Source organism: Phaseolus vulgaris, chromosome 2, assembly GCF_000499845.2.
Source record: "Phaseolus vulgaris cultivar G19833 chromosome 2, P. vulgaris v2.0, whole genome shotgun sequence".
Taxonomy (NCBI): Eukaryota; Viridiplantae; Streptophyta; class Magnoliopsida; order Fabales; family Fabaceae; genus Phaseolus; species Phaseolus vulgaris.
Window position 1 is genome coordinate 10,924,849 of NC_023758.2, and position 144,179 is coordinate 11,069,027.

The 144,179-nt window shown below is 33.1% G+C and overlaps 10 protein-coding genes, 1 long non-coding RNA gene and 1 pseudogene across 21 annotated transcripts; 6 read left to right on the top strand and 6 right to left on the bottom strand.

Moving 5' to 3' along the window:
• The first annotated feature begins 12,416 nt into the window (after positions 1 to 12,416).
• On the top strand, positions 12,417 to 15,238 carry LOC137810643 (WAT1-related protein At3g28100-like). Of its 4 annotated transcripts, XM_068612028.1 has the most exons (8): positions 12,545 to 12,652; positions 12,751 to 13,033; positions 13,154 to 13,216; positions 13,427 to 13,540; positions 14,026 to 14,260; positions 14,403 to 14,561; positions 14,757 to 14,908; positions 15,011 to 15,238. In XM_068612028.1, the coding sequence occupies exons 2-8, from the start codon at positions 12,840 to 12,842 to the stop codon at positions 15,153 to 15,155; spliced, it is 1,062 nt and encodes a 353-aa protein (XP_068468129.1). In that variant the 5' UTR covers positions 12,545 to 12,652; positions 12,751 to 12,839; the 3' UTR covers positions 15,156 to 15,238. The 4 variants fall into 4 exon arrangements, with proteins under 4 accessions (XP_068468128.1, XP_068468129.1, XP_068468127.1 ...); XM_068612027.1 differs by having other exon boundaries at positions 12,417 to 13,033; XM_068612026.1 differs by lacking the exon at positions 12,545 to 12,652 and having other exon boundaries at positions 12,746 to 13,033; positions 13,412 to 13,540.
• A 13,224-nt stretch (positions 15,239 to 28,462) lies between these two features.
• Positions 28,463 to 31,025, top strand: LOC137810645 (WAT1-related protein At5g40240-like). Of its 2 annotated transcripts, none has more exons than XM_068612030.1 (7): positions 28,463 to 28,930; positions 29,037 to 29,102; positions 29,313 to 29,426; positions 29,646 to 29,880; positions 29,988 to 30,152; positions 30,481 to 30,632; positions 30,726 to 31,025. In XM_068612030.1, exons 1-7 carry the CDS (start codon positions 28,740 to 28,742, stop codon positions 30,874 to 30,876), a joined length of 1,074 nt encoding a protein of 357 aa, XP_068468131.1. In that variant the 5' UTR covers positions 28,463 to 28,739; the 3' UTR covers positions 30,877 to 31,025. The 2 variants fall into 2 exon arrangements, with proteins under 2 accessions (XP_068468131.1, XP_068468132.1); XM_068612031.1 differs by having other exon boundaries at positions 28,592 to 28,930; positions 29,321 to 29,426.
• A 22,857-nt stretch (positions 31,026 to 53,882) lies between these two features.
• Positions 53,883 to 60,549, top strand: LOC137810646 (WAT1-related protein At5g40210-like; annotated as a pseudogene).
• Positions 60,550 to 61,638: 1,089 nt separating this feature from the next.
• Positions 61,639 to 63,184, bottom strand: LOC137809613 (uncharacterized). The gene is made up of 2 exons (XR_011080787.1): positions 62,963 to 63,184; positions 61,639 to 61,864 (listed from the first exon to the last, which is right to left on the bottom strand). It is a non-coding gene; the product is annotated as an uncharacterized lncRNA (long non-coding RNA).
• A 5,226-nt stretch (positions 63,185 to 68,410) lies between these two features.
• On the top strand, positions 68,411 to 73,110 carry LOC137810650 (probable serine/threonine-protein kinase PBL28). Of its 2 annotated transcripts, XR_011080939.1 has the most exons (9): positions 68,484 to 68,618; positions 68,983 to 69,080; positions 69,183 to 69,370; positions 69,538 to 69,736; positions 69,814 to 69,977; positions 70,058 to 70,162; positions 70,316 to 70,379; positions 71,341 to 71,463; positions 72,794 to 73,025. XR_011080939.1 is itself a non-coding variant. In XM_068612034.1 (8 exons), the coding sequence occupies exons 1-8, from the start codon at positions 68,431 to 68,433 to the stop codon at positions 73,028 to 73,030; spliced, it is 1,302 nt and encodes a 433-aa protein (XP_068468135.1). In that variant the 5' UTR covers positions 68,411 to 68,430; the 3' UTR covers positions 73,031 to 73,110. The 2 variants fall into 2 exon arrangements, 1 of the variants encoding a protein (XP_068468135.1); XM_068612034.1 differs by lacking the exon at positions 70,316 to 70,379 and having other exon boundaries at positions 68,411 to 68,618; positions 72,794 to 73,110.
• LOC137810651 (GCN5-related N-acetyltransferase 5, chloroplastic) lies at positions 68,907 to 76,960 on the bottom strand. 3 transcript variants are annotated; one of them, XR_011080940.1, is made up of 4 exons: positions 76,092 to 76,960; positions 73,922 to 74,224; positions 73,679 to 73,790; positions 68,907 to 69,717 (listed from the first exon to the last, which is right to left on the bottom strand). XR_011080940.1 is itself a non-coding variant. In XM_068612035.1 (2 exons), the coding sequence occupies exons 1-2, from the start codon at positions 76,754 to 76,756 to the stop codon at positions 73,975 to 73,977; spliced, it is 915 nt and encodes a 304-aa protein (XP_068468136.1). In that variant the 5' UTR covers positions 76,757 to 76,886; the 3' UTR covers positions 73,811 to 73,974. The 3 variants fall into 3 exon arrangements, 1 of the variants encoding a protein (XP_068468136.1); XR_011080941.1 differs by lacking the exon at positions 73,679 to 73,790 and having other exon boundaries at positions 69,380 to 69,717; positions 76,092 to 76,886; XM_068612035.1 differs by lacking the exons at positions 68,907 to 69,717; positions 73,679 to 73,790 and having other exon boundaries at positions 73,811 to 74,224; positions 76,092 to 76,886.
• Positions 76,961 to 81,498: 4,538 nt separating this feature from the next.
• Positions 81,499 to 84,189, bottom strand: LOC137810648 (xyloglucan O-acetyltransferase 1). Its single transcript, XM_068612033.1, has 3 exons — positions 83,789 to 84,189; positions 82,342 to 83,448; positions 81,499 to 81,843 (listed from the first exon to the last, which is right to left on the bottom strand). The coding sequence occupies exons 1-2, from the start codon at positions 84,000 to 84,002 to the stop codon at positions 82,343 to 82,345; spliced, it is 1,320 nt and encodes a 439-aa protein (XP_068468134.1). The 5' UTR covers positions 84,003 to 84,189; the 3' UTR covers positions 81,499 to 81,843; position 82,342.
• A 1,884-nt stretch (positions 84,190 to 86,073) lies between these two features.
• Positions 86,074 to 87,828, top strand: LOC137810652 (xyloglucan O-acetyltransferase 1-like). The gene is made up of 2 exons (XM_068612036.1): positions 86,074 to 86,280; positions 86,445 to 87,828. Exons 1-2 carry the CDS (start codon positions 86,112 to 86,114, stop codon positions 87,527 to 87,529), a joined length of 1,254 nt encoding a protein of 417 aa, XP_068468137.1. The 5' UTR covers positions 86,074 to 86,111; the 3' UTR covers positions 87,530 to 87,828.
• Positions 87,829 to 97,469: 9,641 nt separating this feature from the next.
• On the bottom strand, positions 97,470 to 99,784 carry LOC137810653 (xyloglucan O-acetyltransferase 1-like). Its single transcript, XM_068612037.1, has 2 exons — positions 99,337 to 99,784; positions 97,470 to 98,739 (listed from the first exon to the last, which is right to left on the bottom strand). Exons 1-2 carry the CDS (start codon positions 99,551 to 99,553, stop codon positions 97,640 to 97,642), a joined length of 1,317 nt encoding a protein of 438 aa, XP_068468138.1. The 5' UTR covers positions 99,554 to 99,784; the 3' UTR covers positions 97,470 to 97,639.
• A 2,632-nt stretch (positions 99,785 to 102,416) lies between these two features.
• Positions 102,417 to 118,435, bottom strand: LOC137810654 (xyloglucan O-acetyltransferase 1-like). 4 transcript variants are annotated; one of them, XM_068612040.1, is made up of 3 exons: positions 118,222 to 118,435; positions 116,495 to 117,582; positions 102,417 to 102,874 (listed from the first exon to the last, which is right to left on the bottom strand). In XM_068612040.1, exons 1-2 carry the CDS (start codon positions 118,382 to 118,384, stop codon positions 116,519 to 116,521), a joined length of 1,227 nt encoding a protein of 408 aa, XP_068468141.1. In that variant the 5' UTR covers positions 118,385 to 118,435; the 3' UTR covers positions 102,417 to 102,874; positions 116,495 to 116,518. The 4 variants fall into 4 exon arrangements, with proteins under 4 accessions (XP_068468141.1, XP_068468140.1, XP_068468142.1 ...); XM_068612039.1 differs by having other exon boundaries at positions 102,417 to 102,900; XM_068612041.1 differs by lacking the exon at positions 102,417 to 102,874 and adding an exon at positions 113,925 to 114,426.
• Positions 118,436 to 128,662: 10,227 nt separating this feature from the next.
• On the bottom strand, positions 128,663 to 130,759 carry LOC137810656 (xyloglucan O-acetyltransferase 1-like). The gene is made up of 2 exons (XM_068612042.1): positions 130,281 to 130,759; positions 128,663 to 129,752 (listed from the first exon to the last, which is right to left on the bottom strand). Exons 1-2 carry the CDS (start codon positions 130,486 to 130,488, stop codon positions 128,674 to 128,676), a joined length of 1,287 nt encoding a protein of 428 aa, XP_068468143.1. The 5' UTR covers positions 130,489 to 130,759; the 3' UTR covers positions 128,663 to 128,673.
• Positions 130,760 to 135,309: 4,550 nt separating this feature from the next.
• LOC137809038 (uncharacterized mitochondrial protein AtMg00860-like) lies at positions 135,310 to 136,055 on the top strand. The gene is made up of 2 exons (XM_068610180.1): positions 135,310 to 135,569; positions 135,692 to 136,055. Exons 1-2 carry the CDS (start codon positions 135,310 to 135,312, stop codon positions 136,053 to 136,055), a joined length of 624 nt encoding a protein of 207 aa, XP_068466281.1.
• Positions 136,056 to 144,179: the final 8,124 nt, after the last annotated feature.

Below are 144,179 nucleotides of genomic sequence, written 5' to 3' on the forward strand. Positions count from 1 at the left end.
AGAAGGTGCATTGCTATATTTCCTTGACTTTCCCTCGATTGGCTCATATCTTACACACTTTAATAACCGGACCCCCTGAATCAGTGACATGATGAAAAGCTTCTATGTGCCCGTAAAATGATTAATTACATTATTATTATTATTATCAGTTTAACCTTAAAAAGTTAGGCTGTTATGTGTTCAGAATGCAACTACGTCTATTATTTGATTGGTCACAATTTTACACAAGCAAACACTTCAACATGCAATGGATACTTCAAATTATTGTCTTCAAAAATTAATTTTATAACTAACGGTTTATATGATATTATTTAAACAAAATATGAAAGTTCCTTCACGTGAAATGATCGTGCCTATTATATTTGTTCTTGCCGGTTGACCAGGGTCGTCTTTGTGCGTGGCTTGTCCTCACGAGCTAGGGCACCTTCGTTCTGCTCCGTCTGTGAGTACCTGAAAAGAAGTGAACAAAGGGGCGCCATCGCGGCCGTTTGCACTCCCGTATCGAACATCGTGACTGGATGCTCTGAAGGTGGTCGAAAACAACTCTGTAACTACTACTGGGTTGCCCTAATTGTTTTGTGCACACAGTGTGTGCACAGCGAAACAACTAGGGTTTTTGTGACTCTGTGTGAATTAGGTCAAAACTCGGATCCCCCTTTCAAACTTCCCAAGGCCCCGTTTTATACACCTCTTGCATTTAAAACGCGTTAAAGCGCATTGAAAGCGTATAAAATATCCCTTGGAACGTTCGAATCTTAACTGAATTAACGCGTACCTTGGCAAACTTTCACTAAAACATTGATGAACACGTGCTCATTGCCACGTGTTCTTTTGACTTGATCGTTATTCTACGCAGAGGGCCTCGCAGCGCCGTAACCTAGCTTAGGGTTATTCCATTGTATGAGTCCTTTTTTCTTGAAGTGCATCTGGCGCGTGGGGTGACTTTCTGGGTGTCAACTCATGCCCCCCACCCCTAGTTATTCGCCCTGGGAGTGTACCTACCTTCCTCTCGCACCACGTACCTGGTTCACCCCTGGGCATGACCCTTTCATGGGTCGTATCTATCCCGGGGATCCCCTTGAGGTGGCGTGGGTACTTCACGAGTCAGGTTACTCCCTACTAGTACTAGAACTATGGCCTTGAAGCCACATTTCTCTTCTCTTTGTTACTGCTCTAAATTATCGAGGCCCGAACCTTCCTTGTGATGTCTTAGCTCGGCGATGCCTTGTCTTGGCGATGCCTCAACCTGGAGACGCCTTTCTTAGGCGACGCCTCCCATTGGCGATGCCTTAACTTGGCGATGCCTCAAGTGGTCAATCTGTTGACTTTCTTCCTTGGACCCCTCTAGGGGTCCCACCATACGTTGACTTTGACTTTGGTCAACGTCCGGGGACGAGACGGTACAATATTTCTGGTTTATGGCATAATATGAAACAATCTCTCCCAATTGGAGGAAGACAACGTGTAATCAACTGACTCTTCAATATTACTTAATGAATTAAGGTCGTTGTTAATGTCTATTATATTTGGTTTTCAATTAGCATTTTAGCTGTGTTGAAGAACAAAATCTTATTTATAATGTTTTATTTTCTGATTGCGTGACACATTTGGTTTAATTCAGGTTGGGCACCATACAACCTTATTGTTGAACCAAGTGGTGTTCAAAGCTTTGAAGAATCCAAACCCTTTGAAGGATGTTGAACGCTTGGTTGTGCTTGCTATTGTTGAGCTGTCTTAGTTAAGATCTGGGGTAGTTTGTGTTTTGTAATCCACTTTAAATTGAATCCAAAGCATAGGCATTCTCAATCTTTTAAAAGAAAAGTGTTTTTCAAACTAAGTGAAAAACAACCGATTGTTTGTCGAAACAACCGAATGTTTTATACTTAGATGTTTTTAGAAAAGATTGAAAATTGTTTTTCAAATGGTTGAACTGTTAAAACCAAAGCAACCTATTGATTCGAGGAAACAACCGATTGTTTGTTTTGGTACCATAACAGAAAAACTATTTTAGCTTTGACTAAGCTTTAAATGTTTGCGCTCCAGTCTTTAATGCTTTGACCAATCTTTAAAATGCAATGAATAAGTTTGTTAAGATTTGATAACAAACAATATCTTTGAATATATTCAGAAAAAACAGATTTGAGTAATAATTTTTTTTAGCACAAGTTTTCTGATTTTCAAAGAATTGAGATTGCTTAGAGATTGAGATTGATCAAAGAGTGTGAGATAGGATTTCTGCTTGTATTGATTTCATATTTTCTTCTGTAACAAGTGTAATCCTTGAATTTTGTTGAACAAGTTTCTTCTTTGTGTTTGTTGAGAAGTGTTGTGTGTTCTTGAGGGGATCAAGATCAGCATTCTTTGTGTTGGTGTGTTGGCCAAGAGAAGTGTGTGTCTTGAGGGGATCAATGTCACTTTCTTGGTTGTGGTGTAAGTGATCTGGGTTTGATTGCTTAGTGGAATTCCTCAGTGGTTTCTCAGAAGACTAAATGTAGCTCTGGGTTTAGAGTGAACCAATATAAACATCTGTGTGCATTCTCTCTATCCCTAACTCTTTAAATTCAGTTTTGATATTTGTTTACTGGTATAAACAACCGATTGTTTCTGCGAAACAACCGATTGTTTTACTGGTGTTGTGCTTTTAGCTTTGTGTTTTGAAAAACTAATTTCTCAATCAAGGTATTCTCGAAGTAATTTCATTCAAGGCTTAAAAGTTTGCGAAAAAATCTCTTTAAACAATTCACCCCCTCTAGATTAAAGCCATATATTCTAACAATTGGCATCAAGAGCTTGGTTCTTGAAAGTTATTCAAGTTTATCCAAAAATCTTTTTTCTATGGCTGGAAAACAATCTTTTGAGGAAGGTGCTTCAATCTACAAACCACTTTTATTCTGTGGATTGAATTACAAGTATTGGGAAGCCAGAATGAAAATCTTTGTGGAATTTATTGATCAAGGAGTTTGGAATTCAATTGAGAATGGTCCTTACATTCCAAAGTTTAAAAAGAATGGTTCTTTAATTGCAAAACCTTGGTCTCAATGGACCAATGATGAATGTAAAATGGCCAAGCTTGATTGTACTACTCAAAACATAATAGCTTCTGCACTAGATACTAATGAGTTTTTCAGGTTATCAAAATGCAAAACTGCTAAAGATATGTGGGACACACTCAAGGTTGCTCATGGAAACAATGAACCAAAGGAGGCAATGACAAAGAGTCAAGCAAGAAGGAAAAGAAGGCAAAATAAGAAGAGCCTCAACCTTTACTTCATGTCCAGAAAGGAGGATGACTCAAGTAGTGTAAGTTCATCAAACTCTGAAAATTATGGTCAATTACTTCAAGCCTTTCAAGAAACGCATGAAGAAGCCAACCGATTGGCCCTCTTGAACAATCGGTTAAAAGAAAAGAATAGCTGGCTTTAAAACAGAGTAAGATCACTGGAAGAGAAATTAGAAAATTCAAAAACAGAGTTTGAAAACCTTGAAATCATTTACAGAAACTCCTCTTGCAAGTGCAATACTCGTGTTTGTTAAAATTGCGAAAATCTTGAAAATAAGGTTAACTATCTTGTGAAAACTGTGGATAAGCTTTCTAAAGGTCAATCCAACTTTGAGAGTGTATTAGCATCTCAAAACTGTGTTTTTGGAAAAGCTGGATTAGGCTTTAATCCACAAAACAAGCAAGATAGATTTTCAAAATTATTTTCGAAAATGGCAGAAAAACAATCGATTGGACCATCGAAACAACCGAATGTTACATGCTTATGAATGTGGGTCCATTTGGTTTACATTCATCAATTTTCTTTGTACTTGAAAATTTTCTTTGTAGGAAATCTTGGAGGAGAGCAAGCAACAATTGTACTTGGACAGTGGATGTTCCAAGCACATGACAGGAGATAGATCAAAGTTCCTGAGCATCTCCTTTAAGCAAGAAGGACATGTCACCTATGAGGACAACAATAAAGGAAGGATTATTGGGAGAGGATCCATAGGAGACAAAGACATCTTGGTCATCCACGATGTACTTTATGTAGAAGGCCTAAAGCATAATCTGCTGAGCATTAGCCAACTATGTGACAAGGGATATCAAGTGATGTTCAAGTCAAACACATGTGAAATCTGTCTACCCAACACCAAAGAGGTAATGTTGGTAGGTAAGAGAGTCAATAATGTGTATCTTCTAGATATCTCTTCACCATGTTCAATTGGATGTCTTCTATCCAAGCAAGATGAATCTTGGCTTTGGCATAGAAGAATTGTTCATATTCACATGAATCACTTGAACAAGTTAATTTCAAGGGATCTTGTGATTGGGCTACCAAAGCTCAAGTTTGAGAGGGATCACATTTGTGAAGCATGCCAAAAAGGGAAACAAGTGAAAAGTTCTTTCAAAATCAAAAACGTTGTTTCTTCTTTAAAAGCTCTTGAACTTCTTCAGATGGATCTCTTTGGACCCTCAAGAACTATGAGTCTTGGTGGAAATTATTATGCTCTTGTTATTGTTGATGATTTTTCTAGGTACACTTGGACTCTTTTCTTGGAATCAAAGAGTGATGCCTTTTCTGCATTCAAGAAGCTAGCAAGAAGGCTGCAAAATACAAATAACTGCAGCATAGGCTCTATTAGAAGTGATCATGGAGGAGAATTCCAAAATGAGAAGTTCAGCAAATTCTGTGAGAAGATGGGGATTCTGCACAACTTCTCAGCTCCAAGAACTCCACAGCAGAATGGTGTGGTAGAGAGGAAGAATAGGTCTCTTGAAGAGCTAGCAAGGACAATGCTTAGTGAATCATCTCTTCCTAAGTACTTTTGGGCGGATGCAATGAGCACTTCTTGTTATGTGATGAATAGAGTGCTTATTAGGCCCATTTTGAAGAAAACTCCATATGAACTCTTCAATGGAAGGAAGCCTAACATCAACCATCTCAGAGTGTTTGGCTGCAGTTGCTTCGTTCTCAACAATGGAAAAGAAAACTTGGGAAAGTTTGACGAGAAAGCGGATCTTGGCATCTTCATAGGGTATTCTCTCACAAGTCATGCATATAGAATCTACAATAAGAGGTTGATGACTGTAGAAGAATCAATTCACGTTGTCTTTGATGAGGTAGATCACAAAAACATCCAAATCCCGAAGACCAGAGCTGAAGAGGATGAACAGAGCATCAGTTTGGAGAAGTTGGAAATCTGTGCAGAAAAACAACCGATTAATTTGTAGAAACAACCGATTGAAATTCTGCAACAAAGTGAGTTGCCCAGAGAGTGGAGGATTCCCAGAGATCTGTTAGTGGAAAATATCATAGGGCAGATAAAGGAAGGTGTCTCCACACGTAGCTCCATCTCTAATTTCTGCAGGCACACAACTTTTGTCTCTCAAATTGAACCAAAGTCAATTGAGGAAGCTCTCAAGGATGAGAAATGGGTTGAAGCTATGCATGAAGAGTTGAATCAGTTTGCAAGGAATGAGGTATGGTTTCTTGTCCCTAGAACAGATGAAATGAATATTATTGGTTCGAAGTGGGTTTTCAGGAAAAAGTTAGATGAAGATGGTGTGATCACAAGGAACAAAGCAAGGCTAGTTGCCAAGGGCTACAATCAAGAGGAGGGCGTAGATTATGCTGAAACCTTTGCTCCTGTTGCTAGATTGGAGGCTATAAGACTGCTGTTGGCATTTGCTTGTATGAGTGGTTTCAAACTCTTCCAAATGAATGTCAAGAGTGCCTTCTTAAATGGCTACATCAATGAGGAAATTTATGTAGATCAACCACCGGGCTTTGAAGATCATAAGTATCCCAACCATGTCTTCAAGTTGAAGAAAGTTTTGTATGGACTGAAGCAAGCTCCAAGATGGCTTAGCAACTTTCTGCTATCTCATGGTTATGAAAGGGGAATGGTAGACAAGACTCTCTTCATCAAAAAGTCAAATGCATAAATAATTCTTGTGCAAATCTATGTTGATGACATCATCTTTGGTGCTACACAAGATGGTTTGTGTGAAGAATTTGTGGTTGCAATGAAAGGTGAGTTTGAAATGGCTATGATGGGAGAACTGTCTTTCTTTCTTGGATTGCATGTTAAGCAAACAAAGGATGGAATCTTTCTATGTCAATCAAAGTATTGCAAGCAGATTCTCAAGAAATTTGAAATGGAGAGTTGCAAAGAAGCAAACACTCGAATGCCATCAAGTTGTGACATGGATGTTGATGCTGCTGGAAAGAATGTAGATCAAACAAAATACAGAGGATTGATTGGCTCTTTGCTTTATCTAACAGCTAGTAGACCGGACATCATGTTTGCGGTGTGTCTATGTGCAAGATATCAAGCAAATCCTAAAGAGTCACACTTCAAAGCTGCAAAAAGAATTCTGAAATATCTCAAAGGAACATCATTTGTTGGGTTATGGTATCCTTCTCACTCTCTAATTCATTTAATTGGTTATTCAGATTCTGACTTTGCAGGTTGCAAGCTAGATAGAAAGAGCACAAGTGGTACTTGCCACCTTCTTGGCTCAAGCCTAATCTCATGGCATAGCAAGAAGCAAGCATGTGTTGCTCTCTCTACTGCTGAGGCTGAGTATATTGCTGCTGGAAGCTGTTGTGCACAGATTCTGTGGCTCAAACAACAACTTGCAGACTTTGGATTACAAATCAGCAAGGTTCCTTTGATGTGTGATAACACAAGTGTTATCAATCTTACCAAAAATCAGATTCAGTACTCAAGGACCAAACATATTGAGATAAGGCATCATTTCATCGGGGATCATGTAAACAATGGGAACTGTGAAATGAAGTTTGTGCAGACCAAACTGCAGTTAGCTGACATCTTCACGAAACCTTTACCAAAAGAGAGGTTTTTCTTCTTAAGAAATGAGTTAGGTATCCTTGATCTTAATAATCTCTCCTAAATATGTTTTGAAACATGCTAAAGTCTATTTGTGAAGACAAATAGGGGGAGAATTAATTGGTTCTTGTATATCTTTATCTGACACTGTGTAACTTGTTAAAATCTTTGATATAAAACTGTTTTCTGCTGCTGCTGATAGAAACAACCGATTGTTTTGAGTAAACAACCGATTGTTTTTCAGGTTTTATACTTTAATTGTGTGAAAATCTAACCTGCTTCTGTAAGAAGCATTAGACTATATATATGCTAGTTTTGCAAGTACTGCTTCAGATTCAATCAGATCAAACACAAGCACCAGGATTTGTCTTCATCAAATAGGGGGAGATTGTTGAACCAAGTGGTGTTCAAAGCTTTGAAGAATCCAAACCCTTTGAAGGATGTTGAAGGCTTGGCTGTGCTTGTTGTTGCTGAGTTATCTTAGTTAGGATCTGGGGTAGTTTGTGTTTTGTAATCCACTCTAGATTGAATCCAAAGCATAGGCGTTCTCAACTTTTAAAAGAAAAGTTTTTTTCAAACTAAGTGAAAACAACCGATTGTTTTGTCGAAACAACCGATTGTTTTATACTTAGATGTTTTTAGAAAAGATTGAAAAATGTTTTTCAAATGGTTGAACTGTTAAAACCAAAACAACCTATTGATTCGAGGAAACAACCGATTGTTTGTTTTGGTACCATAACAGAAAAACTGTTTTAGCTTTGACTAAGCTTTAAATGTTTTAATTGTTTGCGCTCCAGTCTTTAATGCTTTCACCAATCTTGTAAATGCAATGAATAAGTTTGTTAAGATTTGATAACAAACAATATCTTTGAATATATTCAGAAAAAACAGATTTGAGTAATAATTTTTTTTTAGCACAAGTTTTCTGATTTTCAAAGAATTGAGATTGCTTAGAGATTGAGATTGATCAAAGAGTGTGAGATAGAATTTCTGCTTGTATTGATTTCAGATTTGCTTCTGTAACAAGTGTAATCCTTGAATTCTGTTGAACAAGTTTCTTCTGTGTGTTTGCTGAGAAGTGTTGTGTGTTCTTGAGGGGATCAAGATCAGCATTCTTAGTGTTGGTGTGTTGACCAAGAGAAATGTGTGTCTTGAGGAGATCAAGGTCACTTTCTTGGTTGTGGTATAAGTGATCTAGGTTTGATTGCTTAGTGGAATTCCTCTGTGGTTTCTGAGAAGACTGGATGTAGCTCTGGATTTAGAGTGAACTAGTATAAACATTTGTGTGCATTCTCTCTATCCCTAACTCTTTAAATTCAGTTTTGATATTTGTTTACTGGTATAAACAACCGATTGTTTCTGCGAAACAACCGATTGTTTTACTGGTGCTGTGCTTTTAGCTTTGTGTTTTGAAAAACTAATTTCTCAATCAAGGTATTCTCGAAGTAATTTCATTCAAGGCTTAAAAGTTTGCGAAAACTCTCTTTAAACAATTCACCCCCTCTAGTTTAAAGCTATATATTCTAACACTTATCACTTCCTAGTCATTCAAAAAATTTGCATACTCTAGATCTGTCTTGGTGCAGAAAGTTGACAGACAATGAGTTGGGTTTGATTGTAGATAGTTGCTTCACAGTGAGGTTGCTTAAACTTTTTGGATGCTCACTGGTAAATATGTTTTCAATTAAGTAAATATGTTTTCATTTAACTGAACTTAAAGGCATTTCTGTGATGAATCTCTACTGGTCATAGAAAAATATATAGCATTGTCGTATTAGGAGTCTTTATATGAAGAAATAAGATGATTTTGTAGGAAAAGGTTTATGGATCTCGTCTTTGTTCTAGTTGGGTCTGAACAAGGAATATTTGAAGGTGCCACTAAGTTCATTCCTTTCTTTTTTTTAAATTACTTTAAAGAGTTATTAGTTGCAATAAAGTTGGAGAGTGGCTTAGCCACACTTGTGCTTATCTTGTTGAGTAAGAATGAACTAAAAATTAAAAGATATAATTACCAAAGAGTAACATTAATTAGAAAATATTTACCAAAGAGTAACATTAATTAGAAAATAATTTAGAACTTTTGGTAAAAAATAATTTATAAAAAAAAAGATTCTGTATCAGAATACTTTAAAGTCATACACTCATACTAAAAATGAAAAATAAAAACCGTAATTATGATAAAGGAAATAGATATTTAAACGGTAATAATTTTGTGTACTAAAAGATTCATTTATTAAGATATTTTAATTATTAATGTATTTTATGATATGAATATTGTATGCTAATATTTTGAATTTTGTACATTGAACATTGTAAGTTTATAATTTGAATAATGTAATATTGGTGAGTATTTCTAGGTTGGTGATTTTAGGTTGTTTGTGATGAGTATTTCTAGTGACTACTCTTGCCTTATTCTTTTCTATGGTGTCATCATCACTGAACTTTAGTTTGCTATGAACTATATGTTTTTGGTGAATCAGATTTTCAGCTGCTGATATATGGCTTCTAAAACATTTTTCTTTTATAGCATGTATCTTATTAATTAATATTTTTTTTAGAACATATATCTTATAGTGTGATGTTATGGTGTGACATATGTGGTGTTATTGGTAAGTTCTATATTTTTAGAAAGTGGTGATTTTGGATATTGGCCTTAATGATGAAATAGTGTTTTAGTAGTGGAAAAAAAAAAGACTGAAATTTAGCAAGGAATCATTTATTTATAATAAAACTTAATATTTTGTTGGAGTTATTTTTTTTCTAAAACAATTAGTTTATTAACTTCTTCTCTGAATATATCATTCCTAATTTGCATATTCCAATCCGAGAACCAGTTTGTAGCTATTGAGTCTAATCATAGTAACATCATGTTGTTTTCCTTTGTTTTTGTTGCTAATCTGTATATATTTCTCTTTATTAATCAGTTATTTACTTTTCTTTTTCTCAATTGTATATTATTATATTTTAATTTTTACTATGGTGTTGAGCGATTTGATTTGACAATACTATTCTTATGGCAAGTGATTAATTTTATTTATTTTGTGTTTCAAACTAGATTTCTATATTGACATCACAAGTCAATGAAATGAAGGCAATGATGACTTTTTCTATACAAAACTATTCAAGAGAGTTGTCTCATGATTTTATATGTTTCATGCATCACCGGTAATCTTTATTAAATTAATATATATTTTATATTATAATTAGAATGTTACTTATTATAACTATTTTTATATGTTAGGCATCCGATTAAGGAAGTGTTCTTAATGATGAAACAAATGATCAACATCAAGAATCATAGTCGAAGAATGTTATTTAGTAGGAGCTGTTTTATTATTAATTTTCTGAGATTTCTTAGGTTTTAATTATTTGTGGGCACTATTTTGTTTGTATGGTACACAAATAAGGTTAACAAGGAAGAGAAAAACTGTAACTTTATATTTTTAGTGCTGATTTGTCTTTTCCTTTTTTTTTAAACGATAGAAAATTCATTCCACTTTTCGAAGTACAACAAAATTAGTACACAAACTTCATAGTAAAACTCGAGCATTGTGATTTCTATTACACTTACCTCTTTCTAGCTTCTTACATAATTAAATAAATTGTGGACATCAAATAGTAGTGTCTCTTGTTAGGTAAAATCAAAAATTTGAAATTGTTAATCTTTTGAAATTTGAAACTGTTAATCAAAATCAGATTTTACATTTAAATTAGCCCATTAAATAATCTCTATATTTTAGTAAATATTATCTAAATAATAGGATAAGTATTAGAGTTTCCTTATTACAATGATATTATCTAAGTGTACATAACAAGTTTATTTAACAACATGGCTTAGAAGAAAATTGTTGGACTATTTTGGTTTACCATTTTACTATCTGTCACCTACTTTTTTATATATTCATTTCCTAAAAGTAACGGAGGTTTTCAAACCATCGGAAATAGCGGTGGTTCTCAAACTGCTAGAAATAGCGGGGTTTTCAAACTGTCGAAAATAGCAAGGGTTCTCAAACCGCTGGGAATAGCGGAGGTTCTCAAACCGCCGGAAATAGCAGGAGTTCTCAAACCGTTGGGAATAATAGGGGTTCTCAAACCGCTAGGAATAGCGGGAGTTTCAAACCGTCGGTAATGCCGGTAATCAGTTAGCGAGACTGGATCTTTCAGAGGAAAAACAAACCGTGGGTAATGCACTTAACGGGATTAAAACCGCCAGTAATATCAAATATAACCCGTTAAAAATATTTTTTTTATAGTGATAAAATGTTTGAAAAAAATATATATATGACCCTTTTTCTCAAACGAATTATATTTTAGAAAACAGCACTAACAACAAAAAGTATTTTTTTAATTAAAGGAAATGCCACGATGAGAGGGACAAAACATCATGGATGACCCTACATATCTTTTGTACAAGGAATCTATCATTAAACCAAACATCATCGTTTAAAAATGGTGACATGCATTTATCAAATAACAGAATACTAAACCAATTTCAAATCTAAATTTGTTTAAAATTTAATTATCTTATAAAATTAGTGGATACTTTTAATTAAGTTTTTATTAAAAAAATTATTTTATTAAGTGTCTAAAATATTTTTTTTATCTAAATATTATATCGTCGGTTTTGTTTGACATGGTTTTATTTTCATCGTTATGTCTCTAGCTCATCAATAATCAAGTCGGACAAGATTGAAAAAGAAAAGAAATATATTAATCAAGAAGTTGGAAATGAAAAAATAGAAATAATCGTCATGCTATTTCATTATCAGAAGAAACAAAAAAAATATTTTGAATGCTGTAGAACAATTTGTTTTACCAGATACTTAATTGAAAACAATCATTAGTAATTAAAAGTTGTTAAGCTTTGATTTCATAACCTAATGTGTAAAGTTATTATTAAGATTGTAACCAACTATAGTGTTATATTAGTAAATGGTAATAAGCAGAAAGCATTATAAAATCAAATGGGAAGTTAATATATATAAATAAATGAGGCAAAAGGTGTTGGATATGATTGGGTATGAAACCAAGACCAATTGGGTATGAAATCATTGTGTTTCCTTTATAATTTCTATTTAAAGAGATCATTATACTTGTAATTGGTAGTAATTGGTATGCAATATGACAGAATGAAAACTTAATAGTTGCCTATGTGGATGTAGGTTGCAGTTGACAACCGAACCACGTTAAATTCTGTGTTAATAGTTGTCCGTGTGGATATAAATTGCAGTTGGCAACCAAACCACGTTAAATCCTGTTGCTTTCCCATACTTTTTTCCATAAAAATGTTAAGCATTTTTCCACTCTCCATAAAATAGTAGTCCAATGATTTCATTTTATGGTAAGTAATAAGTGTGTTAGTATTTGTACGTATAAGACATAATTATGAAAGACTTGTCGATATCTTGAAGAAAACCCTATCATCACTCCTTTTCCTTTAGTTTAATGCACATCAAATCATATTTTTGTGGCAACAAAATTAGACAGTGGGTCCACTGAAAACTGGACCACCCAATGCTTGGAGTGTCTTCTTTCAAGAAAATGGAGCACGTTTAAAGGTGACTGTAAACTGACTTTGCACTAATGTCTAGAACCTGATTAGTAAACCTTTGCTTCCAAGATGCAAGGGGAAGGATGCGAAAACGGCTGCAACAGTTAAGAAGTTGTTATTTGCCCTTTAAGTATCAAAATTGATATAAAGAATCACATTATTTTTGTATAGATGATAGGAAACATAAAGAAAGCAAAATATGATTATATTAAATTCAAAACTTTGTTTAGAAAGGAACAACCCAATTGTATCACCAAGACGTTGGTTAGTACTTATTTTGAGATTAAGTACTAAAGATGTGAGTATATTATTTATTTTGAGAAAAACTTTATCATTTCTAATTTTATGCTCTGGTTTCATAGAAGATAAACAAATATTGATGTTATATAAAGTGACAATAAGAAAGAAGATATGATCTGAGACAGAGAAGGTGGGAGTGACTGAGAAAGAAATGACAAGATTGGTGAACGGAACAGGCAAATTACTGCCATTTGTGGGAATGATGGTGGCTATGCTAACTCAAAGTGGCAGCATGGTGGTAATCAAAGTTGCCATGATTGATGATATCAACAAATATGTCATGGTTGTTTACACTTTTGCACTCTCCACAATCTTGCTTCTTCCCTTTGCCTTGTTTCTCCACAGGTTCTCTTTTTCTTACATGGAAGCAAACATATTATACACCTTTGTTTCAAAGTTTAACACAAATTTCTTTTGTATAATTCTCACTCCACCTTCCTTATCTTTACCCTTTTCATTGAGTAGGTCAGAACGTCCTCCTCTCACCTTCTCTGCACTTTGCAGCTTCTTTTTGCTTGCATTCTTTGGGTTAGTGTTTCTTTTTCTAACTACTACCTTGCTTCTATATGCACTCACCAGTTAATTATCATATTTTTGTATTTTCCTCGTCTTTTAAATTAGGATGCCTTGCTTTTTGTATTTGTCAGATTCTAATGTCAACTTTTCTTTTATTATATTCATTCATTCATGTGTTCCTTCATCTCAGAAATGAGAAATATTTAGTATTTTACTGTGCAGGAGTTCAGGAACTATAACGGCTTATGTTGGAATAGAACTGAGCTCGCCTACACTTGCATCAGCCCTTCTTAATCTCGTTCCAGCTATCACTTTTGTACTTGCTCTCATTTTCAGGTAGTTTTTTGCTGCTATAATTGTGACTTGGTTCTACTCAACTTGTAAACATTAGGATGCTTGTTTCTACAAGATTTTAGAGTTTGGTCACTAACCCAAGTCTTTAAAACCGGCTTTATAGTATAATTTTATTATGTATTTAGTCAATATGATATATTCAACAAATATATCTTCATACATGGAAAAGCAGCATGACAGATAATATTTTAGTTTTGATTTTGAGCTATAATCAGTGACCTGATATGATCAATGTAGTAGATAAGACTTTGTTGTTGTTTTAAATTGCTGTTGTGACTGAATTTCAATTAGAGAAATTGTAGACTATTGCGGGAATGGTAGCTAATGTGGCTGTAATCATGATTGAAAAGATATTAAAGACTACAAATGGTAGCTGTAATTGCAATTCTGAAGAAAGTTAAACAGATATCTGCTAAACTTGTGATTGCAGTACTGTAAACTTGTACTATCTAAATTGAATGGTTCAGGATGGAAGAAGTACATTGGAGGAACTCAAGCAGCCAAGCTAAAGTGTTAGGGACAATAGTATCAGTTACAGGAGCACTTGTTGTGATACTTTACAAGGGTCCACTTATCTTTAAGGCATATTGGTCCAACTTTTCTAGCCACATACTTAAAGTTTCGCCACAGCTAAATTGGATCTTGGGAGGGATATTTTGTGTTGCAGATTCACTCTTTACTTCCATGTGGTACATATATCAGGTTGCTTTTCCCTTTTAATCAAACACTCTTAACCATGAACATAAATGGCTTGACTCATTTTTCTATGCTCACATTCTAGATTGTGAGTAATTTATGAGACCAGTTTGATTTATTATTTTTCCTTTTTGGTGCTAAATTTCAGTCTTCGGTATCAAAGAAATACCCTGCTGTAACAGTGATTGTATTCTTCCAACTCTTATCTTCAACCATGCTGTGTGGAGTATTTGCCTTAATTGCTGTTAGGGATCCAACTGAATGGAAGCTCAACTTCGACATAGGGTTGATTGGCATTCTATATCAGGTGGCAAATGAAAACCAACCAGATTAAAATGAAACACTGAAAAACATTTAAGTTTGTATTTTTTATTTTAAATTTTATGAATGATCAAGAAATAAAAATTATGATTGGTATGAGAAATATTTATTACAAAAATTTTAAAGGTATGTTTAGTATTTGGTGGTTGTGGTTCCTAACCTTAATGGTGATTGTTAATAGGCAATAGTTGCAACAGTGATACGTTACCTGCTATGCACATGGTGCGTCCTTAAAGCAGGTCCTCTGTTTTGTGCTATGTTCAAACCTGTGGGAATCATTTTCACCGTTTTCATGGGTGCAATCTTTCTTGCAGATGATTTCAGTCTTGGAAGGTAAAATTTGAATGCTAAAGATTAGAGAAAAATACTCATTTAAATGGATGTCAAAGTTTAGCATTTGATTGGTGATAAAAATTTGTGATGAACTTTTTGCAGTTTGATTGGTGCGGTTATAATCGTGGTAGGGTTTTATGGTGTATTGTGGGGGAAATCAAGAGAGGAGAATGAGATTGCGAAAGGGGTTGAGAACTTGGAGTCATCATGCCATAATGTTCCTTTATTGCAAAATAGGAACAGGTAGGTTGAATATTTGACGTGGAGAAGAATGTAATCGCTTTTATACTATGAGAATACTAAGAGAATAATATGAGAATGCAATTTTTTTCAGGTTTCTGTTTCTGTTTTTGTGGTGTGTAGTATTTGCAGCAGCTGTTGCGATTTTTTTCATATACCAGGTTTTGGTATTAAATATTTTTTTGTCTTAATCTTGGGCTTGAAAAAAATTAAAGCCCACAAGTCAATGTGAATGCTTGTGGGGCCGTGTGATTTATCGGAGGAAAATAGTTTTTTTACATCCAATGTTTCACCTTCCAACTCAACAAATATTAATATTTTAATTTTTTTAATTTTAAAAATTACTTTAATATTTACATTTTATTTATACTTTTATTAAGAAATTTTTTATTTTTTTTTAGTGTAAAGTAGAGCCGGATATCAAAATATCACTAAAATGAATATAAACAATTGTGAAGCAAATATAAATGTCATTTATAGATGTCTATGATTTTTTTTTGGAATTAGTCATGTCAATAGGTGCATCATTGCACATGAAACACAATGAGGGACCCACGACTTTTACAAAAGATTCATGCACAATTTGTACCAATTTCAATGTCTTTTTTACCAATTTTGATACTTGAATGGGTGAATCATGGGAAGTGGGTCGACCTAAATTAAAGAGGAAGTTTTTATGTTTTTCAATTTTTCTATGGGAAATTCTCCTTCCACCCTATTTACCTTTTCTTTGTATCATATTAATTGTAAAAAAAATAAGTTTTAATATTTTTAAAAATTTTAAATAATCTAAATGAAGTATAATTTTGCATTTTTAATAACATCAGTTACACCCCACACCTTATATTTCATATTCAGTCACATATCTCCTTTTTGGTCACAACATTTCTATTCTTCTTTAATTGCAACATTTGAGAGAGTAGTTCCAGCATTTGAGTGTGTATCAGGGCTCAGTGCTCGGAGGTCGGATTTCGGTGCGTGGAGTAGGCAGGTCAACTCGGTTGTTGGGCCAGTATAGTGGGTCATGTGATTGGGCCCAGTTTGGTTAGTAAACCCATTGTGGCATAAGTTAACCTTTTATATGGCCACTTGTAAAGGGTATTTTTGAACCTAGGGGTACGCATAACACATACGGTGCCTAGGTTAAGTAAATGTTTCTTTAGCTTAAGTATCTGTGATCTAGGGCTTATAGGGGCTAAGTTGCATGCATAATAAAAGATAATGTTGCACCATGAGTAGGGTGCCCACGTAGATAATGTTGTGCCATGAGTAGGGTGCCTCCATAAGCAAAATATCCTCTGATTTTGGCACATGAGTTGGTGCCCTGCTAGCAGGTGGTTGTTCTGTTATTATTTTATACACTCCTTAGAGATAAGACTATTTTCTGTTGTAACACCTTGAGAGAAGGTGCCCATAAACAAAATGTTTTTCTGTTGATTATGCTATCAGTTGAGATTAGATTCTTGTGAGAGAAAACTGTTACAAGAGATAAGCTATAATAGGGGCTTGAGAACCTAGGTAAAGGTACGTTGTTTCTAAGACTGGAACTAAATACTTCTTGATTTTTAGTAAACCCTTTACTGACTTGATCGTCAAAGTGCAATCAACAGGTATAGCTCCCTCTGTTTCAACGGAGTCACGTTCCAATACAACAAGAGGCAGAACAGATTCCGAAGGAGACAGATCGAAGCTAGAGCTTGTCACCAAAATCAACCGGCGAGAACAGAGTATGTGAGAGGGTTAACAAGAAGATTCATTTTATTTGATATTCCCTAGTGCGAAAATATTTTTATTTTTAGTTTTGTATCTCATTTTTGCACCACGCTAATTTTTTTCTTGGGTTTTGTATTTTTATAATTTTGCACCTTGCTGGTTTTTTTTTGGTTGTTTAATATAAATTTAAACATGTTTTTTTTTACAAAATAACTGTATTTTTTTTCACCTTGCAATGATATAATTTTCAATATATAAAAGTTAGAATTCAATACACGTTAAAATCATTATTCAAGTTAGTTATCGCAGAAGAGATTATTAACATTATGAGATATCTCGAGAATAAAATAACATCATTATAATTCGAAAATGTGTATTATTTGACTCAAAATTTAGTTCATTAATAATATAAGATTACTGAGAAGAGTATTGTTGGAATTGAAAAAAATATATGGAGGTGCAGTGAGAATTTTCCTTTTTGGATCTCTTTTGCTTTCAGTACTCATGTTAATATCCCCACTCATAGAACTTTTACTTCAGCACCACGTTTATTATATTTTTACCACATTTTTTAAAGCTGGGCCCATTCCGTTAGGCCAGCATTTTTGTTTATTTTAAACTCCATTTCTTCATAGGCAAATGCTTCCTAGACCCAATCATTTTTATCCTGCACCCAACATATTTTTTTAATTTCTAAAAAATGCCCTTAATTCTGGAAATAAAAATTCGAAATTGAAAATAATATATTCTCAAAAAATAAATCTGGAAGTGGTTATTGAGTTTCGGAAATAAAAATCTGAAAACAAAAATTAAAATTCTATTTCGGATAAAAAAATTCAGAATTAAAAATAATACATTTCAGAAAAAAAAATCCAGAAAAGAGATTATTATGTTTCAGAAATGAAAATCTGGAAACAAAAGTGAAAAACCCATTCCAGATAAAAAAATCCGTAATATAAAATTTCATTCCAGAAAAAAAATCCAGAACACATATTTTAGAAATTTTTTTAAGGACAGGTTCGTCTTTTCAATGGAATCGAGTGCAGTGATATGGTACAGGAAACAATTGCCTTCTTCATATCTACACTGTGTTTGAAAGCCTGTCCCCTTCAAATGGCCCAACACTTTTGCTATCTGCCACTCCTTTCTCATTTTATACACCCACCAACTCTTATTTCCTAAAAAATCTGAAAAGTATAAAAAAATTTAAAATTCAAAAATATCAACAAACAATGAATAATAAAAATTCATTTTTTCAAAATTCCCATTTCATTCTTTCAAGGGTCAACTTAAATTCTCGCAACCTTTTCAAATAGTTTAACTTTTAAAACTACGTAAATCCTGATTTTGCGTTACAAAAATATATAAGGTTCATTTTTGCCAGTTTCAAATAAAAAATTTAAAATTATTTTATTTATTTTTAAACATGTTTTCTATTTTTATTTTCAGGAAAAAAGTAACATTATGAAAAATCACACTCATTTAGTTCATATAAGAACCGTCTTGGGATGAACAATGTAGGAGTGCTTGTAACTGACTCACAAACTCCAAATCTAGTTTGCAAACCATCTTTTCGATTTTTCCATATTTTTTTGGAATAAACTATGGTGAGGATTCTCTTCTCTATTTTTATCCATAATATTTTTAGTTCACCTTCCAATCTTTTCAAATAGTTTAACTTTTAAAACTACGTAAACCCTGATTTTGCGTTACAAAAATATATAAGGTTCATTTTTGCCAGTTCCAAATAAAAAATTTAAAATTATTTTATTTATTTTTAAACATGTTTTCTATTTTTATTTTCAGGAAAAAAAGTAACATTATGAAAAATCACACTCATTTAGTTCATATAAGAACCGTCTTGGGATGAACAATGTAGGGGTGTCTGTAACCGACTCGCAAACTCCAAATCTAGTTTGCAAACCATCTTTTCGATTTTTCCATATTTTTTTTGGAATAAACTATGGTGAGGATCCTCTTCTCTATTTTTATCCATAATTTTTTTAGTTCACCTTCCCACTATTGTGACCTAAGTTACGACATGTATGGATATAATTCTATAAATATTATTATTATAAAATTATTAAAAAATAACTATTAAACATTTTATAATTAAAAATTGTCAAACAAAATGCTTTTTTTAATTGTTGTGATGTTATAATTTTAATTATATCTCATATTCACAAATAAATTACACAATATTTTAAAATATAATTTTGTAATCATGTTTTAAATATAAAACATTATAAGTACAATTTAATTAGTAAAACACAAAAACAACCTTTAAGAAACACACCAAACAACTCCATTGAAAAAATTAAATTGAATTAATGTTACAAATACTTATTTAAAACCTAATTTATTTTTTATTATTTTAAATTAGTTGGATTTTGAATACGCATTTTATATACCATTTTTATAATACTTTTCTTAGTGTATTTGGTCATTTTGAAACTTTGATGATCAATCCTCAATTAGAGTTGTCAACTTGATTCATAGTTTATGGACCAATCTTAATCAATTTTTAAAATAAGTCTTATTTCATTGATTCACCAAAAGAGTGACTTAAAAAAGTTTCACCTCTTAACGTCCCCATACAAAGAGGATTAAGGTCAAAGTCAAAAATAAATATGTTCCATTACAAGACTCGATTTTTTTGTTGATGTAAAACTCGTGTTAGACATCATTATGAAATCTGATATCTCAACTAGGATGACATCCCAAAATCAACATTCATTTTCCATCATATGAAAGAAACCATAAAAGAAAAAAAAGATATAAAACATGGGTGGACCAAACCAAACCCTTATGAGAAAAATACTAAATACTCCCACAAAGGAAACTAAACTAAGTGGAACATTGGAAGTTGAAACCTGTAGTGAAAGAAATCTAAACCAGTTTTTGAAAGTTAAGAACTATGCCACTTATAATCTAACTTATTCTCCAGACCAAGGGAAGACAATTTATCAACACAATAGTTTCCTTCCCAAAAAATATGAGAGACTTTGAACTCCATACTTTTACAAATCACTAAACACTTTCTCCAATACCCTCTAAGCATCTAAGGAACAATCCAAAGGAAAAAAAAAGGGAATCATTCTCCAGCCAAACATGTCTATAACTTGTAGAGTGAGCATACTAAATAGCTACAATAACCCCTATGATCTCAACATATAAAGGAGTATGTATACCCATAAAAGAAGAAAACATATCAATATATTCCCCATACTGCTCCCTTTGAGAATGCCAACATATGCAGCAAGATCATGACAACCATGAGAAGCACCATCAATATTTATCTTAATCCAGCCAACAAAAGGAAAGCTCCAACGAACCTGAATGGGGCTAGAAATCTTCCCAGGACGAGGGTTAATACTAGAGGATTATCAACAGACTTAATGAACAAGAGCAAGTCTTTCCCCATTCAGAAGAATCCTTATCCAAAGAAAAGAACTTTCTAGAAAATTCATTTAACTACTAAATACTTTTGAGAATTGAAGAGTGCTTAAAATATTCTAAATTGTAAATTAATCCTTCAATGCTTTACATTAAGTATAAATTGGTCCTTAATTATTTTTTAGGTAATGGCCAAAAATCAATTTTGTCCCTTACTTTTTAATTAGAGTGGTGACTTGGTAAATGAAATTTGACATATGACTAATATGAGGACACAACAAACACATGTCATTTAAATTAAATTCTTAAATGAAAAATAAAAATTAAGCATGTAAGAATGAAATCAAAGATCATAATAAAGTGAGACTATCATAAACCACTAAATTAGATATACTTTTATATCATATCATGACTAGTTTTATTTTTATTACCATTACTATTATTATAATTATTATTACTTTATTTTATTATAATCATTATTACTTTAATGTTTATAATAAAATAAAGTAATAATAATAACAATACTATTATGATATGACATAAAAGTGTATTTAGTTTAGTGGTTTGGTGAAGCTGTCACTTTATCATGACATGTGTTTGTTATGTTTATGTGTTAATCATGTGTCAATTTTCATATGTCAAGTTACAACTCTCTTAGCGATGTTGATGTTAATAAAAAACTTTGTCCCTTTATAATGCTATTTAATATAATTTTATTTTTTACAACTTAATTAAAAGATTGAGGCTCAAATCAACTTGTTTGGGCCTAGCTCAATCGAGTTTGTCTTGGCCCAACCTAACTTAGGCTTGATCTGACAATCTTGTATGACTTAAGCCCAAATCAACCCAACCTTTCTAAATTTTGGTTTCAACCTGACTTAGGTCAAACTTGACTCAGTCTAGCTTATGCCTGAGCCAACTTGATATGATCTCGACTCAACCCAACATGGGCTCAACCTACCACAACTTGACATGGGTTCGACCTGACATTGCCTAACATGAGTCCAACCTAGGCCAAACTCGTCTCAACCCGACTCTACTTGGACCTAACTCAACTTAGCACAACATGAGCCTGACCTAAACCTGACCCAACTTGGTGTAACCTAGACTCAGCCCAACTCAATATGACATGGACCCAACCCAATTCATCATAACCTGGACACGACCAGGTTGACTTGGTCCCGACTCGAACTAAGTTGATCTATGGCCTGACCTAGGCTCGACATGACTTAGGCTTATCTCGACTCCACTTGACTTGGGCCCAACCAACTTTGATTGACATGAGTTGGGCCTGTCTTAACCAACCTAACTTGCCCAAAATTAGACTTGACCTAACTCAACTCGACACGATTTGGGTCAAACCCAACTCGATTTGACTTTGACCTGATCCGTCTCAACCTAACCTAGATCTAACCTCACTTGGTTTGATCTGGATTAGATTTGATTTGACCTTACCTAAGCCTATCTCGACTAGTTTGACATGGTCTCAATCTAACTTAACTTGACATTTGCTTGAAGCGACCCTATCTATATTGTCTTGGATTTGGATTTGAATTGAGTCAATTTTGTGTATAAAGATTTTTTAAATAAATTTTGTTTTCTATTTTCATTTTTAAATAAGATTTTTTACTTTAAAAATGATTCATGGATAGAACTTGACCCTTGGAACTTTTGTAGGCATTTTGGTTGTATAATTTTTTTTTACCATATGATTTTTTTTCCTGTCCAAGTAAATAAGAATTAAACCTTATGACTTCAACCAAATTGACATAGGTATCTTTTCATAGTGTTGTGTCATTGCTTTCTCATGCCTCTTTTCCTTCTTAAACAAAAGTAATAAGGAGACAAGTTCTCTCCTATGACAACTATGCTCTGTACAATGTAAACACATTAAAAATATAAGAGTTTTCATATTTCAACCACATTCGTTAACATTATTTATCAGGATATTCGTTAACATTCGTGTGGATTACATATTCATATCTAATCTCATCTGATTCTTTTTTATTTCATCAATTAAGTAGATTAAATTAATTTTTACATAAATAAAAAGAAAGAATAATCCACTGAAAGCTCTTTTTTCAACCCAATGATGATAGCTTGGGAAAATTTAAATTTTTTGAGTAATTTAAAAAAATTATAAATATGGACAAATATGAAATACGTTATAAAATATAGCTGAATCATGTTTCAAAACACAACTTTTTTTTTATAAAGTATAATGTTTTAAATATGACGATATAAAATAAATTGTATTGTAGAAAGCGACTTTACTTGCATTTATAATTTAGACATTCTTATTTCTATAAAAATTTAAAAGTTTATTAAAAAAAGTAAGAAAAAAAGTTTCAGAACACATTTGTCTCGGACGGAGACATTAATATTATTTAATTTACAGAAGAAAAATAAACTGAATAAAAATTAAAAAAAAAATAAAAGTTGAAAATGTTTGATTAAAGAAAGTCAAAGCTAAAATAAATAAAATATATACAAATAATATAATGCATCTCGTGTTATTTATTAAAAAAAAATATTCTACTAAATTATTTATATTATTTTCGTCTTTATTGTCCTTTCAATCATGCACACTCCATACCTATTTCTATCCAAAATAAATGGCATCCTCTTGTTTCCAACCTGCAACTCATCAACGACTACTCACCCACAATTTTATACTTTTTCCTGGACAAAATATCTATATACTTCTTTTAAAATAATTATATTTTGTTATAATCAATATTTTGAAATTATTCTGTATACATTATATATATAAAGGAGAAATAATTTTACATCATTCAATATCTTTTAATTATATATCATAAAACTTATTCTTTGATTAAAATATTTTCTTATATATAAGTTATAAATAAAAAAATTATATATTTTTTAAAACATACTACAATATAAATATTGGATCATTTTATTACTTTTGATAATTTTTTACATATAATTCTAACCATTCTCAATTTGAAAACTTTGTTAACCGATAAAAAAAATCACTACACTTTATAAATAATGATACATCTTCATCACTTGTCTTTTTTCTATAAATAAATATAACTAAGAATTCACTAGCTTTTATAATATATTTTCATTTTCTTCGAATCTTAAGTCATACTTGTTCAATAACCTTTTGTATATTATTCTTAAAATGAACACAATTATTAGTTCAACAACCATAAATATTATGTTATACTTACAATAATTTCTATCTTTTCTTTATTTAAAAGAAGACAAATTATGATTATCATTTAATTGACTTTCCTTTTATTGTTGAAAGACAATATAGAAAATTTTATAGTCTTAGTTGCCTCAAAGCTATATGTTTGATTCTTCATTTTATATTTAATTTTTTTTATTGTAAATTTTTTCATTTAGAATGACATCCCATATTACTCTATCAAGTAATTGATTCAATCAAGATTTTTATCCTAAATTTTTAAAACTCATAGTTAATACCTCCAAATATAGATGGTCTATTTATGGAAGCACCATCAACAAAAGACAGTTTGTTCTCAACCATTTTCAAAGAAAAGAGAATCAAAATTTGAATATCTTTCAAGAACCTAATCTGATACCAATTGTAAGGAAAAGACGGTAAAGTTTAAAAGAGGGTGAATTGAACTAGTAAAACTACTTTTGAAAAGCTTTTAAAACTTTTTCAGTTGCTTGAAAATATTTTGTTGAATCAACAAATTAAAAAGATTTTATCGTGCCTTTTTAACATGTTGATAATTTGAACTTATAACAACAATAGAAAACCAACAAGAAATTGCAACAATTAAAAAGATCAAGAGAGCAAGAAAGACATAACAATTGTATACTTGTTCACTCTTGTTAAAGAGTTGCGTCTAATTGCTCAATCACACCGGCTAAACTCACACTAAACACAACAAAATTCAGATTACTAGTATATATCAATAAAATACTTCTTGCACCCTATAAGAATATATTCAACAAGACCGGGTAAAACCCTATTACAAATATTCAAAATTAAACACCTATTAAAAAATACAACTCGTAATCTACCTAAACACAATACAAAGGACACATTTCACTTGATTCTTTTGATTACTCTTAAACTAAGACAAAAAAACAAGTTTACAACTCCTTGAACAAACAAGATGATCTCCCATACTTGGAAAGAAAGTTTCAAGAACACAATTTCAAAATATTTTAAAAAAATTGTTTCAAAATATTAAAGAAATGAGAATTATATACAATGTATCGTTTAATTTTAATAGATTAAATACTTGAAAATAATGTATTGATTTCACCTACTAGATCATTGTTTCAACCTGATAGAAATAGAATAATAAAGCCTTCTAAGAACATAAATGATTTCAAATATTAAAACTTTATTTAATAGATTAAAAACACTATGTTAGAATCACTTAAGATTTTAAATAATTTTAACATATTAACATAATAATTCAATCAATTAAAATATTCATTGAAGTTCTTTTAGACTTTAGATAGAAACATTTTAACAAATTTAATTATCCTTTTAATCAATTAAAATAACATCTTAACCAAAATAAATTCTAACATCAAAACTTTGTAAACTAAGAATCAAATTAATCTTAATAAGTAAATAGATACAACTAACACACACAACTTATTATAAATTATGTCTTTAAGCATCATAAATATTGGATTCACCAAATACAAGTTTCATCTTCAACTTCAACACTAACATGCCGCTAAAATCACAAAAATTAGGGAAAAAAGATATTTACAATCTTATTTATTTATTTATTGTTTATTTTATAACCATCTTTGTTTAATAAGATGTCTTTAATGTCATCTTATTTATTTACTTATTTTTATAATTATTATTCTACTTGTAATATAAAATAAGAACACACATGCACATACATACACTCACACAAATAAATAAATAAATAAATATAAATATATATATATATATATATATATATATATATATATATATATATATATATATATATATGCACCCACACCCACACATATACATGTGATCGACCACTCGATCTGTACACACGTAGGCACACATATTATTAAATTATATACCCAATACAAAAGCATTTACACAAAGAGTATAACTATGTCGTATTTTGTTATCTTTCAAAATTACATTCAATTTTTTTATATAATTTTTTTTATCAGTAATAAAAATTAAATAAATAAGAACCACTTTAGGTGTGATCAAACTCATGTATAAAATCGTACAGAAATGAACAACCCCTCCTCCCTGAAGCTTGCCACTAACTTCCTACTAGAAAAATAGAGTTTGACCAACCTAAATAAATCACTTATTTTTAATTGAATACATACAAACCAGACGATCCAGACGTCAGTCAGAAAATGGAAAACAAGCATAAGGGACTTTAGATATTACCCAAGACCAAGCCTTTAGTTGAGCCATGGAGAAAATTTCAGAATGATCAATCACTCCACCTTTAAAGATGTGTTTATTCCTATGTCTCTAAAACTCACTTACCACCGCAATCCAGACACTTCCCAAAATTAAATTAACAAACGTAGGTGCTCCCTGTATATTAAACTACTGGAAATGTGAGAGAGAAGTGTGATGAATAGCCAAGCTCAGCCCTAATCACTCAAAGCAAAGGTTCCAAACTAGCCAAGCAATTCTACAACCAAAGAACAAATGACTTGTTGTTTCCTCATTCGCCCCACACAGACAACATAAAATACTTTCTAATTCAACCCCATGTCTCTCCAAGTTGGCCTTAGTAGCTAACTTATTTTCCAACACCTTCCAAGCAGTGACATGGGCTGAGGGCAAAACCTTTATCATCCAGAAAGAACTATGCAACTGCTTAGCTTCCCCTTCTTCCTCTCCCCTTAAGAAACTATAGGCAGAACTAACAAAATAATCAATAGAATCACCATAATTCCAAACCCATCTATCCTCATTTTCTAGGACGAGACTCAAACCAAACCATGCACCTCCTTAAGAAGCTGACTAAGTCGGTTCTTCTCCCACTCGAAAAGACCCATTCTCCAAATTAAATCTCACACCCAAATGTTATTAACTCAATCCCCACATCGGAAAAGCTTAGCATCTTTAACCACTGATAGAGAGAAAAGCCTTGGGAATCTACTCTTCAGATCACCCAAACCCACCTTATTATCTTCCCAGAAGAAAACTTCCTTTCCAATTCTATGAAGGATCGCAGTCTGATCAACCCTCACTTCTCCAATTCTACTCTTCAGGAAGTTCACCTTAAGATCGGAAGCTAACTTGAAATAATTCAGTATGACCTTTATGTTGAACACTCTTTTAATGTTGACTTTGCAAAAACACAAAGTATCATCTACATACTGAAGCATATAACCTTGACCTTCTTGCTTCCAATCTCCAAACTTTCTACCAAATTTTTCTCGACAGTTTTCCAAGAAATACCTGCTAAGTCTTCAGCCGCTATAAGAAACAGAAACAGAGCTAAAGGGTCTCCTTGCCTCAAACCCTTCTTCGGAATAAATTCCTTAGTCAAGCTCCCATTTACTAGAACAGACATCGAAGTTGATTCCAAACAATATTTGATCCAAGAAATCCACTTTTCACAAAATCCGAGCCTTCCTAACATGTAAAAAAATAAACTCGCAACTCACATGGTCGTAAACCTTCTCACAGTCCACCTTAAAAAAAGTAGTTTTTCTTCTTCCTCTTCACCTCCTCTAAAACTTTGTTAGCCACAAGAATACTATCCATTAAACCCCTTCCCTCAAGGAAAGCTGATTGTTTAGAATCAATGGTTTTATTTAACACCTTCTTTAACTTGATAAACAAAATTGTTGGAGATCTCACATCGACTAGAGATGAGGACAATTTCATAGTATATAAGTGGGTGCAAACCTCACCTCATTGAGCCAGTTTTATGGGGTTGAAGTTAAGCTTAAAGTCCACTTCTTAATATGGTATCATAGCCAGATTTTATGGGGTTGAATTAGGCTTAAAATTTATTTTGTAATAAAAATCTTAGAAATAATTTTGAAAAGACGTCCAACCAGGTTTATAATCACAAAATTATTGCGATTGTCATACTTTGACACTTATAATTTGTCGAAATCAAAAGTCTCACTTACCCATTTTTAATACATTTTACACTACTATTTCTATATTACAAATATTTCCAGAAATTTAATTATCTTTCTATAAGGTAAACATTATCTTTAATAAATTAAGCATAAAGTTTTAACGGGTCTTACATGGATATTATTTTTAAATAGTTGAATTTTCATACAAATAGTTTCTTTGATTCTTCATCTGCCATCAGTGACACGAGGTGACCAAGGTGATAGGTTAGGTAGTTAGCTTTACTTTTGAAAATATATTTTATATTTAAAATTAATCATACAAGCAACAAACTTATTTTTTTGTGAAATGAAGTAAAGGGAGTAGATTCTTTATGGAATAGAATTAGTTGGTATTTTTAATCATATTTAGAGTTTTATTTTGATAATACATAATGTATTTAATAATATACATTATCCAAATGTTAAATCTCGTATTATTTTTACTAAATCGGAATAAAGTTTTTCATTGATAATATCATTAGATATTAGACATTTAAAAAAATTAAAAAATGTCAACATCGAATGTCAAAATTATTAATAAGACGGTCGAAAGATATTAAGAAAGATGTATATTATATAAATATATACTTGTAGCATGTAAGAAAAATTGAAACTTATAATTACTCACCTAACTCTTTAATGTCAACACTCTTAGTTTCACTGGTTTACTTTGATGATTAATATTACTTTTGGAGACTTAAATAATCATTTATAGTTAAAACTAATAGTTAATAGTTAATTAGATACTAATTTATAAATTTTATTAATAATATAAATTATGTTAGATACTAATAATCTTTTTAATCTTTAAAATAATATTTAATTAATTAATATAATATTTATTTATTTTTTATTATTAAAATTAATTTTTATTTAATAATTGTATATATTCAACTATTGACTTAGAAAGTTTATCTCTCTTTTACTATATTTTTTTGCACGCTCTTTCTTTGATAGTTTTTACTTTTATTTTTTTACATAGTTTATACAATAGCTTTTGTGTATTTATATTTAAATAGATCATGTTTTGAATAACATCTTTATTTTTAAATATTTAATTAATAAAAAATTAACTATGGAACAAGTGAAAATATATTGAAGATCCCTCTTTCTTATGGAATCGTAGGTAGAAGAAGATCAGATGTAGTAGTCTTGTTGTTTGGTACTTTAATCAAAGGCAATGACACGTGAAAACGTCATGGATGACGCTCCATGTCTTTATACTAGGGACTTTCATCTCCTTTCAAATCTATGTCTCTTTTTGTAAATGCCAACGATAGTGTTGTTGAGAAATCAGTAAAAAATGGTGTTATTATATAAAGGAAAAGTGGTGAGAATAAGAAAGAAGATACGATCTGAGATAGCAAGGTGGGGGTGGCTGAGAGAGTGTTAGAAAGAAATGACGAGATCAGGGAATGGAGCAGGCAAATTACTGCCATTTGTAGGAATGATAGTGGCTATGTTAGCTCAAAGTGGAAGCATGGTGGTAATCAAAGTTGCTATTGATGATATCAACAAATATGTCATGGTTGTCTACACTTTTGTACTCTGCACAATCTTGCTTCTTCCCTATGCCTTGTTTCTCCACAGGTTCTCTTTTTCTTACATGGAAGTAAACACATTATACACCTTCTTTCTTCCAATATTGTTCCATAATTCTCACTACACCTTCCTTATTATCACCCTTTTCATTCAGGAGGTCACAAGGTCCTCCTCTCAATTTCATTGTACTTTGCAGATTCTTTTTGCTTGCCTCCTTTGGGTTAGTGTTACTTTTCTAACTAGTTCCAGCCTTCTATTTGCACTTGCCAGTTAATTACAATATTTGTGTCTTCCCTCATTGTTTTTATATGCTTTGGTTGTCATTTACATACAATTATTTTTGTCAGATTCTATTTCCAACTTCTTTTTTCTTATATGTGGCCATTCATCTCAGAAATGAGGTTTATGTGATTTAGTATTTTACCTGTAGGAGTTTAGGAACTGTAGTGGCTTATGTTGGCATAGATCTGAGCTCGCCTTCACTTTTATCAGCCATTCTTAACCTCCTTCCAGCTTTCACTTTTGTACTTGCTCTCGCTTTCAGGTAATTTTCTTGCTCTACTAATTCTTACCTGCTACTACTCAAATTGTTAAATTAGAACCTTTAGGATGCTTGTTTCTTCAAGATTCTGGAGTTTGGTGTCATCATTAGTTTTCTTTTTATGTTCTTAAAAAGCAGATTTCAACAGAACTGAGTTTTATATGCAAACTGGTAATTGCAGCACTTTAAACTAGAATTATCTAAATTGAATGGTTGGTTTAGGATGGAAGAAGTACATTGGAGGAGTTCTAGCAGCCAAGCTAAAGTGTTAGGAACAATAGTATCAATTGCAGGAGCATTTGTTGTGATACTGTACAAGGGTCCAAGCATCTTTAAGACACATTCGCCAAACTTTTCTAACCAAATGCTTCAATTTTCGCCACAGCTAAATTGGATCATGGGAGGAATAGCCTGTGTTGCCGATGCACTCTTTACTTCCATGTGGTACATATATCAGGTTGCTTTTCTCTTTTAATCAAACACTGACTTGATTCATTTTTATCTAAGTTATTCTATCAGACCAGTTGATTTATAATTTTGTCCCTTTTGATGCTAAATTTTCAGGCTTCGGTAGGAGAGACATACCCTGATATAGATGTAACAGTGATTGTATTCTTCCAACTCTTATTTTCAACAGTGCAGTGTGGAGTGTTTGCCTTATTTTCTGTGAGGGATCTAGCTGAATGGAAACTCAAGATGGATATAGGGTTGATTGGTATTCTATATCAGGTACAGTGTGTCATTAAATACTACAACTGAAAAAATCAACACCAACCACAGTTGAAAACATATTTATATTTGTATTTTTTATTTTAATTTCTGCACATGATCAATTGATGATAAAAATTATGAATCTTTTATATAAAAATCAGTTAGTATCTTATAGATAACGTTTGTTATTAGATAAAATATTCAGAAATCAGTACCTACTTTCCATATGGTGAATGCGATGAGTGTTGTTAAAATTGCCTCTAAGGCCATGAAAAAGCCACGTTTAGCACGTTATGTGCACACATTTTGGTGGGTGTGGTTGCTGATTGGATGCTGATTGTGATAGGCAATAATTGCAACATTGTTGCGTTATATCCTATGCATGTGGTGCATAATTAAAGCGGGCCCTCTGTTCTGTGCTATGTTCCAACCTGTGGCAATCATTTTCACGGTTTGGATGGGTGCAATCTTTCTTGGAGATGATTTCACTCTTGGAAGGTAAAATTTGAATACTAGAGATTAGAGAATGAGTTATGAAGAAGGCCCATGAATTTGTTTAGGTGATAAAATTTTGTGTTGATTTTTTTGCAGTTTGATTGGTGCGCTTGTAATCGTGATAGGATTTTATGCAGTACAGTGGGGAAAATCCAAAGAGGAGTATGAGATTGCAAAAGGGGTTCAGCACTTGGATTCGGAGTCACTGAGCCATGGTGTTCCTTTATTGCAAGATAGTAACACTTAGTTTCAATCTTTGGCATTCAGAAGAGTGTGATTGGTCTTATACTAGGATAATAATGTTATCCAATTTTAGACACTTGTTCAATCCCAAAGCACTCTTAAAATTATTTGTAAATTATTTTGCAATAAAATTTAAGGAATTGCACATATATATACCTATGTGTTTGTTAATTTAACATTAAAAACATGTTATCCATCCTCAACTATGGTTATTGTGTGAAATATGGGACCAGACTGAACTGGAAAAGATGGCATGTGAAAGATATGAATTCTCTAACCTCTAAACAATTTCTTTTTGAAAACCTTAACAAAGAAGAGGGTAATAATAGCACTGTCTATAGTTGTAATGAAACATAATAAACTAAGATATTATGATCAAAATAAAAATAAAGACACCCCCAATTTTTTTTGTTCTATTCAATAAGATCAACATTCAAATTAATTCAATCAACTTTAACTGAATTATTTCAGTATTTTTGAATTGTTTAATTATAAAAGCATCTATAAAATTAATAAAAAAAATATAACTCTAAAACACCCTTTAAGGATAACAATACGATATTAAAAATACTTAAATATCTACAAACACACTATACTATAAAGATTACAAGATAAGGAAATATACGTCTAGATTGAAAAATATTTCTAAATAGCAGATGTAATCTTTTTCGATAATCTTCAAAAGTGTTTTTTCACCAAAATATAAGAGATGATTCCAAAAATTGACTCCATACACCTTGGCCATATTAGAGGTTCCAAAAATTGCAATATTTGCTTGAACCAACCCAACACCTGTTTCTAATTGAATTTCCAGAATTCCACTTGGCATAGTTCTTCCCCACCCTTGCACCTGCACAATTTGTTAAGCAAATCCCTGCTTTAGATGAGACTGCATGGAACTAAGACCTGCAAAGTCAGTCACCATCACACCAGAACAACACTTGCATAGTTGGCCACATTCCCTACATGATAGCATCCATACACTCTTCTGATGTAATTCCCTAAAGGCTGGAGTTGTGATTTGAAGACCCTACAAGTCCTTCACCGTAGAAGTTCACGAGGTTTACTAGCAATTTTGATCCGTCCAACTGCAGCTATCAAACCACCATAATTAGACTCTTCAATCCTTTCATATCCAAGAGTCTTCACACCATTTAGCAGTGTTGCATCCGAAACAAATCTTTGACTATGCTTATTTTAGTATCTGATATCAGCAGAATTGTTGTCAAGCACTTTCAGCTCAAGTGTTATCCTATACATATAATTCTTCCTTGATCATCTCACGACACCCGATCATAAGAGAATAAAATTAGTCACCGTTATCACAACAATTATGATAGTTCTTTGAGACCCAAATTTCTTATTTATATTGTAGTCCTCAAAACCAACAGCCTTTGCCTCCTGCATCCTTAGCAGCTGACGCATCAAATGGGTGAGGATCCTGAATACACTAACCTCCTCCATGTAGCCATAACTTCTACTGCCTCATAAAGACACACAAAACCTCCGTCATTCCTACGCTATTGTGCTAACCTGTTTTACAGACATTCAACCAGAGTATACAGCAGCACAAGACCAACACATTTCGCTCTGGATGACAATGCTTCCTGCCGAGGGTTTGTAGCAGCATATAACCATCTTATTTCATTCACTCGTTTGCTCTAGAAGCCTCCCCCCAAACTTGACAGCAGCTCCACCCCCATCAGCTTCCTTCCTCCTCAACCTCTTCTCTTAAACAACCCTACAAATACTTCAAGAAAGTGCATTGCCACTACCAATAAACCCTTCAGGCGCATCAGATCACGGTTCCCTGCTTCTCTTCATACGTAACCCTTATAACTACCATTTTCCTCCAAACCTCCCTTTAGTGATGCAAATGCTTCCTCCACCGCATCTATTAATAGCAGAGTCCTATTTTACTGTACCGACAGGATCCATATGGACAGGGTAGCTACTTTACTACTGGCTCAATATGCACTGAACTGGGTTCAAATGCAGTCCAGTAGAGAATAGTTAAATGAGCGTGGTCTATATTTCATCCACAACCATGCTTTGAGTTCAGCCATTAGAAAAATTTCTTCCTCCTCGACAACCCTTACTTAAAGATGATTAAATTCCTTTGTTCTCAAATACATCTTATTACAGTCGCCCACGTACCTTTCCAAATCATATTTTGTTTTTGATTGACATGTACCAAGCATAAGTGCTTGAAGTGACACTTCAACTCCTCCTTATGCTGCACAAACAAAATTCATATCCATATGTAGCATCAATCCCACACACGTTTGGGAAACAATGTGAGGATTCATTCGAGGCTTGGTAAAACACACAAGGAGAGTTGACCATCACCCTCTCCTCATTAGGCTAACTCACTACAAAAAAACGTGTATAATGCAGCGGTTATTTTCGTAAAAACTGGCGTTTTTAACCGCCGCATTATACGTTTGTGGCGGTACCGCGTACCGCCAGAATTCTTGCTGCCACAAAGTTTAATGTGGCGGTCAATTGAGAACCGTTGTAGCAGACGCCATATTATGCATTGTATAAAGTAGCGGTTTTGAGCGTGTAATTGACGTCAGTTATAAATGTCGTAATTTTAAAATTGGGTAAACCAATTCTAACATAAATAGTGGCAGTTTTAACCGCCACTTAATACAGTATAGTATGACATTTATAATATACTTTATAACGGTCATAATTTGAATATTAAATATTTAATTTTATTTTTAATATTTATAATAATTTATTTAATTCTATTTTATAATTTGATTTCATAATATTATTTAATTTATATCATAATTAAATTTCATAATATAATTAAATTGTAAGATAAACTAATTTCATAATATAATTAAAATTGCTAACCATAGTAATCAAAAGATGACTTCATTTATTCATTGATAACAAAGTTAATAATGTCAAACTAATCCAAACAACAAGTAAATTAAAAGTAAATTAAAAATTGTCAAAATATAAATTCTTTCACTTTCTTAACATATTACAACTAAACTCTCAATCCTAATTTGTCTTATTGCCTCCACTTGATCCCATAGTATTCTGACTTGATGATGCAGCACCACTTCCAACATCCAGTGCCTGGAATAAATTAAAATATGCTTAGAGTTAATTAATAATTTTTTGAAAAATAAATGAAAACAATATTATATTATGAAATTCAAGGTATAATATGAGAGAAAAAATTATATGAAGGCAATAAAATTAAATTAAGGCAGCTAATAAAAATCAACAATTTTAAATCAATTATAATTTTAGGATTTACCTTTAGATTCATGAGAACTGCAACTGTCTAAATAATAAAACAATAACCAAATTAATAGATCAATAATATAGATATTTAAATAAAAAGAGTTTGAACATCACACTTTTAACACCACACTTTTAATTTTGTTCCTGAAAGTAAATATTGTATGCCATGGAAGAAACAATTAATGTATCAAATCATGATTCAACTCCTAAAATACTTTATGAATAATAAATTGTAATATTCACCAATGACATAAAATTAGCAATGTTAATAGTTTTAGAGTAGGAATTAAAAAAGAAGTTAAAAAGATAAAACATGTGAAAGGCAAGGGCTGTTGGATGGTTGATCGATCATGACTTCCTCTGGCTCTGTCATATTCACTATTGTATAATACTTATATTAAAAACATTAGTAGACATTGAGATGTGCATTTATGTAACAATCAAGTCAACATAGAGTTTATTACTATGACTTAACTCATGTCATTTTGTAAAACATAGTATCCATTATTTAGTAATGACTTAACTTAAAAAGAGAGAAAAAAAGAGTGAGAATACACATCCATTCTTCCTTAAGGGATGCTTGAATTATATTTTCCTCTACTAATTTTAAGAAGTACACTCCCCTTTCTCATGATATAAATTGTGTCACACTTTAGTACATCTTAATGTAAATGAACTTCTTAGTAAATAAATTAATTAGATAACTATTTCCTTTGAATTATAATTTGGATATTGAACTATGAAATGGTAAATAAAAGAATTACCTTCCAGTTAACAAGTTGGAATAATCTAAAGGATAAAGACAACTTTTCTAGAGTAATCTTTTCTTATTTAAATATAGATTTATGGCATATAATAAGCGAGTCATATTAAACATAATGCAGTTTGTTGGACTCTAAGAAACTTCGTATGTATATAGTGGTTCAAAAGGAAAATGAAACTATTTATTTTTAAAATAAAACAGATTAGACACATATATATAAAACAAGTAAAAATTTGCCTAATTTTTTAGAAAAAAAATACTCAAACAAAACAGAGTATTATTCCAAGATATTTGTTTATGAAAATCAAACTCCATGTTGAGGAAAAAAACAAAAAAATGATGCATACCTAAAATTACAATCTACATACATATAATAAAGATATATTTTACTTGTGCGCACCGAATCATCCCAAAGGTCTTCCTTAAGCTGGAATGATACATATCCAACCTCACCTTCAATTTTTCACACTGCCACCACAACACACAGGATCATGCTCTAACAAACACAAGATAAAAATTTGGAAATCGAAACAATTACACTAAAGCCACTAAAGCAAAGAACAATCAGTACTAATTAGTAACTAACTACTTTTTTTTTAACAGACAATCATCCCAAATTCTCTTAAATCAATCCCAGAAATTGACACAAATAATAAATCACTCTTACCAAATAACACATTAGAGATTAAAATAAGAATGACAATTTCTAAGGAAAGAATCACACCATTTACCTCAAGTTCAACAACACAAAACGACTCTAACCTCAAATCTACAAAACACACGAGCTCATTCAACTCCCAATACGATCCAAGTGGTTTAAACAACTTACAGTCTTCTTGTAGGACAAATTAGGTTTCTGGTGGACCCCTTCTGCAGTACTTGATAAGATTACTCGGCACCCCTATTTTTTCATCCAGCTCAACTATTCTAATCTTCAAAACCCACTGCATCTTTGAAGAAAACACCACTCCACTTAACTACACACAGCTATGTAAGCGCTTTTATTACTATAATAATATTAATTATAATCTTCAGCAAAAACAGCATTCAACATCGATGCAATAAACTTGACAGCGAAATTGTAGGCGTAGCATTCAGAATCCAAAAAAAAAGAGAAAGAAAAATAGATCGATAGACGAATCTTGTACTTGGACCTAGCAAAATTGTAGAGTTTTCTGGTGCTGGAGAAAATCATAACTCCGGCTTCGAGAACGTGATCCTCCTTATCACGATCTTTCCTCTCCCCATACCATACCCTAACAATCAAATCCTTTCGATTTAGAAAAGCACTCGCTGAAAAAAAGATCCACAAACAAAACTTCAATTAGACGAAGAAGAAAAAAAAATAAAAAGCGAAAATCAAAACAACGCAGTTGCGAAAGAGAAAATAGAAGAGGCTTGGATCCACATGTGGTGGTGACGAAGGAAGACCAATTAAGTAACTAACTACTTAATAAGTTAGTAAGCAATGATAACAAAAACATGTTTAATTCAAGAGAAAACAGGGTATTTACCTGTAAGCTGTGTTTAATCAAATTAATAGATTGGGCTACAACGGCGAAATGACTCTTCCAATCATCATCGTTTTCGTCCAGAATGTTCCAATTACTGGCCAGAACTTTTTGGACTGTGAGCCCATCAGAGGTTGAAGGCTCAGTGGCAGCGACCTTAGAGACCCAAAGGCGAATTTGGAGAAGCATCGTTAGGGTTTACTCTGTGAAGATGCAGGTGATGAATAGGTTAAACAAATAAGAAATTTGGAGATTGGAAAAGACAAAGAAATAAAGGATTTTGGGAATATGTTTTTAAAGGATTTTCGAATTTGGGAGAATCAGGGGATGAAGATGAGAATAGGGTTTGGGGAAATCAAATATTTGAGGAAGTATGGGAAATGTAGGAAGCAAACAAGTGACTTGCAGAGATGATGGAGAGTGGAGAGTGAAACAAGAACAATAAAACGGGTTTGTTTCGAAAAACTCCACCTCAAACGAAGTCGACGGTGGATGTGGCAGAGAGAAATGGTGAGTGGTGGAGAGAAGACGGTGAACTGCAGAGAGAAGATGGTGGATGTGGTAGAGAGAAGAGAGAAGGCAGAGAGAAGAAAGGAGGCAGAGAGCAGTAGGGAGAAGACAGTGAGTGGCAGAGAGAAGAGAGAGGGTTTCGGAAAGAAGAGGGAGTTCAAAGGTTTTAGGGAATAAATTTGGGAATTATACGGAGGGAATGAAAAGCGGGAGAATATTTTATTTCGGAAGCTAATTATGGCGGTTCTAAATGCCATATTTCGAAGGAACATTATGGCGTCTACAAAACTGTCGTATTATACAGCTAATTGTGGCGGTTTTTAATAACCGCCATATTATAACCGCCACCACATACACGTTTTTTTTGTAGTGACTCTAGTTGGCATTGTGTTAAGAATAACCCTCCAAGTTGTAGTTAACACATTAGGGGACGCTCTAACCTGCCACAGTTGTTTAAAGGTACTATTAATAGGCCCTCTCACCTGATTTGCTAAACATTCATAAGCAAATTTCACCAAGAATTCACTCAAAGTCCCGCCTATCCACACCTGAGAATCCTAACCTCCCTGCACAATTTAACCCTGGATATAAGTCTTATCAGATCTTCTTCATGAGTTGATTCCCATTGGAACCTGTCCCTCCTCAACCTTAACCTCCAGAACCACATTACACATTCCCACACACCTACCTCTACCACCGTCAACCACTGATCCAATGTCAGAGAGAACAATCTGGGGTAAAGGGAACTAAGAGGACTTCTAGCGGCCCATGTATCTTCCCAGAATCTAATCTTGTCTCCCTCTCCCACCTTCCATCCTAATGAACGCTCCTTGGAACTATCCAACATCATCCCCCTCACCACAGCTTTTGGAGAGATCTCTCCACCTCCGAGAATGACATTTGACATTGGTTCGAATTTGGCATAAATCTCTCCACCACCAAGAATGACATTTGACATTGGTCCGAATTTGGCTTAGATTTGTATCATACTTTGATAAGAGAACATTTTTCCACTTCCCTTTTTCATCGCTCAAAAGCCTCCGCTTCCATTTAGCTAAAAGGGCAACGTTGAATTTCCTGACATCTTTAATTCTCAACCCTCCCTCCTCTAAGGGTTTGCAAAGACTGTCCCAACTCACCTAAGAAATAGATATGTTCATCTTACCCCATCCCCATAAAATCTTCTCTGGATACTAATGATTAGATCACACACCGATTCTGAGGCTCTAAAGAAAGATAGATAGAAGAGAGGTAATGACGTGAAGACCAACTTGACCAAACATATTCTTCCTGCCATAGATAAAAATCTCCCCTTCCATGCACTTAGTTTAGCACTTATTTTATTCAGAATAGATTCCTAGAAAGGTTTCTTCCTCGGATTACCACCCACTTCAAGTCCTAGATACTAGAAGGGTACCCTTATCACATTACAATGTAGGGATTTAACATAAACACCAAGAGAAGTGCTTTCAACATTAATACCTGCCAGCTTAGATTTGTGCAAATTAATCTTCAATCCAGAAGTGAGCTAATAGCACCTGAGAATAGCTTTCATGGTGATGACATTTGAGTAGGACTCTTTGTAGTATATTTGGCTTTAAAACGAACAAAAACTGGTTTTTCCGAGGCGTGAGTAATCACTGTCCATAAGAACTTATCCGCGGTATATTGCGCAAGTCCCCTAGGATACAACAGGAACTTCTCGGTAATTTCCGAGGATCAGAACTAGCAAGTTTCTCTTTAAAAGAGTAATACCCAAATAGAACCCAAAATTATTATAATAATAAAATAATGAGGAGAGAGAAATTGAAAAGGAAAAATGGAGAAGGAAGAAGATGGTGAACGGAGGGTTTGAAGAAGATGAAGAAGTGAGAGTGTGAGTTGCGTTTCTGAAGTGGGTGAAACTCTCTTTATATAGGGAGAGGATCCAAGAATCTGTTGCCACTTCACAACTACTATCGTGGCACGTTCCATTGACTGGCCGCCGGAAACGGAGCAATCGCCGAAAGATTGGGGAAGACTACGGAGATGAAGGAACGCAGCGAGAGTGAAGGACGTTAACCTTCCCTAGACGTTCGGCCACAATCCAGGATGTAGAGAGGGCAACGAGCGCGACAATCTCGGTAAGTTTTAGTCTCTACTGCACTTCCGAGATCTCCTCCAACGGAATTGAAAAACTAGGGTTTTCCATGCACAATCTGATTTTCGTTTCACACACTCTGTTTTTTCGTTTTTATTTTGTTATATTAGGTTCTGTTTTACAACAATCCCCCACATATTGCAAAAGGTAAAACATAGAGATATTGAAAGAATAGATTATGGGTTCATCTAAGATGTAATGCATCAAAGTTGGTATAGCATGCTATATGAACCAGTCTTAGATTGATGAACTTAACACAGTGTAGTTGGTATAACAAGCTATATGAACCAAGACACTTAGTATGTGTTAGAGGTTTATCAGTCACAATACACCCCCACATTACTTGCTGTTATCGTTGTGTTGCGCTACTAGGCCATGCGCGTGCCCGGTATTCATGAGTGCTATAGAGATCTTGCCAAGATCTCATGCAAGCGGCCTCACTTGACACTCATATAGGTGATTTCATCAAGCGTATGCTGCAAAACATACACCACCCATAAGGGATATGAAAATCATTAAAAACTTTGTAAGTCATTAAAACTCTTTTACCTCAGAATTTTAACCACAAGGTTTATCCTCTCGATAATGCAGTATCTAGCACTTCCACACACACCATAGGAATGGACAAAATTGAAATATTAGTGCTAGCAAAACTAACAAGTGACTTGTTCTTACCCATATGAACCTTATTCATGGGATCTCCAATCACAAAGGTTGGGTTTCCATCATTTGTTTGTTTGCAAGTGGCTTAAGTCTCATTCCCCTCGATGTTTCTAAAATCATTTTTCTCCCTAGGGGTTTTGTCAGAGGATCTGCCAGATTTCGTTCTGACTTGACATAGTCAATAGAAATCATTCCACTTTTTAACAGATGTTTCACCAAATTATGTCTCAATTGTATATGTTTATTCTTTCCATTGTAGCTTTTATTTTTAGTTATAGCTATTGCCGATTGGCAATCACAATGCATTGATACAAATGGGGTTGGTTTCATTCCTAAAGGAATGTTTGCTAAGAAGTTTTTCAACCACTCAGCTTCACTACCAGCCATTTCTAGAGCAACAAACTCAAATTCCATTATTGATCTTGCAATAATAGTTTGTCTGGCTGACCTCCATGTAACTGCACCACCCCCAAGTGTAAATACATAACCACTAGTGGATTTTGTCTCATCTGAATCAGAGATCCAGTTAGCATCACTGTACCCTTCTAGCACAGCAGGAAATCCACTATATTCAATGACATAATCCATTGTACCTCTCAAGTATTTCATGAGTCTCGCAAGAGCATCCCAATGATCCTGACTAGAACATTGAGTGTATCTACTCAATCTACCTACTGCATAAGCAATATCTGGTCTAGAAAAGCTCATTAAATGCAATAAGCTCCCAATCATCTGGGCATACTGAGTTTGAGAAATACATTCTCCTCGGTTCTTCTTTAATTTAGAATTAGCATCATAAGGGGTACTCACTGACTTAAAGTCATAGTAACCAAACTTCTTAAGAAGTTTCTCAGTGTATTTTTCTTGGGATAGTAATATACTATCTCCCTTCCTTATGATTTTAACTCCTAGAATCACACTTTCTTCACCCATGTCTTTCATCTCAAACTTAGATCCAAGAAGCAATTTTGTTTGAAAAACTATATCATTGCATGTACCAAAAATTAACATGCCATCTACATACAAACATATAATGACATATTCACCATTTTCAGATCTAGAATACACACATTTATCAGCATCATTGGTAGAAAAACCTTCACAAAGTAAAACATTATCAAGTTTTTCATGTCATTGTTTTGGTGCTTGTTTCAAACCATACAAAGATTTTAAAAGTTTGCATACTTTTCCCTTTTGACCTGGGACTACACAACCTTCAGGTTGAGTCATATAAATTTCCTCTTCTAATTCACCATTCAAAAAGGCTGTTTTAACATCCATTTGATGAATTACTAACTTATGGATTGATGCTAATGCTAGTAACACACGGATAGAGGAAATCCTAGTAACAGGTGCAAAAGTATCAAAGTAATCTATGTTATGTTTTTGAGTAAAACCTTTAGCAACTAATCTTGCCTTATATTTTTCTATGGATCCATCAGGATGGTACTTCTTCTTAAAGATCCACTTACAACCAATGGATTTTGCTCCTTTAGGAAGATATACTAAGGTCCATGTATTATTTTTCTTAATTGAATCAAGCTTAGTTTTAATGGCTTTATCCCAATGTTTAGCATCAGGAGCAGTAATAGCTTCTAAAAAACTTATTGGATCATTCTCAACTAGATAAGTATAAAAGTCATCTCCAAAAGATGTTTCCTTTCTCTGTCTTTTACTTCTCCTAACATCCTCACTCAAGGTATCACTAGCACTATCTATAGGTTGTTCAGACGTACCATTACTCTTTAGTGGAAAGATGTGTTCAAAGAACTCAACGTTTTTCATCTCTACTATAGTGTTACGTTCAATTATATCACTATTAAGAACTAAAAACCTATAGGCAACACTATGTTCTACATATCCTAAGAACATACAATTAGATGTTTTATAGCCTATTTTCCTTTTCTTAGGATCAGGTAACATCACTTTAGCTAAACACCCTCACACTCTTAAGTATTTCAAATTAGGTTGATAACCTTTCCACAACTCATAGGGTGTTTTACCAGTTTTCCTATGTGATATCCTATTTTGCAAAAAACACGCAGTAACCAGAGATTTTCCCCATAAATTATCAGGAGCATTAGAACTAATAAGCATTGCATTCATCGTTTCTTTAAGAGTCCTATTTTTCCTTTCAGCTACCCATTAGACTCAGGTGAATACGGTGAAGTTACTTCATGAATAATACCTTCTTTCACACAATAATCATTAAATAAAATATATTCACCACCTCTATCTGATCTAATTCTTTTAATTTTCTTATTCAGTTGATTTTCTACTTCCGCTTTATAAGTTAAGAACATGTCAAAAGCTTCATCCTTATGTTTAATTAAATACACTTTGGTGTATCTAGAAAAATCATCTATAAAAGTTACAAAATAATTTTTACCACCTCTAGACATGGTTTGTTTTAAATTAGCAAGGTCGGTATGAATTAAACCAAGTATTTCAATTTGACGTTCTACAAAGTGACATGTTTTCTTCGTTATTTTAGATTCTACGCATACATCACATTTACTACTTTGTTTGTCATGCATGTTGATTAATCCTAGTCATTGCAATTTTATAACATACGAAGAATTCACATGTCCTAATCTATCATGCCATATATCATACGAGTCAACAATATAAGCAGAAGATTTAGATTCATTCATAATTTCAGAAATGTTTAATACAAAAAGGCCTTGATCACAATATCCCTTTCCCACAAAAACATTGTTTTTTGTCATAACAATCTTTTCAGATTCAAATGACACTCTAACCCCAACTTTGCTTAGCAATGCCACAGAGACCAAATTAACTCTAATTGATGGCACATGTAGCACATCATTCAAAGCCATAGCTTTACCAGATGTGAGCTTCAGAAGAACTTTTTCTTTTCCTAGGACAGGAGTTGTCCTGGAGTCACCGAGATATACATGTTCTTCTCCATCCCCCACACTTGTGCAGGAGGTAAACACATTTCTGTTTGCACAGATGTGTCTGGTAGCCCCAGAGTCTACCACCCATTTGCTCACATTTGTCACAAGGTTTACTTGTGAAATGACTGTCACAATAGTATCTTCCCCTTCGGCTAGATTTGCCTTAGGAGGATAGTCGTTTTTGGCCCTATGTCTGCACTGAGGTGCATGATGGCCTGACTTTCCACAGACAAAGCAATTACCCTTTTTCTTGAAGTGGGGTTAGTTCCATTGCGACGAGAGAATTTGTTATTAGGTTTCTTTTTGTGATCAAATTTTTTCTCGTACCTTTTTGGAGCTGGTTTGTCTTCTATCACGTTTTCTTTGGCAGACAAAGCTTTGGCCTTTACAGCAGTGCACTCCTTCCTGTTTGTGTCTTCGATGATGATGTGGGTGATCAGATCTGATAGAAACATTTGTTTCTGTCTGTGCTTCAGTTGTTGTTTGTAATCCGTCCAAGATTGCGGGAGCTTTTCGATCAAGAGTTCAAACATGAATTCATCCGGCAAGGTTATGCTTTCAGTTTTGATATCTTCAATCATCTTGTGATATTCATTTATTTGGATTTTGATGTCTTTGCCTTCGATCATCTCCCAGCGGTAGTAGTTTGCAATTACGAACCTTTGTCTGATGATGTCTTCGGCAGTATATTTGAGGATAAGAGAATCCCAAATATATTTCGCATTCTTATAAGAAGCATAAATATCGAACAGATCGTTAGATAACACACTAAGTAAAGTGTGACGACATACCTTATTTGCATGGATCCAGTCGTCAACTTGTTTCGCAGCCGTGGTTGAGTCGGGTTTGGCAGTTGTAAGTGCAAGAGCAACTCCGTACATGTCCAATAAGGTGGACACGCGTTCCTGCCAACGTCGGAATTCTGACCGGTGAAGACTTCAACTTTGGAGACATCTGGAAATGGTTTCACAAATATGGTTTGCGTTGTGGAAACAACATTTGATGGTCCCGTAGCAGTGTTGTTGTTGTCCATATTTTTAGCCATAAGTCCTTACGATTGTAGTAAATTTGGCTTTAAAACGAACAAAAACTGGTTTTCCCGAGGCGTGAGTAATCACTGTCCGTAAGGACTTATCCGCGGTATATTGCGCAAGTCCCCCAAGATACAACAGGAACTTCCCGGTAATTTCTGAGGATCAAAACTAGCAAGTTTCTCTTTAAAAGAGTAATAGCCAAATAGAACCCAGAATTATTATAATAATAAAATAATGAGGAGAGAGAAATTGAAAAGGGAAAACGAAGAAGGAAGAAGATGGTGAACGAAGGGTTTGAAGAAGATGAAGAAGTGAGAGTGTGAGTTGCGTTTCTGAAGTAGGTGAAGCTCTCTTTATATAGGGAGAGGATCCAAGAATCCGTTGCCTCTTCACAACTACTATCGTGGCACGTTCCATTGACTGGCCGCCGGAAACAGAGCAACCGTCGAAAGATTGGGGAAGACCGCGGAGATGAAGGAACGCGGCGAGAGTGAAGGACGTGAACCTTCCCTAGACGTTCGGCCACAATCCAGGATGTAGAGAGGGCAACGAGCGCGACAATCTCGGTAAGTTCTAGTCTCTACTGCACTTCCGAGATCTCCTCCAACGGAATCGAAAAACTAGGGTTTTCCACGCACAATCTGATTTTCGTTTCACACACTCTGTTTTTTCGTTTTTATTTTGCTATATTAGGTTCTATTTTACAACACTCTTCGCATAAAAAAAATAGTGTCATATGTAAATTGTAAAACACTAACCTCAACCTCTCTCCTACCCACTTTCACTCCTTTAAGAAAATTTGTTTTGATTGCGTGTCTTACTAACCCAAACAACCCTTCAGCAACCACAAGAAATAAGAATGGGACTAGCGGATCATCCTGTCTCAGCCCTCTTGTAGGTTTAAACTCCATAGTGGGACTACCATTAACCAGAACTGAGACTGAAGTAGATTCCAAGCACCTTTTAATCCATATAACCCATCTCTAGTCAAAACCAAACCTTTGAATCATGTCATATAGGAACACCCAACTAATGGAGTCATACGTCTTTTCGTAGTCCACTTTTAGGCACATGCCCCTCCTACCATTCCTCCTAAGCTCCTTAAGAACCTCATTAGCCACAAGAATGCTATCAAGCATCCCTTTATCCTTCAGGAAAGTCGATTGGCTATCATCAATAGCCACAGGAAGCACATTCTTAATGCGACACGATAACACTTTCAAAATAATCTTATATAGGGAACCCACCAGGGAGATTTTTCTGTATTGGTCCAACTCTGTAGGATCCCTCACTTTAGGAACAAGTACAATGAACGACGCATTACAACCCTTCGATATATGACCCATTTCTTGAAAGAAACGTATTGTGGCTAGTACATCATGCTTGATCACCTTTCAACTATTCTTTATAAAGTTAAAATTGAAGTCATTCGGGTCAGATTTGACCCCTCACATAACCACACTACTTCCTATACTTCTTCCAATGTAAAGTTGGATATAAGACTTAAGCTAGCCTCTGGTGATAGAGACTTGAATTCAATATTTTGAAGCCTTTTTTTCTTGTTAAACAAAAGCTAGAACACAAGTTGGCGTATGATACCTAGTCCTGTACTGGATATCCTCGAAGAAATATTATGATTAATTAAGAAGTCAAAAGGAGAATATTTTTTATTAGAAATAATATATAAATACGTTAAATTATTTTAATTATTTATTTAGCATGTTTGTGGGGATATTAGTTAACATATTTGTTGATTAATTACATATTCATCTAATATTATCCCATCTTTTTTATTTGATGAATTAAATAGATTAAACTATAAAAGTTTCAAAAATTAAACGAAAGAATAATCGACGTAAGGTTTTCTTGGGAATTTTTAAGTTTTTGGAGTTTTTTTTTAAATATATAAATAGATAAATATGAAATAAATTATAAAATAAAGGTAAATGATATTTCAAAACACAATTTTTTATAAAAATATAATGTTTTAAAACATGACTTGATATAAAAGATGGTTTAGTTACATTTATAATTGATATCTACTTATTCCCAAACATAGAATTAAAATTTAATAAAAATAAATTCTTCACTGGCAGAGACATAAATATTATTTAATTTACAGAAGAAAAATAAACTGAATAAAAATATAATGAATGAAACTAAAAAAAATAAAATAGAAGTTAAAAATGTTTGATTGAAAAAAGTAACGCTAAAATAAATAAACATAAAAATAATATGATGAATATCATGATTTCCTAAAAGAAAATATACACTACAAGAAAATCATGAAATAGATACCAATTTGTAGAAACCAAAATAATTAGTTGCAATAGTAACTAAATTAGAGACCATTTTAGAAACTAAAAAGAAATTTGGTTCCTAAATTAGTTTATATTATTTTCTATTATTGTTAAATAGTTTCTAAATTGGTATCTAATTAGCAACTAAGGTTTTTGTTACCAAATTTAAAAACTAAATAATTGATAGTTAAAACCTTAGTTGCTAATTAGATATCAATTTAGAAACTATTTAACAATAATAGAAACTAATTTAGAAACCAATTTTTTGTTTAGTTTCTAAAATAGTCTCTATTTTAGTTACTATTGTAACTAATTATTTTGGTATCTAAAAATTGATTTCTATTTCATAATTTTCTTGTAGTGATATTCTAATTAGTTATATATTATTTTCATCTTTTATTGTACTTTCAATCATACACTCTCCATAACTATCTAGTTCAACCCAAAATAAATGTCATCTTGTACTAGGTTCCACCATGCCAAAACTTCCAAGTCATCATTCACTTCACTCACCAACAATTTGTTTTTTCCTCCACAAAATATCCCTATACTTTTTTTAATAAAATATAACTTATATTTTTTAATACAATAGAGAGAGGAATAGTACATTCAATAACATTTTGATTATCATAGCTTTTCAAAACTCATAGTTGAATTGCTATCACATTATATATACATACAAAATTTTATATTAATTTAAAACTATTTGATACAAGTAGGGACCTGCCTACTTTAGCCCTATTTTAGTCATTCCTATAAGTAGGAGATCAATGCAATCACTACAAATAGGTAAACACCCTTAAGTAAAAGGTAATGAATCTTTGACTTTAACTATATATCCTATACATTAATCAAAAACTAAATTGAACGTTGGAATGTAATCGTAGGTATCCTTGATGAGACTAAGGATCAAAGATTGAAGAATAAAGATTCGAGATCGAGACCTGAGACAAAGAGCATTAAGACGATCATGGGTCCGGAGAAGACCTTACGAAGAAGCCACACAGTAACCAACTGAAAAAGTATGGGTAATGACAAACACTGAAAAACACAATCTGGAAGAAGTCGAGAACCATCAAGACTATCCAATTGCAATGATGATAGAACTCAAAAATAAGCTAGAAGCGTTGAAGAGAGAATTTGGAAGACATACATGCTTTGAGGATGAAAAACTCTTGAGTCAGTAAGACAGTTCTAGTACCCTCTGAGGAACCTCAATGCCCAACAAGCTCCAATTTGTATACAACCGAGAACACAGGAGGTTGACAACTCTCACCACTTGTACACAAAAACACCTGTTTCAACAAGCACCCTTGGCACATCGTTCCATCGACACTCCTTCACAGAAGCCATAATGGAGGCATTTCTTCCAAGCAATTAGAAAAGTCTTGCATTAGATGAGTATGATGGAACCACCAACCGCATTAAGCACATCGACACCTATGTTACACAAGTTAGCCTTTACATTGCTAAAGATTTGCTTTTGTGCATAGTCTTCCAAACTTTCCTAAAAGGAGTTGCCTTAAGTTGGTTCACACAACATCCACCACACTCGATCGATTGCTTCGAAACTTTGGTCTCTAAGTTTGAAGCACAGTTCGCTACAAGTTGCCATCATCACCTAACATCAATCGTGCTAGTTAATATAAGGAAATAAAAATCTCATTCTCGACTTGATACTCGAGATTAGAGAAGGCACCTTGAGCATAGAGAAGAAAATCGAGATCACAACAATGATGTGACCTTAAGGCTTGTTATCAATACTATCTCAGACAGATTTTCAAGAGAAGAAACAACATACTCTTCCCAAAATAGACACATGTGGGCGATCCAATCAGTCAACGATGTAATCAGAAGAACCCGGAGATCCATGCCTTATATTGTTCACCGATGACAACTTTCAGGCCATAGACCCTAACCACGATGAGCCCATGGTCATTAGGATCAAATTGGTCGGTTTCGTGGCAATGAAGACAATAGTAGACTAGGGAAGCTTAGTGGACATCCTATATAGCGGAACCTTTCAAAAGTTGGAGATCTTAGAGGATGCCATCACACCATACAATGATTAGATCGTTTTCTTTTTTAGAGAATGTGTGGATACCCAAGGTTACATCAACTTCTGTACCAAGTTCAAAATAAAAGTACATGATGATAAAGGCATGTCGTTACCAACACTAATACTTGTACAACATTCTTCTAGGTCATTCGCTTAACAAGCTCGAATTGTACTATCGACCCCTTACCTTGCAAGCTACGTCATTACCGACACTAACATTTCATACAACGTTCTCCTAGGCCATTCGCTTAACAAGCTCGAATTGAAATATTGACCCCTCACCTTGCCATGAAATTACCATCTAAAGTAGGAGACAAAGTGATTATACACATCGATCAGAAGGTAGTTCGAAAGTGTAACATGGAAAGCTTGAAAGTTATGCCCAAAATGCCTCCCCATGATAAAAGGATAATCAGAAGCAATTAAATGGTTTCCATAGCCGATCTTGATCCTTAGCTTTATGATGACGGGAGTGTTGAACCAAGTGGTGTTCAAGCTTTGAAGAATTCAAACCCTTTGAAGGATGTTGAAGGTTTGGTTGTGCTTGTTGTTGCTGAGCTGTCTTAGATAGGATCTGGGGTAGATTGTTTATGTAATCCACTCTTGATTGAATCCAAAGCATAGGCATTTTCAATCTTTTTAAAAGAAAAGTGTTTTTCAAACTAAGTGAAAAACAACCGATTGTTTTGTCGAAACAACTGATTGTTTTATACTTAGGTGTTTTTAGAAAAGGTTGAAAACTGTTTTTCAAATGGTTGAGCTGTTAAAACTAAAACAACCGATTGTTTGTTTTGGTACCATAACAGAAAAACTTTTTAAGCTTTGACTGAGCTTTAAATGTTTTAACTGATTACGCTCCAGTCTTTAATGCTTTGACCAATCTTTTAAATGTAATGAATAAGTTTGTTAAGATTTGATAACAAACAATATCTTTGAATATATTCAAAAAAACAGATTTGAGTAGTAAGATTTTAACACAAGTTTTTGAGTTTTTCAAAGAGTTAAGATTGCTTAAAGATTGAGATTGATCAAAGAGTGTGAGATAGGATTTCTGCTTGTATTGATTTCATATTTGCTTATGTAACAAGTGTAATCCTTGTATTCTGTTGAACAAGTTTCTTCTGTGTGTTTGCTGAGAAGTGTTGTGTGTTCTTGAGGGGATCAAGATCAGCATTCTTAGTGTTGGTGTGTTGGCCAAGAGAAGTGTGTGTCTTGAGGGGATCAAGGTCACTTTATTGGTTGTGTTGTAAGTGATATAGGTTTGATTGCTTAGTGGAATTCCTCAGTGGTTTCTGAGAAGACTGGATGTAGCTCTGGGTTTAAAGTGAACCAGTATAAACATCTGTGTGCATTCTCTCTCCCTTAACTCTTTAAATTCAGTTTTGATATTTGTATACTGGTATAAACAACTGATTGTTTCTGCGAAACAACTGATTGTTTTTCTGGTGCTGTGTTTTTAGCTTTGTGATTTGGCAAATTGGATTCCTTATCAATTGTTTCTTGAGATAATTTCATTCTTTACTTAAAAGTTTGCGAAAACCCTCTTTAAACAATTCACCCCCCCTCTAGTTTAAAGCCATCCATTCTAACAGGGAGGATGAAACCAAAGGAGGAAACAACCCCTTGGTAGGTAGGAATCGAAGGCAAAAGACATGCCTAGGGTCTAACCTATCACAAGAGGACAAAGAGGTTGTAACAAAAGTCCTAGCCAAAAATTGGTACTTATTTACCTAGACGGTCGCTGACATGTTGAGAATAGATCCTCGGGTCATTGCTCATTGGTTAGTATGCAAAAATCAAAGACAATAATGCAGAAGAAACGAAGGTTCAGAGAGGACGTGACTAAGCAGGAGATGGCGAAACTATTGCATGTAGGTTTTGTTTGCAAGGTTCAATAAACCCCTTGGTTGGTGAACATAGTTTTTGTGAAAATGAACTACGGGAAGTGGTGGATGTGCACCAACTATACCGATCTCAACAAGAGATGCCCATATGATACTTACCCATTCCTGAGTATGGACCTAATTGTCGACACTATTTTGGCCACAAACTGCTAAGTTTTCTGGACTCCTACATTAGTTATAACCATATTTCAATGTGCATCGAGGACAAAGAGAAAATGACATTCCTAAATGAGATGACAAAATTTTATTACTAAGTTATCTCGTTAAACCAAAACGAAACGTGCACCCTAAATTTTGGGTTAAAACGAAAATTCAGTTCAACTTGCCAACTCTGAGTAGACTCGCGAGTTTAACCGAGTTCACCGAGTTTACTTCGATTTTGTCGAGTTTACTCAAAAATCGAGTTTACTATCGAGTTAACTCAGTAAGGGGGTGTGGAAATGTACTCGGACGAGTCAATGAGTTGACTCACGAGTTTGATAAGAATGACTTTAGGGCATGTACAAATAAATAGCCCAAGGTCAGACTCGTGGAAATGAACAACTAATGATATTAGAATTTATACAGTTAGTTCGTTATGACTTGTTATAAAAAAATATGTTAAGGAGAAACAACACTATTTTAAAGGAATTTTGGAAGGTAAGATCACTTCCAAGTGCTCAAGTGCTCGCTTGGAAGGTTCTTTTGGATATGGTAAAAACAAGGATGAACTTAGTTAGGAAAGGAGTGGGCCTTAACTTAGATATGTGTTCGTTGTGCCAAGAATGTGAAGAAACCACATAACACTTATTTCTTGAACGTAAAGTTTCTTATGTTGTTTGGAATGATTGTTTTAGGTGGGTAGGCATTCGAGATTATCAACATAACAATATTTGGTGTCACTTTCAGCAATTTTGCATTCATAATTTAAGCAAAGCCCAAAAACTAACATGGAAATGGTTGTGGATAGGTATTGTTTGGAGTATTTGGAATATAAGGAACATGATTGTTTGCAAAGATGGAAGGTAGATCAAGTTGAAATGTTACATTTGGCTCAATTGAAAGTGTGGTTATGGTTAAAAAAACAAATTAGCTAATGTTCATTTATCCTTTTCTAATTGGTTGTTGTACCCTATGGAGTGCCTTACATCTTTTAATTAATTGTGCTTAATGGTGGTTGTACAAAGTATTCTAATGAGATGAGTGTGGTTTTCTAGAAAACTATATTGTTATGTTTGAAGGTTTGGAATATGTGTGATGCATGATTCTTATGCGGGAGTAAGCAATAGAGGATGGGAGGCTAGACGTTGGTTTTGCAAGACAAGTTGAAGTTATGCAGCGGATGTCAAGTCTGAAGTTTTCAGATGCAGCTTCAGTTTTGTGGAAAAGCTGAGTAAATGTTTATGATGGAAGATGCAACATATTGACATAGGAGTAAGTGGAGTTCTGCGTCTGGTTTGGAGGAACTCATCATGGGGTGCACCTCAACATCAAAGAGGAGTCATCAATTACAAACCAACTATTACAAACCAACAAGCGACTTAATGGTTGAAATACTATCCTTGGTGGTCAGACCCTAACAACCTACACGATCATTCATGTGTAGGAGGAGAGCAAACGGAAGATTGATTCAAAAAAATAAATAGCAATAGGCTCATGTGTAGGAGGAGAACAAATGGAGATGGATTCAGAGAAGTAAATGACAGGCTCGGTAAAATCTAACTAGAATAGGCTATGTGAATCTATTTTTTCGGCACTCTGTAGGAAAATTCCTAAAGTATATAATCTAGGTTTTTTTTATGTATACATTGGTTGGTAATATGCAGTTTGACCCCTGAATATATGGTTAAGTTTTAACTACTGCTTATTGATATGAATTTGTTTGCATAAGGGTTGAGACACCCCTAAAGTGTCTCGTTTAGTTTAATTTATTCATTTGCTGATAAAAAAAATAAAAAAACTGATTTTATTTTTTTATGTCTTTATTTATTATATAATTGTGGATGTTTTAATTTAAATTAATATGTTGTGATTATGATGACTATAATTATATGTTATATAGGAAGAGATGGTGACACGATTACGAGGTGAAAATGAACTTTTATATGTAATTTTTTTTTTAATATATGTTAATATTTGTTTTTAAAGTAGAAATTCAAAACCTTTATACACCAATATTTTGCACATATTTTTATAGAGTTGACTACATATACATATGTAGTTTTTTCGGGACGTAACAAAAAGTTAAGTTAAACAATTTTTTAAAGTCATTTGGCATGTTATTTTTTATATTTAATAATATGTGCTCGTTATTTATGAAATATAATTAAGCTAGACAATAATAAAATATAATAGATATTTAATATTCTATTAAAAATCTTTAAAAACAAATTAAAAATATTAACATTATTTAGTGCAGAGAATAAAAAGATTAAAATGTTAAGGTGAAATAAAAAAAACATTTAGCACTACATTATGAAGTGAGTATGACTTATTTTTACAAAATCAACTTATAAAATGAAATTATTTTGTAGTTAAATAGTGTAAATTGATTTTATATCTATTTGATATTAAATCTTCAATATATTTTATTTACGAGGCATTGCACATTTTGTATGTGAGACTAAATATATATGGATGATGATAGTAGGTGACACAAGGACAAATCTTAATAAACTTTCATACCATATTAAAAACAGTTTAAGTCTAATTTATTTTTATAAAATTAATTTATAAGATAAAGATTCTTACTCATTTATACCTATATATAAAGGGGAATCTTCACTTTAACTGTTCTAAATTGTTTTTCTATTTTATTCTTGCTTAATATTTTGCTTTATTAATTTATTTTGATCATTTGAACATTTTATAATTTTAGAAGTTAATAAAGCAGTTTTTTAATTTTATTTTATTTGTTCTCACTTAACTGACACAGGAGAGTGGAGAAATTGGTACGTTAATTTTATTTTGTTGTCACCTAACTAGCAGGAGAGTGAAGAGATTCGTTACTTTTTTTTTTGTTTTAAACTAATATTCTTCTTTATTAAATAAATAGTTTTTTAATTTTAAAAATTTATTTTATTTGTTTTGACTTAACTAGTAGGAAAGTTAAGAGATTGATGCTTTAATTTTATTTTGTTGTCACCTAGCAGGAGAGTAAAGAGATTCGTTACTTTTTTTTTGTTTTAAAATAATATTTTTCTTTATTAAATAAGCATTTTTTTAATTTTAAAATTTTCTGACAGAAGAGTGAAGAGATTCATTCTCCTATTTAAGTTATCAGAAGCCGTTTCGAATATAGAGCAGTTTTTTTAATTTTTTTCTCTCTTATTTTATGTCTCTCCTTCCTCAATCTCTTGAAACTCAATAACATATCTCTCATACATACAAATACACATAAATTTATATTTAAATATATATATATATAATAAAAATAAAAACTAGAAAATGTGGATGCACGGCGACTCAGAACCGATTGTGTTCCCGCTAGTTTATATAATGTAAATATTGATATGGAGTATCTAACAACTACTAAGAGTGTAAGGACACTGAATTAATTTTAATAAAAAATAAAATTAGTTATGAAATAATATTATTTAAAAGCTTAACTAATGAAACACTATTTTCTTTAGCATGACATTATATAAAATATCTATGAATAACTATGATCAGTAAATTTACTAAAATATTTAGTTAATTATTTTAATAAAGTCTCTTTTTTATAATCAGATTCTTTTTCTTTTTTAATTTATAAAACTTGAAGATTTTTATTAGAAAAATATATTTAAATTCCAACCACTTACTAATGTCGTCAATGATTAGAACTTAAAATAATAACTATTTACTTTTGAATATTAACAATGACATGTATTATTAAATTCTTATAGCTTACACCACCATTAAATAATTAAATCATAAAGTATTATCTTCACTGACTCTGTATTTAACATTGTTTCAGATATTAGAAGGTTGACTCTTTCACATAAAAGTATGAGGTAAAGAGAGTGATAGAGAAGGTCTGAAGAAATGGTGAGATGGGTGAACAATGGTACAGGCAAACTACTGCCCTTTGTGGGGATGTTGGTGGCTATGCTAACTCAAAGTGGTAGCATGGTGGTAATCAAATTTGCCACCAATGATGGTATCAACAAATATGTCATGGTTGTCTACTCTATGGCTCTCTCCTCCTTCTTGCTTCTTCCCTTTGCCTTCTTTCACCACAGGTTCTGTTTTTCTTATATATCTTCTTTCTTTCAAATTTCAACATATATTTTTTTGTATGATTCTTACCCCACCTTACTAATCTTTACCCTTTTGAATTGAGTAGGTCAGAATGTCCTCCTCTCACATTCTCTGCAATTTGCAGCTTCCTGTTGCTTGCACTCTTTGTGTTAGTATTACTTTCTAATGTTTTGTATTTTCCATCAAATTAGGTTGTTATGCTTAATGTAATGTTTGTTAGCATAACCTGTTTTCAATTCCTTTCTTACTTTGCTTATTATATTCATTCATGTGGTTCCTGATTTGGGAAGTGTGCAGTTTCTCTGATTTGGTTATTTTGCTGTGCAGGAGTTCAGCACAGATAATGGCTTATGTTGGCATAGAACTCAGCTCTCCTACTCTTGCATCAGCAATACTTAACCTTGTTCCAGCTTTCACTTTTGTACTTGCTCTCATTTTCAGGTTCCACCATTTTTTTCTGTGCTGATTGAGAATTCAAAACCATTAACAACTCAGATAAACATCAGGATTTTGTGGATGTTTGTTTCTTCCAAACCATTGAAGTATTGTATAATAGTATACCATCTCAATTGAATTTGATTTTTTAGGATGGAAAAAGTGCTATGGAGGCATCGTAGCAGTCAAGCAAAAGTGTTAGGAACAACAGTATCAATTGGTGGAGCATTTGTTGTGATACTTTACAAGGGTCCATCCATCCTTAGGAGCCATTCATGGAACACTTCTATGAAACTTCAACTTTCCACACAATCAAACTGGATCTTGGGAGGGATATGCTGCATTGCCGATTCTTTCTTTACTTCTATGTGGTACATATATCAGGTTGGGTTAATCACTTTACCTCATGTCTTATCTTAATTCTCCTTATTCTAATGGTTCAGAATTTCCTATACCATTTCATTTAAGTTTTAAGTCTCTTACTTCCAAATTCTATCCAATTATTAGAAGAATTGTTGTTGAATATAATGTATCATTGATGTGAATAAATGAACATAAGAATCTTTGATATAATAATAAAGATTTATTCTAAAAGCAACATCTATTACTACAAAATGATATTTTAATAAGGGTTAAAATAAATTTTAACAATGATTTTGGAGTTTTGTTGCTGTACTTGTATAAAAAAAATTACTCATTTCACATACTAACACTGCTAACACTACTAGAAGATCATTAAATAAAAATCAATTTTAAAAACAAAAATAATTAGTCACTGTATTAACTAAGTTAGATATTAATTTAAAAACTAAAAAATTATTGGTATCTAAAGTAATTTCTGAATTCATATACTAGTTTCTAAATTGATATCTAATTAACTAATTAATATTTAATTAGTTACAAAGATTTTAGCTACTAATTTTAGAATTTAAATTTGTAGTAGTTAATTAAATATCAATTTAGAAACTAGTTTATAAATTTAGAAACTACTTTAGATACTAATAATTTTTTTAGTCTTTAAAATAGTATATAATTTAATCAATACAGTGACTAATTATTTTTTTTCCCAAAATTTGTTTTCTATTTAATGATTTTCTTAATCCAATAACTTGGATATATATATATATATAATAAAGATAAATCTCACTTTTTTAATAAAAAAAAATTGTCTATCTCATTCAAAAATATTTGTTTACGTTTATTAGTATTTAAATAAATTAATATTTTTCATATTTCACCAAATTTTGATAATATTTCTCATTGATTTTTTAAGTGACACAAAATGAAAGTAGTGACATCAAATGTTTCACAATAAAATATACACTTAAATTATAAACACAAAATGCAATAAACCGAAATTACATGAAAAAATAAAATGTTGACAATATTGTAGGAAAGCTTTTATATATTTGTTGTTTTTTGGACTTTAAATGCTTATTGTAGAACCAACATATCATTCAAGTGACATAGAAAGTAAGAACTTGAACTTTTTATATCAGTTCTAAAATAATCGTCACTAAGTAACACTTTCTTTGTCGGTTCTAAAATAACAGACATGGTAAACAATACTTTTTATTATGGTTATTTTCATAAACAACATAGTAATTTTGAGCCCCGACTAATTCATGTTTTTGTTGCATTCCACTTGTGTTCCAATTGATCTTCATCTCATCGATAATGTTACCCTTTACATCAGTCCTTTGCACTTTTTTTTCTCTTTTTCTCTTTTCTTTCTTTCTAAATGGCTACAAAACATCTAAAATAACAATGATGATGAAGATCTTAGCTTTCTCCAAGAATATGATGATGTTACCACCACTTCTTATATCCTAGCCACTTTGACAACGATGAAGCCAACATTGATGACTTTGGTGATAAAATCGACTTCAACTACAAAGTCAATGTTGAAAATTTCTCTAACTTCGACTCCTAACCTAAGGAGGCATTCAAGGAGTCTCCGCTCGACAATAGGAACATTGTCACTTTGAACAAGTGCAATTTAACTACCATCATTGAGAATAATTGTTTTGTAATGGTCAAGTTCTACAACCCTTAGTCTAACCACTGTCGAGCCTTTAAACCTAAGTATGTTTTCATTGCTAATGAGCTCAAGCTCAATAACATCATTCTACTCGAGGTCAACAACACCATCAATCCTTCTTGCTTCGCGAAAGCCAACAGCCCTGGTGGAGTTCTATTTTACTCTGGACAAGAGATTGAATAAGCAGATTATAAAGCAGGAACCCAGCATGGGAGTCTTATACTTTTCGACTTGGGAGATTGCATAAGGAGAATAACTTGATGCAAGCATAGACATCTAAGATTTTTCCATTGTCTTCTTCTTTATTGATGGTGGTCACAAGCCTTACATCACGCAGATCACCCATCCATTCATAGATGAGGAAGGACAGTTTTTCCCCAACCATTAATGATGTTAGCAAGACGAATGAAGAAAAAAAGGTAACAGACCCATCACTAAAATTTTAATCCAATGGAAAGAAACAAATTTGGAGGATGTGGTGTGGTGTGAGTTGCAGTCAATGCACACTATAGCAAAATCATTAAATAAAAACATATTTTAGAGACAAAAAATAATTTGTTGTTATATTGTTTAAGTTAGATACTATTTTATAAACTAAAAAACTATTAGTATCTAAAGTAGTTTCTATTATTAATAAAAATTTATACACTAGTTTCTAAATTAGTATCTAACATTAGTTACCAAGGTTTTAACAGAGTTGGGGGTATTGTGCTTTTTGTAAGTTAGGGCTTGTGTTTGTTTTTAAATAAAGCAAAACATTGATGTAATCTAGGGTTAAATATAACCTTAGTCGTTGTCTTTAACGAGTAATGAGAAAAATAATACAGTTACAAGTTGAGAAATGTGTACCTTTGCGTGTGAGTGACCATCAAAGAGTGTAAATGTTGTGGAGGCATTGAAGAGTTATGTGAAACAAATTTCAGGGGCGAATAGAGAGAGAGGGAGAGAAGAAGACGCGCTGGTGAGAGATGAACTTTTAGGTTTAACAAGGACACAACAAAATGCAGGAATGAAAGGAATGTGCTTAAAATAACAAGTAAGTGAGCAACAATAAAAACACACATTAACTATGGTGGAAGACCCATAATCAGGAGACCGACCACTAGATCTATGGGTAGAAAAATATAAGAGTAGTGAAACTCAACTAAGCTCAACAAGTTCAGATTCTTATCATCTTGGGCCAAATTTTAGTTTGTACAAATATATAGAGAGGTTTAGGTTTTGTTTAGGCTTGTATTTTTCAAATAAATAAGGCCTTAAATTTGAGCATAGTAATATAGGTTTTTGGACTTGTATTTAGAATAGGATTAAAAAAAATTAGGGTTTTTGACCTAGTTAGGGTTTCAATTGGGCTTCCTTTAGTCCAAGAGAAACCTTAGGCCAATCACGAGGAGTGGGCATGCCAATTAGGGTTAGCAAGTGTGCTTCCCACACCTTTGATCACATGTTGTCGATTTTCGATCATAAACACTTGTTCTTGAGCTCTCTCTAGGATAGTCTCCAAATTAGCTAATCCTATATTCCTTCCTACTGAGTTTGTCTAACAAACCACTTAGCACCTTCACTTCAAACATCAAAACAAGCCCTCTACTTTGCTTCCACACCATTATTCAAACATCTTCAACAAAATATCAAATCATAAACCGAAGAAGAACACACAAGAAAGTATTGATTTATCAACAGAAAATTACTGACAAATTTATGTTCGTCGGTAATATTTTATCAACGAAAAATTTTACTGATTGATGGAATTACCAACAAATTTTATCAATGAAACTGAAAATTCAAAAATAATTAATGCTGAATCAATATCTGTCAGTAATTGGACGTCAATATTATCCGTCAATAATGTTTGTCAGTAATTGAACGTCAATTAGTATTTGTTGATATATTATGTCGATAAATTTTATAATAATAATAATAATAATAATAATAATAATAATAATATTATTATTAATAATAATTATAATAATATTAATAATAATTACAATGATATTAATATTTATAATAATATTAATATTAATAATTACATAATATTAAAATTAATAATATTACAATAATATTAATAATAATAATAATATTAATGTTAATAATAGTAGTAATAAATAATAATTACCCTACTAGTGATTACAGGTTTTCCATGTAATGATAATATTTTCTTTAATAATATATATAGTAAATAATAATATTATTAATAATAAATAATATTCTTAAAAATAATTAATAATATTATTAATTATCGATGGATTTTAAACTGTCGCTTCTTCGTTAATAACTTTCATTGACATAAATTTAATAGTATCGCTAGTAAAACCAGTTTTTTTAATAGTGAAAAAAAAAAGTCTATCAAACTATAAGAACACAAAAAAGACAAAACTGAATAAAAGGAAGATAAACATGATTAAGAGATAGTAAAGTAATTATGCAAAATCATGTATAAAAAAATCACATACAACAATGATTTTTTTATGTGATTATAGTCAGAAAGTGTTTAAACAATAGTTATTAAGTATAGTAAAAAAAAAAGCTTATTACTATTACAAAATGTCGCCGTTTCCATGTCATCTCTTTCATGAAATTTTATAAAACAAATTAGATAATAGCGTCATACCCATGTTATTAAACTTAACAAAATTGACAATAAATAATTATTTTACCCCTCTAATCACATCCTACCTATGTTATATTTTGTCATTACTGGAAGAAGAACAAGGGTAAGAGACTTAATCTGAATAGTTGCAAATTTTAGATTGAATGCGAATTATTAAAAAATAGTAAAATTAAATTGGTTTTTGCGTTTGTTACTAAACTTTTCAGGCTTCGATAGGAAAGAAATACCCTGCTGTAACAGTGATATTATTCTTCCAGTTCTTGTTTGCCACCATTCTGTGTGGAATATTTGCCTTTTGCCTTAATTTGTGTGAAAAATTCAACTGAATGGAAGTTCAATTTGGATTCAGGACCGAGTGTTATTTTATATCAGGTAATATTATTATTAATTTAGATTTTATTAGTCTTGTTTTTAATTTAGATTTTATTATCCTTAAATTATTTATTGTTATTATTGTATTAGTTGTCATATTTCTATTTTATATTTTTAGTTATTATAATTTTATTATATATATTATTAAAATAAATTCATCAATTTTGTAATTGTGTTCAATCAGTTTCTCCAACTTTTTTATCTTCTGTAATTTCCTTCAAATAGTTTTTACAAATACATAATTATCTTATTTCTCAATGTTCAAAATTTTCTAACCAATAAAGGGTTCAAAATTATCTTATTTCTCAATGTTATCCCTATCTCTTGCTAGTGGTCCTTGGTAAAATGAGTAGTTTAATGATCTGATTATAAATAAATAGGCAATAGTTGCAACAATGGTACGTTACGTCCTGTGCACATGGTGTGTCCACAAAGAAGGACCATTATTTTGTGCTATGTTCAAGCCTGTGGGAATCATCTTCACAGTGCTCATGAGTACAATCTTTCTGGGGGAGAATTTCGGCCTTGGAAGGTATATTTTCAAAACTAAAACACCAAAAATATAAAACTCAAACTTATGCTAAATTGACTGTTTCTGTCAACATATTACATAATTTCTTTCAATGAATTTTTTGCAGTTTGATTGGTGCGGTTATAATCGTGGTAGGATTTTATGCTGTATTGTGGGGAAAATACAGAGAGGAGAAGAATAGTGAGAAAATGGTTGAGAACTTGGAGTCATCATCATGCCATAATGTTCCTTTATTAGAAAATAGGGCATAACAGGTAAGTTGAATATTTGATTTGATGAAGTAAATATTTGTTTTGAATTTTAGCTTGGTTTCTCATTCAGGATAGGAATTTAAAACCCTAAACAAGATATAGTTGTTTTATTTTATTTTGTTAAGTTTAATTATAAGTTTTTTATAACACTACCAGAAAAAGTGCTTTTAGAAACTAATTTTTTGGTTTCTAAAATGATAAAATTAGTCACTAACTTTATTATAAACTAATTTAGAAACTAATAGTCTTAAGTCACTAAAATCATGGTCGCTAATTTTAGATACCAATTTAGTTACCATTCAATAAAAACCAATTTAGTGACCAAATATATAAAAACTAATTTAGTGACCAATTATATAGAAACCAAATTAACAACCAATTTCATTGAAACCAATTTCATTGAAACCAATTTAGTGACCAAAATATATAGAAACTCATGTAGTGACCAAATATATAAATACCAAAAAATGGTCACTATATTGGTTTCTAAATAATATAATTTATTATAAAATATTATTTTATTTATCTACTTACTCTTTCCTATTTTATATTTATTTGTAAATTTAAGTTTACTAATTTTAAAATAAATTTATAGAGTTTGTCAACTCAAAACAATTATGTTCATAATCGAGATATGGTAAGAAGTGACTAATTTTTTTCAAATTTTACAATTTTTTTTTTTATAAATTGTGAATGTGAACTAAGATTGTGATAGAAACAAAAGATAATCAAATAAACCCAAGTTAAAATTATTTCATTTTCATAGTTTTTTTAAACATTATAAGATAAAGAAATATATACATTAGTAATCCATAAATAACATCACATATTCTTTTTGCCATTTGTTAGATGCATTTTACTTCAAGAGGAATTTTCACTAATCTATATTTGTACTTTATCTTTCTATTTTAGTAAATATAAATATTAATTTTATGTTTCTCATGCAAATTTATAAACAGACAACTAACTTTGGAACTGCTTATTAGGTTTAAGAAAAAAAATAAAAACTAGAAAAGTTAGTCAGTAAAAATTTTCGAAGCTGTCTGTCACAACAAATGTGATAGATTTTACTTAAAAGTAACTCAAACACTTTATTTACTCTTATCCAAGAAGATGAATTCAGATTCCAATATGTTTTAGCTCCTCTTTTATAGATAAATCATTATAAATAAATTAAGCTATGATAAACAAATATATATGATACCTTTAAACATATACAAAGGATGCATTGTTACTCAAAAAATGATTTCTTATATTATATCAAATAAATTAGTTTTTAGATAATATTAAGAATATAATAATACAAACATTAGACTTCTGACTTAAAAGATGATTGAATCATTTACTCTCTTCTGGGTTAGAGAACTTGCTAAGATTTTGAGCACAAGCAACACATATCCTAGCAGCCCTGGCTTCAAATGCTTCCAACACAACATTAGGCTTCAACCAATCCTCAGCTGCAGGGAATAAAACAAGCATAATATTACAACTCATAGTTAGTACTAGAAATATTAAATAAAGCCATATTTGATTTGGATATCATGAAACTAATCTGGTTAGACTAGGCGTAATCTCCAATTTCACTATAACCTTTTTAACATCATAGTGGTATTACATCAGTTGTTCCATTCGAGCCATATAAGCTATAGTACCAACAGGCTTATTTCCAGTGCCCAGCTGAGAAACCGTCTTCATGAGATGCCTTAACAGCTGAAAAAATAATTACATGTCTTGAAGCAGCCAGTAGACAGTCAGACTCAAATTAAACCTTTAAAATGAAAATATAAGTGACCATTCTTATAAAATTCTATCGGTACGGTAGTATAATTCACGTTCTTCGAATTTGGAAGTTATACTTGTCCAAATCGCTTAAGCTGATTGACTACAATAGTTTCAAACATTTCTTTGTTTGCTAAAACAAAGTTTACTATATATGACAGTGGCTAAGTTGAATTGAACACAAGTTCCTTGAAGACACTTTTGGAATCAAACTTTTGTACAGATGAAACAATCATTAAAAATGACCAACCATGTTCTTTAACAAAGATTTAATCATCAATAAGTAAAAAATATTAGTATGTAGACTAAAAAGAAATCCATAGTGTGAGTTTATCTTTCCACTGTGTATGTGCTTCCCTCTTCCTTTCTCTTTTCTTTCTCTACCTAATATCTATGGCTATGCAAATGCAAAGTGTTGAACAATAGAATCTGTGACTGACCCTCTCTGCATGTGTGTCTATCATCTACAATCAGTCACTGAATACTCTGGACTATATTATCATAATTCTAAGTACCAACTATAGCACCGAAACTCATATTTTAGCAATGTTTGAACTCACTTTGAAGTGACGACCAGTGGTAGAAGAATAATGACATGTGAGGATTATACTTTGTGTGATGCTCTTTAATTAAATTTCAATATATCATATCGATTAAAAGAGAAGCCAAACAACACTCAACTAGCAATTAAATGCGGGAATACAAATAACAAAATCTAGGGTTTTAAGATGGGAAAGATAAGCAAAGGCGAGAATGGATCACGAATCGAAACTTACGATGATAAGGTTGAAGAGGTTGGCCTCCTTCGGAGCAGAGAAACGCATTGTTGTAGAATGCGTTGTCGTCGCCATTGCAGAGGTCGTTGCCGTTGCAGAGTGTGTTGTCGTCGCTGTTGCTGCAGGGTACGTTGTCGTTGTCGTCGTCGTTTCTGCAGGTGCGTTGCCATTGTCGTCGTCGTTGCTGCAGGTGAGTAGCTGTTTCCATCGTCGTTGTTGCAGGGTGAGTAGCTGTTTTCGTCGTCGTTGCAGAGTGTTGCAGAGTGCATGTGCGTGTGTGCTGAGTGAGAGATAAGTACAAAAGATAAAATATTTAAGAGAGTTAAAGTTAGAAATTGAAAACTGCACTATTTAGTTTTAAAAAAAAAGTATACATATCTATTTTAAATTAGTTCATAATTTTTTTAATTTAAACAATATTTTGAATTTGTTATTAATTTAATTCTATGTTTAAATAAAATTAAAAGGTTAAAATATTTTTTTAAATTGATATCAATTATTTTAATATTATACTAAAACTAATAAATTAGGAAATTTATTCATATCAATTTAAAATATTTTATAAATTAATGATTAATAATTAATTTTATAAAATTTAATTATCCCAAAATTAGTATCTAAATTCAAATAATAGTGACTAAAAATGAAAGTATCTAATTATATGGTGATTAGAAACTATAAAACTAGTTTCTAATTTTAACAAGAGACTAAAAAAATGGTTTCTATAAAAAAAAAATTTATTTTTATTATTAGCTACCAAAAATATAGTATCTAATTATTTTATAATTTTTATTAATAATAGATACCATTTTAGTAACCAATAATTTTTAGTTTATAAAATGGTATCTAAATTAGTTACTATAGAAACTAATTTTTTTTTTCTAAATTAGTTACCATTCAATCATTTTCTTGTGGTGATATTTTTGGTATTTTTAGGTATAAGGAAAAAAAATAAATTTATTATACGTGAGGATAAGACTAAAAATACAATTCTAAATTCACGAGAATTGACTTTCTTAAAGCAAGAAAGACTTTGGACATTTGAACTTTTTTTAAAAGGATCAAGAGGAAGAGCATTGAGAATTTTGGACACCTCGGGTAGAACGGTGAAAACAAAAGTCTCTTCTATGTATTTAGTTTTTCTTCTTTTTTTTTGTATGTATTTGTCTAGTTCCTTTTATGTAAATCCTGATATATTTTAGTCATAGTAAGATGAAAATCAACTTTTGCTTTCATGATCCTAATCTAAAATTAACTTTCTCAAAATGTCGTCTACAACACATAAACTCATCTTTTGAATCTTAGAACTCCATCAAACCCTACAAAGAAATTATTAGTCTGATCAATACCTAACAAACTTATCATATATCTTAAATTAGGATCAACTAACTTTTCTTAACATATAAATAATGCAATAAGAAAATGGGATAAGAAGAGAATGTTACACCTAAATTCAAATCCTACAGTATGTTTCAATTACTTAATTTTTTAGTCATTATAAAAATCCATGAATTATCTTATGACTCAATGAATCACCAACCACATTAATCTTACTAGGATATAATTTAGTTAAAAATCATAATCTTTTAAGAACTTCATTTATCACCTCTCACATTTTATTCTTTCTTGCAAAAATAATATGAACAACCGACCACAATATTGATATATAATTCTTCAAGTCTACATAAAACAAAGTATACATAAACTCTTATCTCTTATGTTATTCAATGTGAAAATTGGATATTGGATATTGAATTGAAAGTATTTGATTTCTTATTAAATATGTTTTATACAATTAGATAAATCTTATGTATAAATAGAGTTGGTATAACCCTAAAACGTTATAGTTTTATTTGTTTGAATAAATTATACATAAACTCTTATCTCTTAATCTCTTATATTATTTAATGTGAAAATTGGATATTGGATGTTGAATTGAAAGTATTTATTTCTTATTAAAGATGTTTTATATAATTGGATAAATCTTATGTATAAATAGGGTTGGTATAACCCTTGAACGTTGTAATTTTATTTGTTTGAATGTAAATTGTGTTAGTCTATTATGGTATTTATTTGTGTATTATTGATTGACCACTGAAATAATGAGTACTTTGAATCTAATAGAATCGAGACATAAATGTTTCAATTGTACTAAAAAAATGTTTATAATTAAAAAGAAAATTCAGTTTAAATGGAAATCAAACTAAGTTGTGATTATTAAATATGTAACTCAAATGGTCACGCTTAATGTTTTTATAGAACAATATTACTGAAGCTTCCAACAAGTCATAATTTGAGTGAGAAAAAAATATTTTATTTTTTTGGAGAAGAATGTAGTTTAAGTAAGAATATTATGCTCAAAGTATATTCTTTATGTAATTATATACATTTTGGTGAAGTTAAATAGGTCCTTTTATAAATTTTATGTTACGTGATTCATTAAATAATGTAATAAAATGAACATGGTTGGATAAGAAGTAAATGTATTATGATAATTGAACATATAAATGAAAAAGGAAAAAATATATTAAATAAATTGACTAGAATTGAGGATTAACATGACGAAAGTGTTATGTGAGTTTATTAGGAAATGACAAAGAACTCTAATAGAAATATAATTTAGCTTGTAATTGTGGTATTTTATTAATAATTTAAATATTAAGATATTAAAGTGTTAAAGGATTAAAGACGGTTATTACATCAAAATTTATGGAGTAGATAAAATGAATCATCCTCTCTACATTAAATCAATAAGTTAATAAACACTAATAAATTAAATGTTAGTTTTAATACATATTTTTATGAGAATGTTAATGATTTTATGAATATTATATATATATATATATATATATATATATATATATATATATATCACGAACGACATTTTGTTACTTCAACATGTTATCTCTGTACTGGTATGGACGATCGATCACTATCATGACTCGGTCTCCCTGACCAAGCTGACCGAGACTTGCACGGACGGGCAGGCCGACCGACACACTTAATCCATTAACGCTCGAACCAAGGTCAGTAAAGTTAAACTGTCATTAAGAATTAGGTAATATGCTCCTAAGTGTGATCAATTCCACTAATCAGACTCAATAAGATAAGTTCACTAAAATAATATAAATAGCACACTTTTCAAGAAGAAAGGTACGTCATTATCACTGTACACCCTCGAGTGTTGAATATCCTTTTTTTACTGACTTGAGCGTCGGAGTGCCTTCTGCAGATACCCTCCATTCGGCATCCACTTGAGACTGAAAGAAAGAGACCCAAAAAGTAGTATCAAGACAAGAAGAATCACAATGCAACTCTAACAACCTGTCCAAAAATACGAAACTTTTCCATATTTCTGTAGATCCATCTTCATAACATAAACAATCTCCATTAGTAATCGTTCAAATATGTGAAACGAACTACACTACACCTCCCATTATATATTATAAATTCAATAGTTATTAATGTTCAGAATTTGATTCTCAATTATGTTCTGATTGTTTTGCGCATGGGTCTTTGCAATTGAGTTAAAATTAGAAGAGAGTATGTAATAATGAGGCCGAGAATGATAGAGATTGCACTGTTTGAATATGCATCCCAATTTTTTTTATAATAATTATTGTATTTTTTAGAATAAAAAAATTTTTAGAATAAAAAAAAATACAATATTTTTGACTAATAATAATTTTAAAACAAAACCTATTTTGTTTTGATAATTAATTATTTCTGACGCCAAGTCAGGTATGTTGCTGATTTAACAGTTATGATGACCGTATTTGTATTTATTTATAATGCTTTTAATTATATTTTAATTTAGTAATAAAATAATTCTCAATAACATTGTGAAAGACTAGTTTTTATTTGGCAGTATAACAATTATGACGAGTTATTTAAAAGTGTCTCTTAGACATAACATTATTTACTGATAAAAATCCTAAAACTTGTATTCAAAATAATAAAATCAATTTAATATATTGATTGAATAATAAATTATAAAATAAACAAACCTTAATTATATGAAATAAAAAATAAAACTATTTCAGATTGATTAATCATTATAAAATAATATACTTAAATATACTGATTTATTTTAAATAATTCATTGGCATTTCAGTGGGGAAATAAGTGATGCGCTAATACCATGTGGCAAAATGCTCTTTATATATATATAGATAGATCATAAAAAAATCATAAAATTTAAATGAAATGGTAAAATCAAGATTTTTTATTTATTTAATGTATTAATTGATAGTTGATTAATATAATCAGAAAATATACACACATTAATTGCATGGAAATAAAAAAATCAAGATTATTTAAGATTGAATATATTTATTGATTAATCCAATCAAACAGTATACGTACCGTAGATGATTAATTATACAAGCCTTAATTATTATATAATATTGTAATTAAATATATTGGTTTGTTTTTTTATCAATAAAGTAAATACTCAAATGATTCATCTGCATTTCAGCGGGAAAAGAATAATGTGGTTATGTCACGTGCATGCATTTTCTTACGTGGAAACATTTATTTTATATCATCTAATAGATAAATATATTGAGTTGTAATTTTTTTAATATATTCAAATTCAAGCTTGTCAATTTCATTAATCTTCAATTCAAAAAGTAAAATCCAACTTACTCCTATGAAGTCCAAAACATTATGGGTTTTATATCACAGATTATATACGATGATCACAGATTCTTGCGCCTCCATATCTTCTTCTGGCATCACCATACACAATATGAAAATACATTTTTATCCTTCTTGTGCCACCCTATAGAATAACTTCTGAATTATGTAATCCAGAAACACATTTGAAAAAAGACTTCCGGATTATATAATCCAGAAATTAAAAAAGACTTTTGGATTATGTAATCCAGAAAGTAATCATGCATCTAAAAAAAAGACTTCCGGATTATATAATCCAAAAGCTAATTACAAATTTGAAAAATGACTTCCGGATTATGTAATCCAGAATATTACAGAGAGCCATTTTTGGAAATACAAAAATCTATGGAGGTGAGAGAAGAAGGTATGGAGGTGCAGGAAGAAGCAGCCATTATCACATAGTAAAATCCAAAAATATTCTGTTATTTTGTTTTATACAGTGATCACATTGACATTAGAACTTTTGATCTTGTACTTGCTATGGAACTCCCTGAATCATCCACCCAACTGTACTAGAATGCAATTCTTCTAAAATGAACAGCTAAATTTATTTAACTAACAAATAAATAAATACATAATTTCATTTGTTAATGAAACATGGCTATGACCTTACTTTTTCTTTTCCTCACCTTAAAATAATCAAATCCTCCTTTCCACAAATTTTCAGGCGATGATAGCTGACAAAACGTATTTATTGGCTGTGGTACCCACATGGATGGTCATGGATTATTATTGGTGACAAACAAAAGCTTATTCAAATGATGATGATATGACAATGACGGTTGCACCATATGAGAGAAAGATTTGGAAACAAGATAACAATTTTTTCAATGAAGAGAACAACTGAAAAGGGCATTGCAACCGCCACTGATTTTCAAAATGCAAACGGTAAAATGATGAAGATGGTGAATGAGGCATCAGTTTCCATTTCGCCATCAAAGCAAGCCCGGCCCACTCCTACTATCAATCTCAACCATAGGTAAGCCATACCTACTTCTATCAGCTCTCTCTTTGCCTTAAAGTACATATTTTTGTCTCTCTCCGTGTGTTGTTGTTGGAAGATGTTCTGTCAACTATTCTAATCTAGCTTCACTTGATCCTCACGTACCCCCCAATACATAGAGGTTTTCCATTCTATCAAACTGCTTTTTATATGGGAATATAGCTTTCTCAAGCACATGCCAACTATATTGAAGTGATTACTTCACCTTCTCAACGTATCAAAAGAGTAGTTTACTTCAAGGTTCTTGACAAACCCACCTGTATCTCAGTATGTAAAGCAATTGATCATTTATATATGCAATTGTATGTTGTTAAAACCTGACACTTGATTTCTCAAACAGAGACGCATATAAGATAGAGCAGTCAAACATGCCATTTGGTTTGGTCTCAGCCTGGAACAAGCGCCGGAGAAGCAAATCTCAAGAGCAAACAGATCCCTGTATGGCTCTTTATTGTTTTTCTCCCTCATGGTTTAAGCATGTAATTTAGTACTGTTTTTATTGCATAACCAACCAGTAACATTTACGAACTACATATTCAGGGGTTTACAAACCTGCACAGCTTTGGCAGCTTGAAGATCAGACACCACGACCAACTAAAAGGCTACATGGATCATCCGTTTTCACACTCAAGGAGATGGAAGAGGCAACATGTTCATTCAGTGATGAGAATCTGCTTGGAAAAGGAGGATTCGGCAAAGTCTACAGAGGCACATTGCGGTCAGGAGAGGTAACACTCTAGACAGAAGTTTTTTGCCCTTAGGAATTTATCATAGTTTACAAGAGTTTGTAACGTCCGTTATAGCTTCCATACAGAAACCATGTTTCTTATAAAATGCTCAAAATTAGTGAATTTGATACAGATGAATACATACTAATATAACAAGTCTCCTGAAGGTTGTAGCAATCAAGAAAATGGAGTTGCCAGCAATTAAAGCAGCAGAGGGGGAACGTGAGTTCCGAGTCGAAGTTGACATCTTAAGCGGACTTGACCACCCAAATCTTGTTTCTTTGATAGGCTACTGTGCTGATGGAAAGCATAGATTCCTAGTATATGAATATATGCGTAATGGAAACCTGCAAGATCATTTGAATGGTTTGTCATGTAACCAAATCTACACTATTGGCAAAATTTCTAACGTCGAGCTTTTATTAATTAACATTTAATTTTAGGAATTGGGGAAAGAAACATGGATTGGCCTCGAAGACTCCAAGTTGCACTGGGAGCTGCAAAAGGGCTTGCTTATCTTCATTCAAGTTCTGATGTTGGAATTCCTATTGTTCATAGGGATTTTAAATCGACCAATATTCTCTTAGATGACAGCTTTGAAGCAAAGGTAAATAGACTCCCTATAGTGACTTCAACATTTCATTCTCATAATCATATGTACAAAAATAAAATAAACATCTTTTGTAGATATCTGATTTTGGTCTCGCCAAGTTAATGCCAGAAGGACAAGAGACACATGTGACTGCCAGAGTACTTGGTACCTTTGGCTATTTTGATCCTGAGTATACATCGGTATGCATCTATGCCATAAAGATTTTTTTAAAAAAACAATACTTCACTTTTTCAATTTTCAACACCTTAAGATAAATAGTATATACTATTAAGGTAAAATGAAATTTTGCTTTGCAGCAAGGGTAAATGTAACTTATTTTGCAATTATTCCAGAATAATGTGCACAAGATGAAAACAGCTTCACATGTTAACGTCAAGAATCTGCGTTTGCTACAAAGTAGGTCATTTGCATAATATACCCAAATCTTCAACTCCCTTTCATCTCATGCATACTTATTCAACCATATGTGACTATGGACATCTTAATCTAGAGCAGGATTTATTAATGGTTGAACAACACCAAAGCAGCACATACTATAGCAGTTTAGGCCACCAAAAAATAAATCACCCATGCAAATTAAGTCAGCAAATTCAACACCAACATAAGAAGAAAAATAGTCTAACCCTTGAAACTTGATTTGCATTAGAAGCCTAAGGCCCAAAGAAGTCTTTCAGTTTCTTATATGGTTTATTAGGTTATTTACTACTAATGATTCAGAGAATTTTGTGTATAACCAGAAGCCCAACATGACACTAAATAAGTTATTTGATTTTAACATTTTTCTGGCCATAGAAAGAATTTTAGTCCTTCTTATAATAGTCCATGCTTTTACACCAAGTGGTTTCATGAGCTCAATCCATACCACCCATGGACATGTTCTAGTAACTAACATTCCAGGTATATAGTTCAAAGAAATTTCGGCCCTCAATCCTGATCAACATTTCCAGCCTGGAGGACTTTCATGGGCGTTGTCTTTACAAGTTATTAAATTTTTTTCTGTGTCTTTACCTAAAATGCCTAGATTCCTAAATTCTTATATGACAGCCTTTGCATTTTCACAAAACAGTCATAAAACGCAGCTTTTTTATGTTGCTAGGGGAATTATTACCGTAAATTAGCAAGATTCATTCAGAAAAGGCTGTGATACTTACAACCAAATATTGTTACTAAAATTGATATTGCCTACATAAATCATTCATTCCATCATCTAAGAATGTAGCATAAGAAGAAGCATTTTATTTCTCAAACCAAATGTGTCTATCCCAAAGTGCTATCTTGCAATCTTATATCTAGTGGCAGTGCAATGCAAAATACGTGCTCTTACACTAACATTATTAGATATTTCATTTGACAACAGACTGGAAAACTCACGCTACAAAGTGATGTTTATGCTTTTGGTGTTGTTCTTTTGGAGCTTTTGACTGGACGTCGAGCTGTAGATCTAAATCAAGGTCCCAACGATCAAAACCTTGTACTACAGGTAGGAAATGTATCAACACATGTGCGCACACACTTTTGGCATCTATCCTTATGAATGTAAAACCAACATATAAGCCCCCAAACTGGCTTCTATATTTTTTTTTATATTTCATTAAAAATATTCCAGGCACTATTATTTTTTATAATAATAGTACATTTGAGGGAAAAAAAAGGGTGGTATTGGTAGAGATTCTTGGTAAGGAGACAACATCAGATAGAGGATAGTTCAATCATTGGAGGCAGAGGAAGACTTTAGAGAAACTATAAGCAAAACCAATAAAAAAGATACAATGGTCAATAGTTGTCTATGGACATGATCAACACACATTATAGAACTCTTTGATTCATGTGACTGAGAGTTGGGAAAAGGCTAGGTTGTTGTCATTGATGCATTTAAAAATAATCAAGAGAGAACCCTTATTTAATGTGAGTGACAAAAATAAATATTAAAACCATTAGATCCTAAAATAAATGGTCAATATTAAAATACATGGTATAAAAGCTTTTATGATTGATCATCTATACGGTTCATGTTTGCACCTCTCACTCTTATAAAAATGAAACTTTCTTACTAGAAATATTTGTGTGTGTAGAGTGAGAAATAGTTTATTGTAAGAGTGATGCGACTTAGTTTAGAAAACTTGTAATGCTCACCATCCATGGGACATTCAATGCTCAATGTTAGCCCCCCTCACAACAAGATGGTATTTTACTTGAAATACCCCCACCCCCCATCACACATTTACACATGCCAACATAAGTGGTTTACATACATATTCAAGAATTGTAGATTCATCCAACAACTACCAAGCATATTTCACCACTACTAGAAGCGGAATATGATATTTTACTCTCGTTGAGTGATGCGTCCTTAGCCTAAGTTTAAAGTAGGAAGAAGAAACAACACGGGTTGTGTGCTTAACAGAAAGGAATGAACCACAGAAACAAACTGGAACACATGAAGAGGAGAGGGGGTGTAAGGAGGGGAAGGAACAGCATACCAAGCAGAGAAATAGAGAAAAGAAGAGACTATTGAGGTTGTTAACAAACACAAACAGGGATATTAAACGTGAGGAAGAGGAGATATGTGAGGTTTATGAAATTGTTGAGTAAACTTGGGAGAGGGTTGCGTGTTCCCTTGGCATTTGGGACCCTTGTGTAACCTGTTACTGGATTTTCTTTCCTTGCTGTTCTACTTTTCTACAGAGAAAACCTTGGAATCTTCTAAGTTAATATCCCTGTTTTATTGTTCTGTTATATAGAGCCTTATCATTGAGAATCACTAGATTCATAAAACTGGAAGACTTTAATTCATTATAATTCATATGCAGGTGAGGAACATCCTGAATGACCGCAAGAAGCTTCGTAAGGTGATAGATCCAGAGATGGCTCGAAATTCCTACACCATTCAGTCTATAGTCATGTTTGCCAATCTGGCATCAAGATGTGTTCGACCAGAGAGTAATGAGAGACCATCAGTGGCAGAATGTGTAAAAGAACTCCTAACGATTATCTATACAAATTCAAAAGGCTTGGGTATGGTTATGCATACTTTGAGAATGATCTAGTGAAATCACAGTTTAGACACCGGAATTATGATGATTTCTTGATGATAATAAAAAGTGAACTACAACAGTTCTTCTATTCACTTATCCGCCAAACAGATTAATGTTATCAGTACAAAGCATAATAACTTGGCTGATTTTAGGAGGTGAGGAACTCAATCCATCATGGGCAAGGCAGAAAGAGCATTTCCATTTTCTCTTCTCCACCACCAGTCATGCCCTCATGTCTCTCGCACCCCTTTTGGTAACATGACATGAGTGCGCAAGAGACCACAACAAAATAAACCACTTCCCAGAAAATGTTACCCAACTTTCTAACATGAAAATTTTATTTGGGCATATGATTGGCATGGTTCAACATGTTGTATATGCCACATTCAAATTTCAAGAATGATCAATAAGTCATACAATATAGATACACAAATAAATCATTGTTTTAATTATATTGAAGAAATAAAGAGTTCATAAGATTTGTAATTTTCATGCATCTAATGTTAGGTTCTTCAGTAAAAAACCATGTATCTTTTGACTTGGTATATTTTATCACATCTTATGTTACCATTACCAGCTTCACAATCTTATCCATTATTACGTGGGTGTCTAACCCAGACAAGGAAATAAAAAATTTAGAAAACAGTATGATGTAATTACCTGTATCATTCAGTCCCTGTCCTAAAGATAAGAGAAATAAATAAGGATGCATGATACCACTCTCTATTCTCCAGTCAAACTTAAAACCATCATGTCCATCTTGCTATCAATGCTGAAACAGATATTCCACAATTACAAATAAGAAACTTTACCTTATAACATGTATTTGAGTATAAGATCATGTGGAAGCACATAACTTACAGTGATACAAGCTTTGAAGGAAAATGAGAATGACAACATTACCTTGACAAATATTTTTTGCAACCCTTATACACATTCAAATAGTCTTTTGTTTATCATACTGACAGATCTGATTCTGAGGTCGTACTTGAAAGAGGAAGTTTCTTGCACATCAAGTGCTTGCGTCTCTGCAACATTAGCAGGACTAAAATACTATCTGTCTTTACAATTTTGTAATCTGCTTTTGTGTACATTTTAAATGGAGCTTCATCAATCATTCTGCAATGCAAGTAAACCTCTTTTGAGGAACTCATCTGAGAAATTAATTCCTCACTTGCCTTTAGAAGATGCCAGCCAATGCCCCTCCTGAATAGAATCAGAAACATGTACTCAGAAAGTTAGTTACATCATGTAGTTTCACTGTCAAAGACACGCCCACAGATTTTTTCTTTAGCCCACCAAAAGTTTTAAAATATTAGCTAAGAGATGAGAATTTAGGATTAACAATATATGTCGGATTGGATTAACTTGATAAAGAACTTTGATGCTCAAAGCAACGGTTAAAGGCTTTGCAACAGGCATGCATTCATTCACGGAAAGTAGACCATAAAGTTTTAAAATTGAACTTGGAAACAAAAATACAGTTGCTATTGCAAGGATGATGTCAATCTCTCCCCGAAGTCAACAGATGTATATTAAATATTTAATTATAATATTGCAAATCTTTGATGGTAAAGTAGGTAGCTGAAATGCTTAATCATTTAAATCTAATTGCGGGTTTCCCTACTCAAATTACTACAGATGAAAATGTTTATCATGCCATGTAAAAGAAGCAAGGTAAAATTGCCTGTAACATATGAAAAGTAGATTTATCTCCTGCCTCACTTGAATGAAAGGAGATACAACACACAAGTAACTTGCTCAATAAAAACCACCTTGTCTCGTAGTTTCAAAATTTCATTAGGTTTTTCATAATTAAAAGACATCTTTATCATTAGATTGCATTAGAGGTAGACATTCACAATTTTCACATAGTTTGAGAAAAAAGCCCACATCAAAAACTTTTCATTCTTGACAAGAACCAGTTAAGTCTTTTATACTATTTATGACACATTTGTTCCACACCATGAATCAAAACACGATCTCTAATTCATGTTTCCACCCTATTGAACATTCCAACTCAAGACATGCTTCAGTTCGACCGATATAAAGTGACAATAATCAATGTTGGGCCCAGAATATAACATTTGTCAAAAACAACTGAAAGTCTAACTCATCAATCCAAACAACAGTCATTCTATCAAAATTTAGCAAAAGCACACGTTGAATTAATCAATGAAACTTAAACAGATTTCTTCAATAACTTTTTAATCAAACCTAAACCACAACTCAAAAAATGTGTACTAAAATTCTCCCAAGTAACAACCCATCTAACCCAATCTAGTAGTTACAGTTATAGCAGGTACAGAAAAGGTATAAATACTCAAGATAATCTATAAAATAAATATCAAGTTCATCCGACTACGAAAAAAACTCAGTATTCTCAAAAAAAAATATCCAAAGAACTTGATGTAATATTTGTCCATCAAAAAATTACGCCTGAAGTTCCTACACGTGCATTTTTGCTGGCCAAACCAATCTTCAAATCTTTAACAAACATATAAAGGAGGTTTAAAAATCATTGATGGTATGACTTCTAATATTGTTATGGTAAAAATCAATGAATTTACCATACATAGGGTTCGTGATTAGATGAAAGTTTTATCCTCTCATTCATATAAATTGTTATGATATGACCTAAGAAATTCACAAAATATGTGACAATTTGTGATTGTTTTCTTTTTATAATCATGTCATAAATACAAAGTATTCAGTGACTGTGTCAATAATTAATCTCTTCAGATAACTTGGACTGATCACCTTTAATATAGATGGCAGAAATCAACGAATTTACCATACTATTGGGTTTTGGGTTTGTGATTAAGTTATAGTCTGTCAACTAGGAACAAATCATTCTTATATGACTTTCAGGTAATTTTTGCAGAAGTTAAGAAACTACCTATAATATAACGGATCACTTTTCTGTGGTTTTCTACTCAACCACGTTTGCGATTGTACAATAGAGCAAAACCTACTATTTACTCAATATATTAATTTGCGAAGAAAACGCATTTCCAACTATATATATAAAGATAAACATGTTTAAAGTAATTGTAAGGAAAAGTGCAGATACCTCCTGAGAGATTTTTGCACGGCCATGTTACAAATGTAGGGTGAATCCCTCGGAGGGGTGGGCGAGGGAACAGAAGCATTGGCACCTCTTCTGTTGAAACAGATCTCGACAGTTCCCACCAAGCGCGCTCCTTCGTCTTCATGAAGTAGTTCTCCTTCGTCTTCTTGAAGTTGTTCTCCTTCTTCTTCTTTAGCAGCAGTAGGTGGCGGTTGTGTTTGAGTGTAGAAGGCGACGAGCGTGGCGGTGTTGGGAAGGAGCGTTAAGCGTTGGAGGAGGTACTGGTTGATGAGGAAGGCGAGGAGGTTGACGTAGGCGACGGGGATGAGCAAGGACTCGGCGAAGGAGTGGGCGAGGAGGAGGACGGTGGGACGGGTCTCGTGGGGGCGCATGAGGCGGACGGAGAGGGAGCCGGATGGGAGGTCGCGGCGGTAGAGGAAGGAGTCGAGGGAGTTGAGGCGGCGGAGGTCGTCGTCGGTGAGGAAGCCGGAGGTGAGGGGGGGGGAGGGGGAGTGGGAAGCGGAGAGTTTGAAAGCTGAGGAACGGGGTTTGGTGGAGGAGAAGAGAGAGAAGTGAAAAGGCAAAGAGAGAGAGAAAGAGAGGTTTTGGATTTGGATTTGAGGGTCGACGGTGAAAGAAAGGGTAAACAGTGACGATGGTGCTGCCATGGCGGAATTGCAAGTTCGAAGTTTGTTACAAAGGCCGTGTTTGGGTGGTGGTGGTGCTTCTGTGATTTACTCAGTGTTAGATAGATAGAAGAGTTTTTAAGATGCCTAAAGAAGGGTCACTGAAAGATACTAGAAGTGAAGTCACTAACAAAACCAAACTTTATTACACATCTTTTTTAAGGTTGTGTTTTGGATTTGAGGGGTGGATTTACACTGATTTAAAAGAAAAAGAAAAGTACGAAGAAAATGAGATTGTTTAAATTAAGATAGATTTTGTGAAGAAAATTTATTTAAGTTTATAAGTGATGTAATGATTTTAAGAAAAAAATTTATTTTTTATAAAATATATAAAAAATAAATTTACAAATTTATCCTGATTTGTAAAAACAATTGAATAATAATAATAGAACAAAATTAATTTATTTTTTTATATTAATAATATTATTATTACTGTTATAAGTTTATTTTTTATTAAATAATTATTTTTAATTTTATTATTATTAATTATATAATTAAATATTTGATTTAATTAAATTATTATCATATATTTTTTAATCTACATTTATTATCATTATTTTAATTATTAAAATTATTATTAATTTTATAAATATATAACATTTTATTTTTGTTATAAATATTTAATATTTATATTTTATAGTTTTTTGAGAGGGTAATTATGTAATTTAGGGGGTCTTAGTTGGATTTCTCTACAACAATTCATGTCTACGGAGAATTTCTTCACCTTTCCGCGCTTCCATTTCACCAGAAATCATTAGATTCAAACAAGAATAGTTTTTCCAAATCCATCCGTGTACCTAACGGAGCATAAATGAATATACTTTATTATTCTTTTGGAAAACAATTACCTTTCCAATAACATTTTTTATTTGGTGAGATTTTGACAGTTAAATCATTTTTGTCATTAAAATATAATTTAGTGTAAAATGAAAATTTTCTATAATTAGTTCATGTTGCGGATGGGACTGTCAACTTTTATTATGAAAAAATGGAAGGGAGAAGAGGAGCAACCGAGAAAACAAAAGAAAAAATGATTTTCTATTTAGAAAAACATATATAAGAGACAATGATACATATTAACAGAACCCATATTCTTAAAAAACATAAACTGAAAAAGAAGAAAAAGAGAGCGTTAACATCCCTTAAGCTGTACAATGTATATCTAAATCTCCTATAGCTTACAACGGTAGTGAAGGGGTCACGATTGGGGCATTGGGCAAAAACATCTGGCAGTCAACTATTTTTGTAGAAAGAGATCAAATAAATTTGTTTGGAGTTTATTATCGAATATATAACAATGTTAATGTTTTTTTTTATTTGTTTATAAAAGTTGGAATTAGAAGCTATTAACTATTATAGTTTACAAGTAACACTCCTGAAGACATGATACTCTTTTTTGGATTATGATTGTGATGATACAATTTTTTTTTTTTACTTCTAAGAAATAAGAAAAGGTAGAGTAATGATAGGTTTACATTTTTAAGTGACATTAAATATTCTATCAATAGAGACCGTATGATCAAGATCGGGTTTCGACAAGCCGACTGACACTACAAAAACCATTACACTTGAGTATATTAGTGAGACTAATTAGCAATTAAAAGCTATGTAATGCATTTCTAAACATGACACAGCTCCCTAACCTGGTCCAATGAGAAAGGGCTCATGACAATCATATAAATAGACACAAAATCCAAGAATCAGGTACGTCGTTATACCGTGCTCAGGGTAACGAGTGTCGAATACTAAATTCTGACTTGAACGTCAAAGTGCATTTTGCTGGTACCATCTGAGTTTAGACTTTATGGAGACCGAGAGGCGGAGTGAAAAGAGGAGAGGAAGGAGCTCGCTTGGAAATGAATAAAATGAGTGTTGACCGACCGACTGAGAAAGTAGAGAAGTTTCAGTAGTTCTCTTGGTTCTAACCCCGTTCGAGAACAAATATATTATTATTTTATTAAAAAAACATAATATTTTTTTATTAAAAAAGGTTTTAAAGTAGAAATGGGAGAAAAAACTAGTGTGAAATAAACTTTTTTCAAAAAGACATCGTCATAAGCAAGTGATTGAGTGTCTAGTACTGCTATAACATCTTATTCAGTCAAAGTCACTTAAATATTGACTTTGGGTTGGAGGGAGAAAAAAACTTCTTGTATTAATGTTGATTTAATGTACTTTTGCATATCTAATGATAAGTGATTAAAATCTCTAACTCCGGAACTTAACAATGAAGCAAATGTTTAATAGTGTGTTAGGGAGATAGAACAACCATCAAACAATATAAGAATTAACATCATGTGGCGAAACACTATACTAAAAAAGGAGTTTTGTGTGTCTCTTGTTATCATCATGGAATAAGGCTTGGTTGCTAGCATCCAATGTTTTCATGAATATATATTTTTTCTTTGGCAAACATGAATGTCTTTCTAAAGCAAACAACTTTTAAATTGAGAAAATACTTGAGTTGATGTAGATCTTTTATCTTAAAAGCATTGTCTAGGTATTCTTTTACGTCTTGAATATTACATAAAGAATTTTCTGCAAGAATATTGTCATCAACATGTGTAAGCAAAACAATGAAAATTGATGTTGTCCTTTTGATAAATAGAGAAATGACAAACTTGGATTAAACCATTATTGAAGAGAATTGTTGGAAAGTTCAGGAAACCATTATTTGTTGGCTTGTTTTAGTTATATTGAGACTTAATTGATTTGCATATTTGGTTTGGCTTAGTGTGGTGAAACTTGGAGCCAATGTCATATGCACTTCCTTTTTCAAGTGTTCATATAAGTAAACATTATTAACTCCAAGTTGTTGAAGGTGCCAATTTTGGATGACAAATAGAACAAATCATAAGACACATTGTTGTAAGTTTGGTAAAAGGGAAGACTGTATCCACGTAATTTACTCCTTTGAGTTGTTTGTACCCTTTTGCAACTAGGTTAATGAGGTCATCAACTTTATATTTTGTTTTGTATACCCACTTACTACTTATAGGATTTTTGTTTGAAAGTATCAATGAGATGCCATGTGTTTTTAACTTGTAAGACATTGATTTCATTTTTTATGACAGAAAATTTATTCTGGATGTTAGATAACTTGATTATATGTTTGTGGTTCCGTGTGAGTGTGAGAAGAGATGGTCAAGATATAACGCATATGTTTGGGTGACAAAAGATTTATATGATAAATGAGTGTATATCAAAAAATATATTTTACTCATGGTGGAAGCAACTTTCAATTGTACAAATTTGATGATTAGATGGTGGAAAACTTTCAAATAAGACTTTTGTGTTCTTATAGACCTTCAATGGTTATGCATGTTATTGTGTCTTCCATCTTTAGAATGACGAAAGACTTGGTGTTGGTGTTGTGTTTAAGATATTCAAAAAAGAAATTGGAATTAGTTTACTATCAACCAACTTTAGTTTGTAAAATGTTAGATTTATATTATATTCATTCTATTCAAATGAAGAGAAGGAGTGCTTCAAGTATTAACTATAACAAAACATGTTGTGTGACATTAAAAGACTATATTATTTGGCAAATTAATACAAGCATATATTTAAGACCATATTTTATGTTTATTCCCCCAAATGTGTAAACTTGTTAAAACCAGAAACTATAAATAATTATTAGATAGGGCCAGCTGTTTTTTTATTTAAAAAATATGATGATAAACAACACATAAATTGGATTTTTCTTTTCAAACTCTGCAAACTAATCACTAGATTATTTTATAGATGGATAACCCTTTTTAATCATAAAATATTTTACCCTTAATTTCTCATTTAGTTCGCCTGTTTTGTAACTACAAACTACTCATTTTAATTCTAATACATATATTTTGTAACTTTTGCATTGCTATATTTGACATGGTTTCTTAACAACTATACAAATAATCATGCATTATACCAAATTCAGTGTGTTTTGAAATACATAATGCATTATTGGACATGGATCCCTAATAATATTTACTTTTTTTTTTCTGAATATTTGAACAAGTTTTTCCATTAAAATTTCCTAAAAACAAAAAAATTATTTATAAATTAAAATTAACTTATGTCCAATTTTTTTTTAAAAGTATAAGAGAGTCCATAAATTAGTTTATACGGAAGTTAATTTTATTTATAAAAAACTAATTTTTATATTTTTTATTTGTTTTCTAAAAATGATTATGGAGAAGCTGAAGTAACATGTCGACGATGATTTTGTATTAACTAAGTGCAAAGTTATCAGAACTTTGATAAATAATACACCATTTAATTAACCATGTATGATAGAATTAAAAAAAAAACGTGTGTAAGAGGAGATCCTAGAAATAACTAATACATAAGAGAAATTCCACTCTTGTGACTCATTGTTTTGATTCAACGAGACAAGTAAGCTAAAAGTTAGAAACATGTAGTATTTAAATAAGCTAAAAGTTAGAAACATGTAGTATTTAAATAAGCTAAAAGTTAGAAACTAAAAACTTTTTGTAACTTATACCTTACTAAACACTCTTGTGGTAATCAAATAAGCTTAGTTTATACCAACCATTATGTTGAATGGGAACATGTTTAACAATTAAAATCCACCAACATTTTAACTAATAATAACAAGTATACAATAAATGTCTTAAAAGGTGTATTAACTTCGTTACCTTTGCTTCATTATATTTTCCAACCACAATGAGAGTCAATTAAATGTGGTTAGGTGTAAACGTCTTTGCATTCATGCATTCACATAATCATCAATAAGATTTTCTATTAACAAAAACAGATAAAAACATTGCCCTTAACGTGATTTCAACGCGTTTAAATTGCTAACAAATCCAAATGGACTTGCTAAACATTTTTCTGAGGAACCACGGAAAACAACATAATGGATCAAATCAAATTAACATGAGAGAAATCAAAGCAAAAGGAAGTTTCCCAATTGAAATACCCCACCACACAAAATTGATGGCTACCAAACAGACCAAACAGAAAAGACTTGCCCATGTGTTATGAATTCCTCCACAAATTCACGTCTAAACACTTTTGCACCCCAAATCATAGCATGTCCAAATGGCTTAAACTCTTACCTACATTTTTAGCACATTCCACAAACATCATTGTTCATAGTACCTATAATTTGCCACTCCATCCTCCCTCATCAAGACAACATGTACTGTTTTATATATTTCCTTTTCCATTATATAGCCCAAGCAAGAAAAACAACAACCAATAATTTCCCAATGAAACTGTTGTTCCCACCCTCTAAAGAAAATTGCTCTCTATTTTACCAAAATAAAAATGGATCCTTTTCAATGCAATATCCATCACCCAAGTGGTGGAAAACATAAGTATGACATATAAGTGTGACTTAATTACTCATATAGGCTTTATAGTTATCAAAATTTTCCCTCTAGTTCCTGTACTTTAAAACATAGATTTTTAGTCTGTTATGGTTTGTGTAGGGATAGAAAGAATAATGTGTAAAAATTGAATAAAGTATAGGAACTAGATGAGAAAGCTTTTGTAAATATAATGATCAAATGAGTAATTAAACTAATATGAATTTGACAAGACATGAAAAATACCTCACTCTTCAGTCCGTGGGTGTTCCCCCCACTTCTTCATGAACTCCAGAAAAATCTCATTCCATGTGTCAATAGGCCCTGGCAAGCACCAATGAACACAATCATTCTGCACTCGCTCTTGATGCCCATTAGCAAATGGAAAGGGATACATATAAGGACCTGGATGCCCATCTGGCCTCAATAGTGCTAATCTGGTTACATCCAATGCCTCCAACCTAATAATCCCTCCAAAGTTATTAGCTTTTGTCTTGGCCTCTTCCACTTCTTCAATCTCAATCTTTCTCATATCAGCATCCATCCCTTCAAGTTGTTTATCCTCTTTTCTATAAGGCTTGGTCTTTGGACAAGCACCAGCCTTATCCCACTCACCTTCAAAATGTGCAGGTGAAAATGTTGTCACAATTATATCAGTTCCATAGCCTTTACCCCCTCTCCTATCAATTATGCTATTGAGGGTAGTCCTTAGGGCCTTCCTTAACACATCATAAAACCCAATTTCAGTGTGGTTAAGGCCAGGACAGTAATGACACCCTAAAACTGAACTTCCATCATAGTACACTGCAGGATGCAAAAACCAGTGCCCAATTGACAACACAATCAGGTCCATTTGATCCATATCCCTTGCCCACCTCTCATCAACATGATCCAAATACAACTTATTATGATTTGGCCCCGAGTTTGACTTTTCAACACCTTGCACAAGAAATGGGGACCAATACAATGAGACACTCACATTGTGAGAAGGAAAATGCCACTTCCTGAATTTGTTGTCTTCACCATTCCGGTAGACAAGGTTGGGGGTTGAAGCAGAGCTCAACATGCAAAGAAGGGACTCTAATTGATTCCTGGCCATAGAGTCCCCCACAAAAGCTATATGCTTGTTGCTAATGAGTTGAAGAAAAGTCTGAGGCTCAAACCTTGGAAGTCTGCATTGACTTGGTTTCCATCTCCAGTAAAGATAGCCAGAGTCAGGTCTTCCATGTGCTATGCAATTCTGGCCTTCTTTGATTGTACCACAAGTTGTACCATTGTACAAAGGGCCTCTCTTGTCACGGATCCATTTGCCATCAAAGTAATCACATGGGGTCTCATAAGTTTTCTCCTTTTCTGCAAATAAAGAACATGTAACCAAGTCTAGTGAACCAACAAATTCTACATCCCAAGTTTCCAGTTACAATTCCATAAAACTTAGATTCAATTCCATTGACGTCTTTACCTTGTTGTCCAATTATAATTAAAATTTTATTTCAATAATCTATGTTGAGACTTAATGCAAATCTTTATTACACAAATTACAATACAAAATACAAAACTCCACTTCTGATTGAATAACAGTGCTAACATATTCTAAAGAACTGCAGCCAAGTTTTTTGTCCATCTTAAATCAAGACAAGACTAGCAGCCATATAGGTTTGAAAAAAAAAGATGAAATTAAACACACATGTACCTGGAGAAGAAGGTGCAGAAGCAGAAAGAGAAGAGTGGGAGATGATGGTGATTGGGGTGGAGTTGGGAAGTTCAGTTTCTGGAGATGTAGGGAAGGGTTGAGGGTAGAAGTATAAGCGAAGTAAGAGTATGGGAAGAAGAGCATAAAGGGTCCAAGGAAGAAGTCTCTTGGTGATGGACAGGGATTGGTCTTTGAATGGGCTTGTGATTCCCATCTTCAAAGCCTATCCCTTGTTTTTGCTTCTCTTTCTTCTTCAATTTCTAGTGTTCTTAGCTGAGATGAATCAAGTTTCAAGAAAGAAAAAAAAGCATTTTTGTACTTATCAAATGAAAGTTGGGAGGTGCAGACAGAGAAGCAGGTTCATTGGCTTACTATTAGTCATCAGATAAAATAATAATAATAATAATAAAGAAAAACATAGTTGGATCTCATTATGTCTCTAATTCAATAGTTTTCTTGGAATCTAATAATAGCCTTAGAATATTGCTATTCCAATCTTGTCCTCATTCCCTCTCATCATCATTATGTAAATAGAAGAAAACAATTACTCTGGTTAAATCTTATATAAACAACACCTGTTACATAAACTTATAATATATTATTGTTCTATTTAAGAATTGGTTTTTCATATTTTCTCCTTAGAACAACTTTTCTTCTTCACCATGAGTCCTGCTTATGCTTTTTCACTTTATTTCAAAGTGGTTGTGAGAGAATACAAATGTATGTGTTATAAGGACAGAATCGTCTAGACAGGAAGAACTTTACCAAGGACCATGGTCAAGGGGTCCTACTAAAAAAGGACACATACTTTTTTTTTTTTTGAAAAGTTAAATTATACATGGTCATGGACTCATGTTTTTAAGGAGAGAGGCTAATTAATACTTTTTAATCTGGGTGTAATCTAAACTTTTGAAAATAATTTTATTTGAAGTGCATTCTCTTAAAAAAGTATTATTTAAAAAACATTAAAGTGAACTTCTCTTTTAATATATATTTTTAAAATTAAATTGTTTATAAATTTAACTACTTAAATTCGACTTAATTATGATTTGTAAGATTAAAAAATATTTTTTTTAAAGAAAATATTTATTAATAATATTTCAAATAATTCAACTCGTTAAAAAATAAAAATAATTTAGTTTAGTTTAATATTTTGTACCAAAGTGAGAAAAAAAATCTAAAATTATTAATACATATAATCATTTTCAATAATAAAAAGTATATTTATAGGAACATTATAAATGGTTCGTAAATTTACTGATAGATATTTCTTTTCTTCTCTTTTCGTCCTTTTCTACAGGTCAATTTATGTTTAGTTGTTTCTTTTTCAGCTAAAAGAAACATACATTCAAACAAAACAGAGAAAGAAATTAAATTTGAAAAAAAATTATAACAACAATTTCTTTTATACCCAATTTTATAGATTTTTCTTCCACATTTTTATAGTAAAAAAGAAAATGAAATATATTTTTTTCTGGTCATTGAACACATTTATAGTCATGGGAGGCTTACACTCTAATTAATGAAGTTCTTCGGGCGTGCAATCTTCTTGGGCCCTGTAGGGCCGTTTATTTGATGCTAAATTTGGGCCACGAGGTCCACTATCACTATACAATTAAACTCCATTCCCCACACTCGAATTAATTACAGACTTTTCTAACAAGCCTCACCTTTATTGCTTCAACCTGAGTAAGATATATCTCTAATTAATTACACCTACCATATTTTATTTTATAAAATAACATGAAACGCATCATCGTATCAACCACGTTCTTTGATAATTTTAATAATTTAATGTGTGGATCGTCTTAATGCCAACTAACTGTGTTGGGGCTTCCATATATTTTCCATCACAATGCAGCTATACCCAAAAAGACACTGAAAAAAATGTACAAGTTAGGTATCAGTTTAATATTTTTTTTGTTGTGAAAAGAACTATCATATTAAAAATCATATCAAATAATTATTTCTTGGTGGACCCAACAGAAATTAAATTATGAGCATAAAAGTTATATATGTATGTCTTTTTATTTACTGTATCAATATTTCTGTGGCAATTCATAATATTAAACTAAATATATTATCAGAGGAAGTTCTAGTCTTTCTCTATCAGGACCCCCCAGATTTATTGTTATCCTCGTTCTTTTCAATACAAGAATTTTAAAACAAAATAGAACCTATGGTCCACACTTCAATGTTCAATTTGAGGGTGCACAAATTATTCATGTGCATTCATTCACGAGGCTGAAGTTTAGATAATCCACACCAAACTATGAGCATAAAATGAAGCAGAAAAGGATAAGCAAGAAGGAATGGTTTCAACATGAGAGGTGCAAACTCAATGAAAGATCAATCCATCACCAAGAAACTTCTTCCATGTACACTCCATATTTTACTCCTCCTACCTCTGCTACCCATAGTTCTTCTCTCGTTTTACTTTTACTCTCTTTCTCTTGCTCCATCTCCACCAACTAAGCTTTCTCCTTCTGCAGGTAAATATGTATGTATGCATGCATGATTTTGTTTTGTTAAACTATATTATTGCAAGTGAATTTTGTCTTCTAAATTAGCAACAAGTGGTGTGGTACATATATATAGTGGTTTACGTCTTTAAGGGAGTTTATTGAGTTCATTCTTGTTTTTGTAATATTGGCAGACAAGGACTATGTTTGTGATACTCCATGTGACTACTTTAATGGCAGATGGGTCCTTGATAAGAGAGGTCCTTTGTACAATGGTACAACCTGTTCCACAATCAAAGAAAGTCAGAATTGTATCATCAATGGGAGGCATGACACCAGCTACCTTTACTGGAGATGGAAACCAAGTCAGTGCCATCTTCCGAGGTTTGACCCAAACACTTTTCTTCAACTCATTAACAACAAGCATGTTGCTTTTGTTGGAGATTCTCTGGCTAGGAACCAAATAGAGTCCCTTCTTTGCTTGTTAGCCACTGCTTCAGCACCTAAACGTGTCCACCACAAAGGCTCTCGTAGATGGCACTTTGCTTCTCACAATGCAAGCTTGTCCCTCTACTGGTCCCCATTTCTTGTGCAAGGGGTTCAAAGATCAAGCACAGGGCCACTTCATAACATATTGCATTTGGATCGTGTCAATGAGAAGTGGGCAAGGGATGTGGATCAAATGGACTTGATTGTGCTATCAGTTGGAAATTGGTTTTTGGTTCCTTCAGTTTACTACGAGGGTGGTAAGGTTTTAGGTTGCTTAAACTGTCACGGTTTTGAGTACACTGATATTGGTTTTTATGGTCCACTGAGAAAGGCTCTGAGGACTACTCTTAATAGCATAATAGAGAAGAAAGTTGGTAAGGGAAATGGAATTGGTGTAATTGTGAGAACATTCTCACCTTCCCATTTTGAAGGTGATTGGGATAAGGAGGGTACTTGTTCAAAGAGTAGACCTTATAGAAAGGGGGAGATGAAACTTGGAGAAGTGGATGAAGAGATGAGAAGGATTGAGATGGAAGAAGTGGAAAATGCTAAGGCAAAAGCCAAACAGTTAGGAGGGTTTAGTTTGGAGGCACTTGATGTAACAAAATTGTCATGGTTGAGACCAGATGGCCATCCAGGAGCTTATATGAATCATTTCCCATTTGCTAATGGAATTTCAAAGCGTGTGCAGAATGATTGTGTTCATTGGTGCTTGCCAGGACCTATAGACTCCTGGAATGAGATCTTGGTGGAGATGATGAAGCCGAGAGTGCAGAATCCCACTTGTTAATTTATCACACTCTTCATATTTTTCTACCGAATAGGTTATGTTATGATCACAGTAGCAGCAGTAAGTAGCAACACAAACTACAACCTTTTTAACACACTCTTGTTGAATGCACAATTTGAGTAATATGATGAAATTAAGAAAAGAGAATGTGTGAGAAAAAAAAGTATCACTAGGACAAAATATCAAAACAACGAATCCATATAAAAACGGTTGCAATTTCGTAATTATAATGTGTTTTTAACGATGATTCTAAGAGGAATTATCGTTAAAAATGGTTATGGGAGACATATAAAGACGGTTTTGGGAGGAACTGTTGTTAAAAAGTGTAAAATTTTTGAAAAAATATTGTGTTGTGCGTGTCTCCCTCTCTTATTTTGTCTCGCGCTCATTCTTCTCAGTATTACTTCTCTCACACACTCGTCTCTCTACCACCACACTCCAACCGCGACCTTCACCACACCACAAAACCACTGATAAATGCCAATGTGTAATTTTTATAATTGAGAAAATTGAACACTTTGGAACTTAATTGTTGCTTAATGTAAGAAAATTACCCTAATTTGAGAATTATTGAATCTGATTATATATTTTGAACCAGGAAACAAATGAAGAAATTTAATCCCAATTTTTGTGTAAATTTCAGATGAATACGAAGCATTAAAAGAAAGAAAGCAAAGACTTAATTGGATCACAAGAAGGAGTAAAGAAGGAAAATATAAAGGAAGCATCTCGTTCAAGCTAAAATATTTAGCTCAGGCTAAAATTATCTAAATTAAATTAATGGTGCAGTACTAATATAGCTCAGGCTAGAATTGCTCGCCCAAGGTAAAACAACATCGAATGATCTAGCCTAAGCTAGATTGGCTTGCTTGAACTAAATTTCATTAAATAAACTCTGGAATAGAGTTAAAATAGGAGCGGTGGAAAATAAGTGAGGATTTTAGAGAGAATTTAGTGAGAGAAGAAGAAGAAAACTCTGTTCTCAAGAGAAGAATGTTCTCAAATCAGCTCTTCTTATGTAATTCAGATCAAGAATGAAGATTGGAGGAGCTATCATGAGTTGCTAAGTGCTTTCAAACTTGAGATTGAATGTAATCTATTTTGATCAAATGTATTCTTGGTGATATATATATATATATATATATATATATATATATACTTGATAACTTGTAATGCTAGGAATGGATTTCAAGTTATTAATTGCATCATAATTTTGTTCATAAAGCTGGAGGATTTGTCTGAGAAATCAATGTTTGAGAAATCATCATATGAATTTCATCTGTGAGTAATCAAGGTGAATATCTTTAAATTAAGCATCAAGAATAAGTAGTTTTGAGTATTATATATTGTATTATTCCAAAATACAGATGATTAAGATAGACGCAATTCAATCCCAAGTATTTTTATCTATATTTGATAAGTTAGTTTTGTTACTTGTTGAATCACATCTTAAATTTTGAGTTATTTTTGGTAAAAGTGTTAATTTGGTTATGAACAAGTTTCTACATTTATTTTTTATACTTGACGAGTTTTATAACAGAACTTCTTAATTAGAATTGTTCTTTATGGGTTCGACATTCGTACTTTAAATAGTATTATATTACAGCTGATTTGGTATACTTGTCGGGATAAATCAACAACCACTACCGTGCAACTGACTATCGTGCAACCTCCATCACTCCAACCGTGTGACACCGCAACCTTCACCCTCACTCTAGTCACACGACACCGGTGTTGGGTTCAATAATGCCAAAGCTCAAGGAGGGGGGGGGGGGGGTGAATTGACCTTTTAAAACTTTCGCGCAGATTCAAGTTTTATCATAGTACACAGAAAATAAATCGATTTATTTAGCAATGAACAGAGTTATTTTTACACTGTTTATGTATTAAAGCGTTTATACCAGTCAAGTAATTCTTGAAATTATGCAGATTGATTTGCAAGCTATATACACATTGATTTTAAGAGGATATTATGTAAAACAGAATCAGTGACCTTCAATTTTTTAAGCAAGTGATAAAGGTTCAATTATTAGCTTGACAATCAATTGGGTAACCTATCACAATCAAACAGTTCCAGTTGTAATTAACATTTCATATATCTTCTTAAGAGAAGCAAACTGATTTTCTAGAAAATAAGAACAGAATGAACAAGCCCAGAAAGAACAAATTTATTTTTAATTGAACATATTCAATTTTAGACAGATTAACAGATAAGTGAACCGAGTGCAGGGATGAAGAGAAATGAACACACAACAGTTATATTGGTTCACTCAAATGAGCTACATCTAGTCTCACCTAATCCAAGGTGAAATCCACTAAACAAACGTGCCAAACACACTTACACAGTCACTGTTCTTGAACCCTACAAGAACCTTGACACGCTTGCTGAAAAACACTATTTCAGCACACACACTCTTCAAGAAACCCTATCAAGAAGAACTTACAATCACACTATACAAGAATTCGAAATATGAAACGAATACACCTGATAGAGAATGCATAAATCTGTCTTAGACCAGTAGAATAGATTGCTCACACAGTAGCAACACCTTTAACCAAGCCTTAGAGCCAACCAAGAACAAGCACACTTTTGATTTGTAAAGTCTTTCAAGAACACTTGCTAATTCTCTGTAAATCCTTAATTCTCTGTTGTAAAACTTGTTTTCTCAATTGTATGATTTTACTTTAAACGCAGAAACAAGCTCTCCTTTTATAGAGAAACAACTTATAACAAATTTTTAAAAAACAGTTAAAACTGTTATAAAAAGAACAGATTGAAAATAAAATGAACAGATTTATTTTCAAAAGCAGTTGGAGAATCTGTTATGTGAAGGAGACTTAGTCAAACATACTGGTGCAAGGATAAAACGAAAAAAAAACCTTTTAAGGTAAACATGGCACCAGACAAAAAAAGAATCTATTCATTTACAGATGAACAAATTTATTTTCAAAACGATAACAAAAACTTCCTAACAGTTAAAACACAGTCGTTTTGATGGATTGAAGATTTAGTTAAAATACTTGATGCACAAACTATGATTTTCAAAAACACTTAATCAAAGCATCAACTCAAGAAAAAAATCTATTCATTTAGAAAAGAACATATTAATTTTTTATGCAGTAAGGATATTTTTGCAAAACATGTGAAAAACAGTTTCAGAAAACTTGTGTTTGCTCTTATCACATGGTCAGGGGTTAAGAAGTGAGTTACCTAGCAAAAAACCTACTCTAAACAACCTCTAAACTATACCTAAGACATTCTTAAAGCAAATGTAAATACAAATGAAATTTACACAAATGGCTTCATCAAACACATGTCTTGAAGGGGCAACAACCATCTTCAACAACCGGATTCTTCAACCTCACACCAGTTGTGCGACTCGGCCCTTGCCGCACCGCACTAGAAAAATGCCAGCTCGCGCGACATCGCAACCTTCACCCTCAGTCCTAGACGCACAACACCGAAAATGCGCCAGCTCCCTTGTCCAGCTCTATATGACATCGTCCCAACCATGACCTCCGCGCCCAACCGCTCCAAATTAGAGTTCATCCCTCCATTTTTGCGCAAACTTTTTTTTTATTTGATGAATTAATGATGGTTCTAGAACCATCGTTATAAATTCTTGATTTATAACTACATTCAAATTAACGACGATTTTAAAATCATCTTTAAATGTTCACTATTGTTAATGTTGTTTCCTGCAATAGGGTATTACATTTCTCCTTCAACTTCAACTTGTGCTTATTTCTTTAATGAAAATTAGGTTACAATTGTTCACTTATGTCTACTCAAATAAACAAGAGAGAAAATTTTCATGAAGTTGTAAATCTCCCATAAATTTAACTATTATCAACTTTTCAGTTTTCTTTTTTGTTTGGGTTAATTTCAGGTATGTCACAACATTATAAGAAAAATCCACTTTATCTGTCAACAAAAAGCGATAGCCATATAAAAGAAGCCCCTTCCCGTTGGACACTACAATATATGTCAACTATTGCGTTGATCATAAAGACGTTTAACTCACTAAAAAATATTAAAATAATAATAAGTTGGCGTATAGAATGAAAATATAAAGTAAATGCAATAAAACAAAATTAAGTGTCATCAATAGGCTATGTTAGCATAGGAAGCATGTGGGATGTACCGAGGAAGAACATAAGTGAAGAAAAATGAAAGATAGAGATGTTTATAAATTGAATCGCGAGTATTTTTGCCATTTCACAAATCGCGTAGGGTGCAAATGCGGGTGTGGAATGATGAGGCCCGAAGTTAAAGGAAAATTGGAAATGAATATGAATCAGTAAATTCACTTTTCGTTTTCTGCAACTTTTATTCAACCAAATGTATTTTTAATCAATAGGCTACATATCTAGTTACAAAAATAAAAATACGACAGTCAGTGATAAACTATTATTATTATTATCATTATTTTTATATATTTTATATAACTTTAAAATTTTATTATATTACTAAAAAGTATATGTAAATATTATCCATTAACGCCCTCATGGTTCAGAGACATTATTCCTCTCCAATAAAAAACAAGACGTCATTTACAAGAATATTATAAATAAATATATTAACTTATAAGTATATACTAATTTAATTTAATTCAATTTTAATATTTATTAAAATTAGTATAGTTAAGTCAAAATTAATCTTATTTTAAAATATTATCGTCATTAGTATTAACTAAATCGATAGTAACTTAAATTAATATTAAAATAAAAATTAGTAGCTTTCGGTTAAATTATAATGCTACATCACTCTTATTAAAATTTAAAATTGAATGAAATACTAAAATGAATCAAAGGCAGCCAAATTTTTTGAGAAAGGAGAGATCACATGGTTTGTCATAAAGTTTTTTTTATAGGATGAAAGATTAGAAAGAAGAGGAGTAAGAGTAGAATTAATTAAAAAAAACAATATGACTAATAACAAATTTCCAAAATAAAGAGGATATGTTAGCTTGAAAAAGCAAAGCACGAGTAACATTTAAAATGTGTTGGTGTTTGTGTTCAACGATATCCATTTTGTTGGATGTTTCAACACAAGAAGTTTGGTGTGTGATGCTTTTAGAAGCGAAAAAAACATGCATACTAAATTCTGGTCCATTATCGGTTCTCATAATTTTTATTTTTGTATGAAATTGAGGTTCCACATAATGAGCAACAACAGTCAAGAAATATTTAAAATCTTGCATAGACGTAACAAAACAAGGTCCCCATATATCAAAATGTAGAATGTCAAAGATAGCAGTAGTAGCAGTTATATTTAAAGAAAAAGACAATTTCTTTTGTTTGGCACGATTACATGTATCACACAACTGTAGTTTGTCAACAATTATAAAACACTCAAGACAGTTAATCTTTCATGAGAAGGGTGAACCATTCTATAATGGCACAAATGTTTATCCTTAATGTTGCAAGTAATATAAGGAATAGAAATTTGTGGTGTAGTGTATGATACAACATAAAAATAATTAAAGAGGTACAGTCCAACAATAGCCTTAACTATATCAATCTTCTCGTGTGATAGATTGTCTTGTATTATGCATTGAGTAGAAGTGAAAGTTAAAGTGCATTTAAGTTTTAAAGATAATTTAGAAGTGGAAATAAGGTTTGATTTGAATTTAGGGATGTATAACACATTAAGAACATAAGATTTATCAGAAAATTTGACTAAACCATAATAGTTTGCAAAAACAATTTGGCCAGTAGGAAGATTAATCAAAACAAGGGCAATTTTTGTGTAATGTGTGAAAACGAAGAGGTCAGTGCGAACATGGTCAGTGAAACCTGAATCCAATATCCAAGAATTGTAAATATTAGGTATAAAGGAAAAAGAATTACCTTTTGGAGGCTGGTGATTTTGCTTGATGGCATCGACCGAGAATGTGCCAACTTGGTTGATTTGTGCTTGAGCAACAAAGTGTTTTAGCACAAAATGTTAGTTAAGAATTAGCATTGTTGAGAAGTGAGTTGAATGTCTTTAACATCCTATTCTTTAGAAACATTGTCAATAGAAAGATCATCAGTAATTAGGTTATGAATCTGGGTGGTTTGAGTGGGATTATGGGTTTTGTATCCAGGAGGAAAACCATGTTTCTTGTAATAGGTGTCAATGGTGTGGCCAGTTTTGTTATAGTAAGTGTAGAGTTTCCTACTAGATTGGATTCTAGTGTTTCGAGTGTCAGCAATAGGAAAACGAACTTTTCTAAAACATACGGTCTGATTATGGCCATGTTTACCCCAAAAACCACACAACAAAGTATTTGATGGAGCAATACAACTGCCATTGGTACTATGAATATTAGGAAGAGGCAAAACACTAGATAGCTAACGCTCTAGTTGAACAACTAGAGAGAAAATCTTTGGGATGAGAGGTATGGGTTCCATAAGCAAAACACGTGATCGAATATTACTATATTGATAATTTAAACTCCTAAGGAACTGCATAGCACGATTCTCACATTTTATTAGGTTATGAAAGTTTCAATAGAACAAGAACACTTAATAGAACAAGTGCAAATAGGATTAGGTCGAAAATTCTCCAATTCATCCCAAATTATGCGTAATTTTTGTAAAATAATCACTAACAGAGTGATTGCTTTGATTTAAAAATGAAATTTCTAATTGTAAATCAGAAATGCGAGATAAATCACCCTGAGAATATTGGGTTTTCCGATAATTCCAGATATCAATAGCAACATTCATCCATATTATACTTTGCCTAATTGGGAGAGAAACAAAATGAACTAACAAGGAAGCCACCATGTTATTGCAAAAATAGGGATATCTTTCAAAGGGCAAGGATGATTACCAATGATGAATTCAACTTTGTTCTTAAGACTGAGGGTTGTGATGATTGAATGGTAGTTTAGGGTTGAGAGAGAGAGAGAGAGAGAGAGAGAGAGAGAGAGAGAGAGAGAGAGAGAGGAGAGAGAGAGAGAGAGAGAGAGAGAGAGAGAGAGAGAGAAGAGAGAGAGAGAGAGAGAGAGAGAGAGAGAGAGAGAGAGAGAGAGAGAGAGAGAGAGAAGAGAGAGAGAGAGAGAGAGAGGAGAGAGAGAAGAGAGAGAGAGAGAGAGAGAGAGAGAGAGAGAGAGAGAGAGAGAGAGAGAGAGAGAGAGAGAGAGAGAGAGAGAGAGAGAGAGAGAGAGAGAGAGAGAGAGAGAGAGAGAGAGAGAGAGAGAGAGAGAGAGAGGAGAGAGAGAAGAGAGAGAGAGAGAGAGAGAGAGAGAGAGAGAGAGAGAGAGAGAGAGAGAGAGAGAGAGAGAGAGAGAGAGAGAGAGAGAGAGAGAGAGAGAGAGAGAGAGAGAGAGAGAGAGAGAGAGAGAGAGAGAGAGAGAGAGAGAGAGAGAGAGAGAGAGAGAGAAGAGAGAGAGAGAGAGAGAGAGAGGAGAGAGGAGAGAGAGAGAGAGAGAGAGAGAGGAGAGAGAGAGAGAGAGAGAGAGAGAGAGAGAGAGAGAGAGAGAGAGAGAGAGAGAGAGAGAAGAGAGAAGAGAGAGAGAGAGAGAGAGAGAAAAAAAAAAAGAGAGAGAGAGAGAAGAGAGAGAGAGAGAGAGAGAGAGAGAGAGAGAGAGAGAGAAGAGAGAGAGAGAGAGAGAGAGAGAGAGAGAGAGAGAGAGAGAGAGAGAGGAGAGAGAGAGAGAGAGAGAGAGAGATGAGCAAAAAGTTTCAAATAGTAAAAGTAGAGGTACATATATAGAAAACATAATACCTAAAACAGTTGACATGAATAACAGAAAAGAAAAAGGCACATTCTCCCTGCACCTGATCATAGACGTGAAAAGACCAAAGTGCCCTTATCATGGTCAAGTGATGAATGTTAATTAGAGACCTGCACCCAACCCTCATCCATAGACATGTTAATGACTTACAGATTTTTCCATCCATAAATAGTTGTATGACTTACGGATTTTTTTATCCATAAGCATCAATATTGGGTTATGGATTTTTTTATCCATAGGCACAAATATTAGGTTATGGATATATCCATCCATAGGCACAAATATTGGGTTACGGATAAATCCATCTATAGGCACAAATATTGGGTTACGGATAAATCCATTCGTAGGCACCATTGTGTAGTCAATACATCACATATATTAATGCATAAATGCATCACAAATGTAGTCAATACATTTATTAAAATATCCCAAAACAAAAACATTACGTATCTATTACAAATGTTTAAGATTAGAAATATCGTCTAATGGACATTATTTGTGTGTAAATTTGCATCCGGCTAGTGTAGTATGTTGACCAAGATTGGGCTGTAGGATAACAATGTGATGCCCACAATATATCTGTAGGTGGAATAGGACAACCAACTTTCAACTTCACCTATAAAAGTAATAAATATAAGTTACATAATACAAGTTTTAAGTTAGCACTTTTACATGGACGTTTTGGGTATACTTGGACAAAATGATTTCCATGGACGTGCCCAATTGCAATGATTCGGTGTTGAGTGAAGTTACTTGGTGGTTGGATTCTTAACGAAAAAATAGTCAATGATTGTATCATGGACAATGAAACCAAACTAGCATTGTACCGATTAGCAAATGCCTCACTACACTTATGTGTCATATCTTCATTATCTAACGCATTGTAAGTTATAGACTGTTCCATATCAACATCATCTAATCCATCACACAAATCAATCTCTCCTGAAATTCCCATGTATGAGTCTTGTGTATCCATTCACAATGCTGAAAAAAAAATTTTACTTAGCTTGCGGAAAATAGTCAACTATTCTGGATATGGATATCCATAATTCAAAATACAATTACGGGTAATTATATCCGTAATGCAGTGATATGGTGCAGAAAATGTTACTGACTTACGGACGCTTACATCCGTAACGATAAAAGAAGACTTCCAGATATCGGTATCCGTCACTACCTGAGCTCGAACAAAATGTGATAAAGAAGCTTAAATCGGTTTTTACCTCACAACAATGTCAAAGTGCAAACGACCCCGTCCACCACCACTATAAATCCACCTCCTACGCAACTCAAAGCACCACCAAAGAAGAAAACCAACTCAAAGCACCACCGTCACAGCTTTTCCAAAGAAACCTTCACAGCTTTTCAAACTAAAGAAGACAAGGGCATAGTTGGATTTTGAAATTTTCGTCATGTGCAGGAAGCAAATGATCGGGTGCAGGAAGTAATTGCCAAAGAAAAAATGACTAGGCCCAATGATAACTTAAAACGGACTTTTAAATTACTAATTAAAAATCAATTTAAACATAGTAACGAATTAATGTCGACTTCTGTAAAGTTACTTAAACTCAGCCCAAAATATTAATTAGTACCTATATGTAATATAAATTGGATCTTAAAAACTCTAACAAAGTCTAAGTATTTTCTTGTAACGAATAAAAATAAATTAAAGTATTGCTTTTTTTTTTTTTCCAGTTTGGATTCTTAGCTTTAGAACCTTGTAACATGTAATGATTGAGACACTAGTAATGTAGAATTTCTATGAACTTTGAGTAGGGATATTTCTTTGCTTTGGACACAGCAATTCAAATTATGTTGAGTTGATTTCAATGTGTATTATGAGGAACCTTTCAATTTAACTTTCTTCCAAGAAAATACACCTTATCTGTATGCAAATGCCAAATATTTGATATACTTTGAAGATTTATTCTCTGCTGGATCTTCAAATTTAAACGATAATGTTAAAATGCCAATAAGTGGTGAGAAGAAGAGTATTAAATTGGTTAGGTAATCAAATATTTAGATGAAAAACATGCTGTCCCAAATTCGAATGTGTATTGATACAGTTTAACCTCTTCTTGAAGTTTGACCATAATTTAAGTTAAATTCTTTAATACAATGCATGTTACTGTATAACCTGAAGTCTTGAAAACATGAGAAAGCAATATTTATTGGTAGTTACTCAAACTGATAGGGAGAGACAGAGAGGATCCATCAAATTTTCTGCATTAGAAATCAGAGTGTTAAGTTGTTTAGAATTTAAAGAAGATTGTTATATAATGTTTGTGACATTTCCCTATCCACTGTGAAAGAAAAGAATAAACAAAACCATTCCTTGCTCTTATCCAATACAATCAACCAACAAGATATGAGAAATATCTCAGTCTTCAGTCCTTGGTTGGTTTTCCCAGTTCTTCATAATCTCCAAAAGAATCTCATTCCATGTGTCTATAGGTCCAGGCAAGCACCAATGAACACAATCATTCTGCACATGCCTTGCATTCCCATTAACAAATGGAGAAGGGTTCATATAAGGACCTGGATGGCCATCTGGTCTCAGAAATGCTAATTTGGTCACATCCAATGCCTCCAACCTTAATCTTCTTCTGGCTTTTGCCTTGGCTTCTTCCACTTCTTCAATCTCAATCTTTCTCATCTCAGCATCCATTCCTTCAAGTTGCTTCTCCTCATTTCTATAGGGCTTAGTCTTTGGACAAGCACCAGCCTTGTCCCACTCTCCTTCAAAATGATGTGGTGTAAATGTTGTCAGAATCACATCAATTCCATTGCCTCTGCCTCCTCTCCTCTCAACTATGCTATTAAAGGTGGTCCTTAGGGCTTTTCTCAACACATCATAAAAACCAATCTCAGTATGATTAAGACCAGGACAGTAATGGCAACCTAAAACTGAATCTCCTTCATGGTAAATTGATGGAATCAAAAACCAATGCCCAAAGGACAGCACAATCAAGTCCATTTGGTCCATGTCCCTTGCCCACCTCTCATCCACATGATCCAAGTACAAATTGTTATTAGGGTCAGTGCTTGATTTTTCAATACCATGCACAAGAAAAGGGGACCAATACAAGGAAATGGTTGCATTGAATGAGGGAAAGTGCCAGTGGCTGAACTGGTTTTCCTTCCCTGTTTTGTTGTTGTAGACAAGTTTAGGAGTAGAAGCAGTTGCTAACATGCAAAGAAGGGACTCTAATTGGTTCCTGGCCATAGAGTCCCCCACAAAAGCTACATGCTTGTTCTTAATGAGTTGGAGAAAAATTTTAGGCTCAAACCTTGGAAGATTGCACTCAGTGGGTTTCCATCTCCACTGTAGATAACCCAAATCAGTCCTTCCATGTGTCATGCAGTTCCTTCCTTCTTTGATAGTACCACATGTTGTATCATTGTACAAAGGACCCCTGCTGTCACTCACCCATTCACCATTGAAATAGTCACATCTAGTTTCATTACTTTTCTCCTTTTCTGCAAGGAAGAACAATTAAGTCTTGTAACACATCCCAAGTTGCTAATCATATTACAATTCAAGGCACAAAAAGCATAATTTGAATTACAGTTAAGTTATATGGTGTTTTTTTCTTTTGCATGAAATCATCCATTGAGTTTTATCCCTAAAGTTTTTTAACTTCCACTTGTTATTCTTGCTTTTTCTAAATACTTAAGTCTTGTTATAGATATTGATTTCTTGGTTTCATTCTTTTCAATTTGAATTAATAAAATAGTCTATTTATTTTCCATTTTCAAAGATCAGTACAGAAAACTAAAAGAAGTACATTGATTGTTTCTATGCAAACCTATGAAAACAGAAAAACAAATTCAAAACAGGATAACAGTTTTGTGAATTAAAAGTAAAACCAGAAATTAAAAACAGAAACAAACATGTCCTGAAAAATTTGGTCCCAGTTAACAATTTTAGTTGTCACTTGCTATAGATACATATAAATAGTTAGACCAAAAGACGAAAATTTGAATAAATATTTACAAGAAGAAAAAGTGAGAACTTTACAAGTCAAGAGAAACAAAAAATGAGAACCTTATTGATTAAGAAGAGAGTGTGCATACCTGCATGAGAAGGTGGAGTAGCAGAAGTAGAAGCAGAAAGAGAAGAATGGTACGTGATGTTGTTGGTGGTGGAAAGGGGAAGATCAGGATTAAGAGATGGAGAAAAGGGTAGAGGGTAAAAGAATGAAATGGGAAGGAGGACACAAAGAGTCCATGGAAGAAGTCTCTTCATGAGGGAGAGGAATTTGTCTCTGTTGAAAAAGTCAATAGTTCCCATGTTAAAAGCCTTCCTTCTTGCTTATGATTCTCCCTTTTTTTTTGCGTTCCTTCTGGTGTTTCCAAATGAGAAGAATGAAGAAAAACACTGTATTTTTTTGTTTGTTGCATTGATCATGTGAAGTGAAAGTCAAAAGGAGGATAGAGACTGAGAGAAGCAGGTTTCTTGGGGTATTTGGTTATAAGAACACGTAGAGATATCTCTATGATTTCTCTGTCTTTCTAATGTTTTGAAATTGTAATAGAATCAGGCTTTTAGAATGGTAATGGAAATATGTGGAAAGTTTTCCACAAAATCTTTTAAAAGTAAAAATAAAACAAATTTATCAACTAGTTTATACAAGTTAATTTGTGATTTTTTTAGCTTAAACCTTTTTAAAAGTAAAATTACTCAAATAAATCCTCCCAATATTATTTATGTAATTAGATCTATTCACTATTCACAGATTTAAAATTCAGTATTCGGGAAGCTAAATACTCAATAAAGAACAATACTACAGAATCTTCCTCTCTTTTTTTTTTTTCATTTTTCAAAATAATTTGAAAAAATAGGCAGTGATTCGACTTCATGGAAATCGATTTTTGGACCAAGGTTTATTTCACATATAAACATGTATACTTTGAAAATGAAAGTGGAATGAATTTATTTGGGTATTTTTTTTAAAATGGAGTTATTTTGGAAAAAAATTGTTAATTTGTTAAAGTTTTTTTATACAATATTTTAAATTTGTTAGTTTTGTTTTAACTTAGACATTGTACTAATTGATTATTCTCTATGCTACAAAAATTGAAAGGCCGAAGCAGTGTTGTTGTAAGGGACATAAGCCTTGTTAGGTTTAACTTGTTGGATGATTGTAGAAAGATGTTGGATACTTTAGTTGTTCACCTACTTTGAAGACTTTGCACTTTAAATATTGAAAAACCAACAATGATAAACATCATTTGCGACCTCTCCAATAATTGAAAAGGTTGTTTTAAAAAGAGTATGAAAGTTTAAGATTTTTTATTAAGTTGTTTTGTGCGCAAATAATTGAATGAGTTGGGACATATTAAAGGACAGAGATTTCCTCTGTAATAGTGTAAGAAATCCTTCAATATTTAAAAACACTAAAGAACTTCCCTAAAATAAAACCAATGTCTATATTTTTCTGATCTGAACCATGGTTAACTAAAGGTCAACCTTTTTTATGATTAAAAAATAATTTACTAACGAGAAATTCTATTTCTACAATATTTTTATATTTTTTTAACAATTAAAAAAGAGAAAAAAAAAGGAGAGAGAAGTATAAATAGAATAATATAACGAAGGAGAGGTAAAAATATATATTATATAATGGAAACAAACAATAATAGTATGAATTAAATATATTCCGGATTTCAGAATACGAATTGCTAAATATATAATTTTAATATAAATATAGTATACAATCAGCTTAAATGGTGTAATTAAATTCTATATCGACAATATATTGTATTTATTAGATTCTATTAAATTAAAAACCTATTATCTAATTTCATATAAATTAATACTATTTTTTTCGGTATAAAATTATTCACCAAATATATTTAAAATAGGAAATTTCAAATTTATATTAATAATAATATTTGCATATATATATATATTACATTTACTATGTTAAATAGTTTATTTATTGACGATGTGATAATTAATACTTTAAATAAATTATTATGATTTATTTATTTAATTACATATTAAAAATTATTATTTTAATTATTTTATTCATAGTAATATATTAGCATAAAAATTAAAATCCATATTATTTTTTTACTATTATTTTTAAAAAAATTATATGATAAAATTTCAATCTAACCGTTTTTCAATTATTTCGCTTTAATTTTGCAAGTTTAATTATGGTAAGTTTAAATTAATTTTCTAAAATTAATTTAAATATATTATTTTGGCTCTCCAAACTTATTGTCATAAATATGTATTCCATATATAATGTACCAACGGAAACAAAGCGCAACCCACATTTTTTTCTTTTACTTCATTTTTAGGATGATAGAAATTTAAAATACATAAATAAATAATTTTGAATGAGTTGAAATTGAAAAACAAAAACTAACATAGGAAAGAAAAATAATGAATTGATTGAAATGGAGTGAAGAGAGTGATTGAAAATGAAAATTATTTTATTTGATACGTGAGATTTGATGTGAAGATATGTTCTTTCTTTCTGGTGTTGTCTTAAAATAAGATAACAAGGAAAGAGTGAAAAGTTCATTTGCGTATAAAAATTGTATATTAATATTAATTTAAAAAATTAAAAAATAATTTTATTTTTTAATACAATTTATTTGAAATGACAAAATAATTTATGGTACTAATAAATAAAATATATTAAATAAGGATAGAATGGAAAAAAATTTATATACACTCAAAAGGGATTATAATAAAGAATTCCTTTTTATATATATATCGGTATGGAAATCTTTTCTATCTATTATTATAAACAATCAGTCCTCAATTAAAATCACTGGTAACTACTTTCTTACCAAAGACAAAACAAAATACTCTTTCGACTCTAACTCAACGCATCATCACTGTATGGCGGAAAAATTAGTGCAATACATATATAAATTTATATATATATATATATATATATATATAAATTTCTCCATCTTTGCCTTTTCCTATCTTGGTAACTAGAGCTATCAAGATCTGACAAGTTTCAACCACAAAACAGAAAAATATTCTCACCAGTTTTTTCTTGCAAAGATAAACAATTTCTTGGCTTTAACTCTGACACATGATATTACAACTCAGTTGAGAAGATGCTCAACACTTAGTAGGACAAGAGTTACACTTCTTAAATCAGAATTTCACAGCACTCACAACGGAATTCTTTCACAACCAATGATATCATAATTCAAACACTTTCTTGATTAGATAGTGAAAATAATGCTATTGTTGTGCAACTCTTTGATAAGCCTGATCTAGCATGGGTTTCACATGCAGACACAAGTACTTGCTTTTGAGAACAGAATAGACCTTCTGAGCAATTTCTCAAATCTAACAATTTTTACAAATATTGCTACCAGATTTGACAAAAAGGGGAATCAATCTTTTGATAATGGAGAGTGGAGAGGAGGAGGAGGAGGTAGAGGTCGTTCCTATCGAGACAAGCCAAAATGTCAGGTGCATATATGAGACAATTTCTAGAGGAAATGCAGAAGCATGGAGGACAGAATTATAATACTTTTGTTGCTAGCCCAAATTCAGTCAGAGATCCTGACTGGTATTTTGATAGTGGCACTAGCAATCATGTCACTCATGACTCCAACCACCTCCAAGAATTCTCTGATCATGATGCAAGACCAATTTAGCTCTTAGCAATGGTAACACACTTCAAATCTCAGCCTTGGCTTTCACTAAGATTGAAACTAATCAGAAACCTATAAGTTTTTGGGAATTAACACAAATTTCCTATAATCAAGTTTAGAATGGGATAATCACAAATAAACTCGATATTTACACAACACTCAACTCACAACCCGTTATAATTAGAAATTATAAATAACATTTTTCTTACCAAGAATTCTCTTTCACATCATTTTCTCATTGTTGGAATTATACTATAAAGAAGCTAATATTTTGCATTTATATGAGAAGGAAGAAATTATCCTTCACACTATTCACTTCTTATTATTTAGTTATGCTATTTTCATGTATCCTTTTTCTTTTTATGGTTTTCCTATTTTCTCTCTTTACTTCATTCGTATTATTTTGTTTTATGAACAAGTTTGATAAGTGACAATGTGTAGTATTTATAATTGAGAAAATTGAACACTTTAGAACTTAATTGTTGCTTAATATTAGAAAATTATCCTAATAGGAGAATTATTCAATCCAATACTTTGAACCAGGAAACAAATGAAGAAATTTAATTCCATTTTTTGTGTAAATTTCATATGAATGTGAAGCATTAGAAAAAAAGAAAGGAAAGACTTATAGATTGGATCATAAGAAGAAGTAAAGAAGGGAAATTTAAAGGAAACATTTCGCTCAAGCTAGAAGATTCAGCTCAGGCGAAAATTTTCCAGATTAAGTTAATGATGCAGTACTAAACTCACTCAGGCTAGAATGGCTCGCCCAAGCTAAAATAGTACTGATATATCTTGCCTAAGCTAGATTGGCTCGCTTGAGTTGGATTTCATTAAATCAATTTTGGAACAGAGTTAAAACATAAGAAGTTGGACAAAATTAGGGGGATTACGAAGGTTACTGGGAAAAAACAAGAAAACTTTGTTCTTACGAGAAGAATTTGCCCTTCTTATGCAATTCAAATAAGGAATGAAGATTGGAGAAGCTATCATGAATGAATAATTGCTTTCAAATTGGGATTGAATGTAATCTACTCTGATCAAATGTATTCTTGGTGATATATATATATATATATATATATATATATATATATAATTCTCTTTTGTACTTGTTCTTGATATTTTCGTTTCATGCTTATTGTTGGATGATTTGTTAGATATCTTAGGAATCAGTGTTTGAAAAATTATCTTATGAATTTCATCTTTGAGGAATGAAGGTGAATGACATCAAATTACAACATCAAGAATAAGTAGTTTTGCCAAGTGAATAGTAATATCTTTTAAAAATTCTTCCACTTGTGCCTTGGAACCTCTAGATTTAGTCTATACAGATGTGTGGGATTCAGAACCAAGAAATTCCTCCTCTGGTTTTAGATACTATGTCATTTACTTGATGATTTTAGTAGACATACTTCGATTTATCCTCTGAAACAGAAATTTGAAACTCTACTAGTTTTCATTCAATTGAAAAGTATGGCTGAAAATCCATTTAATAAAATTGTCAAAACTGTTTAGGAAGTTTTATATTTTATCCTTATTATATTTTTATTTTGTATCACAGCTGTATCTTACTATTAATATTGCTTCGTCAAGGTGTGTCCTCCCGGATCAAATATCAACCTATGAGAATCTTGAAACAAAGCAAAGGAGTTAGAGTGAGTATTTGGAGAACAATTAATTGTGTGAAGTTGCCATCTTTGTTTTTCTCTTGTTTTGGTCAACTTCTCACAATGCTTCCCTTTTGATGGTTGTAGGTGCCCTCTAATCCTCTTATGTTTTCTAAAATTTCCAAAAGTAGTTACTTTTTCCTTAGGCATAATCCCTTTAGGAAATGGTGACAACTTTAAAAAGGCAAGAGGACTATGTTCACATACAACTTCAAATGGAGAGATATGAGTAATCTTGTGGACTACTCCATTGTATGCATGCATAAAAGGAAAAGGATTCTTATCCCAAGAATTGTGGGTGTCCCTCATGATTTCGTGAAGCATAGAAGGGAGAGCTATGTTTTCAAATTTTGGAGCTCTATCCCTTATTTTTGAAAATAAATCATGGAGGCTTGTCACTTTTCTTAAGAAGAGTTTATCCACTTCCATGAAGACTGAATCACAACCTTTTGTTGTCCTAGGGAGTTTTAATATGAAATTTATATCTTCCCAAGGATCATTTGCAAAAGGTGAAGGAGTATAAAGTTCATGAGACATTGCCTTGGGTGTAGTTTGAAAACAAGAATTGTACCTAAGGTAATGTCTTTGAACTTCTTTTCTCATGGGGGACAAAAGTTTTCCTTTTAAAAGCTCTAGAGTTTTATCAACTCTAATTTGTCCCATGAGTTCTCCTTCATGAAGACTCTTTCTCTTATGTGTAAGGATAGTCTCATTGTGACAACCATTGTTTATAAGGATTTGTACACTTTGCAATGGTTCTCTCAATAAGACATGACAAGTTTCTTTAGGCCCTACTTCACATAAAAATTTGTTTTTGTAGATGCTTATAAAAAACTTGACATTCACTTGGTGATATCCTAGCACATATGAGAAATAATCTATTTCATTTTTATCTATGCAAGCTTCTTTTAAAGACTCTTCTTTTTCACTTAGGCTTGCAAGTGTTCCTTTACAAAAGGTAAGGCTTTGAGGTTGTTCAACAAGACACATATTTTCAAAGGTATTTTTAAATCTTTGGTCTTGTTGAATGACCTTGTGGGAAGGAACACTCTTCTCCCACGCCTTTTGTTCTTCAAGGGTCTTCTCATGCTTTTCTTTTTCTTCTTTTTCTTTAGCTTCCCTTTCGACTTCCCCTCTCTTCTTTTGTATTTTTCTTTCCTTTCTTTCTTTATGGGAAGCAAACAATTTTTCTACCCTCATTTCCCAATCTAGGCAAGCTTCTATATTTTCTTTTCCATGGAAATGGGGTTGGTCTACCCTAACCTCTCTTGGGTTTTCTTGTTCTTTTCTATCTCCTCTATGTCTTCTAGGGGGTGCTTGATAATAATCATTTACTCTAATGCTTCCCTCCCCAAAAGAATCATGATCTTTAGAGATATATGCATGAGAAGGTAATTTTTTTAGAATGTGAGACTTCTCATCCTTTGCTTTAGTCAAAACATTAAGTTTAGTCTCACTCTCCAATTGTCTATATGCAATTGATTGCACAGTTTGTGAAACTTCTTTCAAAAGAGTTTTTAAAGATTTTAATTCACTTCCAATAGACTTTGTAGAATGAGAAGAAGACATGGCTAAAGCTTTGTGTATATAGGTGTTTTACTTTAAGAAAGTTTAGGAAAGTTAAAGAAGGTAGTTTTCCAGGTAAGGGAGGTGAGTCACAAAGGACTACTTAAATACCAAGCCTTTTCCTTGCCAAAAATTATCCTCCAATATCTTCACACAAGACTTTCTCTTAGTGAAACACTTAGAACACAAATAAGTTGAGAAATAAATGCAAGAAAACAATGTAAGCTATCTATTCAACAAAACTAGTCGGTTTAACACAAATTTAAACAAAACTAACCATGCAAAGCGTAGCTATGAAAGCAAGAAAAACAATTACAAACAAGTAACAATTACTAATCAAGAATTGCTATACTATTCGGCCCTAGGTGAGGCTTCTTGGACATTTTGAGCCCTTGAAGACACACTCACCGTCTAAAACGTAATTAACAAGGTAATTAACAATAAGCCAAGTTGCAAAGGAAATAAGAGAACTCCCTTTGTTGATCCTCTTTTGGTTAGTGCACTTCCTTGTTGTCTTTGCTTGTTGATCTTCCAAGTGTTTGTAGTGTTTATTTCAAGAATGCTTGTTTTCGGCTTTGGCCTTGTCTTCTCATTAGAATAATGGCCTTTAATCCTCCAATTTCCAGCACCTAGCAAAGGGCTAAACCGTAACCAAATCAAGTTCCCATTCACATAAGCACCAAAGAAGAATTAAATTCCAGCACCCAAATTTAGAGGTCAAAGAACAAAAGCAAGAAACAAATTTAATTGAATAAAAACAGTACCACCAAAAGGATTTAGATTATGACAACTAGAAAGAGATTCAAGAAATTAAAGCAAACAAATAAAGGTACTCAATTAAAGGTTGGCACACAAAAGAATTCCTAAAGAAAAACACTAGATTAGATGACCAAATAAAAAAACAGCACCACTGGAAAATGTTGTGGGCCAGAAAACGTGTTTGTTCCCCGATTTATGCTGAGCTGTATATTTAAAATTTGACTCTGAAATTTGATATGCAAGAGATTCAGGATCTTATCTAAAATCTGGCTTTGGAATCACTCAAAACGCATGCACCATTTTTTTTAATAAATTTTGCAATTTTGGTGTTCGGTTAGGCCAGCTAGAGCGCTTTAGATTTGCACTCTGATTTTAAAAGATTTATCATTTTTTTTCTGTTGCTTCTTTTGACCTAATTCTTTTTTTGTCCTTTCTATAACACTTTAAACTTGCATTTTCCAGAGAATCAAAATTTTCCTATGAGTGGAAATATTTTTCTGGGTTAAAACAGCCAAAACAGAGAAGGTGAAAACAGGGGAATCTGAAAACTGGAAACAAAAACAGCAAGATACCAAAGTTTAGACACAATGGAAATTTGTGAAATAGAATTGTGTAGGATCTAAACACAATATGAACTTAAACTAAAAATTAAAAAGGCACCAAAGGAGCAAAGAACAGCAGATTCAAGCAAATAAAGAGACCCAAAATCAAGAAACAATTAAGCCAAATAAAAGGACTACTATGAATTATTGACAATATGGATGAACATGACTTGACAAAACATGTATAGATTCAGAAAATGAAAGACTCAAAGCATAATATGAACCAAATAAGGAAAGCAATAAAGACTCAAAAGCCTAAAAGAAAAATAGCAACACAAAGGTGTATGGAATCCTATCACAAATTGCACAAGAACTTGTTCAAGATCAATTGAACAAGAGTGCTTCGGTTGGATCTTCCACAAAGCACACCAAGAACAAATTAAAATATAAAAAACAGCAAGACAAGTAAGGAAAGTAAATGACAATATCAAATAAAGAAGAACTAAAATTGAAAAGACAAGGAGCTACTCATCTTGAAGAACCAAAGCTCTGATACCAAATGATGGCATTTTCATGAAGTTCTTCTTGAATCAATGTAGAGTAATGGGGCGGAAGCAATGAATGAAGGTGAGCAAGATCCTCCTAAGAGTGGTGTTGATCTTGAAGGTGCATGATAGGTATGGTTATAGGGAGGTTCGGCCAGCCCAAGGAGATGTGAAGGAAGTGAAGTTTAGAGCCTAGAATTCTAGGAGAAGCAAAGCTTGGCACAAAATGGCAGCATAACTTTACTCACAATAAACTTGAAAATACAAGGTGTAGGCTCCTCCTTTTATAGGCTAAGGAGGACCATAATGCAACCCTAATGCTAGCCAAATGAAATGTAAATGTGAAGCACATGGGTGCACATGGCACATGGGTGCACAAATGAGCACATGGGGAGGGGTGTGTCTAGTTTTTATGCTCACCCCCCTCCATGGTCTTTCTAGAATGTTCACACAAATATGCTTTCTACACTACTCTAATTACTAAGCACCCCTAATGGGCCTTTATGTAACAATTACAAAGGTCTTCTCTTCCCAAAACCGTAGCTTTGACCCATGTGTATGTGAAGCTAGACGGTCTAGAAGGAATCCTCATCATGGCCTAGACGCTCCTTATGTAGCCGCTCCTCATCATGGCCTAGACGCTCCTTTTTGAGTCTAGACGCTCCTCATCATAGGCTAGACCGTCTAGTCTTGGAGGCTTGGCTTTCATCGTGTGGGGAGCTTGGGCCCTCCTCCATCAGATTATGTATTTAGAAACAATCCCACAATCATAGGGATTTGTTTCTCTAGAATTAGTTGTCCATATTTCCTAAAATAACTAGCAAACTCATGTATATATAGGTCTAATGACCTCATAATTTAAATAGAAGAAAATATTATTCCTTCTAAACTTGAGATGGTATCAGAGCTCCTGATCTTTAGGAGTCTCTGACCGTGCCTGAAAACCCTAAGTTGCAGCCATCATTGCTGCACAACATTGAGCCTTGCTGCAGCCTTCATTGCTGCACAACCTTGGCCTAATCGCAGCCTTCATTGCTGTGTAGCCTTCACCGCGGCTACTGTTCACCGCAGTTATTGTTCACCACGCCATTGTTCATCACGGTTACTGTTCACCGCCGCTACTGTTCATCACTGTGATGGCTGAGATCACTGAGATCGTGAATCCTATTGGGGACAGATCCCAAACTGCTGGAGAATTGCAGAATGTTCATTCTGCTTATAGATTAAATGAAAAAAATTATCTCAAATGGTCTCAACTCATTAGAACCATCTTGAAAGGAAAAGGAAAGGTCAGTCACCTGACTGATATTGCCCCTGATGAACAGGATGCCAAGTTCAAATCATGGGATGAAGAAGACTCCATGATCATGGCATGGCTGTGGAATTCAATGGTCCCAGAAATCAGTGATACCTGCATGTTCCTTAAATCAGCAAAGGAAATTTGGGAGGCAGTAGAACAAACCTATTCTAAGGCCAAGGATGCTGCTCAAATATATGATGTAAAAGTGAAAACTGTGGCTGCCAAGCAGGGAAACAAATCTGTTACAGAATATGCCAATCAACTCAAGTCCCTATGGATGGAATTGGATCACTATCGAGTTATAAAAGCAAAATGTTCAGAAGACTCAGCAATCCTTAAGGAGTATATTGAACAAGATAGAGTCTATGATTTCTTGGTAGGCCTGAATCCTGAATATGATCAGGTTCGAATCCAAATCTTGGGAAAAGAGAAAGTCCCAGGGCTTAATGAAGTGGTAGCCATTATTCAAAGTGAAGAAAGCAGGAGAGGACTGATGTTGGAGACCCCAACTACTGAAAGCTCAGCAATGAAAGCTGAAGGAGGAACAGCCATGATAACTAACCAGAAGAAAAGCGGGTTTTCCAATATAGAGAAAAAGGAGGAAGTCTGGTGTACCTACTGCAACAAGCCGCGCCACACAAGGGAAAAGTGCTGGAAATTACATGGAGAACCCCCAAGCAGAGAATGGGGCAAAAAAGGAGGCCCTCCAAAAAGGGAAGGACAAAGACAAGCACACATCCTTAATGGACAAGGAGAAGAATCTGTCCAGCTGAATCATGAAGAGATAGAAAGGGTAAGGTCCTTCCTTAGTAAATTGGAGAAGCCCTCAGGTATGTGCTCCTTAACATATTCTGGTAAGTTTCCATTTTCTTTTGGACTTACTGCTTCAGATACACCCTTTACCCATTTCTGGATACTAGATTCAGGTGCTACTGACCATATGACCCCTCTACCTAAATACTTCTCCACATATATCCCATGTCCTAGCAATAAGAAAATTTCCACAGTAGATGGAACATGTATAACTGCTGCAGGTCAAGGAGAAGTCCAAATAAGCCCATCTATAACATTAAAACATGTCCTTGATGTCCCTAAATTGTCCACCAATCTGATTTCTGTACAGAAACTCACAAAAGATCTCTCTTGTAACGTTGTTTTTCATAACAACTATTGTGTATTTCAGGACAAGAACTCAGGGAGGACGATTGGACATGCTAGAGAATGGAATGGCCTATACTACATGGAGGATCCTAATCTTGGTATCAATAGTCACTCTCTCATATCTGAATCCACCATGACCAATAAAGAGAAAGCTCAACTATATCATTGTCGGCTAGGACACCCTTCATTTCAAGTTGTAAAAGTACTCTTCCCTTCCTTGTTTCAGAATTTAAATGTGGAGAGTCTCCATTGTGAGGTGTGTGAGCTTGCGAAACATAAGCGTGTACCTTTTCCCATTAGTAATAAAATGAGTCATTTCCCTTTTTTCCTTATCCATACTGATGTCTGGGGTCCTGCTAATATTCCTAATATCTCAAGTGCTAAGTGGTTTTTAACCTTCATAGATGATTGTACACGGGTGACTTGGGTTTTCCTATTGAAACATAAATCTGAGGTTAGCTCCATTTTTGTTCAGTTTGTGTCTATGATTAAAAATCAATTTGGAGTTAATATCAAGAGAATTAGGTCTGATAATGCCAAGGACTACTTTAACCTAGTGCTAAACTCTTTTTGCCAAAAGGAAGGGATAATTCATGAGTCTTCATGTGTTAACACACCCCAACAGAATGGGACTGCAGAAAGAAAAAATGGGCACTTATTAGACCAAACTAGAGCTCTACTTTTTCAAAATCATGTCCCTAAGAAATTTTGGGGGGAAGCCCTTCTTATTGCCACCTACCTAATCAATAGGTTACCCTCTAAAATCTTAGCATCAAAAAGCCCCATGGAAGTCCTATCCTCCTTCTACCCACACCTAAACCCTACAAATAAACTCCAACCTAGAATATTTGGGTGTGTATCCTTTGTGCATGTTCATAGTAATGAAAGGGGAAAGTTGGACCCTAGGGCTGTCAAATGTGTATTTTTAGGGTACTCAACCACACAAAAAGGATACAAGTGTTTTCACCCCCGTCAAAGAGATTCTTTGTGTCAAGGGATGTCACATTCAACGAACAAGAGAGCTACTTCCAGTCTCATCTTCAGGGGGAGAATGTAAGAGAGGAAGATGAGCCTCTCATGCTTCCAAATATGGCATTTGGACCTGAAATTGGGACAAATAGCATTGCTGTCCCTGAAACTAAGACAAGAACAAAACAAGCACCTGAACCAGCAGCAAGACCTGAATCAGCTCCTGAACAAGCACCTGAATCAGCAGTTGAATCTGCACCTAATGGTGGTGGGAAATTCGGAAAAAATCTGGTATATTCAAGAAGAGGAAAGGTCGTTCCAGAATCTATCCATGTCCAAGAATCCAACCTACCATCTTTACATGAGGTAACAGTTTCTAATCCTAGAAATTCCAATAATTCTAATGAGTTTATTTTGGAAAATTCAGAAGCACAGGAGGATCAAAACCTGGATCTTCCTATTGCCCTTAGAAAGGGAACCAGAACCTGCACCCAACAGCCACTTTACCGTCTATCAAATTTCCTATCCTTTGAAAAATTCTCTCCTACCCATAAAACCTTTCTCACAAACTTAAACTCTACACCCACACCTTCCTCTGTATCTGAAGCATTATCTGACAGGAAATGGAAACAAGCCATGGATGTGGAAATGGAGGCACTAAACAAGAACAGGACCTGGGAGCTTGTCACCTTACCAACTGGAAAAAAACCAGTAGGGTGTAAGTGGGTATACGCTGTAAAGTATCGGGCTGATGGGACTATTGAGCGTTACAAGGCAAGGTTAGTAGCCAAAGGATTCACTCAAACCTATGGAGTGGATTACTTGGAGACATTTGCTCCGGTTGCTAAGATGAACACGGTCAGAGTAATATTGTCATTAGCAGCAAATCATGATTGGGATATGCAGCAGTTCGATGTGAAGAATGCATTCCTACATGGAGACCTTGAAGAAGAAATATACATGGAGTTGCCCCCTGGCTATGATGGACAGGTTGCTGCTGGAACCGTTTGTAAGCTAAAAAAGGCTCTATATGGGCTGAAACAATCCCCAAGAGCATGGTTTGGAAGATTCACCAAAGTTTTGACAAGTTTGGGCTACAAACAGAGCCAAGGAGATCACACTTTATTTATCAAACATTCAGTTTCAGGAGGAGTAACAATATTATTGGTGTATGTAGATGATATTATAATAACTGGAGATGACAAAGAGGAGCAGCAAACGTTAAGTCAATGTCTTGCCACGGAATTTGAAATTAAGACATTAGGGAGACTTAAATATTTTTTGGGAATTGAAGTGGTCCATTCCAAGAAAGGAATCTTCATATCTCAACAAAAATATATTACTGACTTGCTTAGAGAAACAGGAAAGACAACCTGCAAACCAACAAGTACTCCAGTTGATCCAAATATAAAGTTGGGAAGTGCGGAGGAGGATAATGCCGTGGACAAGGAAATGTACCAAAGACTCGTGGGCAGGCTTATTTACTTATCTCACACTAGGCCAAACATTGCTTTTGCTGTGAGTCTAGTCAGCCAATTTATGCACCAACCAAAGGAGGCACATTTGCAAGCTGCCCTTAGAATTGTGCAGTATTTAAAAGGGACTCTAGGAAGAGGGATTTTGTTCAAACGAAACAAAAGTGTTCGTCTTGAAGCATACACGGATGCAGATTATGCAGAGTCAGTTGTGGATAGGAGATCAACTACTGGATACTGCACCTTCCTTGGTGGAAATCTAGTGACTTGGAAGAGTAAAAAACAAAGTGTAGTAGTTAGATCAAGTGCTGAAGCAGAATTTCGAGCAATGGCACAAGGAATATGTGAACTTCTATGGCTGAAGATTATATTGGAAGACTTGAAGATAAGGTGGGATGAACCTATGAGGTTATATTGTGACAATAAATCTGCAATTAGCATAGCCCACAACCCAGTACAGCATGATAGAACTAAACATATCGAGGTGGACAGACATTTTATCAAGGAAAAGTTAGACAGTGGCTTGATTTGCACCCCATATGTGTCCACTCAGAGTCAACTTGCAGACATACTAACCAAAGGACTGAACTGCAGTAACTTTGAAAGAATTATATCCAAGCTGGGAATGGAGAACATCTATTCACCAGCTTGAGGGGGAGTGTCAAAACTGTTTAGGAAGTTTTATATTTTATCCTTATTATATTTTTATTTTGTATCACAGCTGTATCTTACTATTAATATTAGGATTATGTATTTAGAAACAATCCCACAATCATAGGGATTTGTTTCTCTAGAATTAGTTGTCCATATTTCCTAAAATAACTAGCAAACTCATGTATATATAGGTCTAATGACCTCATAATTTAAATAGAAGAAAATATTATTCCTTCTAAACTTGAGAAAAATGATCAAAATTCTACAATGTGAAGGTGGAGGAGAATACAAATATTTTCAAAATTTAGCAAAAGATTCAGGAAATGTCTTGTCCATTCACATCTGCACAAAATATAAGGACTGGGAGAAAACACAAATACAAAGTGGAATTGGGATTAACAATGCTAGCACAAGCTAAAAAGCCATTACATTATTGGTCGGAGACATTTACAACTGCTGTTTCTAGATAAATAGACTACTTACTTCAGTAGTTGAAAACCAAACCTATTGTAATTTATTTTTTCATAAGGAGCCAGAGTATAATTTATAAGGCCTTTTGGGTGTGCATGTTATCCTCTTGTCTTAAGTATTACAACTAACATAAGTTCCAATATCACTCTGCCAAATGTGTGTTTCTTGCTTAGAGCAGTCATCACAAGGGCTATGAATGCATGAACTCAAGTGGAAGGATTATCATATCGCGAAATGTTGTGTTCAATGAAACTGATTTTCCATTCCATGATGGTTTCTGAACACTAAGAAAGTTGTTGAAGTAGTAAGAGAGCCTGCTGACTTCTCTTATCCTTTTGTCTCTAAATGATCCAACAGTTCTCAAAATGCGAAAGTTCCTCAAATTGATGCAGCGACAGGTAACTCCTCCGGATAGCAGTCCTAAACACAGTAAATTTTTCTCCAGTTGACACCTCAGTGCGTGATCAATTGACAGATTTAGAACAAGTATCACTCAAGAGAGACAGTCAATGCAGAATCAAACTACTGATCATACTGACGCAGAAGCTGATACAGAACCAACACATCCAATAAATACTCATAGAATGTATACTAGAAGCAAAGATGAAATCTTCAAGCCAAAACAGAGGGAGCAGTCGAGAAGGAGATCAATGACGAAGAGCCTAAGCTAGCAGCTGAAGCAATGCGGAAACCAGAATGAAAACAAGCTATGGAAATTAATTCAAGGCTCTACACTCAAATAACACATGGACACTAGTTCCATATGAAGGAAAGAAAAACATCATAGATTCTAAATGGGTGTTCAAAACTAAGTTCAAGGCAGATGGAACAATAGAAAGTAGGAAGGCTAGACTGGTTGCAAGGGGATTTCAAAAAGCAGCAGGATTGGACTACGAAGAAACTTTTAGCCCAGTAGTGAAGGCAAGGACAGTGAGGATCACACTATCAATGACCGTATACTTCAACTGGGAGGTTAGACAAATGGATATAAATAATGCTTTCTTAAATGTTTATCTCAAAGAAACTGCGTTCATTTACCAACCAGAAGGTTTCATTTATCCTAGTCAACAACCCCACTTTTTGCAAATTAACAAAGGCGTTGAAGCAGGCTCGAAGGGCATGATTTGAAAGACTCAAGAATGCGCTGTTAACTTGGAGATTTCAGAACACTGGAAGTGATTCCTCTCTTTTCTGTCTTAGGGAGAAGCATCATGTCACCTTCATTCTTATCTATGTTGATGATGTACTAGTAACAGGCAGCAATTGTGAATTTCCAAACAAGTTCATCAAACAGCTGAACGTGCCTTTTTCCCTAAAAGATCTTGAAGCCTACATCATTTTCTCGGTATGAAAGTGGAATGTATTCAAGGCAGAGCAAGTACATATCAGATTTAGTGAGAAAGTTTAATATGGAAAATGCCTCTGTATGCCCAACACCTATGGTAACAGGAAAACAAGTCACAGCTGAAGGAGAACCCTTGAAAAATCCATCCTTCTTCCGGCAAGAAGTTGGAGGACTACAATACATAGTAAACACCGGACCTGACATTGCCTACTATGTGACCAAAATTGTGTCAATATATGGGCTTTCCTACCGTTCACGATTGGCAAGGAATAAAAAGGATTCTAAGGTACTTGCAAGGAACTAAAAATTATTGTGTCTACACATTAAACCTTTTTCAGACCTTAATTTAAATGGTTTTTCTTATGTTGATTATGGTAGATCAGTAGCAGCAAATTGTATCTTCCTTGGAGAAACTGTCATTTCACAGTCCTCCAGGAAGCAAAGGATGGTGTCTCGATCAAGTAGAGTCTGAATATAGGGATCTGGCTGATTTAGCTGCTGATGTTGCTTGGACAATGTCTATTTTAATGGAATTAGGCTATCTTTTCCGAAGGTTTCTATTCTTTGGTGTGAAAACTGGTGCACAGGCTTTAGTTTCAAATCCAGTTATACATGCTAGATCGCACATTGAGTTAGATGTTCATTATATCAAAGATCAAGTTTTACAAATCAAGTTATTGTTGCCTATGTTCCCTCGGTGACCAGATTGCAGATTACCTAACTAAGCCCCCGACTCAATCTCGGTTCAGTCATTTTCGAAGCAAACGTGGGGTGGTCGATGCACCCTCACGTTTGAGTGTGGAGTTAAGGAATGACAATATCAAATAAAGTTATGCCATTGGCACCTGCAAATATGCAACCTGGTGATTTGACTCTTAAATGCATTTTACTTCTTTTCCTTTTTATAATATGTAACCCCTGATTTTTTAGCAACAGTATAGTGGTCTTATCAATTCCTTTTTATTGTGAAAGGTAATGTATGACAGATATTTTATTGTTACTTTTCACACAACTACAAATTAAAATGCTGTGATTTGATATACAATTTTAAAATTGTTCCATTTCAATATAAAATTGTTTCTTTTTCCGTTCTCAATATATCATCATTTCTATCTATACAGACAAAAATTTCTTAATCTCTACCTTTTTATATCTTTCACTCCTTCGCTACTCTGCCATGGTTTTCATCATCTGCACTAAAACCTCACTCCATGTGTCCACAGGCCCTGGCAAACACCAATGTACACAATCATTCTGCACAACCTTTGGAACCCCATTAGCAAATGGGAAAGGATTCATATAGGCACCAGGGTGGCCATCTGGTCTCAACAATGCTAATTTGGTTACATCAAGTACCTCCAACATAAACCCTCTTGATTGTTTGCCTCTTGCCTTAGCGTTTTCCACTTCTTCCATCTCAATCCTTCTTATCTGAGCATCCTCCCCTTCAAGTTGCCTCTCTCCAATTCCATAAGGCTTGGTCTTTGAACAAGTACCTCCCTTATCCCAAGAACCTTCAAAATGAGAAGGTGAATATGTTCTTACAATCACATGGACACCATTTCCCTTACCGACCTTCCTTTCAATTATGCTATTAAGAGCAGTCCTCAAAGCCCTTCTTATTGGATTATCAAAACCAATCTCAACGGTGCAATTAGAAACAGGATGGCTCATGCACCCTAAAACTTTACCACCCTCGTAGAAAACCGAAGGAACCAAAAACCAATGCCCAAAGGACAACACAATCATGTCCATTTGATCCATATCCCTTGCCCACCTCATATTAACACGATCCAAATGCACAGTGTTATAAGGTGGTCCCCGGGTTTTTCTTTGAACACCTTCTACAAGAAATGGGGACCAATAGTAGGACAGGATTGCGTTGTGAGAACGAAATAGCCACCAACGAGAACCTTGGTGGCGAACACGTTTTGGTTTTGAAACAGTAGATAACATGCAAAGAAGGGACTCTAGGTGGTTCCTGGACACAGAATCCCCAACAAAAGCCACATGCTTGTTGCTTATGAGTTGGAGAAAAGTGTTAGGATCAAACCTCGGAAGATGGCACTCACTTGGCTTCCATCTCCAGTAAAGGAACCCCGTATCAGGCCTTCCATTGGATACACAGTTCTGGTTTTTATAAATTTTAGCACAGGTGCTACTATTATACAAAGGGCCTCTTTTGGTAGGAACCCATTTGCCATCGGAGTAATCACATAGCTTCTCATATACTGCCAATAGAAAAATAAAATGTAACTACTTAAATTGTGTAAGCAGAAGACGATTTGGGGCAAAATTCACAAGCAAGCAAGTATATAAATAATATAAAATATTTAACATACTTTCATTTTCTGTAATGTGTCACAATGTCACTTTTTACCTCCTTTTCTGTTCCACCTTTCTCTCTTTTTTACTACACTAGGCTTGAGCACGCCTTGTGTCTCAAGTCATTGTTCTTACAATGAAGTTTGCTTATAAAAGCCTTTATCATTTCACTTTCTAGCTCTTCTCTCTGCCTATTCCTCTCTTCTTTTCACCACAATTCTCCACAACCTCTATCACTACTTACATATCATCATAAATCATAAAAGTTAAGCTGAAATTGTAATTTTATCACAATCTTTGATATAAATCACTGCAAATACAACTGATGCAACCGTACAGTCTTCAGTTTTTGACAAAACAAGAAATTATAGATAAATATAACCGATGTGACTGTAATTACAGTTGTCTTATGATTGCAGAAACCTCAGAAACTTGATGCTAACTTAAATCAAAACTACTAATTAAATGTTTTATTAAAATGATAAAACAGTATATAGTTTTAACGAGGCAAAATTATGCAGCAATGAATATATACAGATATATACCTGGAGGTGTAGAAGCAGAGAGAGAAGAGTGATTGGTGGTGGAAACGAATTCCGGAAGGTGAGAGGGTTGAGAAGAAGTGAAAGTGAGAGAGTAGAAGTAAACACAAAAGCAAAGCAACGCAATGAGTGGTAAAGCATAGGAAACAGAAAGAAGAAGCTTCATTGCTAAATCTATTCTTTCACACTTTTGTCTTCACGTAAAACACGTCCTAGGATTTGGCTTTTAACACAACTTTCTAGGATTTTACTCTAGTCCATGTCGATTCCTCTTCCCATTTGGTCCACTACAGCCTGTAGTCTACAGGTTATATTGCTAAAATATTTAAATAGATATTTAAAAAAATATTTTTAATTCTTTTATAGATTTAATAAAATATAATAATGAAAAACTAAAATACTATCAGTAAGAATTAAAATTTTAATATAATACATAATGAATAATAAATATAATATTTATTCATTTTTCAATAATCCTCGTAAATTAAAATTTTTTAAAGTTTTTCAAAATTTAATATTACTTTTATCCTCAATTCCAAAATTTAGCACAATGTATGGAAAATTAAAAATTTTAATTTAATATTGTATTTATGATTGAATAATTTTCTTTTAATTGATTTGAGTGTAAAACCAGTGTTTAAGAACCCAAGACGTGAATCAAATATGCTATCCTATTAATTAATGTGAACTATAAAAGGAAGGGAATTATTTTTATCTGGGTCATTTATCTTTCTTAAAGGAAAAATAACTGTTTCAGAATTACTTTAGTAGGAAATATGGGTTTATAGAATGTTTTTAATATCAAGATATCGTAATTTTTTGAAAATTATGATTATTTGAAATAATTAAAATTTATTTGTTTAGTTAAAATTGTAGCTCGAAATCATTTTTAATATTTTTTCTTTAAGTGTTATAGTTGCACTAAATCTTTATTTTATTTTTATGTGATACATAAATTTGGGATTTAAAATTTGGTAATGACTTGATTTATTTTTAATTTTTCAAAATTAATTTTAAAGTATAATTTAAATTCTAAGAATCTAGAAAATAATTTTAGAGTAGAAGTGGTATAATTAAGATGATACTTGAATACTTTATTATTAAAAAGAAAAAATATATATAAATAAAAAAATCGGTTGTTCAGTTTTTGACACATCACTTTTAAGATTTCATATCTATTTTTTCTTTAATTAGAACACCATATGTACAAGGAATTTATCTTTACATTTGAAGATGCTTGATGTGTGATATTATGAACAATTAGACAATCGAATATTTTATGACAGATGTCTAGTTCCAGATATTTTAATTCAATATTATCCATAAGTAGACAAGTTTTAGATATGTTACTATTACTATTTTTAGGGAGCTGAGAAAATGTGTTAAATTTATTAATTTCTAATTTTGTTTGATAGTTTATCTATTTATTTGTGAGACTTTTACCTTTTGTTTATTTTTTATTAGTTTATTTTATGTGATTTTAATAAATATGATTATCATAAAATAATAAACTCAAAGTCTTGACCTACAAAAATACATATATATATATTATTTTATTGAAATTGCCATAGATGATAATGTCAACCCAATTTAAATATATTTTATACTAACCCAATTTAAATATATTTGTCTACTTTTCAAACATTCTTGAATTTTGGAGACGAAGACAAAATAAGGAGTTTTCTTTTAACATATATCCTTTATTTGATAACTCATTAAAAAAGAAATTTGCATAAATCTAATATTTATATTTTCATTCATTTTAATAAATATATATCTTTGTTATTTTAAAATAATTTTCTCTCTTTTCTTTTCCTCCTACTGCTCCATGCTGCCCTTAAATGAAGTGTCTCACCTTTAGGTCAAACAATATCTACAGTGAATTGTTTGGCATGCATTTATTGTGTCATCAAATTCTTGTTGGACAGTTATGGGTTCTTAGCCACAATAATTGTAAAAGGAAAGGAACCAAGACATTAGCAGAGTCTGAGTTGGTCAAAGAAAGAATTCATTAAGGGACTTTTATGAAGGAAGAGAGGACAGACTTTTACTAACTAAAATTAAAAAAATATATAATTTTTTACTCCTTTTATATATTATAATTTAATCATATATATTTATGTATTTATATATATAATTAAAATAGAATTTTTAACATTTTTTTTCCTGAAGATAGGGGAAGGGTGCAATAACAGAATATTTTTTATAAAAAATATTAACAAAATTATAAATAAAAAATAAGTTATTCATTATGATATGTAGATAATAATAAATTAAGTGAACAAATTTATTATTAGGTTTAATAAAAAAATATAAATTATAATTTTAAAATAAAAATTAAGAAAAAAAATTATATCTAAACTAAAAAATTATGTAAATAATGAGTTATATATAAATATATGTAAATTATAATAACAAATATGATTATATAATATTTTTATAATGTTTTAGGGTTTAGAGATTAGGATTTACATTTATTTTACCCATAATATTTACTTATATTAAAATATCTATAAAATATTTTATTTCATTCTCTTTGTATTGATATTTCTTCATAAATTTTTATATATTTAATTTTTAATTTTTAATTTTTTAATTTTTTTCTATTTTAATTTTATAAATATATAAATTCACTACAATTTTATAAATATTTAAAAGTGGAAATATTACTATATGAAAAAAAATATAAAAAAAAAACCGCTAGAAACACATAATTTTAATTGGTTCAAGAAAAATTATGATAGAAAAAAAATAGTTGTAATTATTCTGTAAAGAGAAATATATATTATTATATTATTATTATACAAACTTGTGACTGTTTAACATGGTGTTATGTTTTACTCTTATCAGTTCATAAATTAAATATATACAAATTCGTATGAAATATTTTTAACATACCTCTAAATCATAAAAACAGTGGAATTTAAGTTTGGCATGCATGCGAACATTTCCTGACATCATTTTAATATATATTGTTGATATTATTTAAAAAATTTCAAGATATGCTCTAGCACCGGAAACAAGGGACAACCTTTGGTTTTATTTATAGTGCCAGAAGAAAAGTGATTTCATTTATATCTTATTGTGTCGGGTAAATATATATATTATGCATATGATTACTATGGTCTGTTAAAATATTGTTATATTGTTTTTTCTATTTTTCTTAATCAGTGTTGTTGGCATCTTATAAAAAAAAAAAAAAAAAATCTTAAAAAAATCTTAAAGTACACTAAGTCAACTTCAAATAAAAGTAATTAAATTCATTAAAACTAAAACACATAAAAAGTTTATGTTTTATAAGATATTTTTGTATGTTGTTAATTTAGGATAACAAATCTGAATCGATATCCATAAATTTAGATAAAATTGTTCATTCTATATATATTTATCTCTTTATACTAATATTTTTATCAATTATGTTTTTCATTATGTTTTGCCTATGTTTTGTCGCATTACTCTGGTATTAGAGAAAGTTTGAATTTTCATACGAACATGTAGGTCTATATCTAAAATACAACTGACTATTACAATAAAAAATTTATATATTTCTTTATAAATTTAAATTTTTTTAAAATATTTTTAATATATGATTATAGTTTTTAAAAATACAAATATTTACAATATAAATTTTAAAACAACACCCTAAAACTCTCTAAACTCTTGAACACCTGTATGATCAGCTACTAGTATACATAGTACAATCATAGTAGTTCAAACACAACAAGAAAAGTAAGAGTAAACTAATAAAAAGAAATTACATAACATATATATTTCATGCAAAAAGAACCAATCAAATTAATCATTTAAAAACATTTCTTTAAAATGTTGTCATATAAAATTTCAATATCAATTTCACCATTCATATAGACCACACATGGATGTATTTTCTCTCACAATCATTGAATTTCATTTCAATCTCACTAACTACACAGGAATTCATCGACTTCCGGAAGACTCATTAAGTATGCCCCTACCAGAGACTAACACCTGATCCAAAGATTACCAGCGAATCCAAGAGAAAGGATTTGAGTAAGTTCAAACATCTAATACCGAGTGTTTACAATGGGACAATGTGTATATGAACTTCCTCACCAGCTTTTCACCACCTGATATCTTAGTCTATATGACTTAGATCGTAGTGAAGCTAAAAGATCTCTATTAAACATAGGCTTTTCATACTTAAGGTACCATCAAACAATAAGTCATACATTATTCCAAATATATGACATCAATTTCATACAATTTTCATCATTCATATATAATACATATCATTCAATCACATAACATTTAAAAATTCATAACATTCAAGAACTTTTCGAACATAAAAAACAATATTTAACTTCAAACTATCAAAATATAATATTTATACACACAACATAAAATCAAACAATTTTATCAAATAACATCCCTGCAAGAGAAATTGAAACTTGGGACCACATCCCCTCCACATTTAGATCTTCTAGCCTATGGTACTATTGAAAGTTAAAGTTAGCTTCTCTTACCTTAATTGCTTGCTTTCCAAGCAACTTCTAGAACTTTATCCTCCCAATCTGGATAATCTTCAAGATTTAAGGGCCTAATGCAAGTTATCCAAATAGAACAAAAATTCGGTATATAGTAGAATACGTTGAGATGATTACTTTTCTCAACTGACCCCACCAAGATTGATGACTAAATCCTAAGGAAAAAATAGAGAATAAAGGATATTTAGAGCATAAATGAACTTACTATATTTGAAAATCTGATCGGGTAGAAATGTTCCTTAACTCCTCAGCTACATCGTGGTGGGATTAAATTCTAAAATAGATGAAGATTGGGAGACAAAGTTAAGAGAGAAGGAAGAGTAAAGAACTTGGGAGAGATGGAGAGAGAAAGAAACAAGGAAGAAGAATTGTGTGTGTGTGTGATGGTGGTGGGGGGGGGGGGGGGGGGGGGGGGGGTTCTATTGTTTTTTTTACGTCGTTATATTATCTCCAACTACAAAAATTTTCGTCCTCGAAAATGATTAGGGTATGAAGCTCGTATCTCCTTTTCAATTTCCCAAGTAGAATCTCTAGATATGAGATCCCACAATACTTTCACATACTTGTTCCACGGAGTTGTTTCACTCGTGAATCTAAAATTCTGATTGGCTTCAATTCAAATGACAAATTTTGTTTCACCTAGATTGAATCAAACTCTACAATGTGGCTAGGATCAGGTACGTACTTTCTTAGCTAGGATACGTGGAAAATATTGTGAATGTTAGCTAAGGGAGGAGGCAAAGCAATTTCATAAGCCACGAAACCTATTCTCCTGAGAATTTGATAAGGTCCTATGAACTTAGGAGTAAATTTCTTGGACTTGAGTGCTCTTCTTACACCAATGAACGATGTAACTCTAAAAAAGACATGCTCACATGCAGAGAATTTTAAAGGTTTTCTTCTTTGATCTGCATAAGATTTTTGCCTACTGAGATGCTTTCATTCTTTCATGAATCGTTTTGACCTTCTCATTGGTTCGTTGTATTAATTCTGGTCCAATTAACACATTTTCACCATCTTGAAACCATCACAAAGGTATCCTGCACTTTCTTCCATACAACGCCTCAAAAGGAGTCGTTCCTATGCTAGCTTGGTAACTATTATTGTAAATGAACTCTACAAAAGGTAGAATTTCATCCCAACTACCAAAATGATCTAACACAGAAATCTTGAGAAAATCCTCTAAGGACTGGATAGTTCTCTTTGATTGTTCATCAGTCTGGGGATGATATGATGAAATAAATCTGAGTTTAGTCCCTAAAGCTTCTTGAAGTGTTTGCCAAAATCTAGATGTGAATCTGGGATCTCTATCTGAAACTATGCTGGAGGGTACACCATGCAATCTGACTATTTCATCTATGTAAATTTGGGCCAACTTTTGCATAGAAATTCTCAAATTTATAGGTAAGAAGTGTGTCGTCTTTGTCAACCTGTTCACTATGACCGAAACAGAGTCATGCTTCCTCAAAGTACGTGGTAAGTGGGTAATAAAATCCATTGAGATACTGTCCCACTTCCACACCGAAATGTCTAACTAAGTTAACATGCCTCTAGGTTGTTGATGTTCAATCTTTGATTTCTGACAAGTCAAGCATGCAACTACAAACAATTAGAATGTATGGCTTTAAACTAGAGGGGGGGGGGGGGTGAATGGTTTAAAGGGGGTTTTCACAAACTTTTTAGTCTAGAATGAAATTCCTTTGAGAAAACTTGATTCATAATCCAGTTAGCCAAAAACACAAAGCAATTTAATACAACACCAGAAAAACAATCAGTTGTTTCGCAGAAACAATCGATTGTTTATACCAGTTGACAAATATACAAACTGAAATTAAAGAGTTTAAGGGAGAGAGAGATTGTACACAGTTTATACTGGTTCACTCTTAAACCAAGAGCTACATCCAGTTTCCCAGAAACCACTGGGAATCCACTAAGTAACCAAACCTAGATTACTTACAAACACCACCAAAGAAGTGACCTTGATCCCCTCAAGAAACACACTTCCTTTGGCTCAGCACATACACCACCAAGAATGTTGATATTGACAACCTCAAGAGCACACAACACTTCTTGGCCTATTACACCAGAGTTTACACAAAGTACAGAAGGATTACACTTGTTACAGAATGAACTGAAATCAATAAAAATGAAATCCTATTTCACTCTCTCTTGATCAAAGCAAGCTTAAAGCAATCTTTTAACTCTTGAAAGCAAAATCAGTGAAAAACTCAAATTTGTTTTTCTATGATTAAATCTCAGTTCTTATTTGTTACAAAAAGATGAACAAACTATTTATTGCTTTCAAAGAATGATCAAAACATTAAAAACAGGAGCACATTCAGTTACAAAAACATTTAAAGCTTAGTCAACACACAAAACAGTTTTCTGTTATGATTTGAAAATAAACAACCGGTTGAATGTGCGAATTAATCGGTTGTTTTGGTTTGACAGCAAGTCAACCACCAAAAACAGTTTTCAGCCTTTTTCAAAACACCTAAGAGTAAAACAATCGGTTGTTTCGACAAAACAACAGGTTGTTTTTCACTTAGTTTGAAAAACAATTTTAATCCAAAAGGTTTGAAAATAATTTAGCTTTAAGATTCAATCAAGGGTGGATTTACACAATATAATCTACCCCAGATCCTATTCTAAAGCACCTCAACAACAACAAGCACATCCAGCCTTCCATCAAACTCAAAGGATTTGGATTCTTCAAAGCTTGAACACACTTGATTCAACACAAACTTGGCTACATCATTCTTCATGCCAGGCCACCAATAAGACTTGTTGAGATCTTGATACATCTTGGTCATTCCTGGATGTAAACTAAATTTGCTTTTATGACCATCAGATAACAATGTTTTCTTTAGTTAATTATCCTCTGGTATGTATATTTTATTTTTGAATCTCAAAATACCATTCACTCATAAAGTTAATGCTAGGAGCGTAAAACAGAACATTTATACTCCAATTAGCAGTTGAAAACATTTATTATAAAAGCCAAATCAGTTTCAAATCATTTAAAGCAGATTTAACTAACTTAACAAAATTTTGTTAAGACAATTAAAAAAAAAAATCGGTTGTTTTTTCGAAATAACCGATTGAATTGGTTTGACAACAAAGTCAACCAAATTCAAACCTGCTAAAACCAGTTTAAAAAATCCTAAGTATGAAACAACCGATTGAAATGATAAAACAACTGGTTGTTTTCTGCTTCTACATTAAACACTCTTTTCAAAAGGATTTGAATTAAACCAGCTTTGGATTCAAACTAAGAGTAAATTAACAAATTCAAACTACCTCAGAACACACACAATTAAGCTACAATTAACCTTCAAGCAATCCATGGAGATTTGGAGTCATCAAACCTCTTCTTCAACAGGTGAGCCGTGATGTGTGAATAAATGAAGCAAGTGAGTAGGATTAGAACAATTCTTTTGAGGTTATCATTGAAGTTAGAGAATCATCAGTCGTTGAACTGATAAGTATACAAAAAAATTATGAAACTATCGATGATGATGATGAACCATGACAACCCAAAATGTGAAGTTTGCAAAATTTGTATGATTCGACAAATGAGGTACACCTTGTATGTCTTTTGGCAGATGCTGAAAATATATGCTTTGAAGACGCGATGCGAGACAAGAAGTGGCAAATTGCCATGGATGAGGAGATTAAAACAATTGACCGCAACAAGACATGAGAGCTATAACAGAATTGCCAGAGGGCCAACCCATTCATGTGAGTGGGTATTCAAGAAAAAGATGAATGCTTAAGGCGAGATAGAGCAGTACAAGGCGCGACTTGTTGCAAAGGGATACAAACAAAAGGAGGGAATCAACTATGATGAGGTGTGTGCTCCCATTTTAAGAATTAAGACAATTTAATTGCTCATTTCTCAAATGGCTCAATTTAAATGGCCGATATTTCAAATGGATGTCAAGTTGGCATTCTTGAATGGTGTGCTTGAAGAAGAACTCTACATCGAACAACCACCCAGGTACATGAAAATCGGAGAAGAGAAGAAGGTGCTAAAATTGAAAGAAGGCACTTTACGAGTTGAAGTAAGCACCACGGGCATGGAATACTCGTATCGATACATATTTTAAGGAGAACGAGTTCAAGCAATGTCCTTACGAGTATGTCATTTACACAAAGAAGAGTGAAAATAACATAATATTTGTTGCTCTTGTCGATGATCTCATTTTTATGGGTAAAAAAGATGAGATGATAGAAGAGTTTAAGGGCACAATGATACAAAAATTTGAGATGACAAATTTGGGATTGATGAAGTTTTTCCTTGATTTGGAGGTTAGATTAGAAGAGACGAGTATTTTTTTATCACGGGAGACATATGCAAAAGAGATTTTGAAGAAGTACAAGATGGAAAATTGCAACCCGGTATCAATACCAATGGAACCAGGTGCAAAACTCTCGAAGTTCGATGGAGGAGAATGTGTCGATGCGAGTAGTATTGGAGTTTGGTAGGAAGCCTTTGCTATCTCACATGCACAAGGTTGGATCTTTCATTAAGTGTCGGCATTATAAGTCGGTTCATGGAGAAGTAGGATTACTAACATTGGAAAGCATTGAAGCGAGTCCTACGGTACACCCAAGGTACTATTTCACTCGGGTTGTTGTACTCAAAAGAAGAAGATTACAAGTTGGTTGGATACTCTAACAACGATTGATGTGGAGACATAGACAATCAAAAAACTACATCGAGATATGAATTCTTTATGGGCAACACAACATTTTCTTGGCTTTCAAAGAAGCACCGATCGTTATGCTATTGATGTGTGAAACTTGATATGTGGCAACATCTTGGGTGTATGTCATGCGATGTGGTTTAGAAACTTGTTGAGCAAGATAGAGCTAAAGCAAATAGGTGCAACCTAATTCAAGTTGACAACAAATCAACAATTAAGTTAGAAAAGAACCGAGTGAACCATGAAAGAAGAAAACACATTGATGTTCATTTTCACTTTATCCGTGATCATGTGAAGAAAGGAAGTGCGAAATTGGTGCATGTGGCAAGTCAGGATTTAGTTGCAAATATCTTCACAAAACCGCTACCGAAAGTACTTTTCGACAAATACAAGAAGATTATTGACATGATGGATGGTATAAACATTTAAGTTTATGGGAGAGTTTTGTTGAATAAACTTTAAATGCTATTTTGTTGGTTTTAAATTTAGAAGTTAGTGGAAAATAAAAGAATGAGAATTTTGATAGATGAAAGACCAAGAGTTGTTAGTGGAGTTTTATTTCCATAAGAAGGTTTTATTATTTTCTGTTTTAGAAAAGCTTGTTATTATCTATAAATAGGTTGTTTTCTAAATGGTAAGAGACACAACGAAAAAGATAGAGCGTGCGTGTTAACTTTTACCAACTTGATTGCTTTTTTACACTCTTATCATGTTCAATTATAAATTTTAGATTATTCAAGTTTAATTAAAGTTAGATTAATTTCTTTCAAATAATTAAATTAAATTTAATGAGGTTGGATTATTATCATTTATTTAGTAACGCAATCATCTTTTTTATAAGTTAATTACAGTAGTTATCACATGTATAAAGTATATTAATATAATTGCTTAAAAAAATAATATTCACCAACACAAAATTATTTTTCATGATACAACTATTAAATATTAACATTTTGTCTGTATTTATTCATGTAATTGGGTTGCATTGGATTTATTGGTTTCAAATTGATGAATAACAAAAATCCCAAACGCAAGGTTGAACAGATTCATGGTTTAACTTGCTTATACCTAATATAACTTAAGGTAACTACCAAATGTAATTAACTGGGTTGAAGAGATTTATGGTTTAAGTGCAACTTGGTTATAAATAATATAACATGTTGTGATACAACAGGAATAGACAGGTGCATGGTGAAATGATTAGAAGTATAATGAATCAAAAATCACTTTTTAATGATCTGTAGAAAAATCTCATTCCATGTATCTATAGGCCCTGGCAAGCACCAATGAACACAATCATTTTGCACATGTTCTGGGACCCCATTAGCAAATGGGAAGGGATTCATATAAGGACCAGGGTGACCATCTGGTCTCAACAATGCCAACTTTGTCACATCAAGTATATCTAATCTAAACCCTCCAAATTCACTGGCTTTTGCCTTTGCATTCTCCACTTCTTCTATCTCAATCTTTCTGATCTCACCATCCATACCTTCAACTTCCTTCTCCTCCTTCTTATAAGGCTTAGTCTTCAAACAAGTTCCAGCCTTATTCCAATCACCCTCAAAATGAGCAGGTGAAAATGTCTTCACAATCACATCAACTTCACTCTTTCCTTTACTCCTCTTTCTCTCAATTATGCTACTCAGAGTAGTCCTCAAAACCTTCCTTAATGGAACATAAAAATCCATCTGGGTGTGATTAAGATCAGGACAATTTAGGCTTCCTATAACCAAACCATCCTCGTAGTAAACAGAAGGAAGCAAAAACCAATGCCCATATGACACTACAATCATGTCAAACCACTCTATATCCCTTGCCCACCTCTCATTAACATGATCCAAATACATGGTGTTGTAATAAGGCCCTTCATTTGATCTTTCAACCCCTTGCACAAGAAAAGGCGACCAATACAAGGACAAGTTTGCATTGTGAGAAGGGAAGTGCCAACGACGAAATTTGTTGTCGTTGGCACTTTTGTAGACAAGGTTTGGGGTTGAAACAGTGGCTAACATGCAAAGAAGAGACTCAAGTTGGTTCCTAGCCAAAGAGTCCCCAACAAATGCTATGTGTTTGTTCTGAACTAGTTGGAGAAAAGTGAGAGGTTCAAACCTTGGAAGATTGCATTCATTGGGCTTCCATCTCCAATAGAGATAGCCCATGTCAGGCCTTCCATTAGAGATGCATTTCTCACTCTCTTTTATTGTACCACATGTAGTTGCATTGTATAAAGGACCACTTTTGTCATGAACCCAATCACCATTAGAGTAGTCACATGAGTGATGGTAAACTTTGTCCTTTTCTGCCAAAACCAAAGATGAAACAAAATCAAGTCTAGTCAACTACCATCTCACTAATCCAACTAACTAATGACAATTATGAGCAAGTTAAAATCACAATCCTCCCCAATCCAACTAACCTTTCTCTCTGTTACTCCAAAAATATTTTAAATATTATTTTTTTGTAATTTTTCAATTAAAATTTAATTCTGATTAGAGAAGAGTTTGTTGGTACCTTTTATTTTAAAAAAAATGAAAAAAGTATGTTTTTTTATGTGCTTGTTATTTTTTGTTTTTTTTTTTAAATCTACCCATTTCATAAATAAGCGATTTTTAAGAAAACAATTATATCATAAGCACTTAATTCTAAATTTAACCCAACTAACCCTAAAAGAATAATATTCAAAACTCCTAAAAAACTGTATTAGGTTGTTTCTTAGAGTACAATAAAATAAACCATAATGTTGGTGCAACTTACAGGATGCAAGACAATCCAAAACAAAACCACAAGCAATTCTATAGTTTTAAGAGAATGCAGTTCATGCACATACCTGTAGAAAAAGGAGATGATGAAGGCAGAGGAGGAGGAGGAGAAGAAAAAGAAGAATGGTAGGTGGTGGTGGTGGAATGTTGAGTAAGGGAAAGAAGGTAGAGGTATGTGCAAAGCAGAGTTGCAGGAACCAGAACATAGAAAGTGGAGAAAACAAATCTGTTTGTGAAAAAAACCAATCTATCTTTAAGCAACAGTGTGGTTCCCATTTTTCATAGCCTTCTTTTCTTTCTTTGTTTCTTCCCTTCCTTCAGCTCCTGATGACTGTTTTCTGGTGTTGTCGGTTGAGAAGAATGAAGAGAAAAAACAACTTCACACTGTGAAAGTCATCAAAGAAAGAAAAGGGATCCATGATTTTGTAGTTTCCTCTGTCTTCAAATTTCTTTTGGCTTTTTACACACATCAGATGGCTATTCAATCATTGTCCGGCCTTATTTAATGCAGAGATGATAGATGATAAGGTGAGAGAACATGCAATAAACGTTGGAAAATAAATTAACATTATTGTGAACGAACGTTGTTGTTATTTTTCTCTTCATTGTTTGGTCCCTACTCTGTTTTTTTACTTTTGTAAACTTTTGTGGAACTGGTACTTTATTCTGTCGGTTTTGGAAAACCTGAACTACTGTGACTTATTAATCTTTCTATTGCTCAAACTAAAGAGAGATCCATAGTTGATAAATAGGACATGAACTTGGATCACGGTTTCCTGTTTGAAAACAGGTTGTAAAGGACAAATTCATAACTCCTTTCTTCAATTTCAAAATCACTTTTTTGTTTCATTGTTTAATTTCAAAAGCACTTTTTTCTTTTCAATTTTACTGTTTTTAACGGTTTTCTCTGGTCTTATCTGTATATTTACTGAGAAGGTTACTGATATTTTTACATCCATAAAAAAGTACACATTTCATACTTAAAATAATAATATTTACTTTATTTTTTAATTTAATTTTTTAATATATCTTATTATATTATTCAGTGGATTTAATATTTTTAGGAGTGTCCAAGTATTATTTTTCTGATAAGTTTTTAAACCCCCGCTGAAATAGGTCAATATCAACGGAAAGTATAAATTTTTTTAAATAACAAGTGCATCAAAAAGGAGTAAAAATATCATATTATTTCTTTCCACAGTTCTATGTTTTTGGGTATAGGTGGCGTCTTGAATCAGGATAGGATTTTTTTTCTTTTTCACTACCTTTTATTATGTAAATTAATTTGACAATTGCTTTTTCATAATAATGACGAGGGATTAATCTAAATCTTAATCTTATATTTGAGTTTAATGACGAGGGATGTATGTTTTTTTTGTTCCTGCTAAGAAGATGAGACCTATATAACTATTGAAAAGTTTCGTCTTCCTTCTTCTTGTTAGGCGGTGAGTCTATGCTTCCTCTTCCAAACTTCTTTTTACTCCTTCCAATCTCAATTGCTCGACCACTCGGTCTTTTAGAGAATACCAAATGGGGGTACCTGCAGAAGGCACTCCGACGTTCAAGTCATCAAAGACAATTCAGTACTCGGTTGTCATAACACAGTAATAAATGACGTACCTGCTTCTTGGAATGTGTGCTATTTATATTATTTTAATGGGCCTACCTTGTTGGGTCAGATTAGTGAGGTGGATTGTGCTTAGAGGTGTATTACCTAGTTCTTAATGATGGCTTAGTTTCATTGACCTTGATTGAGCATAATTGGACCGAAGGTGTCGGTCAGTCCACACGGGCGTGGGACATTCGGTCGGCTAGGTTGTGGGAGCCGAGATATGGTATTGATCGTTCGGTCCATACCAGTACACTTGTCCCCCATGCTCGAGGATAACTTCATTCGAAGAGTCTTGGATGTCAGGTGTCTATCGGGCTTTTGAGTTTATTGTGACTGTTGGAGTTCCCGATGCCTGACGTGACTTCACGCAGTACCTACGCGCGTGATATGACCCGCATTGATGATGGGCTTTTGAGCGTGAAGCGTTGGGAGTCGTTGGATCTGAAGGATGTAATGGTTGAGATCGTTGTGACGCTTCGTCTTTCAAGACCATTGGAGGTTATAAATAGCGGACCCAAAAGTGCCGAGATACTGTGTTATCTCTCTAATATTTGCTCTGAGACCCGAGCGTTCTCTCGTCTTCTTACTGTGTTTCGGTGTTTCGGTTTTACATAAGGTTAGTTATGTTTTCCTTGTCTCGACTTACTTCTTCTTCTTCGGCTCCCCCTTCTCCTCTTCCCGTGCGTCCCTCTTCTTCTTCATCTTCGTCTTCGTCTTCTGGTTCTTCTAGGACCGATTCCTTATCGGTCAATGGGGTTGAGGTATTGCACCCTGTAGAGGTGGTTAGGGGAGACGATCTGGTCAATGCTGTCGATCGGTTTGGCTTCCTTGAGCAAGTCATCTCTCAGGCGGAGTTTGACTGGGCAGATCCCAAGGTAACTGGGATCGCCTCCGTCTACTTAATCGAGGACTCTATCGCCAAGTTTTTAGGGAGGTATCCGGTTCTGAAGGCGAATGCTCGCTCGAGTTTCTTAAGTGTTGAACCCTATCTGCCGACCAAGAACGAGAGTATGAGTCGGTCTGCCACCGGTCCGTCTTTCTTCAATATGTACTCGTGTCTTTTTTCAAACGTTTCTCTTCCTTTTGATAGTTTCATGATGGGTGTCCTTCGGATGCTCAACTCTAAACCCTAAACCCTAAACGTGGCCCCTTCCCAACTTCACCCGAATATCTAGGCGTCCATTCAGGCCTTTCGCCTGATATGTGACATCCTACGTTTGCACCCTAGTCCTTCTTGTTTCCTCAGTTATTATACTTCTCACCCGGCCAACCCTGTTCTATGGCACTCACTGATCAGACGATCGAGTAATGTCATTTTTAATTTTTTCGCTACCTCTAATAAAAAATTCAAAGAAAGATTTTTCAAAGTTTGTATTCGGCCGGAGGCGACGTCGTATTTCATTGATGAAACCGGTCGGTCGAGGTTTCCCTTGTATTGGACCAAGAAGCCTCGTGACTTCAAAGAGTGGCATCGGTCGACCATGGGTGCCGAGGAGCTAGAGATTCTCTTGCTCTTCAATATGCTCCCAAGGAAGCTTCCTACGCGGAAGTTGGATGGCATGTATGCAAAGGCATCGTGTTGGGCGGCCATTAAGGTTATGCTAGTTTCATTTAACGTCGGTCGATATTTTTTGTTTCTGACTAACACTTTGCTTTTCTTTGCAGAACTCATGGATCATGATGTTCCCTAGGCGAGCGGTATGCTCGATGCTTTCAGGAATAGGGTCGCCCAACGAAAGGGTCGGCCTAGCATCGAAACCCTAGATGTCGGGAAGGGGTCGATCGGTCATGCTGGCTTTTCTTAAAATTCAAAGAAGAGGCCGAGGGAGCCGAGTAACATAGCTACAACCACTCTCTCCCCCAGCTCCCTGCTAACGCCTCCTCCTCCTCATTGAACCCCAATTGATGTTGACTCGCCTCTGACGAACGAGTTCAACCAACCGATCGCCCCTCTCGAGCCGAACGCGCCATGGAGGTCACCATGTCACCCTTGGCGGTGTTGTGGGGTGACATGCAATTTTCACGAGGGGTAGCGTCGAGATGTTGCTGAAGGGTAGCGTCGAGATGTTGTGTCACGCCTTTATCATGGTCCAGCTAGGGTCTTAGGACCGAGACAACCATGCCGAGGAGATATTCCGGATGCAACATGAGCTTCGATCCTGAGAACAAAGTGTTCGAGGGTCAGATCCTGCCAAGGGTGAAGGTGAGAGCATTGACGGTCGCGGTAAAGGAGCAGCTGCACTGACCGGGGGAGCTGAAGGTGAAGACCAGTAGGACTAGGTTTTCAGTTTTTGTTCCCTTCGGGTAGGGTGTGGCCTTTATGTACTTCTTCCTCCAAGGCTGGGGTGTGGCCTTCCCCACATCTCTTATTAATGAATCGGTCGTTTCTTTCAATATTGTTAATGGTCGGTCGGGTAATTAATTGATTAAAGAAAATTGAACAAGTCAAGCTAACGGTCGGTGACTTATCTGAACAATAAAAAATTGGACTAGTTAAATAAGCAGTCAGACTTCGCTCGTAATTCTTTTAAGGTTTAGGCTTGGTTTTGATGTAACCAGTTGTAAGGTGCCAGTAGGGTATGCCTACTAAGGCTTCATCCAAACCGAACTGAATGTATAGGTCGTCGACAGGGTATGCCTATTGAGGTTTCATCTAGACTGAACCAAGTTTGTGAGGTATCGGCAAGGTATGCCTATTAAGGCTTCATCCAGACTGAACCAAACTGTGAGGTGTCAGCAGGGTATGACTGTTAAGGCTTCATCCAGACTGAAACAAGTTTGTGGGGGTATGGGCAGGGTATTCCTGTTAAGGCTTCATCCAGACCGAACCGATGTAAAACCCTACAAGCTCTTATGGCTTAGTGAAGAAGGAGAAATAGTTGTTAATAAACAAGTGCTCATAGCCTTCTCAATTGGAAAATATAAAGATGAGGTCTTGTGTGATGTTGTGTCAATGGAAGCCACCCACATTCTATTAGGAAGGCCATGGCAATTTGATAGAAAAAATTTACATGATGGTCTTACTAATAAAATTTCTTTACCTTCCAAGGGCATAAGATCATATTGAAATCTCTCTCTCCAAAAGAAGTACATGAAGACCAAGTTAAAATGAAAGAGAAGAGAGAAAATGAAAAAATGAGCGAAATGAAAAAAAAGTGTTAAGAAAAGTCTTTTCATCTCCTCCAAAGAGGTAAAAAAAGGTAGCTCACAAGGCTCTCTTTATAGCCTATCCTAGGAAAAACCTATAGAATGAGTCAGCGGTAGATAGTTCTAAATGTTTGGATCCTTTGGTAAAGGAGTATCAAGATGTATCCAAGAGCCTCCCAAAGGATTACCTCCTATAAGGGGCATTGAACAACAAATTGGTTTCATATTCAGGGCTTCTTTACCAAATAGACCAGCATATAGAACCAATCCAACCGAGGCAAACACAAATTCAACAACAAGTTGAGGAGTTAATAGCTAAGGGATGGGTCCAAGATACCATGACTTCTTGTGCTATGCATGTGATTCCCTTCCCTAAGAAGGATGGGAATTGGAGGATGTGTATGGATTGTCGCGCAATAAATAACATAACCATCAAGTATAGGCATCTCATTCCTAGATTAGATGACTTGTTGGATGAGTTACATGGGTCTCAAATCTTCATCAAAATTGATCTTGAAAGTGGGTATAATCAAATCTGGATTAAACCGGGAGATGAATGGAAAACTGCTTTTAAGACCAAGTTTGGGTTGTATGAGTGGTTAGTCACGCTCTTTGGCTTAACCAATGCTCCAAGCACCTTCATGTAACTTATGCATCATGTTTAAGACCTTTTATAGGCAAGTTTGTATTAGTCTACTTTGATGACATCCTTATCTATAGCTTGGCCAAAGAAGACCATAAAGAGCATGTTAGACAAGTCCTAGAAACCTTTAGGAAGGAGAAGTTGAATGCCAATTCGGAAAAATGTGTCTTTGCCATAGACCATATAGAGTTCTTAGGGTTTGTTGTGAGTTCCAAAGGGGTGCATGTTGATGAGCCAAAGGTGGAAACAATTAGAAATTGGCCTACACCCACCAATATTAGTGAAGTACGAAGCTTTCATGGATTAGCTAGTTTATATAGAAGATTTGTGAAAGACTTTAGTACTACTGTTGCACCTCTCAATGAGATAGTAAAGAAGGATGTAGTGTTCAAATGGGGCCAAGAACAAGCAAATGCTTTTGAAACCTTGAAAGACAAATGAACCAAGGCACCCATTTTAACACTTCCCAACTTTACTAAGATATTTGAGATTGAGTGTGATGCCTCTAACATAGGCATTGTGGCTATCCTCCTTCAAGAGGGTCATCCCATAGCTTATTTTAGTGAGAAACTCAAGGAAAGTCACCTCAATTACTCCACCTATGACAAAGAGCTTTATGCTCTTGTTAGGGCCTTGCAAAATTGGCAACACTAACTTTTTCCTAAAGAGTTTGTGATACATAGTGATCATGAATCTCTTAAATATTTGAAAGGCCAAAACAAGCTTAACAAGAGACATGCCAAATGGGTAGAGTTTATTGAGCAATTTCCTTATGTGATCAAACATAAGCAAGGTAAGTCTAATGTGGTGGCATATGCTCTTTCTAGAAGACACGCCTTGCTTAATGTTTTGGACACTCAATACTTGGGGTTTGATCACATCAAGGAAATTTATAAAGATGACCTTGATTTTTCTCTCATCTTTTAAGAGTGCTCAAAGACTTTTTCATACATGATGGTTTTCTCTTTAAAGGGAAAAGACCTTGTGTGCCCTAAGGGTCTTTGAGACAATCTCTTGCTAGAGAGGCATATGAGGTTGGTTTAATGGGACATTTTGAGGTAGCGAAAACCTTAGATACATTGCATGAGCATTTCTTTAGGCCCCACATGCACAAATTCGTACATAACTTCTGTGATAAGTGCATAGCATGTAGGAAGGCTATGTCTAAGGTGCAACCCCATGGTTTATATACCCCTCTTCTCATCCCGAACATGCCTTGGATAGACATCTCTATGAATTTCGTTTTAGGTCTTCACAAGACATTTAAAGGTATGGATTCTATCTTTATGGTAGTGGATCGCTTTTCTAAAATGACCCATTTTATTCCATGCCACAAAGTAGATGATGCTTGTTATATTAAAAATCTCTTCTTTAAGGAAGTTGTTAGATTGCATGGGCTTCCTAGAAGTATAGTATCTGACAGAGACTCTAAGTTCTTAAGTCACTTCTGGAAGACATTATGAGGAAAACTTGGCACTAAACTCTTGTTTTCTACTACTTGTCATCCCCAAAATGATGGTCAGACAGAAGTGGTCAATAGAAATTTGGCCCAAAGGAAATCCAAACTCCTACCATGTGGTGATGGTCCTTTCCAAATCATCAAAAGGATCAATGACTATGCTTATGAGTTAGATTTACCTTACACGTATCTAGGGAGTCATTCTTTTAATGTTACTGATCTAACTCCTTTCTCTGCAGGTGTTGCAAATTCATGGACGAATTCTCTCTCACTTGAAGAGCATGATGAAGACCTGCGAGATAGAGCATCCCCTGACCAAGCCCAACCCTCTAGAAGGATGACCCGGAGATTGAAACAGGATCCAAGGCTAGGTCATGACCCACCACTAGCCAGTGCTTCAAAGCCCATCATTCCTTAGAGGATCACCAGGAGTAGAGCCCAAGCCATGGGAGTTGAGCACCAGCTAGTCTCTTTGTTTGTAATTTTAGTAGAGCATGGTCCATTTAGCATAATAGGGGGTGTATTTATCATGTTAGCTTGTGCCTAGTCCACTAGGGTTAGAAGGTAGCCCTAACTTCTTGAAGCTAGGACTAAGGGTCAGCATTGACCTAGGTCAAACCCCTAGGTCGCCCCTCTCATATCCCTTTTTCTACCCCTCCCCCACCTTGCCCACCAAGGCACTCATTCCTATAAATAGGGTGCCTTGCCTCATGTATTTTCACTTGATTTTGAATATAGTAAAAAAACTCTGCTTGAGTGATTAGTGAGCTTTGTCTCCTAAATGAATTGGGGTCTTATCTTGAGTGTGTGAGCATTTCAAGTGATGGCTCTTCCTCACTTATCTTGGAGTTTCTCACCCTCCAAGTGGCGTGTTCATCTTTCCCAATCTCCATAAGCTTTCTTAATCTCATCTTTTCCATTCCTTTCCATTTCGCCTTTTACTTTCTTCATTATGTTCTTGTTTGTGTCTTTTTCCATTCAGTCATCTTCTTCATTCCTTGCTTAATTTTATGCTCTTTAATTTTCGCCCTTGCATCATCCACGCCATATTATTTTCTTTTTTCTCTTTGCCCTTCTGAAGTGAACCTTCACACTTACTTAATCACTTGGTTAAGTTCGTGTCCAGTGGAAATCTTCTTAGGGTTCTCACCTTAAATTGCTAATTCAAAAATCATAAACAAGAGCAACCAATTAAAATGTGCAATCCTAAAAATCAACTCACGTCAAGTTTCAAGGTTTGAGAGGGTGTTGGTGTCAATTTCTATATGGTTTACTAACGAAGATTCCTCACTCAATAAAAGAAGGAAGTTATGGGTTGCACACTTGTGACTGAGAAAAACCTTTCATCACAATTGTAACAAAAACCAACAACCCTACGTTCGTGATCTTGGGCTGATGTAAGCTTTTTTATAGGAATGGAAGGAGTGCAAGGGGAAGTGTAGAAGTGGAAGTAGAAAGGCGTGGTGGAGGTAACAAATGAGTGGATGGTTGGGGTAAAGTGGGTGAAAACTGTAATGGACGTTTGGAATCAGTAATTTTAGATTCCATAAGCTTGGCTAGTTCAATGGCCTGTGTCATGGAGGTGAGTTGTAAGACATCAAGTTCCTGTCGAATCTTAGGGACAAGGCCAGAGATGAAATAATTAAGTATCATCTCAAGAGTTAACCCCATAACCTGATTGTAGAGTTTTTCAAATGCCTTATGATAATCTGTAACTGTGTTGTGTTGGCGCAGTTTAAATAACTCTGCCTAGTGATTAGCGTATGTTGAGGGTCCAAAACGTAGTTTCAAGGCTCTATTAAAAGAAATTCAATCACTAAGTTGGTGGTTTTGATACATCCATTTAAACCAACTTAGTGCATCATCTCGCATACAAAAAGCAACCATATTTAAATGAGAGTCCCAGGGAATATTGTAAAATTGAAAAAATTGATCAGCTTGGAATAACAAGTCTAAACCATCAAAGAAGGAGAGTTGAATTTTTGGTGGTCGTATTGTGGTAGAAGGAAGGGGAAAAGATGAATGGGGAGGTATAGTTGTGGTTGTTGAGGTAGTGAAAGTAGCATGGGAGTTATTGATAACAGGGGGTGGGATGGAGGATGTGACATCAAGGGAAAAGTTGGTAAAATGATAAGAAAAATCAACACTAAGGGAAATAGAGGTGGTTTGAGATGACAAGGTGGTGAAAAGGCCAGTGAGGGTATGAGTGATTGTATCTTGTTTTGATTCCAAAGCATCTTGGCATGCTTCTAAAGTTTCTTGGAGAACTTGATAATGGACCGTGTAAAGTTGGGTTTGGAGGGTGGCTAATTTGTCAAGGATGGATTGGAGGGTATCCTCCATATCTTTGGTTGGTTTGGGAGGCATGGAGGTGGGTCAATGAAAGCACCAAAATGTTACGTTGATGGGTGAAAGGTAGTAATAGATGCAGGTAAGGAAAATCATTGGGAAAAAGAGCTAACTAAGATATGAAAATTCTAACAATATTATTCTCTGTCTCCTTTAAATACACATATACATTTTATAATAGCCTTGTCAGCTAATAACTATGAGACAACTTTAGCTTTTAATAGAAAACATAACAAAATTATGACAACCCATTTTTTTTTAAGATGAAATCTCAGAACCTTGTAGGCTTTTCTCTATTTCAAAGGGGCCTTAATGTTTAAAGGGGCCTTAATGTTTTAGGCCTGTGAAAGACCGCTCAACTTGAAACATTTGACAATAGCCAATAGACTTTGTAGCAGCTCATCTGGAAACCATGTAAACTCTTCATTTTCAAACCACGGGGATTTAAGACTACTGAGTTTATGAATCGAACATAGAAAATCTTGGTTACATTTCCCATGTATACTTAGACCAATGATGATTTCAAGATATCCTTTAAACTTCAATGCTCCCAATCTGCCAAATGGAACCCTTTACTTTCCCTTATCAGAGAAGCCAAGCTTCATAGTGAGCTGCAGTTATTCAAAGATAGCTGTTGTTAGGCTACTTCTGGAGATGAAACATTGGTCTAATTTGAATATCTGCAAATTCCACAATTTACATCAGGATTCTGGAAGAACTTTGAACTCATTCCAAGAAAGATTCAAGTACTTGGATGTTTTAAATGATCAATTGAAGATGGCAATTCTTCTCTTGGTTGTTAATGAAGCACACAAAAAGAATGACTTTTTGAAGGCATGAGGTGAATAATGGTAACTATACCAAATATCAACACGGTGTACATATGTACTCAAGTTACTTGATGCAACCCCATTAGTCATCCACAGATGGTTTGAGACATGGTGGATGCTTTCAGACAGTAGTCACACCGTTGTCTTTTGTAACGCAACAAACATCTTCTGCAACAGACTCTGCAAGATCAAGGACAAGATAATCATGCTTTTTGAAACTTCTAACTTTGCCAAAAAATGATATTTTATATAATTCATTCTACACACCATCACCAACATCTTCAGCTTCTGATATTCTATTGGGTGGTGAAATGAATGCATTAGCCATCCAAAGCTCAATTATATATTGCTTCTCTATTTTTTTTATCTTTGGGAAATATTGCACAATAAGCAAAACATTGTCTGAGTTTTAGTGATAAGTTCAAGCACACAGGTTGCTTTAGAACCACTCTTTTTCCTCTCTTTCTAAATCGTAAAAGACCTCCCAGTGCCTTGGCTGCAAGAGGTACTCCACCACACTTCTTGACTAAGTCCTTTCCTAACTCAATCTGGTCCAAAGCCACGGTATCTAAACAATTCCTCCTAACAATCATTGTCTGATAACATTGATAATTCATGAGGGGACACTGATCCCATGATTTCCACAACTTTGAAAGACGAGTAGTGACCAAAATGGAAGCACCTTTCGCCCCACAAGCCAGTATGGATTTCAACCTCTGCTAGTTTTCTTGATCTTCATCCCATAAATCGTCTAAAACATGTAAATATCTTTTACTCTGAACCAAATTTTGAAGTCTTCTTTGTAGTGACTGCTTTAATGATGATAGCTTTTGTCATTCTCTTCAAACTAATGTTGCTTTAAAAATTGATATTAGAGAGGCCTTTGATACTCTCAATTGGAATTTTGTTACTGAATGTTTTAAAAGTTTTTGGTTTCAATGATAAATTCTGCAATTGCACGTATATAATATTGAAAACTGCAAAACTTTCCGTGTTGATTATGCAGGTGCTACATAACTATGGTAGTATTTGTAATCAATTTTTTGGATAGTACAAAATTCAACAGAAGCAGAATTTGCTTGGTTTTCAGTAAGGTTCTTTACCCTTCAATTATATTGGTGTGCCTATGTTCAAGGGAAAGCTTAGGAAATCATATCTTATTGAATTAAATATTTTTGTCTCTTCACTTTTAAAAAGATTTAGTTCAGTGCCTAATGTCTTAAAAAATCAATGTTACTTTCTTCTGTCCAAATCCAGTTGATATTCGAGCATAAAAATGTACGTTTGATTCCAACATAATTTCAGCATATTCTTTTTGTCATCAGTTTGATTTAGACGAAAAGTATAACATTGATTGTTTTACAAAGTTAAGGACCAAATCCAACCTTTTAAACATAGAATGACCCAAATCAGTTATAGAAATAAAATTGGTATATGATATAAAGTTGTTTTTAATTATAGATATATTCTTTTGAAAATTACTTTTTAATATTAGAAATAAAATTGCTAGTTGTTCCACTTCCGCCACCCCTGTGCTCCTCCATCTTACCACCCGTTTTAGTCGTTGGTTTAACTACCTTCTCCATAACCACGCAACATAGGTTAGTATTTTTTTTCAATTTTATATATTTTTACAATTAGTATTAATATTAAGATTAGATTTTAAAATAAAAAATAATTTTTTATTTCACTCTAATATTAATATTAGAAATAAAATTTTGTAATTTATTTAGAAAATTAAAATTAAAAATTAATATTAAAAGTGAAGTTAAGATTATTTGAATTTTTTGTTTTTTATTTTTAATTAATTAATATGTAAAATTATTTTGGAATTTGAAGGATTGTAAGCATATGGATATACTGTTATTGATGTTTCTTAATTGTGATTTTATGTTTTTGATTGTTATATAATTAACGTATTAGTGGGTCTAAGGCTGTTTGACTCTCGATAATATATTGTGTTGTATATTGCAGTCTGATATATCTATTTATAAACTACCGGGGAGAAAATAATAAAATTAACAAAATTATTAAAAAATGTCACATATTACATCAATTGTGGTCAGACCAATGTATTACTAAGCCACAAATGATGTAATATGTACCTTATTTTTCTCTTAAGTTGACTCTTTTAATCGCACTTTTATATCGACCAGTGTTTAAACTTGATGTAATATTTATGTACTTTTTATCGATTTTGCAACTGATGTAAAATGTGTTCCACTTTCTACTTCGTTGGTATATATATTAGTGGTAGAATCGAAGTAAAAACTCACATATAATTTATGTAAAATGTATAATTTGTACTTGTGGTTTCTTTTAATCTCCTTAACACATTCATTTGAAAAGAAATTTGTTAGTCTTCATTTATGAATACTAGAAGAAATTGTGTCAACCCATTAGTAAAATTGGCATATATTTGACTTTAATACCATAGAACATATGAATTTCTAAATAAAATAAGGGTAGTAAAACAGACAACCTGACCTATTTCAGTCATTCCATTATTAACTTGTTAAAAATGAGATAGGACGAATTGATCCATCGTAATAAAGTGGGTTAAATTTTTTGATTCGTCTTACCAAAAGTTAGGTTGGAGTAACAAATTAGTTAACCAACTTTGTTTTTAAATATTGTTTTCTTAAATTTTATTTTTTAAATTTTGTATATTTAAATTTATATATATATATATTAAAACATTTTATATAAATATTTTCCAAAATTTTAATTGATTAATTAATGTACCTAATTAGATAAATTAAAATAATAGTTACTTTAATATTAAATTATTTTATAATAATTAATAAATAAAATTTAGTTTATAAGTATTAATGATTTAAGTTATAATAATATTTAATATTTGTATCATTTAAAATATTATAATAAAAAAAATGATCTTTTAAATATTTTAATTTTAAACTATTTGGTATTTGATTTGCCACTTTAATAAGATAAACGACTGATAAAACAAATCAGTAAGTTGAAAACACTAATTAACTAGCAAAAGTTTGACAAATTGACCAGACTAATTTCCGAATTAGTCAAATTAGTGAGTTGAAAACACTAATTAACTAACAAAAGTTTGGCAAATTGACCAGACTAGTTCCAAAGTTAAATATTTTTATCACCCTTGCCATAAAATAAACTGTTAATAACTTGTAAAATATTTAAAAAAAAAATAGCTTTACAATATACGTTCCAAATCAAATCACTGTTTTTTTTGTTCAAGACGAGAATATTCTCTACAAATTTGAAGTCCCTAGTTAATTTAGTTTTCTCAATATATAAATTAACACTGCAAGTTTCAAAGTTACTGAAAATATAGAAATGAAGAGTTACATTCAACACTCCATTAATGCAAACTGTTTATAAAAATAAAATAAAATAATTGATGCAAAGTGTATTTTATATATTTTAAAGGATAAAAATAAAAAAAAAAATAGTCCAGTAAAGGAAAATGACATATTAACTTTGATGAATGAATATTGTTTAAGAAGAGAAATTGGAAATAAATGAAAGGCAAGCATTGCGAATAACATAAAAGGATACCAGAATTGATTCCTCACTAAAACTCTGTACCATTAACCTTGTTGATTCAGTGATCCTCGTAAGTTGGGATATATGCCTGTTCCCGTGATCATGCAAAAATAAAAACCAAATCCCCATATTCATTCCAACCTTCTTCACCAATACATATGCATCAAAATAACGTTATCTAAAAATATCATCTTAATAAAACTACTCTCATACCCAAACTCTTATTTGGGACACTGTTTAATTTACTATACAATACATTATGTTATTTATTATTTTTATCTTGTGTGGTCTCGGTCAAATAACTTAATTAAATTTAATAATGAAGTCTCATTGTTATTTTCACCAGATTTTATTATAATAATGTTATCATCAGTTTAACAGAAAACTACA

What these genes read in the sequence shown, in the direction of transcription:
- LOC137810643 (XM_068612026.1), top strand. Translation starts at nt 12,840, where the DNA reads ATGACAAGATTGGTGAACGGAACAGGCAAATTACTGCCATTTGTGGGA. An exon ending in GTACTTGCTCTCATTTTCAG is followed by an intron (nt 13,541 to 14,025) that starts GTAGTTTTTTGC and finishes TGAATGGTTCAG; the next exon opens with GATGGAAGAAGTACATTGGA. An exon ending in GATGATTTCAGTCTTGGAAG is followed by an intron (nt 14,909 to 15,010) that starts GTAAAATTTGAA and finishes AACTTTTTGCAG; the next exon opens with TTTGATTGGTGCGGTTATAA.
- LOC137810645 (XM_068612030.1), top strand. Translation starts at nt 28,740, where the DNA reads ATGACGAGATCAGGGAATGGAGCAGGCAAATTACTGCCATTTGTAGGA. An exon ending in CCATGTGGTACATATATCAG is followed by an intron (nt 29,881 to 29,987) that starts GTTGCTTTTCTC and finishes CTAAATTTTCAG; the next exon opens with GCTTCGGTAGGAGAGACATA. An exon ending in TGATTGGTATTCTATATCAG is followed by an intron (nt 30,153 to 30,480) that starts GTACAGTGTGTC and finishes TGATTGTGATAG; the next exon opens with GCAATAATTGCAACATTGTT.
- LOC137810650 (XM_068612034.1), top strand. Translation starts at nt 68,431, where the DNA reads ATGAGAGAAAGATTTGGAAACAAGATAACAATTTTTTCAATGAAGAGA. An exon ending in TCAAGAGCAAACAGATCCCT is followed by an intron (nt 69,081 to 69,182) that starts GTATGGCTCTTT and finishes CTACATATTCAG; the next exon opens with GGGTTTACAAACCTGCACAG. An exon ending in TTGATCCTGAGTATACATCG is followed by an intron (nt 70,163 to 71,340) that starts GTATGCATCTAT and finishes ATTTGACAACAG; the next exon opens with ACTGGAAAACTCACGCTACA.
- LOC137810651 (XM_068612035.1), bottom strand. Translation starts at nt 76,756, where the DNA reads ATGGCAGCACCATCGTCACTGTTTACCCTTTCTTTCACCGTCGACCCT. An exon ending in GTGCAAAAATCTCTCAGGAG is followed by an intron (nt 74,225 to 76,091) that starts GTATCTGCACTT and finishes GATTCTATTCAG; the next exon opens with GAGGGGCATTGGCTGGCATC.
- LOC137810648 (XM_068612033.1), bottom strand. Translation starts at nt 84,002, where the DNA reads ATGGGAATCACAAGCCCATTCAAAGACCAATCCCTGTCCATCACCAAG. An exon ending in TTCTGCACCTTCTTCTCCAG is followed by an intron (nt 83,449 to 83,788) that starts GTACATGTGTGT and finishes CTTTATTTGCAG; the next exon opens with AAAAGGAGAAAACTTATGAG.
- LOC137810652 (XM_068612036.1), top strand. Translation starts at nt 86,112, where the DNA reads ATGAGAGGTGCAAACTCAATGAAAGATCAATCCATCACCAAGAAACTT. An exon ending in TAAGCTTTCTCCTTCTGCAG is followed by an intron (nt 86,281 to 86,444) that starts GTAAATATGTAT and finishes TAATATTGGCAG; the next exon opens with ACAAGGACTATGTTTGTGAT.
- LOC137810653 (XM_068612037.1), bottom strand. Translation starts at nt 99,553, where the DNA reads ATGGGAACTATTGACTTTTTCAACAGAGACAAATTCCTCTCCCTCATG. An exon ending in TACTCCACCTTCTCATGCAG is followed by an intron (nt 98,740 to 99,336) that starts GTATGCACACTC and finishes TCTTCCTTGCAG; the next exon opens with AAAAGGAGAAAAGTAATGAA.
- LOC137810654 (XM_068612040.1), bottom strand. Translation starts at nt 118,384, where the DNA reads ATGAAGCTTCTTCTTTCTGTTTCCTATGCTTTACCACTCATTGCGTTG. An exon ending in CTCTGCTTCTACACCTCCAG is followed by an intron (nt 117,583 to 118,221) that starts GTATATATCTGT and finishes TTCTATTGGCAG; the next exon opens with TATATGAGAAGCTATGTGAT.
- LOC137810656 (XM_068612042.1), bottom strand. Translation starts at nt 130,488, where the DNA reads ATGGGAACCACACTGTTGCTTAAAGATAGATTGGTTTTTTTCACAAAC. An exon ending in ATCATCTCCTTTTTCTACAG is followed by an intron (nt 129,753 to 130,280) that starts GTATGTGCATGA and finishes TGGTTTTGGCAG; the next exon opens with AAAAGGACAAAGTTTACCAT.
- LOC137809038 (XM_068610180.1), top strand. Translation starts at nt 135,310, where the DNA reads ATGACTTCTTGTGCTATGCATGTGATTCCCTTCCCTAAGAAGGATGGG. An exon ending in AAGTTTGGGTTGTATGAGTG is followed by an intron (nt 135,570 to 135,691) that starts GTTAGTCACGCT and finishes CCTTATCTATAG; the next exon opens with CTTGGCCAAAGAAGACCATA.